This window comes from Gorilla gorilla, chromosome 17 (assembly GCF_029281585.2).
Source record: "Gorilla gorilla gorilla isolate KB3781 chromosome 17, NHGRI_mGorGor1-v2.1_pri, whole genome shotgun sequence".
Lineage (NCBI taxonomy): Eukaryota > Metazoa > Chordata > Mammalia > Primates > Hominidae > Gorilla > Gorilla gorilla.
In genome coordinates, this window is record NC_073241.2 from 97,002,514 (window position 1) to 97,146,692 (window position 144,179).

General features: G+C 35.2%; 2 long non-coding RNA genes across 2 annotated transcripts; one reads left to right on the forward strand and one right to left on the reverse strand.

Annotated features, from left to right (window-relative positions):
- Window positions 1-12,107: 12,107 nt before the first annotated feature.
- On the reverse strand, window positions 12,108-106,491 carry LOC129528186 (uncharacterized). Its single transcript, XR_008673412.2, has 5 exons — window positions 106,416-106,491; window positions 15,435-15,575; window positions 14,939-15,185; window positions 12,410-12,496; window positions 12,108-12,248 (listed from the first exon to the last, which is right to left on the reverse strand). It is a non-coding gene; the product is annotated as an uncharacterized lncRNA (long non-coding RNA).
- Window positions 106,492-106,546: 55 nt separating this feature from the next.
- Window positions 106,547-120,151, forward strand: LOC129528185 (uncharacterized). The gene is made up of 3 exons (XR_008673411.2): window positions 106,547-106,625; window positions 117,806-117,972; window positions 119,789-120,151. It is a non-coding gene; the product is annotated as an uncharacterized lncRNA (long non-coding RNA).
- The last annotated feature ends 24,028 nt before the right edge of the window (window positions 120,152-144,179 follow it).

The window sequence follows — 144,179 nt, forward strand, 5'->3', positions numbered from 1 at the left end:
AACAATAGGACTGATTTATCATATTCCAGCGTCTTTAATACCTGCTGCCTTGAAGTGAATAATTGTAGTTTGAAGAGATAATGTGTGTGCTTGCTTTAGCAATTCCAGTTGGTTATTTCTGTTTAACTTAATTTCTCCGAAGATAAAAACATGGACAAAAGGAATTGACATAAATGTTCAGAATTAATTATGGATTTATAAAATCATTTTTAAATCTCTAAAGAGCAATTCAATATGCTCATTTGTACTAAAAGACAGGTAATTTTTCATTTGACATATTTGTTGGGATTTTGCATACTTGTGCTCCAGGGAGTACATTTATCATAAAAGAAGGTATAGTGGTAATCCCTGGATTAGTGTGACATGACAGCCCTGGGGTTTTCAATGGAGTCAATAAAGAGTTCTTCATTTCCCTGCCTGAGTAATGAACTCATTATTAAATAAGGAATGACAACAACAACAATAATAACAAAAATCGTCAAAAGATAGAAAATGAAAATTATAACTCATAACTTGTAATGACTAAGATAGAAAATGTTACTTGAGGCAGAGTAGATATTCAAAATATTTAACAATCCTGTGGCAAAGTCTGAGAGCATTCAAAATGGTAGCATCCAAGCATAACAATTGTAAGGCCATATGAGCATAATATCAGCCCTGAGTGGGTTGGACAGAATGACCTTGGTCTCTCTTATCCACAAAATAAGTCACATTAAGACAAACCACTTAAAGAAAAGGTTACAAAGCAGTTACGTCTCACCGAATTATGTCTTGATCTTTGTAAAACTAGCTGAAAAAAACAAATTAATCCTCCTGGGATGTTCAATACTATAGAGAAATTAACTCCACCCACTCACGAAGGAGGACTTTGATTAACTAACCAGGTAACAAATGTCACATCAATGGGAGGAATAAAGGCTGAGACACGATACAGGCTGAGTTTAGACAGGCTTAGTAAACAACTCTCCTAGAGGAAGAAATATCAAGAGAGGAAGGGAAACATTCCTTACTATAAATATCTCATCTTTAATGCCGTAACATATCCATTGCATGGATAAAACAAATAGAAAAGCTAGAGGAAAACTAAGTCAAAGAAATGAAATATTGACCCATAATTACACTTGGCACGCTAAGTTCATCTGACATTTATTTTAAATGAACAAAAAATACTCTAGAAAAAAAAACAGGCTTTGCATTTACTATCCTCAGAAATGTACAATTTTTATCAATAATTACAATACCTGGAAATGTTATGTAGCTATGGATAGCTATGTAGCTATGGAAATGTAGATAGCTATGGATATACACATAGAATTTTATAACTAACATGTAAAATATACAATGTTCTTGTATAAGTAAGCTCCTGCTTTCTTTTGCATCAACATAGAAAGACCACTTTATATTATCCATACTTTTAACAATCAAGTTACTTGTATCTTTAAAATGTTTTAATGACTTAGTGAAGGTCATCCAGCTAATATGAGGCAGAGTCAGGACTAGAAGACACAAGTCCTGTTACCAATAAATTTCAATACCTATAGGATATTTCATATGAGTCAGGTCCTGTACTGAGGGCTTTATGTTGTTTATTACCCAGTTGGACATACTGGTGTTCTTCTCTACCTTCTAGATTTTGCAAATTCTAGCACTTTTTAATCTAGTTTCTAAATGTTGATTGACATGTCAGTCTCTTTATTAAGGGTACTGACTCTGCATGTCCGTTCATGTATGCTAGCACCAAGAAGTGTGCCTATGGCCACAGAAAAGCAGACTAGTCATATATGATTAAGGTGAGCAAATGTCACAGTTTTCTCAGACAGTTCAAATCCATGCCTGTTATTTCAACTTTGTTTGCATTTGCCTTGCTTTCAAAAGTGTTCCTGCTTTGGTGTAAATCACTTGACCATCCCAGTAATTAATGTGAGTGTGTGGCTGGTTTATGAAGGATTCCTGGAAGGAAGGCTAAGGCATATTGGAGTCACTATCAGGAAGAACCTTGTAGGTCATGCTAAGGAATTTAGACTTGTCTGTAGTTAATAGAAAACCACCAAGAAGCTGAGGATAATTTTTAAAAATCATATTGGAAGGTAGTTACAAATTCTGCCTGGATCAAAAGCACGCACTGTTCTATATGCTTGGTCATATTATCTAAACATTGCTGTATATTTTAGGCTATATCAATGGATGTATCAACTTAAAAGCATTAAAAACTATATCTTCCAGAATACGCTAAAAGTTAGCAAAATTTATCCTCAGTAATTTCTTTTTTTTTCATTTTGTGCTGCCAAGTATCCACATAAACAGATAAGAAATCTTATTAGAAGTATACCATGCTTTTGGAGGCTTAATATATATTAATCCATGGTGCCATTTAAAAGTATTAACTTCACTAATGCGTATTTACTGTGAAAAAAATACGTAAAGTGGACGCCAAATGGACACCTTTGAGTTACCTAGAAAATTCCCTTGCTGAGAAAAGAAGTGTTACTTCTCTGGACTATATCAATTTGTGAACTTTTTAAAAAGGTTAGGTTTGACAGACAGAGTCCCTCTGAAGAAGGAAAAAACTGCTCTAGTGAGAAAGCAGCAAATAGCTGAAGTCGAGAGAAAGGTAACAGTCCACTAAACAGAAAGCCAGAACCTTTACTCCAATATCAGCATGAGTCTGATCTCCCAAAGGAAAATTATATTGCAAACTCTCTAAAAATATAAAAGAAGTAATTTCAAAGTCTTTAGCTAAATGATAATTAAAATGTAAACATACAGTATCAAATGCTGATGAATATTGTTTCCATGGAAAATGTGTTAGAAAGATGATGGAGCGAATGAGTCTTCTAATTTTTTTGGATAAGTTGTATGATAGTGTTTACTAATTTAATTGAAGGCATTTACAATTGACAAATTATCCAATATTTATCTTATTTTATTAGAAAACACGAACATAAAAAGGGAACATTATAATTTAGTTGGTGGACATTACATTGCATATAAGCTTTTACAAAATGTATTAATTCCTGTTACTAATTATGTTTCATAGGAATAGCATCTATTTTCAATTAACAGAATCTATTTCAGAGGAAAAATTTTGTGATACACAGATGTTTTCTGTATATTAACTGTCAACCAGATATCATTGCCAATGTAAGTGACACACATAGTATTGTCTTTCTTTTCTTTCCTCCTTCCTTCCTTCCTTCCTTCCTTCCTTCCTTCCTTCCTTCCTTCCTTCCTCTTTCTTTCTCCTCCCCCTTCCCTTCCCTCCTTTTTCCTCCCCTCCCTTCTCTTTCCCTTTCTTTTATCTGGAGGTCAGTGGTACAATCACAGCTCACTGAACCCTCAATCTCCTGGGCTCAAGCCATCCTCCCACCTCAGTCTCCCAAGTAGCTGGGACCACAGGTGCATACCACCATGCCTGGCTAATTGTTTAATTTTTGGTAGAAACAGGGTCTTGCCATGTTACCCAGGCTGGTCTTGAACTCCTGACCTCAAGCACTCCTCTCACCTTGGCCTCTCAAACTGCTGGGATGACAGGTGTGAGCCACTGTACCTGGCCTGTGTTTTACAACATTCTAAAAAATCTACATGTGGGCCACTTGCATAATGATTAGAACCCAAAATTAATTCCACTAATTACATTTGCCTTTGAAACCATGAACTATGATTGGAATTACGTATTTTATACCTCTTAACCCATCAACCAAGTCAAATCAACTGCTTTGTTTTTAAAGATAATATATCTAAAACACTCATTTAGCTCAAAGGTAGGTATAAAAAGAAAAGAAAAAAGACATTTGGGGCATGCAAATACATGCGCATCAGTATGCTAATAGTCTAGAAATGACAATCATTATTTAGTTTTATAAAAAAACAGAAGCACAGATTATTTATTCAATGTATGTGTGTATGTTTATATGTACAGACAATTCTTGTTATAGGTGATGTGTATGTTCTGCAAAGTTGCCACTGTTAACTGTTGCAGTGAACTATGATCATGCCAGTGCACTCCAGCCTGGGCAACAGCACAAGACTCTGTCTCAAAAAAAAAATAATAATAACTCTCTTGGTCCCTCATCTCCTTTCAGAAACTCCTTTGCTTCTCTGCTACCATTCATTGCAGAACTTCCTTGGGTTATAGTTTTAAAATATTTCCTCCCTTTCTGTATGCTCTCTCTTCACTTTGTTTATTGCTTCCTTTGATGTGCAGAAGCTTTTTAGTTTGATTTAATCCCATTTGTCTATTTTTGCTTTTGTTGCCAGTGCTTTTGAGGTCATATAAAAAAATTATTGCACAGACCAATGTCATGAAGGTTTTCCCTTTTTGAAAAATCTAGTAGTTTCATGGTTGTGAGATGTAAACTGAAGTTTTAAATTCATTTTGAATTGATTTTTGTATACAGTGAGAGATGGAGTCTGAAAACTCATAACTCTGTGAGGTAATGCATTTGTTTATTAGCTGGACTTAATCTTTCCATAAGATATATTTACTTGAAAACATTACTTTGTACAAGATAAATAGGTACGATTTTACCTGTCAATTAGAAAAAAAATAAAAGTGGATTAGACTCACTGTTTCCAATTTCTCTATCACTTTCTCTTTAGATTATTAGATCACTAAAGAGAAAATGATCGCTTTAATAAGTTTTTGCCCCTACCATTTCATTAAAACTAATCTTGACAAGACCCACAATGACTTCCCCCTTGCTAAGTCAAATGATTTGTTCCCAGTCCTTATCTTATTTGACTTGTAAGTAGCATTTAAAACCATGAAACTCTCTCCTCTAAGAAATTATTTCTTAATCTGCATTTTCAAATACCATAGTTTAGTTGTTTTTTTTCCTATATATACATTTATCTGAGTCTTCTTTGCTTTTTCCTCCCTTAGCTATGTTCACTAAACATCGGAATTTCCCAAGCGTACCTTATTTCCCATATACACTTTCTCTGTATATTATTTCATCCAATCTCATGGCTTTAATGTATATGCCAACGACTGCTAAATTTTTCATGGCTGAGCCCTCTCTCTTGAACTCCAAGCTCAAATATTCTCAACATCCCTACTTGGATGTTATAAGTGGCATGCCAATTTTTTTTAATTGAATTAATCTCCCAATCCTCTGTTTCCTCTTTAAGACCAGATGCTTAGTCTAAAGCCAAAGGTATTTTCATTCTCTTGTCTTTATTATCAAAAGAACAATCTTGCAACTTTTCTCTTCCTCCACTGCCACCATTCTGTGCTAAGCTAGAATGACCTCTTGTTTATTTTAATAGCTACTATCCCTGTCTCCTTTTTACTTTCCTATTGTCCATTCTCAATACTTAAGCTAGAGTGATCTTTTTTAAAACATACCAGACCCTGTCACTCCTCTGCTCACAGCCCTCCCACGGTTGTTCATCTCATTAAAAGTAAAAGTGAACTCTCTGGGATGGCTCGTAAAGCCCAGCATTCCTGAACCTTCATAAATTCCTGAGTCATTTGCTACTATTCATCCCCTTGCTCACTGCATTCGAGCTACATGAGACGTTCCTCTCTCTCTCTCTCTCTTTTCTTCATTGTTGTTGTTGTTTTTTGAGATGGAGTCTTGCTCTGTCACCCAGGCTGGAGTACAGTGGTGGGATCTTGGCTCACTGCAACCTCTTTCTCCTGGGTTCAAGCAATTCTCCTACCTCAGCCTCCTGAGTAGCTGGGATTACAGGTGTACACCACTACATCTGTCTAATTTTTGTATTTTTACTAGAGACAGGGTTTCACCATCTCGGCCAGGCTGGTCTTGAACTCCTGGCCTTGTGATCCACCCGCTTCGGCCTCCCAAAGTGCTGGGATTACAGGCGTGAGCCACCATGCTCACACACTTTTTTCTCTCCAATGCATAGATTTTTTTTTTTCCCAGATAAATTGCATGCCATCTGCTCCGTCATTTTCTTCAGGTCTTTCCGCTCAAGTTACCACTTCAATAAAACTTCATTTACCCACCACTTTACAATGGAAAAACAAAACATCTACACTTTCTATAGTTCTTCCTGCTTTATAGTTGTCAACTGAAATTATCATCACCTGAAATATATCATAATCACTTATTTACTTCATTGGCAACCTGCTGACTTCAACAGAGTATAAGCTCCATGAGGTCAGAGATTTCTGTTTTGTTCTCTGCTATATGTACAGCACTTAGTAAACATGTATTGGATGAATGAATGAAAAGTAGTTGTTAAAATGATGGTGCCTTTCATAGTGGAGAGCACTTTGGAATGGAGGAAATAAAGCAAATCTCACTTTAGAAATTATTTTGTTGAACAATTTGTGAACATACTGGCAAATATTCACATTACAGTAAAAATGGGTCTGGCTATAAGTAACTGCCTCTGATCTAGCTCAGTGCTCAGTGGAATTGAAAATGTGTACTATGACCTTAGTCACATCTCTATTCTTTCCCCAGAGCAGCTATTCTTAATTTATGCTAGTGCTATTCACTCATGTCTCCTAAATCACCTCACTCTCAGTAGGTGATTGGGATTTAACTTCAAAAAGAAAACAGTCATTAAAAGTGAAAACACTCAATTTTGTAAAATCCCAACCTCCAAAATTAGCGATCCAAATTCATCTTTTCTGTTTTTCATTTCACAGTGCCTTCTCCTCTATTACTTTACCTAATAGAGGATCAGGAAGAAAGTCTTTTCTCTGATCAGCAGGCTGTAAGTATGAAAGGCCATATCTCCTGGTAATCTGAAGCTCTGTCTCAAAAAGGAGCTGGTTTGAAACATTGAAATCAACAGGGAGTTTGAAAAATATAGACAATAAATGTTGGCTCCCTAATACAATGCATGAGGTAGGTGCTATTATTTGCACTGTTTACAAACTTGCAAATTTAGACGGAGAGTCCTTAAGTAACCTGCTAGTAAGTTGTTGAGCCAAAGTTTGAACCCAGGCAGTCTGGCTCTAGAGTACATGTTTTTTTTTTTTTTTTTTTTGAGACAGAGTCTCTGTCGCCCAGGCTGGAGTGCAGTGGCGCGATCTTGGCTCACTGCAAGCTCCGCCTCCCGGGTTCACGCCATTCTCCTGCCTCAGCCTCTCCGAGTAGCTGGGACTGCAGGCGCCCACAACCACGCCCGGCTAAATTTTTGTATTTTTAGTAGAGACAGGGTTTCACCGTGGTCTCGATCTCCTGACCTCGTGATCCGCCCGCCTCGGCCTCCCTAAGTGCTGGGATTACAAGCGTGAGCCACCGCGCCCGGCCTAGAGTACACGTTTTTAACTGTCATACCACACTGCAGAATTTATGCTACAAGGTCATGAACGAGTTGCCATGCCGGTTTATATATTGGTGCTTCATAATTCTGGAATGTGAACCATCTTTAAGTCAGAGCATATCAATATGGAATAACCATTAAGTTTCTGAGATATTATACTAATTTACCCTCTTCTGGGAATCAAGAGACTTCACTGAAAGGCAGAAACCAAAGCTAAATTTGTAGAATAATTTCAGAATCCTAGATTATGGCTATTAGCATCCAGCAATTCAACTCTGATTTGACAGCAGGAGCCATCCCTTGGGGCCAGGACTAAATAAACCCAATAAGATGTTTTTCATTCAAATAGTCCTACCTTCTTAACTGTAATCATTTTCTTCAGCTACATCTTGCCACAGATGCAGCAATCCTTACTTTGTTTTATCTTTTGGGCAGAGCAGACACTGAACATCATTTCAATATAGCTTGCAGTTTAAACACAGTACAATTCATACTTACGCAATCTCATTTAATCTGTGTCTATGCCCTCGTTTCTCCTGGCCACACCATTTCAATATAGTTGGGACTAGGTAGCTTTTCCTGCCTATAATCGTAAAAAGCACAGGATCCTTTGCAAAGTGATGAGTAAGGTGTTCAAGCTATTGAAGTTTCTCAGTGTTTCACTATTAAACTTTATCCCTGTGCTTTAAGGAAAGCTGATAGCTCTCTGGCTGTCATAAGGACAATGTATATAATAACCTCTTTTGCTTCCCCTGGGAGAGTCATGTTTTTCTTTCCCTCTGTAAAGACTATCATACAATATTATAATTTTATACATTTAAAATTTTACTACAAAATTATGAGTTCTTTTATTGCATAGATCTGTGAACATGATAAAGGCAGAATAATAGTCTATAAAATTCAGGAAAAAGCTTTTGGATACTAAATAGTCTAAACATTGATATACTTACAGTCACTTAAGTCAGCACTGCATTTTGCCAGAGTAGATAAAGTTGAGCTTATCTACATAGATTCAATAACAATTGTTTTTCAAAATAGTTAACTTCTCCTGCTTTTCACTTATAAGCATATTTTTATTATAGTAATCTTTCCAAGTAGTTAATCTCTCTAAAGAAATCATTAAGTGAATCCACACAATATTGTGAATTCAAATGTGATTTTAAAAAATTGTTATGTCAGTATCCTCTCTTTACCTGTTTAGTGTAATGCTGGGCTGATTTCTACTCGAGAATCCTTGATGTGAGAATTGTTTGCTCAGTTTCTTTTATATCTTTAGCTCTCTTGCTCTCTCTCTCTCTCTCTCTCTCTCTCTCTCTCTCTGTGTGTGTGTGTAGCTGCTATAGAAGGGAACTGGAAATCAAGATGATTTTTATTACCACCATTACCTCTCATTTGTCTTTTGAAAGGGTTTCCATTACAAGTCAGTTTGACAAGTATTTATTGAGAAATTATTATGTAGTTTCTGTGTTCAAAGCACAGTTCAAAGCACTGTGTTCAATAACACATTGTGGTATGAACTGAATTGTGTTCCCCAATCCTGAATTCATATGTGGAAGCCTAATCCTCAGTGTGATAATAACTGGGGTTCAGGCCTTTGGGAGGTAATTAGGTTTAGATTAGGTCATGAGGATGGATGGGTCCATCATGATGGGACTGTAGTGCCCTTACAAGAAGACACAGCAGGAAGGTTGTTTGCTCTGTCCCCACCGTATGAGGACACAGCAAGAAGGCTGCTGTCCACAGGCCAGGAAAAGAGGCTGTACAAGGTACCTAATTGGCCAGCACCTTGGTCTCAGACTTCCCAGATCCCAGAACTGTGAGAAACAAATTTCTGTTGTGTAAGGCCCCAAGTCTATGGTTTTTGTTGTGGCAGCCTGAGCAGACTAATACAGGTGGGACACAACATGGGGTGTAATCTACCTCTGTTCTCAAGGAGCTCATTGGAGCTGTAAGATAAGTGAAAAACATAATAGTATAGGGTTTAAAAATATATAGATAAGATGTTACTGGAATTTATAAATAAAATTGGCATTAGCAAAGGACTTTGAGAACTGGCAGGATTTCATAGGAAGATATAGAGTAAAATCAATCAGAAAGGAACAGGTAAGTGAAAGCATTCAGATAGGAAAGCAGTGGAGTGCTTCCGTAGAAGTAAGTAATCCAAGCTGAGAGCACAATGTGGAGAGAAAAGTCAGTATGAGGATTTTAATACAAAATAGTGACATTAAAGAATATTCCAAAGGGAAATTACTTTTACTTAACTATGCAGAAAACAAATATTATTGGAAGCTTATAGATGTGTATGTGATATGATTCAAGGTACAGTAGGCATTCATGAATTGATCAAAACATTGAAAAAAACAGGAAGAATAAGAGGCAATAGTGCAGTAAGAAAAATAAGAATCTAACTTATGTCAGTGACTGAAGATGCAAGGGAAGAAACATGTTAATAGACATCAAGAAAATTAGATACATGAGACTTGGCAAAAAATTTTTAAAAAGTGAGAAAAATAAGTAAAGGTGATTTTGTACTTTAAGCCAGAATGTATCCATAACATCACCATTCTTGTACTATCAGGAGTGCATCATCTATGGCCCACACAAGTGCACACATGCATGTGTGTGCACGTGCACACACACACACACACAGTCCTCCCTGGAATCTCAGGATAACAAGGAAAAGACATAGGCAAGCCTGCTCAAAAGGAACTTTGGAAATTAAATAGCATCATAAGGCTTGATAAAGGAAGCAAACTGATACAGCATACCAAGCCCAGCTGTAGTTAATACACAGATCTCTGAAGCTTACATGATTCAGATCCTTCTTTCACAAAATCATTCTTAAGTGATGATTTCTTCTCTAAAATAACATACCTATCAGAATGGTTACATAAGAACTAGTGATAAAACCAAATATTGGTAATGACGCAGAGCAACTGGATTGCACATACATTGGTGGTAGGGATGAAAAATAATTCAGCCACTCTGGAAAATCATGATTTTTCTTAAAAAATCCAAACGAACAAGTGCTTTTCATACAATGCAACAATGCACTCTTATGACATTTATCCCTGAAAAGTGAAACCACATGTTCCCACAAAATTTAACATAAATATTCATAGCAGCTTTATTTATAATACCCCCAAACTGGAAACAGCTATCTCCTCTTCTGTGGGCACTGTATGGAGAGGTCTCTGGAGATTTCTTCTGATGCAAGCCATTATTTCAGGCTTTCCTATGGGAAGACTGTACTTTGGAGGATAATTTTGGGAAATAGTGTCATATATAGAAATACAAGATCTTAAGACTACTTGCGCTCAGATACTAGTTGGAAAGAATTCTTCACCCTAGCTGGTATGCCTGCTGCATCTAAAACCACAGGATTGAATTGGGCAGCCTTAGGGATGAAACTGAGGTAAGGGGCTATGAGTTTGAGTGTGTTCAATTTTCTTTTCAAAGATAATAATCTAAAATTTATTAATCAATTCTACCTTTATATTGTAATTTATTTCGTCAATCTCCTATTCTTCTATATTGTTAACATCCAATATTCTTTAGCACAATTTTCTCCTTCACCACCCCTTAAAGGTTGAACTGAATGTTTACTCCATTATTTTTTAGTTTTATTGGTATGAGAAGGATCACAACGAAAAAAATACTGTAAAATATTATGAGAATATTTTACATAGAGAGTGCATACTGCTTTTAATTGTGCTTACACGCAAAACAGAAGAATATTGATGCAGATGCAGAAGCAAAGGCATATTTCTTGTTTTGCTTATGATAAGAAAAGTGATGGTAGCAAATCAACCCAAAGTATAATGTCTTTATTTCTTGTTCTTAACAATCCTTGTGGCTGGTTGGGTGCCTCTTCTCAGAAGGATGGTTGAAAAAACCAGTCTCCTTCATTATCATAGCCATCTTCTAGATCAGCAATCCCCAACCTTTTTGGCACCAGGAACCAGTTTCGTGGAAGACAGTTTTTCCACCAATAGGAGCAGAGATGGTTTCAGAATGACTCGAGAGCATTCCATTTATTGTGCACTTTATTTCTATTATTATTACATTGCAATATATAATAAAATAATTACATAACTCCCCATAATGTAGTATCAGTGGGAGCCATGAGCTTGTTTTCCTGCAACTAGATGGTCCCATCTGGGAGTGATGGGAGACAGTGACAGATCATCAGGCATTAGACTGTCATAGGGAGTGTGCAACTGAGATCCCTTGCATGTGCAGTTCACTATAGGGTTTGTGCTCCTGAGAGAATCTAATGCCACCACTGATCTCACAGGAGGCAGAGCTCAGGTGGTAATGCAGGCGATGCGGAGTGGCTGTAAATACCGATAAAGCTTTGCTTGCTTGCCTGCTGCTAATGTCTTGTTGTGTGGCCAGGTTTCTAACAGATCATGGATCATTACTGGTCTGTGGCCTAGGCGTTGGGGACCGTGCTCTAGATTCTTGTGTGCCTGGACACATTTATCCTGTTGTTGATCGCCACTTTCCGAGGTAGTTATCACATCAAAGGCTTTGCATCCCTTTCTGCTAAGTCAGATTGTTGCTAGGCTACCTAAGAGAGGATCCCTTGGATTATCCAGAACACAGCAAGAAATAAAGCAAGCCAAAACATACCAATGATCAAAGTGTGTGTGTGTGTGTTTGTGTATATCCAATAATACTTACATTTAGCTTTTTCCCATGCCATTGAAACTAGCAATGAATGAAATGAGCATTCAAGTCAAGATAGCAAGGGAAGTATGTCTCTTTGATGAAGGGAAAATTATATGGATAAAACATAAAGTGTTACATTAAAAGACAGAATATACAGATAGAATGGAAAAAGGCTTTAAAGATTATGATTTTTGCAATAAAGTTTAATTGAGTACATAGTAATTCATGACTACTCCATTGATTAACACTGTTGGAAGTTGGGTCATCTTGCATTTCGCAGATCCTGTGGTTTTCCTGTGCATGATGCATGCCCCTCAGGGAACGGGTATCTTGCAAACAGACATTTAATCATGGATAGTCTTTAAATCCTCTACTTCAACATGTACTAGTTCCTGAAACTAATCTGCTACAGAGATGATTGCAGTTATGGCCATTCTCCTCTCCCCTTCACAAACAGTCTTTTTTTCCAACTTACAAAAGAAAGGCTTACCTCTCACAAATCATAAATGTTAGTAGAGTGTAAAAACCTCTGGGAATCCAAACAAATTTATAGTTCAAGAACTGGTGTCAGGAGAGCCTTATTGAATAAAGAAATGGCATTAATAAAAACTGTCTTATAAACATTCCTGTTAAAAGCAACTCACAGCATCAGACAATGAACATTTTAGTCCATTTAAATAATGTTCCAAGGTTACTCTGATTCTAGAACTGGGTGAAATGAGTGATAATATTTTATTTAGTGAAATTGCCTCTTCTATTGACATAGTTACTGGAAGACAAGTCCTGAGAGAACAAGCAAAGGAGACATGCAGAGAAACCCTGCAGTCAGCCGTGCTGGCGTTCATCTAAGCTCACAGCCAGGCATCCAATTCACGTTCTACCTCAGAATTAGGGCATTCAGGAATTGTAAAAACTATGTTGAGAAGTATCAGTCTGCCAAGAAGTTTTCCTCTCTGCAGCTCAGTAATGAGAAAAAGCTTGGAGAATACATTCGTTCAACCCATGATTAAGTCTGTGTTGCAACTGCGTATTTTTCATGATTTAAAAGGAGGTGAAACTTCCAATAAGTTAATGTTGCAATTTTGAAAAATAAGGTATATGAGCCAGTTTTAAGTAATTATTTCATAGTTTCTAGAACAGTTATTCAAATGTTAGAAGGAAAATTCCCATTAACATTTACAAAAAATATATTGTATAGTGGAAAATCTTACCCATTGATTTACTTGGATCTAAGCCTTCTGCTCACTCTCTCTCATTAGTTACTTCTCTCCTGGTTATTTAATTACCATAATAAGTGCAATATTGTGGCCTGCATTCTAAATAAAGCATTTGTATGTTTATCTTTTGTAAGCTTCATTTATTAGATGCTCAACATATTTTTTTCCTCACGCTTTTAATTTTCAGTGAAGTCTTTCTAATTCTAGCAGTAAGCAATCTTTATTCACAATGTAAATGAACTAATTGAAAAGAATAAACATCTAATTGGGATGAAGTTTCAGTAAAAATTTTCTTTTGCTTAATGATTATTTTTTAAGTATAAAATACTTTTGTGTTTACTTTTTCAATTCTATAATAATAATAGTAAGTCCAGAAAAGACTAGAAAAATATTTCCCTTCTTATTAGAAGATTAGAAAGTTAGAACTTTATGGTCACAGGAGATAAATAAAATGCAATTCAAGTAATGTGTTTTATTTTTATAGAGAGATATGATGCAGTAGCAAACATAGAAAGAAAATACAAGTTCAAGGTATAAAAAGAAAAATGTTACTTTTTAACTGTTAAACATGACTGTTCACATATTTTTAAAGTATCTATTGTCTTAGTCTTTTCTTCTAGTACCTTCTAATCTCTCAATATCTAAATAGTGGTGTATCAAACATTTAACCCCTAGATTGCTTCACTCTTCAGTCTTCACAAATTCATTGTGGCCTCATCTAGTATAAATGTTAAAAATACCATAAAACATAAACATATGAACTTATGTCTCCAGCCTGAACCTCGTCTGTACTCCGCATTTATTTACACAACTTGCTATGCAACAGACATCCCAGTAACTTGGAAGTCTAACACATAAAACTTAACATGTCCCAAACTGAGTATACTAAACATCTTATCCTGCCCCAGATTTCCCCCCATTTTGCCCATAATATGAACTTAATTCTTCCAGGAACTCAAGCCAAAATACTTGGGGTAATCTTTGAGTTATTTCTTTTTGTCACAGTCTAAATCCAAACTATTAGAATGCCTTATTGACTCTGCTTTGAAATATATTTAAATTTCAAACCTTTCCAACAACTTTTCCACTATGACCATAGTCATAGCTAGCACCCCGATTCAAGTAACACACAATTTTACTATATTGTAATTTGTCCTGATTGACCTCCTTGCATCTGCCTTACCTTCCTATAGTCTAGTTTCAGCAGAGTGGCCAAAGCAACCCTTTTACAGTATAAGTTGACTTATGTTCCTCTGTTCTAGTCCTTTTAATGATATCTCCAAATATTTGAAGTGAAATCCCTTAAGGTAACCAACAAATATTGCAGATATTCTAAAATCTAATATAGAGTAATATTAAAATTAGAAAAATTAACTGGGCTGGGCACGGTGGCTCATGCCTGTAATCCCAGCACTTTGGGAGGCTGAGGCTGGCAGATCATCTGAGGTTGGGAGTTCGAGACCAGCCTGGCCAACATGGTGAAACCCCGTCTCTACTAAAAATACAAAAATTAGCCTGGTGTGGTTGCCAGTGCCTGTAATCCCAGCTACTCAGGAGGCTGAGGCAGGAGAATCACTTGAACCCAAGAGGCAGAAGTTGCAGTGAGCAGAGACTGTACCTTTGCACTCCAGCCGGGGCAACAAAAGCGAAACTCTGTCTCAAAAAAAAGAAAAATGAACTGGACCCTGTTTCTTTTCTGACCGCATCTCCTGCAACTCTCACTCTTATTCTCTCTTGTGATTCTTCTTTGCTATTCCTCAGTTGTGTCAGGAATGTGGCTCCCTCAGGGAATATGAATTTACCATTCCTACTGCTCCTAAATATTCCCATCTTCCAACCTCATTTCTTACTGGTCTGTGTTATTTGACCAAAAGCCAAGGTTTTATAACAAGGAGATCCTAAGTAATTATGTTAAATGAAATAGGCATTTATATCTGCCTGTGTACATTCTTTCAGTCTAGGCTCATGTAGTGACTTTGCTCCACATGGTTTTTGATGGCTCTGTCTTCCATTTTAATTATCTTCCTTCCCTTTGAGCACTGTTGCCATCTGCATGAATGGATATGAATAAAAAGAAAAGTCTAGGTCAAAGGTATTTCCTTTAAAATAAATTAGAGTTAAATTTTCACATATTGCTTCTACGTATATTTCATTGCAAACAGTTGCATAGTGTTACCAGGGTAGTTAGAAAAGGTAGCCTGTAGTTGGACAACCATGTGTGCAGAAATGAGGGGAAAATGAGTACAGAGAGCAGGTAACAAGGAGCTGCCTGCAACAGGATCTTCATTTAAATGGTACCTTTGGGGTGAGGCTTTCTTTGACGATCCTATTTAAAATTAACACTTTTCCCTTACTCTTCCAATTCGTTTGTCATTGTCTGCTTACTTCCACAAGAATATAAGCTATGTGAAGGCAGTGATTTTGTGATTGCAGAATCTCCTATGTGTCCAAAATGAATGCAAATAGGTGATCAGAGTAGATAAATAATTTTTCAATAAATTAGAAAAAAAATCAAAGTATTACCTCAAAAAAAGTTCAGTACCCAAAAATTTTACACTGTTTTCTATTAATACCAGATCATACTTATCTTAATGGAATTATGCTAGAGTTTCAAAAATTTGAAATTTAATAAAGTAAAAAAATGCGTGGTTACAAACTTGAAGATAACACAACTTCTACCATAGGCTATTTAATGAATAACAGGCACATAAGCACACTCCTAAAAAACTAAGAGGAGAGAACCACTTATTCAGTGGGAAGAAAGTACCTTGAATCCTCTTCACTTTCCCAGTAATGTGGGATGTGGGGTCCTGCTGAGGGTGAGAGGGCAATCTGACTGCAGAGTGAGGAGATGTATGAACCAGATTAAGTCTAAAAAAATGTGGAGAGGAGGACTCAGTAGATTTTCTGGCAGCATCAACTTTGAATATAGAACTTTGAATATAGATACATGATTCCTAGTATCTCCTCTGAAATATCAAAATTTGGATGATTCTTGTATCACTTTTGACTTGGCCTGATTGTACAAGCTAACGTACCACCTTCTGAAGAGGTGAGCAGCTTGTGAATTCGTGCCAGATGAATGTGATTAATTACAAACTGGTTCAAGGGCAAGAGTGTGGGTACAAACTTAACATACAATTCAGAGCACTTACCCATGCTCATTTATGAGCATTTTCTGTTACAGTTAGAATTCTGGTATTAGCCTCATTTTTAATAATACAGGAATTTTTTTGGTCAGATAATTTAACATACTTGTCTTAAAAAGGCAAATTTTACCATTTTACAGTGTAACGTTTTAAGTACAAAAGTAACTATTAATAATTAAATAACTTTAATCAATATTGTAATCAAAACAAAATGAATGAATTATAAACTTAGAATGGCAGAAGCAAATCTACAACAATATCCATACTTTTTCATATAGGAGTAATTGTTTTTAATATCTAAAATCTTAAATGATTTTGACCCTTCCCTAACCCTTTCACTATTTTTTTAAAAAATAATGATTTTCCAGCTATTACTTTTTTTCTTCAGTTTAGCACTATGAATGGGATTATAAATACAGTGATATGGTAAAATAATGAATAAAGCATGAAACATCAAAGAATAGTTTTTGTAGCCCATTTGACAGTTATACACAATTCCATTTTAGCTGGGCAATGCTGCTGGGAAATACTTTAGGATATTTCCACAAATCAGATGTTTAAGCTAAAAGGAACAAAATAAAAATATGAAATAAAGATGGTGATGATAACAATGTTAATCATCATCATTATTTCCCAGTAAGCATTTGAAAATAATTTTAAATCTAATATGTCCCCTTCCTCATGTTTGTATGCATCATACACAGAAGCCTGCATGCAATGAAGATAGAAAACACATACTGTGCAAGGAAGTCCATTCTAGCTTAATGTTTCTAAAATTTGGCTATGAGTGCAAATCTTGTAGGGAAGTTTTCTTTGTTGCATATTTTAATATTGGCTCCAGAGCCCTCTTTCAGATATTTTGAGTCAGTGAGCTTAAGAAGGAGCTGGGAAATAAATATCTATAAAAACTTCTGAGAAGACTCAAAGTTGGATAGTCAGTTTTGGAAACCACTAACTTAGGACCACCTCTTCTGTAGTCTGCAACTAAATCTCCTGTAAGTGTTTTATTCTGAACATAAATAAAAGCATGATCAATCACGCAGTATTATTTGAATATAAACAACATGTAATGCGAGTCCATGGCCTCAACTCTAGGACTTAAGGTCACTAACTTGTACAAGAATTACTTTTATTGTGATACAATACTACCACATATGACATACAATACTACTACTACAAAAATACTACATTATTTGATTAGTTGTATTGATGGTTACTGCTTGCTGCCTCAAGAACTGTCCAAATTACTTCAGAACCTACAAATCACCTGCCATCCCAAACATCTTTCCCTGATTGCTGCTAATCTAAATCATACAGTAAGATGTCAAGGGAGTCAACATGTGCCATATTTAGAATTTCTCATCGGTGTTGAATATTTTCTCGGTGGCAATTGATAGTCACAACTCCAGATAACTGTTTTGTGTATTATGCTGATATGTAAATCGCATTTTAATAGTTGCATAAAATTTATATTATTTTGAAGCATTCAGTATTTTGACAATATCTAGGTGATTCTGGAAATGGAAACATGTATTTATTTTAATCATATCAGAAAAAAGGCAGTCAAATATCTTCTGCATCATACTGAAAACAAAGAAATTATTAAAGGTTTCTCCTTTAAATACATTTTACCATTTTGAAAACATAATTAATCTTCTTCTCTATGTGTTTTACCTCAAAATTCTTTCAATATTTTCATTAATAGTTTATGCATACAGTTTGGGTTTTTTTAAATACATACATTATCTTGTACATATGTAGCTTATACATACATTGTCCAGCTTTTGCATATTAATTCTAAGAATCATATAGACTGGCCCACAAAATATTTAAAATATCTTTAAAGATTCAATATATTTTAACAAAATATTTTATGTTTGTTATTCAGAGTATGTATGCATATGCTAATGTCATTAAAGTAAGCCTTGATTGAAAATGTACTTGCTGTTTAGTTAGTGGAATAAAAATCCCAAGACATCTGATTTTACTATTGTGAAATTAGAAACAAGGAGTATTGATTTCATTTCAACACATTCAAATAAGCCTTACTTACTTTTATAAAATGCCACCCACTAAACTATTGTCAGGCAGCGAACTGTTCTGGAAGAAGAAAACAATACATATATACATATACATATATATATGTGTGTGGTGTGTATACTTAGATAAAATATTTTTCTTTCTTAAATTTATTTTATTCCTGTACAGAACTTTTTTTTTACTTTTGTAAGTTGCCAGTGTTTCTTGAAAACAGCATACGTTTAGATCCTGATTGTTATCCATTCCACCAATCTACCTCTTTAACCAGAGCATTTAATCCATTTACATTCAAAGTTAATATTGATTTGTGAGGTTCTTTTCTTGTCATAATGTTGTTACCTAGTTGCTTTGTAGTTTCAATTGTGTAATTGTTTAATGAGTCCTGTGAATTTCATACTTTTTTGTGTTTATATGATGATTAGTACTGACCTTTTATTTTCATATTTAGAGTTCCCTTGAGCATTTCTTCTAGTTCAGGTCTCATGATGATGAATTCCTTTAGTGTTTGCTTATCTAGAAAATACTTTATTTCTCCTTCATTTATGATGCTTAGTTAAACTGTATACAAAATTCTGCATTGAGAGTTTTTTTCTTTAAGAGTTCTGAAAATAGGACCACCATCACTTCTGGCTGGTAAGGATACCGCTTAATAGTCCTCTGTTAGTTTAATATGATTTTCTTTATAGATGATTAGACATTTTGGCTGATTTTGGAATTTTTTCCTTGAGGGTGACTTAATTAGTCTAATGACAAGAATCTTGGTGACGATTCTTCTTGCAAGGTATCTTCCTTGAGTTCTCTGACACTCTTGTTTCTTTAAGTCTAAATCTCTAGAAAGCCTAGGAAAGTTTTCCTCAATTATCTCCTCAAATAGATTTTTTCTAACTTTTTACTCATTTTTCTCCCTTAGGAATATGTACAACTTGCAGGTTTGTATGTTTTAAATATTCCCATAATCCTCAAAGCATTTGTTCGTTTTTTAAAAATTTATCTAACTGGTCAGACACTTATAGACTAAAGGCTAAGTGGTGTAAAAGATATTCCACTTAAACAGAAACAGACAGTGAACAGGAGTAGCTATACTTCTATCAGAAAAAAAAAACGGCTTTGAAATAATGATAGTAAAAAAAGATAAGTTCATTATATAATGATAAACAGATAAATTCAAAAAGAAAATATAACAGCCCTCAATATATATTCACTCAACACGAAAGCACCTAGATTCATAAAATAAATACTGCTAGAATTAAGAAAAAGAGATAAACAGCAAAACAGTAATAGTAGGGGACTTCAACATCCCACCCACAGCACTAGACAGATCATTGAGACAGAAAGTGAACATAGAAACACTATACTTAAGTTGAACTCTAGAGCAAATGGACTTAACAGACATTGACAGAACATTCTACCCAACTACCACAGAATATGCATTTGTCTCATCAGTGAATGAAGCATTTTCTAAGATAGACAATATTTTAGGCCACAAATAAGTCTCAATAATTTTTTTTTTTTGATGGAGTCTCACTCTGTTGCCAGGCTGGAGTGCAGTAGCTGCAGTGGCTCAATCTCCGCTCACTGCAACCTCCACTTCCCAGGTTCAAGCGATTCTCCTGCCTCAGCCTCCCAAGTAGCTGGGGTTATAGGCGCCCACCACCATGCCCAGCTAATTTCTGTATTTTTAGTAGAGATGGGATTTCACCATGTTTGCCAGGATGGTCTCGAACTCCTGACGTCATGTTGCACCCGCCTCTGCCTCCCAAAGTGTTGGGATTACAGGCGTGAGCCACCGCGCCTGGCCAAGTCTTAATAAATTTTTAAAAAAATCAAATCATATAAAGTATCTTCTAGGACCACAGTAGGATAAAAATAAAAATAAATTCCAAGATGAAGTAAGAAACTATAAAAATTTATGGAAATGATATAATCTACTCCTGAATGATCCTTGGGTTAATGGCAAAATTAAAATGGAAACTAAAAAAATTATATTTTATAATTTTATATTTTAATGTAATTTTATGTTTTTTTATAATTTTGTTCATTTTTGAAATGAATAAAGATAGAGACACAGCACCAGTCCTCTGAGATATAGCAAAAGCAGTGCTGAGAGGGAAGTTAATAGCATTAAATGCCTATGTCAAAAAGATAGATGTAAAATTGACAACCTAATGTCACATCCCAAGGAACTTGAAAAATAAGAACAAACCAAACGCAAAGCTAGCAGAAGAAAAGAAATAACAAAGATCAGAGCAAAACTAAATACATTTGTGACAAAGAAAATGATACAAAGAACCAATGAAATGAAAAGTTGGTTATCTGAAAAGATCAACAAAATTGATAGACCACTAGCTAGATTAACCAAGAAAAGATTCAGGTAAGCCCAGAAATTAAAAGCAAACATTACAATTGACATGACAGAAATACGAAAGATTAGCAGAGACTTCTATGAATCTCTATACTCACAAACTAGAAAACCTAGAGGAAGTGTATAAATTTCTGGAGCCATACAACCTCCCAAGATTTAATCAGGAGGAAATAGAAATTCTTAAGAGACTAATAACAAGTAGTCAGATTTAATCAGTAATAATAATGAAAAAAAATCCCTCCAAAAAGCAACCCAGAACATGCAGGATTCAGAGTCAAATTCTACCAGCTGTATAAAGACAAACTGGTACCAATTCTACTGAAACTAATCCAAAAAGTTGAGGAGAAATAAATCTTCCTAACTCATCCTATGAAGTCAGCATCAATCTCATACCAAAGCCAGGCAAAGACATAACAAAAAAAGGAAACAAATATTCTCAACAAAATACTAACAAACCAAACCCAATAATAGCACATCAAAAGATAATATGCCATGATTAAGCAGGTTTTATTTCAGGGATTCAAGGATTGCTTAACATACACAAATCAATAAATGTGATTTACCACATAAACACAATTAAAAATGAAAACGTTATGATCCTCTCAATAGATGCAGAAAAAGCATTTGACAAAATTTAACAACTCTTTATGATAAAAATTCTCAACAAATTAGACATAGGAGAAACATATCCTAAGGTCATAAAAGTCATATCTGACAAACTCACAGCCAACATCACACTGAATGGGGAATAGTTGAAAGTATTACCCCTGAGAACTGGAATAAGACAATGATTCCCACTTTCAACACTCCTATTCAATGTAGTACTGGAAGTCCTCTCCAGAACAATCTAGCAAGAGAAAGAAATAAAAGCCATCCAAATTGGGAGAGAGGAAGTCAAATTATTGTTGTTTCCTTATATGCTCTTATACCTAGAAAACCCTAAAGATTCCTCAGAAGTCTCCTATATTTGATAAGTGAATTTAGTAAAATTTTGGCATACAAAAATCAATGTACAAAAATCAGTAGCATTTGATCAATAATGATCAAGATGAGAATCAGATCAAGAACTGAATCCCATTTACAATAGCTACCAAAACAAAACAATACAAAACCCTAGGAACACATTTAACCAAGGAGTTGAGAGATCTCTACAAGGAATGCTATAACCCCCATACTCATAGATTGGAAGAATTAGCATCATTACAATACCATACTGCCCAAAGCAATCTAAAGATTCAATTCAGTTTCTATGAAAATACAAATGTCATATTTTTTTACATAACTAGAAAAACAATCCTAAAATACACATGGAACAAAAACAGAAAAAGCACAGATAGCCAAAGCAATTCTAAGCAAAGAGAACAAAGCTCGAGACATCACATTACCGAACTTCAAATTATGCTACAAGGTGATAGTAACCAAAACTGCATGGTAATGGTATAAAAATAGACATATATATCAATGGATATCAACAGATAATCCAGAAATAAAGTCACATACCTACAACCAACTGATCTCCAAAAAAGTTGACCAAAAAAAAAAAAAAACATAAGGAAAGGACACTCTATTGAATAAATAGTGCTGGGAAAATTGGATGGCTATATTCAGAAGAATAAAATTGGACCCATATCTCTCACCATATACCAAAATTTATGCAAGATAGATTAAAGTCTTAAATGTAAGTCCTAAAACTATAAAAACTCATAGAAAAAAAAACTAAGAAAAACTCTTCTGTACATTGGCCTTAGCAAAGAATTTATGATTAAGAATACAAAAGCAAATGCAACAGCAATAAAAAAAAATAGGCAAATCAGACTTTGTTAAATTAGAAACTTCTGCACAGCAAAAGAAATAACCAACAGAGTAAACAGACAATCTACATTGCAAACTATGCATTTGGCAAAGGACTAATAGAATCTTCAAGGAACTTAACTCAATGAGAGAAAAAAATAACCCTATTAAAAAGTGGGCAAAGGACATGAACGCTTTTCAAAAGGAGACATACAAGCAGCCAACAAACATAAAAAAATTGCTAAACATCACAAATCATAGAGAAATGCAAATTAAAACCACAATGAGATACAGTCTTACAACACTCAGAATGGAAAAGTCAAAAACAACACATGTTGAGAATACAAAAAGACAAAAAAAGAATGCTTATACTGCTGGTGGAAATGTACATTACTACAATCTCTATGGAAAGCAGTATGGAGATTTCTCAAATAATTGAGAATAGAACTACCATTCAAACCAGTAATTCCACTAGTGGGTATCCATCCAAAGGAAAAGAAAGCATTATCTATATCTATATCTATATCTATTTTTATATATAAATATATATTATATATATTTTATATATATTATATGTATTTTATATATATATATAGTGCACTCATATGTTTATTGCAGCATTGTTTGCAATAGCAGAGATATGGAATCAACCCAAGTGTTCATCATGACTGAATAAAGAAAATGTGGGGTGTGTGTCTCTGTGTGTGTGTGTGTCCATATGTGTGTATATACATATATATACACACATATATATATACATATATACACATATATACATATATATGTGTATATAATATATATACACATATATGTGTATATAATATATATATATATACACACACACTTCTTAGCCATTAGAAAAGAATGAAATCATGTATTTTGCAGCAATATGGGTAGAAGTGGAGGACATTATATTAAGTAAATTAAGTCAGAAACAGAGTGTCATATACCACATAGTCTCACTTATAAGTGGGAGTTAAATAATTTGTAGATATGGACATAGACAGTGAAATAATAGACATTGGAATCTCAGAAAAGTGAGTGGGGGGAAGGAGGGTGAGCGATGAGAAATTACCCAATGAATATGATGTATACTATTCGGGTGATGGTTCTACTAAAAGCTCAGACTTCAGCACTACACAGTATATTCATGTTAGAAACATGTACTTGTATCTCCTTCAATTTGTAAAATTTTTTTTTAAAAGTACTAATGTTATGAAGTCTGCATGTTTTATCAGAAAATACAGCAATAAAAATAGAAAGTTTGTCTGTATTCATTGTCTCCAACAACCCTTTGCTCCAAATTGTAATTTTGAAAAATTTATAACCTATGAAGATTGAAGAAATGTAAACATGTATAAACTGATAAAAGAAAATTTGATTTTACTGAGAGTACTAAGGGATATTCCTTTTTTTTTTTTTTGAGACGGAGTTTCGCTCTTGTTGCCCAAGCTGGAGTGCAGTGGCGCCATCTCGGCTCACGGCAACCTCCGCCTCCTGGGTTCAAGCGATTCTCCTACCTCAGCCTCCCGAGTAGCTGGGACTACAGGCACATGCCACCACGCCCGGCTAATTTTTTTGTATTTTTAGTAGAGATGGGGTTTCTCCATGTTGGTCAGGCTGGTCTTGAACTCCCAACGTCAGGTGATCCACCCACCTGGGCCCCCTAAAGTGCTAGGATTACAGGCTTAAGCCACCGCACCCGACCAGGATATTCCATTTTAAAAAATGAACTTTATTGTATATATTTAAGGCATAAAGCATTATTTATAAGATTCATAACAATAGTAAAATGGTTACTCTAGTGAAACAAGTTAACATGTCCATGATCCCACATAGTTAACCATTTTCCCAAACCATTGTCAAGATCAGCCGTAATCTACTCATTTAGCAAAAATCCTGAATATAAGACAGAGATGATTTTTAAGATATTGGGATTTAATAGAGTTTCACAGATAATTCTTATTTAATCTTATATTGGTTTTGATTTGCACACTGATTTTAGAATCATTCTCAAGCCAGAGGTCTCCATTTTCCTTTATAAATTAGCTAGAACTAATAGACAATTCAGTCTAACTGCACTTTTTTTTGGAAAAAAAAATATAAAAAATACTTTGGGAAATTTTCTAAATGACTAAATTGTACTCTGTGAAATTATTAGACAATTGAGAACTGAAATTTTCTCACTGTTTCACAGTTAAATTACTATATTACTCTATTCTATGTTAGGATCTAGTTTTTTGTAACATTGCATGGCTCATAGATAAACAACTTAAGAGCAATCTTCTTAGAAAAAAGAATCTCTAAGAAGACAACTGCTCAATTGCAGTTTGTCTAGTAAATATCAGAGTTTTGAGGAGACATTCATGTCTGTAGAAATTTGTATAATTCCTGCATTTGATTTATTTGCATCATGATGAATATTATCTCATATAACTTCAAAGTAAAAACACTGTGAAGTGACTAACTTCCATTGTAATTTCAATTAGTATTGATTAATATTCATATTCAAAACTTAATTTTCTTCAAAGTTACTGCCCTAGTTTAAGTGATTTTTATATGCGAATTAATTAAATTTAGACACTAACAGTTAAAGGGCTATGGAGTTTTCAAAATTCTAACTAGATATACTTTACTGCCCTAAGTTATTGGGTTTGTGTGAGCCACATATACCTCTTTACTTTTTTATTAAAAATAAATTTTATTATGGAAAATTTCAAATGTATGCAAAATTAAAGCTAATTTTATCATAAAACCTTATGTACCCAAAACCATCTTAAGTAATTTTCAACTCTTGACAATTTAGTTCATCAATTCTTCTGCCAAAAGCTTCTCCCATTTTTTGATATATTTTGAGGTAAAACCACACATGTAATATTTTATTCTGAAGTAATTCACTATGTATATTTTAAAATATACTTATTTTGTCAGGCAGAGTGGCTCACACCTGTAATTCTAGGGTTTTGGGAGGATAGGGCAGGAGCATCTCTTGAGTCCAGGAGTGTGAGACCAGCCTGGGAAGCATAGTGAGACCTTGCACCTGTAGTCCCAACTACTTGGGAGGCTGAGGCAGGAGGATTGCTTGAGTCTAGAAGCTTGAGGCTGCAGTGAGCAATGATCAGGCCACTGCACTCTAGTCTGGGCAACAGAGTGAGACCCTCTTTCAATAAATAAATAAACTTGTTTTTATATTACCTAACCATATATATCACATAAAACTAACATTAATTCCTTAATGACAACATCCAGTAAATGCTGAAATTTCTTTGATTGAATTAGGATGTAAATTAGACATTCCAATTGGTTGATTTATCAAATTGCTATTGACCCCCCCAGATCACCCACAACTTCTTCAGAGGGTACCCAAAATGTCTAAATCCCTTCCCCTTAGTCTTAGGGGACTTTCTCTTGTCACTGTGGTCCTTTACGCTGCCCATTTGGCCAGACCAATATTCCAGGAAATTAGAGCCCTTCCAAGAATTGTTTGGAAATTTAGTAGAGTATCTCTGAGACACTTTTTTATCTGACTCTTAAGAGTTTCCCAGTGAAATTTATTTCCATTTGTACAACGTAACAAAAAGTTTTAAAACCACATTATTAACTTTCTCTCCTTTTTATCTCACCTCTAAGTTTTTCTAGCTTCACCTCCCAAATAAACCACCTGCATTAGAATCCTAATATCAGAATGTGCTTTTGGAGAAATCCAACTAAGACAGTTGATTTTCAGAGCTCTTTTTATGTATATTTGTAAATTTGTATTTTTCAATCAGGGAATAAAATCTGTGTAGTAAAAACTCTAAAGGAGCACTGACCTTAGGCATACTTTCACACGTTATACCAATTTACAGCAATATAAAGACAGTTTCTAGCACCCCACAAATTTTGGAAGAATCTCAGCTATTGTCAGGTCAAATATTGAATGTGTCTCATTCTCTCTTTCCTTCCCTTGTGAGGCTCCAGTTACATGAATTTTCAATTGTGTAACGGTTTCCCATGTCTATATTTTCCTTTTCTGTTTTTAAAAAAATTACTATTTTTTCACTTAAGGTCAACATGCCATTACATATTTTCCTTTATCCTATTTTATTTGGGGTGGTGGGCAGGTAATCTATCAGTTCTACCTTCTATAAGCAACATTGAACTTATCTAATAATAAATTTTGCATACATTCCCCTTTCCATTACCCAGATTCTAATTTAAAGTAATTGCCTCTTTTCCCTAGCTAATGCCACTTATATCATTAAGCACTATTTAATTTTACATATTCTACTTCATCTCTTTCCATTATTTTGATAGTTCTACTGCATCTATAATATCAAAACATGACTTTTACACACTCTACTCTTTTTCATAGATGTAATTGTCCCTTAATTTTACAGGTAAATATATATTCAGCGATCATCATATCCATTATAGGTCTCTCTAGCTATTTTGAATGTCTGGAACTCACTTTCGGCTATAATACCGAAGAAACTGGGAAGAATCTTATTTTCCATGCTCTTGAATGTTTATAATACTTGTTGACTAGCCTTTACAATTAAAAGTAAGTTTGTCAGGATATGTAATCGTTGGCTTACTCTTTTTTCCTTAAATGTGTTAAATATGTGTCTTTGCTATTTTCTGGTGTAAATCATTGCTGTTGAACATTAACGACAATATGATTTTCTTCCCTTCATGAGTGAATTGTACATTTTGCTTTGATGTTTAAAGATTTCCCAAGCCTCTTTAACATTAAATAGTTTCACTTGACTATGTCACAGTGCTGGCTATATTTGACTAAATTTTCAGTGATGTGGTATGGCCTTTCAATCCCTAGGTACGAGTCTTCATTGATTCCAAATATTTTTTGAATAATTATTTGTAAATGTTGCTGTGCACCATCTTTCCAGGGAGCTCTATTTCCTATCTTTTATACCTATAAATATATCTGAGTTCATATATTTTTTCTTTGCTTTTTTTTAAACTATACTTTAAGTTTTAGGGTACATGTGCACAAGGTGCAGGTTTGTTACATATGTATACATGTGCCATGTTGGTGTGCTGCACCCATTAACTCGTCATTTAACATTAGGTGTATCTCCTAATGCTATCCCTCCCCCCTTCCCCCACCCCACAACAGGCCCCTGTGTGTGATGTTCCCCATCCTGTGTCCATGTGTTCTCGTTGTTCAATTCCCACCTATGAGTGAGAACGTGCGGTGTTTGGTTTTTTGTCCTTGCGGTAGTTTGCTGAGAAAGATGGTTTTCAGCTTCATCCATGTCCCTACAAAGGACACGAACTCATCCTTTTTTAGGGCTGCATAGTATTCCATGGTGTATATGTGCTACATTTTCTTAATCCAGTCTATCATTGGTGGGCATTTGGGTTGGTTCCAAGTCTTTGCTATTGTGAATAGTGCCGCAATAAACATACGTATGCATGTGTCTTTATAGCAGCATGATTTATAATCCTTTAGGTATATACCCAGTAATGGGGTGGCTGGGTCAAATGGTATTTCTAGTTCTAGATCCCTGAGGAATTGCCACACTGACTTCCACAATGGTTGAACTAGTTTACAGTCCCACCAACAATGTAAAAGTGTTCCTATTTCACCACATCCTCTCCAGTACCTGTTGTTTCCTGACTTTTTAATGATCACTATTCTAACTGGTGTAAGATGGTATCTCACTGTGGTTTTGATTTGTATTTCTCTGATGGCCAGTGATGATGAGCATTTTTTCATGTGTCTTTTGGCTGCATAAATGTCTTCTTTTGAGAAGTGTCTGTTCATATCCTTCGACCACTTTTGGCTGGGATTGTTTGTTTTTTTCTTGTAAATTTGTTTGAGTTCATTGTAGATTCTGGATATTAGCACTTTGTCAGATGAGTAGATTGCAAAATTTTTCTCCCATTCTGTAGGTTGCCTGTTCACCCTGATGGTAGTTTCTTTTGCTGTGCAGAAGCTCTTTAGTTTAATTAGATCTCATTTGTCAATTTTGGCTTTTGTTGCCATTGCTTTTGCTGTTTTAGACATGAAGTCCTTGCCCATGCCTATGTCCTGAGTGGTATTGCCTAGTTTTCTTCTAGGGTTTTTATGATTCTAGGTCTAACATTTAAGTCTTTAATCCATCTTGAATTAATATTTGTATAAGGTGTAAGGAAGGGATCCAGTTTCAGCTTTCTACATATGGCTAGCCAGTTTTCCCAGCACCATTTATTAAACAGGGAATCCTTTCCCCATTTCTTGTTTTTGTCAGGTTTGTCAAAGATCAGATAGTTGTAGATATGCGGCATTATTTCTGAGGGCTCTGTTCTGTTCCATTGGTCTATATCTCTGTATTGGTACCAGTACCATGCTGTTTTGGTTTTTGTAGCCTTGTAGTATAGTTTGAAGTCAGGTAGTGTGATGCCTCCAGCTTTGTTCTTTTGGCTTAGGATTGACTTGGCAATGCAGGCTCTTTTTTGGTTCCATATGAACTTTAAAGTAGTTTTTTCCAATTCTGTGAAGAAAGTCATTGGTAGCTTGATGGGGATGGCATTGAATCTATAAATTACCTTGGGCAGTATAGCCATTTTCACAATATTGATTCTTCCTACTCATGCGCATGGAATGTTCTTCCATTTGTCTGTATCCTCTTTTATTTCCTTGAGCAGTGGTTTGTAGTTCTCCTTGAAGAGGTCCTTCACATCCCTTTAAGTTGGATTCCTAGGTATTTTATTCTCTTTGAAGCAATTGTGAATGGGAGTTCACTCATGATTTGGCTCTCTGTTTGTCTGTTATTGGTGTATAAGAATGCGTGTGATTTTTGCACATTGATTTTGTATCCTTTGCTGAAGTTACCTATCACCTTAAGGAGATTTTGGGCAGAAATGATGGGGTTTTCTAGATATACAATCATGTCATCTGCAAACAGAGTCAATTTGACTTCCTCTTTTCCTAATTGAATACCCTTTATTTCCTTCTCCTGACTGATTGCCCTGGCCAGAGCTTCCAACACTATGTTGAATAGGAGTGGTGAGAGAGGGCATCCCTGTCTTGTGCCAGTTTTCAAAGGGAATGCTTCCAGTTTTTGCCCATTCAGTATGATATTGGCTGTGGGTTTGTCATAGATAGCTCTTATTATTATTATTTTGAGATATGTCCCATCAATATTTATTGAGCATTTTTAGCATGAAGGGTTGTTGAATATTGTCAAAGGCCTTTTCTGCATCTATTGAGATAATCATGTGGTTTTTGTCATTGGTTCTGTTTATATGCTGGATTACTTTTATTGATTTGCATATGTTGAACAAGCCTTGCATTCCAGGGATGAAGCCCACTTTATCATGGTGGATAAGCTTTGCTTTTTTGACCAATTTTCTTTTCAACTTTATTTACATTATAATTGATACATAAAAATGATTTGGCAAAGTTTAACCACTATTTATAATTTTAAAAAATGCTCAGGAAACATAGGAATAGAAAGGAACTCTCTCAACTTGAGAAAGTTTTGTGTAAACAAAAATGTTTTTAATGAGTTACATTCACTTATTTTTATTTTTGAAATAAGCATATTGTCTAAAATTCTGTCTACATATTTTCTGTTTTCTATTCAAATATTTTAATGTAAACATCTTATGAATTGTTCTACTTCCATTCTATGCTTTTTCTTTCATTTTCTTCATTTTTTACTTAATTTTAGATATTAATGTAAAAATTTTGTCTGTTTTTTGGCATGTCATTCTAGTAGAAACGTTAATCTGTTTATTTTTAATATAAAATTTTGTATAAGATTTAACTACAGTCTTTTTTCTCTTGTTCTAATTTAAATTAATTAAGTTTTCTGTATTATAAGGAGAGGAGAGTGGGCCAGAAAATATTCTCTAGCTAGAGTAATTTGGTGTTCTTTTTTTGATTGTTTACTAAATTGATTGAACACCAATCTTACACATTCTATTCCAGAAAAAGAAAAGGAAAAGATCTTTCCCAGTTTACTTCATGAAGTTGGTATTACCTTACATTAAAAACCAGACAAAGACAGTACAAAAAATAATACTAAAGGCCGATATCTTTCATAAATACAAGCCCACTTTTTGATGGGATTATTTGCTTTTGTCTTGCTGATTCCTTTGAATTCCTTGTAGATTCTGGCTATCTTTTTTGTATGCAGGTTGTCAGGGAAGTCAGGGAAAGCCGTCAGTCACAGGCCTCACCCAGCTCCCAAGCAAACCGAAGGGCCAGTCTCACTCCCACCATGCCCCCCCACCCCCAACAACTCTAAGTCTGTTTCCAGGTGGTGGGTGAGCTGGAGCTTGAGAACTTGCTCCACACTACCTGCATCCCAGCTGTGAAAGAAAAGGGCTTGGTTCTTCCCCTGCCTGGAGCATGCACACTGGATTGACGCCCTCCCCCGAGTTCTGGCCAGGAGGCTTCTCACCCTGTTGAAATTGTTACCAAGTTCAGCTGGAGATTTCCTTCTGTCTGTCGTCTTTTCCCCCAATTCCTCTGGCTACCCTCCCGATGGATCCCTGTTGTGCCAGGGAGAAATGGCCTCCTGGGGACTCAGCTAGCTCCCAGGGCCTTTCTGCTGCTTCCTCTGCCCCTGTATTCCACTTGACCCTCTAAATTGACTCAGCTCCAGGTCAGGCTGGAAACTTTTTCCACAAATAGACCTTCAGTTTCTCCAGTGGGGGTGTGTGTTCAGGAGAGGAGGCTCTCCCTTTCCCACTTCTGCAGTTGGGGCACTCACAGTATTCTGGGTGTCTCCCCAGTCCTGTAGGAACAGTCTGAGCGTCTGTGGGTCCTCTTGAGTCCATTAAACCTCTTTCCTCTATAAATTACTCAGTCTTGGGTATGTCTTTATTAGTAGTGTAAGAACAGACTCATACAGTGATGGAACTGTTGTCTATATCCTGATTATAATGTGTATTTTACTCTTTTTTCTTTTTTGAGACAGTGTCTCAGTCTGATGTCCAGGCTGGAGTGCATTGGCACAATAACAGCTCGCTGTAATCTTTTTTATTTTTATTTTTATTTTTATATGGAGTCTTGCTCTGTTGCCCAGGCTGGAGTGTAGTGGTGTGATCCCGGATCCCTGCAACCTCCGCCTCCTGGGTTCAAACAATTCTCCTGCCTTAGTCTCCCAAGTAGCTGGGATTACAGGCACCGACGACCATGCCTGGCTAAATTTTGTATTTTAGTAGAGATGGACTTTCGCATTGTAGGGAAGGCCAGTCTTGAACTCGTGACCACAAGCAATCCCCCCGTCTCAGCCTCCCAAAGTGCTGGGATTACAGGTGTGAGCCACTGCACCCGGCCTGTAATCTTGAACTTGTGGGATCAAGCAATCCTCCCACCTCCATCTCCTGAGGAGTTGGGACTATAGGCATTCGCCACCATGCCTAGCAAATTTATTGTTTAAAAATTACTTTGTATAGATGGGGTCTCGGCTATGTTGCCCTTGTTTCAAACTCTTGACCTTGAATGTTTCTTTTACCTTGGCCTCCCACTTTGCTGGGAATACAGGCATGAGCCACAGTGCCCGACCCCCCTGGTTGTAATGTTATACTATAGTTTTGTCTGATGTCACATTGGGAAAAACTGAAAAGTCTTCAAGGGCTCTCTCTGTATTCTTTCTTACAATTGCATGTGAACTTATAATGTTCTCAACATATAAAGCTTAATTTAAAAAATCAAGGCTATCAACCTTTTTTCATTGCAGGATATCCAGGCAAAACTTGCTCAAGAAGAAAAGAGTCCCCCATCTTGTTAACTTAAACACACTAGAATGCTATGCTGAAATGTGGAACTAAACAAAAGCAATCAAGTGCTAAAATGAACTTGTACTTTCTGAGGTTTGCCTCCCATGTTTCTTCTTTACCTTTTATATGGGCATTCACTTCTCTTTGCTCCTAATGCTTCTGTCTTTTTGAATTTAGTTTCTACTCTTTGTATATATTATTTTGTTTTCTTTCTTTGTTTTTTCATTTCAGGTTTTGCCTTAGAAGAGGGTTCGATTTCAGAGTATGCAAAATTCATAGGGCTCAGATTGCATCCATATCTTTCAAACCTTCAAAGACTTTCTTTATTCTCCCAGCAAATTGCATAGTGAAATTCTCTCCCCCTTTTACCTGCTATTGCTAGAATAGCCAGCTTTACTTTCAGGCTGAGTTAAAATCTCTTCTATTTGGAGTACTTGCTTTGAATATTTGTTTTCTTAGTTCTCCAGGTCTTCAATTCACTTGTCTGCTCTCTACTTACTGTAATATAGTTGCCAAAATTATGTGGTTTTGCTATTGCTAGTTGTTTAACACTACCCACTCCTCTCCTCCAAACACATGTGCCTCACAGTTGGAGTTTGTGTGGATATCTGGTAATGTCATTTTGGGGTGCAGATTGGCTTTGGGTTAGGTACTGAATTATTTAGTTCTCATGGCTCCATCTACATTTGAGGAAAAACTGTTAGGAAAGATTCAAAATGATACTACTGCTACAACTGCCATCGTGTCTATTTATAGTTTGTGGCATTTTTCTGTGATGCTTGCATTCTCTTTTGCTTTGTTAAAATCCTGTATGACCAAAAGTGAGATCAAGTATAATTTTCATCTGCTTTCAACACTGAGTTCAATTTTAAGATAAAGCTGAATCTGACATATTATGAGACCACCTATTAGAAAAAGAATATACAGAGAAAATGTGAAAATATTCGATTCCTGATTTATATACACTTTTAGCTCTAAACTATCTAAAACATTAGAAAATCCTGATCCATATTATCGGGAAAATGGCTTTGGAGTTTGTTACCAAATACTATTTTCTGAAAATAACATATTTTCAATCACCCTCTAATTTAATTGTTTGATAATATTAAGTCCTATAGAATAAAGCTGTATTTCAAACATGCTAATCTATTACCTTGATTCTTTAACACCGATTAGGAGATTTAAATAGTGAACAGGGAATCTGAGTCAACAGGCGTATGTTGCAGTCAGTGTGAAGAAATTGTGACATTTTCAGATTTGACTTCATGAAATGCAGAAAATCGGTTAAAGCTAGTCAAGAAGAAGAAATGAACCCTTGACAAAAGGGATATTTCCAAGAAAAGTAAAATCCCAGAACAAATTCTGGTAGAGTGCATGGTGGGATGTTTCTCACTTTTCATTTCACTTGCTCTCCCTTCCACATTATTTTTAACCAAAGTAAAATAATTTTGGAAAAAAAAATCCCTCAAATAAAATGTTAAATATTACAACTAAAAATGTAGACACCAAGAACAGTGGAATATTTGAACAGAAAATATTTTCCAAGCTGGTTCTCATTATATTTTGTCTGCTACCTTATAAATTTTTCTTTCCTTTCTGCCTGTTTCAGACTCAAATTCCCCAATACCACTGAACTATATCTGAAACAGTTCTGCTTAAGTGTAAACTTTGTTTTCCTTTACCTTCCAAATTCAACAAAATACTATTGTCAAGTTTAAATTCTGAAACTTTCTAAAAGTTTGGTAAGTCTGCCTCATTTTTTTCTACACTATGATAGTATAATGTACCATAGCTTACTATGAGGTACATGTACTTACGAGTGAATAATTATGTTCTATAAATAAGGTTGTAAGTAAGATAAGATATTATGATGCCTTTCAGTGAATATATATCAACTGACATTCTAACATATTGGTAGCTCAAGCAATTCTGTTTTTATAAGGCCTTAAAATATAAGTTAAGTGGAGAAAAATTTAAGTGGATATATGTATCCTTCTATGACACAGAGAAAGAAACTAGAATTCTTTATTTTTATCCTTTTGTGCCAGGTACAGATGCCTGTAAGATTACCTGCAGTAGTTTTAGCATAATGTCTCCTGAAACCAGACAATATGTAAAATAAATAAATATATACAAGAAAATAACTGTTCCTCTTTAAACTTGGTAATTTACAGGGGTTAAGAGTGTTGCTATTTAAAATAATTTCAGAATCATTTCCATTCCTCAGGATATTTTACTAAATATATTTTTAAAATTTTCTCCTTATGTTAATGCACTATTGATGGAGTGCTTTTCTATTTAAATGTGGATTTTATTATTGGAAGGGAATAAGGAAAATTAATTTTTATGAAGTGCTTATTATGTGTCAAATACATTCCTGTTACAATACTGTCTAACAAGTCTCTCAGGACAAAGCTTTAATGTAAATATTATCTACTTTTCTCAGATGATGAAACCAATGCTCAGTGATTTTAAACAGCATAATCTAATTCATCAAGCAGAACAAGAATTCAGAAGGCTATCCCTAAAGGTCATGCTTTTTCTGTTCTGCCATAGTATTTCATTTCATTCATAAGGTTTCAGAAAAAATAATCTGAAGTCAGACAACTGAAAATTTCCTTCGTGTCAATGACAATGTTTGAATATGATACAATGCAATACCTTGTTTCACGGTTCTTAAATTAGCTGTGGAACAAAGTCCAAAGTCAACAACATTTCAAGCATTTTGAACAGCACCATGATTAGTATATAGAAATGATTCAGAACTATTTTTGAGTCACACACTTACATTAAGAAGTGGTGTAGCTATGTTACAGCGCCATACATTTTTGCATAGTATATCAGCAGACACACTGCTTCTCATTAAAGACCCTTGAAATAAGTGAGTGGTACCTGGAGGCCTTTTTAAAAATAAATTGATAATTTATTTTGTCTTTCTTGAAAGATCAAGATATTCCCAGTTACAGTTTAAATACTCACTATATTCAGCATTATCTGTAGAAATATATATATATATACACATATATATAATATACATATATCACTCAAAGTTTATTTTCTGCATGGTTCATCAACAGTCATTTGTTTGTTTTTGGTTTATCTTTGTCATTCACCTTTGGTTCCTGATATTGTTTATTAATAGGTTGGGAAGGGAAGTGGGACTCTTTACTGCTCAATAATATTATTAAATATTTTTTATGGTTTCTTATGAAGTGAGGTATAGGAGGTGGTTGAAACTAATGGCTAAAATAAAGTTTGATGGTTTCTCTGTGGATTTCATCAATTCCGTATTTTAATGGCATTTGTACAGATAATTGGGGACTGAATAAATATACTCTTTGTAAATGCATGTAAGTCTTAGGGTTTTTAGAGCTATCAGGAATTATACACATCTTACAACCCACCAATATGTACTGAGGTCATAGAGGAAGACAAGTTTGTGGTTGCAAAATATTAAATAAAAGACAAAAAGGACAGTTTTTTCAGGCTTATGAAGAGGCACTACTGTTTGATTATTAGCATACTAAGTGAAATGTCAACCCATTTGAAGTCTAAAAATACCATCACCATTATCACAACTTAGACACATCTTCTGGCTTCTGCTGTAGTATCCAAACAGTTATGCCAGTACTGTCTTGGCGGGGGAGCACAGAGAAGCCAGGAGTAGGACAGACTCCATAAATGAAAGATACTGACTGCTCTCCTGCTTTTCAGCACAATCTGTGGTCTCTCCATCAGGTAGAAATATGCCTGTGCTGTTTCTTTTGCCAGCTTCCTACTCATCATCACTAGTATTTGATAATATATTTAACAACTTTATGAAGTATCCAGGACCTTATTTCTTAATCTATAGAAACAAATGTTGAACCTTTTAAAAATGGTTTTAAAATTGAGTGTATTATACTATGTTTTATAACTTACTGTTTCGTACTCTTTTCTTTTTTTCTTTTTTTGGATGGAGTTTCTCTCTTGTTGCCCAGGCTGAAGTGCAACAATGGCATGATCTCTGCTCACCACAGCCTCCATCTCCCAGGTTCAAGTGATTCTCCTGCCTCAGCCTCCCGAGTAGCTGGGATTACAGGCATGCGCCACTGTGCCCAGTTAATTTTTGTATTTTTAGTAAAGACAGGGTTTCTCCATGTTGGTCAGGCTGGTCTTGAACTCCTGACCTCAGGTGATCTGCCTGCCTCGGCCTCCCAAAGTGCTGGGGTTACAGGCGTGAGCCACCGTGCCAGGCCCATAACTTACTGTTTCTTTAAGTAGTTTGCATGTGTGGTGTTGTAGAAAGACCTGATGACTTTTTTTTTTTTTTTGAGACGGAGTCTCGCTCTGTCGCCCAGGCTAGAATGCAGTGGCGTGATCTCGGCTCACTACAAGCTCCACCTCCTGGGTTCAAGCGATTCTCTGGCCTCAGCCTCCCGAGTAGCTGGGACTACAGGCGCCTGCCACCATGCCCAGCTAATTTTTTGTATTTTTAGTAGAGATGTTAGTTAGCCAGGATGGTCTCAATCTCCTGACCTTGTGATCCTCTTGCCTTGACCTCCCAAAGTGCTGGGATTACAGACATGAGCCACCGCGCCCAGCCTGAAAGACCTGATGACTTCTATGACTGATGGAAAGAATTTAACTTGTGGTAGATGTGTTCTTACTCTGCTATTAACATTTTCTTCTCTGTAATTCAATGGAAGTATACTTATTAAGATTATAAAACCCAGGTAGCACTGGAAGGCATACTTTCATTCACTTCTTGCTCTCTGTTTCTTTTCTTCTTTTTCTTGTGCTCTTTTTTTTTAAAAAAACATACAAATATAATATTTTAGGAAAAGTAAGTGCAAAGAAAATCTTATCATATTCTATTTTTTGTGAAGAACAAAGTGTTAATGAGACAAACAGCTATTTTTCTCTTTTATCTTAAAACTTGATTGCCACAGGTGACATTATCCTGATCTCTCTTGCACTTTAGTGGAGCATCACAGCTCCATGCTGTTTCATACAGATCATTGAGCATTTTATTTTTTTCCACATTCATTCGTTCCACATGATCTCATTCTATGTTCTAAATATTGATTAATTAACACTATCTGTTTTTTAAAAACAATAGGCACGGTGATTTGAAGACCCTGCAAAAGGAGCTTTTTTTTTTTCTTCAGAGAAGAGTAAAACACCATCCAGATTACACGACTTTATATTTACAGGCCTATATACTGAGAGCGAATGTACAAGGTGAATTCGCAAGATCTTGCAAATAAAGGAATAAGAGGAAAAAATATGTAAAAATATCATAACTTGCTTATTATGGAAATTATTTCAGGGTCCATAAAATATTGCATGTAATATGAAGAAAACACAATTTATGTGGGGCTACGTTCTTTTACCTAAAGAGAAGCAAAATGCCCTTTACCTAAAAATATCTGTGTACCTCAATTTAGCCAATTGTTGAATGCAGGCATTTCTCTTATCACTTTCGAAACTCAAGAAATGAAAACTAAAAAGATTTATGTTTAAAATGGCAATTTCAAGTTATTTGTCTTTCCCTAGGGTTTTCCATCTCCTTTAACATGGATGTAAAGTAATATTTATATTTGGATATGAGAAAAAAGAGCCAAAACGTTAATATATTTGAATTTTAACAGCACTAAACAAATGTATATATCCAGAGGCCGATCCAACTTTCATGGAACTTGGAGCTCATACATATCAGAGGCTCTCTTTAAGAAAAACAAAATAACATATGGAGATAAAATTATATTCAAAAGGGAATATATGTTTAAAAGAAAGAAATTAAATAGTAAAAAGAAGATAACACAAACATTAGAAAATTAGAATGTACATGTATATAATTACATATAGCTCTGTAAAACATTTTTTCTTTTATCTTTTACTACATATACTTTGATTATCTCATTTTATAAATTTTCTTTTTAATAAAAGGCCAGGAATGGTGGCTCACGCCTGTAATCTCAGCACTTTGGGGGGTTAAGGCAGGAAGATTCCTTGAGGCCAAGAGTTCAAGACCCTGTCATTACAAAAAATACAATAAAATAAAATAGCTTGGCAAGGTGGCATGAGCCTGAAGTCCCAGCTACTTGAGAGGCTGAGAGAGGAGGATCTTTTGAGCCCAGGATGTTGAGGTTATAGTAAGCTATGATCTCGCCACTGCACTCCAGGCTGGGTGACAAAGTGACACCCTGTCTCAAGAAAAATAAATAAAAAAATAAACAAGTAAAATACAATTTATTGTAAAGAAAGTTTTAAAAATCCATTACTTTAGGCATTATAAATTAAGTGTGCTATTTATTATTGTTAACTGAAATTCTTAAAACATGAAACTATAAACCCAAAAGTACTTGGTGTTTGTAGGAATACTAAATGTTTGTTTCCTGGAAATGTGAGAACTCTGATAAGTTCTATTTTGTTTGGTTCCACTAAAAAATGAAACAAATGCATAGTGTGTTTTTAAACAGAGATGCTGTATTACTGTGTACATTCCTAACAGGAGAGGATTTCTGTTTTGCCTAGGTGTCTATAAGGACCAAATACTCTACATAACATTTTACATGTCTGTTGAATGGCAGAATATTCTACAAAATAGTTAACATTTCAAACATTATTTCTCCTATATTCTCCACCTACTTCTGATTCAGGTGCACCGTGAGGTCACCTCTCCAAAATTCTAATTTAATGCATCACACATTCATCCACTATCTCTTGAGTTTCTTGATTATTCTGAATAACAATCTTTTGGCATCACTCATTTCTTTAACAAATTACCACCTTTTCACTTTCCTTTACCTGTTTCATTTCTTTATTCATCTTTAACCAGCTTAAATGCCATAGTAAATCTTTTAAATTATCATTTTTCGTATGTCCTTGACTCATTTGCTCATTCCTTGCTTTGCTATATTCAATAGAAAAATGTTTCCTAAGTTACATCAAAACTCTGCTATTTCCTCATCTACCCATTTAGCTGAACTTGACTAGAAAACAGAAAATCAGCGTCATTCATCTTTCTTTCAATTCTGACCTGGAATGCCAGGATTTCCAGTATGATGCCAGGCAATTATACCCTACTTCCCTAGGCTTTTACTCTGTGTAATCGATAGCCATTTTCCAACTTCTTTCTCCTCAAAACCCAGCTCTTCAGTATCAGTGGATGCCTTTATTTTCTATATTGAAGAAAATTGAAGTTATTGGTAGAAATGATTCCCAAATTCTCACAGCCTTATCCACCCACCTAATAACATTTATGCCTACATCCCTGCCTCCCTTCCTATGACTTTGGTGATGAACGTTTATGTTCCTGTGTAATCTACATGGCCCTAATTGTGTAGTACACAGCCATGTTTTTCACCAAATCAATGACATTACTCCAAATGCTTTTCTTTCCTCGTACAACTGTGTGTGTGTATGTGTGTATGTTTTGCTCTGTAATGCAACATTCCTATTAATTGTCATTTCTTCCTGCATAATATCACCCATTATTGACTGTCTGCTTCCCCCCTACCTTTTTTTTTTGGCCAGGTAATGCCTATTTCTTTGCTACAAAACTTCTTATAAATATGTCAACAATGTCTCCAATTGCTTTCTTCCCATTATCTCAATCCCACTTCTATCACTTTTTTTGTCTCCACAATTCCACAGAAGCTACTCTCATAAATGTCACCTATCACCTACATGCCATTAAATCTAATGGCAATGTTCAGTTCTCATCTTACATGACCTATCAACAATATTTGACAGATTTTCTCTGTTTTTGATTCACTTCTTGTCCTGGACATTACATGGTGTTGTCTCCCCTCCTGCATCACGCTTTGCTTTCTTTCCTTGTTTTATTCCCACGTTCTTAATTTTAGAGAGCTCCATATCTCAGCTTCCTTAACTTTTGGTGATTGCACATAATAACATCCTAGCTTTTAATAATATTAATGTGCAGTTACCTGCTACACATTTCCATTTGGATTTCCAGGAGACATATTACACTCAAAAGAACAAAACTGGATTTTTAATATTTCTTTCACAATCTTATTCTCTTCACTGCCTTTGTCATCTTATTTGAATGGATTTCCATCATTTCAGTTTCTTAAACATACCTTCTGATATGGTTTTGATGTTTATCATCTCCAAAGCTTATATTGAAATGTGATCCCTAATGATGGAGGTGGGGTCTGGTGGGAAATGTTTGGGTCAAGGGGATCCATCATGAATGGCTTCGTGCCCTCCCTATCGTGATGAATGAGTTCTTGGTCTCTGAGTTCACCTGACAGCTGATTGTTTAAAAGAGCCTGGTATCTCTCTCTTGCTCCCTTTCTTGCCATGTGACACGCTGGCACCTCTACTCTTCCATCATGACTAAAAGCTTCCTGAAGCCTCATCAGAATGTGAGCAGATGCTGATGCTATGCAGGTCAGCCTGAAGAACTGTGTGCCAAATAAACCTCTTTTACTTAAAAATTACCCAGCCTCAGGTATTCCTGTAAAGCCATACAAAATGGACTAACACATCTTCTGATCTTTCTCATGTTATACAACATCAAGATATCCTGTTGAGTCTACATTTAAAAGACATTCAGAATGTAGACACTTGCCCCATACAAATTCTTAACTCTCTTGTTTGACTCACCATCATCTGTTAAATGAATTATTGCAACCTTCTCCTAAAAATGGTTTTTGAGTTTTAAAATTTCACCCCACAGTCTATAACCCCCCACAAAGGAAGGGGTCCTTTAAAAACATAAGTCAGACCAAGCCACTCCTTTTGTCCAATCTGTACAGCTTCTACTTTAACGCAGATTAAAAAGCAAATTTCTTGCATCGTCCTTGAAAGCCTAATGTGGAACCCCACACCTTTAACTTTTATCGTTATATCCTATTGTTATCTCTTTTCTCCCACTGTCTCAGCTACTCTGGTCAACTTGGAGTTCCTGATGTATTCCAGGTTGGAAACACAGAGCATTTTTTTTCCATTGGTTAGCTCCTGGAACTCTCCATTGCCTAACTGCCTCAATTATTTAAAGTGTATTCTCAAATGTCACCTCAATGAGTCCTACCCTCAACATCATATTTAATATCAAGATTTCATTCCACTTTAACATGGCACACACCCAATCACCCTTATTCTACTCAATCTTCCATAGAATTAATTACTTCAAATATAGTATATTTACTTACATATTATAATTTATTATAATATTTATTATAAGTTTACTGTTATTTTCCAGTGTAACCTCACCAACTCTAATATAAGCTTCACAGGAGTAAAAGTTATTGTGTATTTTGTATCCCGAGAACATTTAAGAGAGTTGGTATATAATACATGACTAAAAAAATTTGTTGAATTACCATAATTGTTTGGAGTTTCCAATTTTTTCAAGGACCAATCTATATATTCAGTATTGGTTTCTTACATTTTAAAGTAAAATTTGTATACCTCTAGTCATATTTCATATCTTATTAACTTTAAATGTCATTGATGAATAAAAAAAATACTGGTAAGGCAAAAGAGGAGAATCAAATTATTTTCAGCATCCAATGAGTAGAGTCAACTTTAAGAGACCCAAGCAGCATATGATGCTAGCCAATTACACTGTGTGTCCTAATATAGAAGTTGAGGAATATTTAACTCATATTTTTTTTCCTTTGAAAGTCATACTTTAATTAAGTAGATGATAGTGATTGATGTTGAACTATTTATAAACTCATATGTTCTTTGTTTATTGAGAAGATAGCTATCTAAGTCAATGTTGATATGCACATTTTAATTATTTGCATCAGTCTACCAAATCAGAAACATTTGACATTGACAGAGGATTCTTACCAGGTGTGAGTGTGTTTTCTTCATCTGTTACCTTGATTAATAAAACCAATGAAAGATTTGAAGATGCTTGCATGTTGAGTGCTCTCTTGCCATATAAGTGACTTGGTATAAACAAATTAATCTTAGACACTTTGTCATGAGTTTGTATCTTGTCTTCTTGTAGAGGGTAGGGTTGTTATTGGCAATGTATTTTTATAAAAACTGATATATTTATTTATAACGTATTGTTGTAGATATGCCACATATGTTCCATTGTTTTCTGTGGCACGGAACATAACTTTTGTTTTCATCTTCTACTGCTTGAAAGCTGGAAAACTGTAATTCATAATATGTATTTGATTGAGAGCTGTAATGCCAGTACAGATTTAGGTAAGATGGTGTTTTATATTTATTATTATTCATCGTTCCAAACAGACTTACTAAACTTTTCTCAGTAAGCTTTGAGGATGATGTTCCAAATTTCTGTCATGGTTTTATGTGCAGCTATTTGAACTATAATATATATAAAATCAAGGTTACATGAATGGACTACACATTTGTTTTTGGCTAGGCATAGCATTTTACTGTACTAATTTTTCTTCAGTAAAATGTAAGTGTACTTGGATTCATTCCGGACTTTCTCAGTGATTGCATATTTTTATGATTCTGGTTGAAATTAAGATAGATTAGAATTGCTCAGAAGAGTGATATTTGCAGATATTTTTCTTCTCTGAATATATAATTTTATACCCATAGCCTATCTGTATCTAAGTAGATATCCTTTCTTAATTTGGACACCATTTTCAGATTCTTAAAAATCTGGTCCATAGAGTCATCAAGACAAAATGCAGTGAATAAAATAATTATTCTTTTATATAATCTCAGTTCTAAAAGTCAGTAATAAGTAATAATCTGAATAAAATTATTAGTATAGAAAATTTTTGCAGTAGATAATTTTATATTTCCATTTGTGTGCATTTCTTATTAAATTATCTAGGAATATTTTACTTCTTTCTATTAGTTCACAGAGGGAAACATACAAATAGAATTTTTGAAACAAGAGAAATATAACAAATGCCAAGATTCACCGTTATTGTTAGACATATTCATCATGAGACTCCACATTTGAAGTGACTGATTAATGACAAGAAGTTACTATGTAGAGAGAGAAGTGTAAGATAGTGGTGAAGGCAACAGAAGTATTGCAAACTACACTGCCTTCCAGGTGGAACTGCCTAGAAAACATTTTAAAACAAAAGTTTTGCTGGACAGTGGAACAGTGCTGGTATAATAGAATATATTCTATTCCATATATCTATTAAGACTTCTAGAGTAGAGTTTCATAGACTATTTCTGTTCTATGAATGTACTCAGTCAACCATATATAGTGGCTTCCAGCTAACTTTAAGGTCTAGATCTAAATAAAATGACAAATCAAGTTCTGAAAATGTACTGAATTGTTTTAAAATTACCCCAACCTCATATTTATTCATCCACCAAGAAATAAGAACATCCTGGTTTGTTATTTTTTCAAATTTTATTTTCTTTTTTCAACTTCTATTGTAGTTTCAGGGGGAAGATGTGCAGGTGCGTTACATGAGGAAAGTGTGTGTCACTGAAGTTTGGTGCACAAATGATCCAGTCACCCAGCTAGTGAGCATAGTACTCAATAAGTAGTTATTCAGCCCTTGCCCCACTCCCTCGGTCACCACCCTTGTAGTCCCCAGTGTCTATTGTTCCCATCTCTGTGTCTGCATGTACTCATCATTAAGCACCCATCTGTAAGTGAGAATATGCAGTATTTGGTTTTCTGTTCCCACAGTAATTTGCTTAGGATGATGAATTCCTCAAAAAAAAAAAAAATAAAAAACATTTAGGGTTTACATGGCACTAAATCAAGCACCTTATGTATCAACCCTTGGAAAAATATGCATTTGACAGAATGAATTACATCCATAGTATTTTGGCAAAATACCTCACAATTATGTGGCAAGTGAAACTAATGCTAGTCTTCCTGAGCCCTGTTGGTTTAATCCAAAAGATTTAAAAATAGCAAAAGTTCTGCAAATCTTGGAAGGATGGTTGGCCCACCAAAACCTTAAGAAATATATGCTAGTGTGCAGATGTAAGAGGGTGGAAGGAACTGATCCAGAGTCTACTAAGTATCTAAGAGAAAACAGTGTACAATTGTAGAAAATAAGCAAATGATTTCATATGGGAACTGTATTACACACTGTATATGTTCTAGAAGATGCTCTGAGAAATCCTAGACTTATGAAACAATCACCCCAACACTATGATTTGCAGAGGAGGAAGGCTGGGCACTTCAGCAATCTATACGTAGCATGGAGACCATGTAAGTAAGAATACAATGTGAAGAATAACCCCTCCAGCACAGCTGTGACACCAAAGTTCAGATTCTCTCGCAGTATGCAAAATCAAAGAATGAAACAGCACAACTAGAAAAGCAATGAAAAAGGAAATGTAAGTTAAATATGAACAGAGACATTGCAGATTGTAGATTGACTGATGCTCCTGAATGGAAGACCGGAATTATAATAAGAGATGTAACTGATAAAAACCATGTTAGTCTGAAAAAAGAACCTTTAACAGCAGATCTAAAGACTTAACATATAGCAAAGCAAATTATTATTATTTTTGTAAATGATCAACTCCTAGACCAGATCTTAAAAATCTGAAAATGGTGTCCAAATTATAAAAGGTTGTCTACTTAAATATACATAGGTTATGGGTATACAATTGTATATTCAGAGAAGAAAAATGTTTGCAAATCTTCACTGTTCTGAGTAATTCTAATCTATCTTCATAATTCATAAAATTATTGAATGTCATAGATGCCACCACCACCATCTGGAACAAATTGGTTGAACTGTAAAGGAAGAAGTGGCTGGATGGTACCACACTTCACCATATCAAAAGCAATGAGTTGATTTCTACAAAATATTGAGAAAAATAATAGCTTGTGATTCCTGAATTCTATAGTTATTCCATTTTTATTTATGTGTGCAGGTAGCAAATGTATTTTCAAATATGCAAGCATTTAGTAATTATGCATTACATACAATCTGCCTGAAATTTCTTCTAGAGAGTAAAATAACCTGAAAATTTAGAGAAACCATTGTTAGAAATACATAGCAGAATGAAGAAAGAAGCAATAATGTCAAAAGTTTTCATCTCAGTCTCTCTTTGTTTTTATACATATGGCAGGTGAAATTAAAGATAAAGTAAAATAATTTAATTATTTTGATTAATTAATCATATACTCATATATGTCATATTGCATAATATATCATATGCTATATATCTCATTTACATCATTTATACAATTAAATCATTAAATATAATAAGCATTTTGCTAATAAACTTGAAAATCTGAAGGATTATTAATTGATTTTCTAGATTAACTATTATAATGATCTTAAGCACAAAAGGGGGACCAAGGACTTTTCATTTATTCAATAATTATTTATCAAGTACCTATTATGTCTTTGTCATGCTTCCACGTGCACAGGATGCATCATTAAATAAACAAAGAGTATGCCATGGATCTTACATCTCATTGACAGGAAATCAATGTCTTGTGAATGTCTATTCACAAGAGTGAATAGACATCCTAACAGACTTTATAATAGCAGAAGGTTTTAAGTGATGTGGATTTTAAAAACAAAATGTAAAAAAGTCTTAGAGGGTACAATGAGAAGAAATGGGCATGAGTTTTCAGTTTTAAGTGTAGTCAAATTAGGACTTACAGAGGAGATGAGATTTGTGCACACACTTGTAGTAAGTGGAAGAGTTAGCTAGGGGTCAGATGAGGGATAACATTCTATGTAGGAAGAGCAGCTACAGTGAAGAGGCTGCCTTGTGAGCTTGCCCGACATGTTCCAGGTAGACCAAGGAGGCCAGTATGGTAGAAGCAGAGTTAGTAAGAAAGAGGACATGGGGCGTAGAGATAACAGAAAGCCAGACCATGTAAGGTCTGCTCAGCCGTGGAAAGGGCTTTGCATTACTTTCAGTGAAATGCGTAGACTTTGCAGATCTGAGCAGGGGAGTGACATGATCTGGCTGGTTTAAGAGGACGGATCATTCTATTCCGGGAAAAATCAAATGAAATGAGAGAAGCAAGAATGGAAACAGGGAGACTTACTCAAAAGCCTGCTACAGGAAAGCAAGCAAGACGATGGTGGTCAGACCAGGGAAGTGGTGAGCAGTGGCGGCTGCCAGATTAATACATCCTGTAAGGCCTGTAGGGTTTCTTACACATGAAATGTTGGGGGGAGAATAGGCAGATCATTGTTACTTTTTTTTAATCTCTGAAAGTCACTTTGTCAGATTTTAAAGTTCATATATATATATATATATATATATATATATATATATATATATCTCCAATTTTCAAGAAATTAATCACCTCCATGCAACACATCCTATTTGAAGGTGCGGAGAAAGTGATACTTCATAGTTCATTTTATGAAAAGTATAACCTTGAAAATAAATGTGAAGATGATAGAGTAGTTTTAGAAAATAACCAACTAACTGGATGCAGATTAAAACAATGTAATTAAGTGTTAGCAAATTTACTCTGGAAGTATAATCTTGCATCTTAGCTAAGTAGTTTTTATTTCAGAATGAAGAATTTGGTAAAATATTAGAAAATGAATGACTGAAATTCTTCCTCTTACATTATCAAAAGGTTTTTTTTTTTTTTACTTTTTTAAAAAAATAAAATATAATAACTGGTCTTTATTCTGTAGTTTAAATAAAATAGCCCCACACTCAACACTTGCTTTTTCTCTTCTGACCTTGTTATTCTTTAAATATTCATCAACAGAGCAAATTTCTCCCAATAGCATATGTAGTTTGATCCTCGTCGGGGGGAACTTGTAAGCCCTTAGAGATTCAGGCCCCCGAACACTTGGGCACTCCCATTTGACTGCAACCAGGTCTGTTAGTGCTGAGGCTGGGGTCTGGTCCTGTCACCCCTCAGGTGTCCTTAGGGCAGGATTGCCAGACAGGTCCCATGTGATGTGGCAACTCAGTGTAAACATGAAAGGCTGCTTGGAGCCCCAAACTGAGGGTTGAGACAAGCTGTGTCTGGGCTCCATTAGAAAGAAAGGTGCGACCAATTAGCTCTGTCTTTCATGGCAATACCCATTAGAAGTGTCTGGAAGGAGGATTTCCATGTAACAGACTCAGAAAGGAGTAAGGTGAATGTTCCATCCTCACTTTTAGTGATTGTTTTGCCACCCAGGCTGAGTTGTCCACTGGCCAGGTAGCCGAGGAGGTAGTCTGAGGGCCACAGAGCCGCAGGTGGCTTCCCAGGACCTGCAAGAAACAGCATAAACCCCAAGCTGGAGGGAGAGTGGAAGGGTACTCACATGGGGTTCCAACGGCGTCTGCACATTATAGGCCAGGATGGCATTAGCTCCTTATTCTCAGGAGCCCCTCTCATTCAGGCAAAGATAGCTGGCTGGCCTCAGACGGTTAGATGGGAATGGAGTTAAAGACATTTTTACATGACAACGGCCTTTACCTCTATATAAACTTTGAAAGCTTTTCATCTAAACTAAATGGTGTATTTTCTATGAGTTACCAAAAACTCTAAACTGAGCAAAAGGACAGTCTTAATTTAATCAAGCTCTAGAATGATGGGACACAGCTTCAAAAAACACTGTTGCAGCAGAAGATATAAAGGCCTGTAAAAAAACAATGTTTGCAGAAAATAAGAAGGGAGGAAGCATAACCTGGATATGGCCTTCTGCTCCTGGTAGGTAAATGCCTCTCCACACCCAGGGTGAGGAGGGACTTGGTTCAAATGACTTGGATACGCTCCCTGAGTGTATCCAGCTGTGTGTTGAAGTCCTCCACACTCTGCTGGTGCATGGTGGATGCTTCCTCCCGGAACCTTTCCATTTGCTGCTTCTCCTGCATTTTCTCCTAGGCCTCCTGGGTCAGGGTCCACTTGTCTAGGCTGCGCCGCTTCTCCTCCCTGTTGTTTTTGCTCATTCCCACCATCTCAGATAGTTTTACCACATCTTTGTCCTTCTTTTCTCTTCTGTTTGGTCACAGTGAGCTCTGCAATGTCTTTCAATTTCAGGGATACCTTTGGATCTGCTTGTGGGCTACCCTGGAACTTCCTGCAGTTCGGCATGTAGATTGCAAATAAGTGTCAACATTGGAAATGGATTTGATGAAATTCAGGATTTATTCATTAATCTGTGCAAATACAAATATAATAATATGGCCAAATGCATAAAGCATTTCCCTTTATGTGAACAGGAAGCAAAGAATTACACTGAAGTTATTACAGCATTTTCAGAAAAATTGTATCAAAGCAAGAATATATGCTTGTTAGCACGAGAAGTTCTATTCACAGTAAGGAAGCAAGGGGAAAAATAACAATTATTGGAAGAAAAGATAAACTGTGTGCAAATATATGATTGTCTAACTGAAAAACTCAAGGAAATCAACTGAAAATTGTTCTTAGAACCAATAATAGAATCCAGTAAAATGAGAGAGTTTCAAACTGCATGGAAAAAAAATCAGTATTCTGTAAACAAATGAGAATGTGATCTTGAAAAAATAAATGATACTAAAAAGCAGTTATATTTTTCAAAGCTTTATTTAGTTTGAACATTAATAGTTAAAAATGATTCCTTAATTTTTGAAATGACTTTCATAATAGCAGCTATTTAAAATATTACAAAGCAAACAATAAGACACATAAGCATTTTGCATGAAATGTAATTTTACGTGTAAGTCCACATAATTACACGAAGTCCTAGAATATTGTACTGATACATTTTGAAAAACACCTAATTTTCTTTAATATTTACTGAGAATTTATTTTATACCTAGCATTTGAATCATCATTTATTTGAGAGGAAATTTGGTGAACTGTATTTTAACTGGTTTACTTACAAGAAATATGTTAACTTTAATAAAAAACAGATGCAACATTTTGTTGATTCTTGAGCTTTTTGATAAACATCTAAATCCACATTATTTTAAAAGATTGAAACTGTGGAAAAGGTCATACATTTAAATATTAATTAATGGTATATAAATAAGTAATACTATAATGGAACACTTATGATACCACACATAGCATGAAATTATAACAATTGCTTTGCTTTCCTCAGTGAAGTAGAAATCAAGTTTACCAGGAGGCAGTGATAAAGGGGTGAGGAGTGGAGTATAGATAATTTGAGAAGAAGCAAGAAAACAAATATAATCATCTGGGAGAGAGGAGAAATAATAGACTGGTTACATGTATTATTCTTCCCAAGCAGTATTAGGGACCCTTTGCAGTCAGAACATTTTTATGTGGTTAATTTTGGTTTTGTATTATTTTGTTTCCCTAGCCAGATTTAGTTTCATGATGCAGATATGGAACAAGTGAAAATTTCAAGTTAATAAAGGTTTCATTAGAACAAAATAAGGGTAACAAGAAAAAAGAGGGCAAAAATTTGAGAGTTTATGCAGGAAAGTGGTAAGAATGATTGTAAAAATTTAAGATGTTAAGAGTATATGCAGGTGAGGGTGGGGAGATGAGAGATTGTAAGAATTACATAGGATAAAAGCATTTACATCCTGTTGGCACTGAAAGATTGTTGCAGCCAGAGAACCAGAGTGCCTGAGCTATTAGAAACAGAAGAGAAAATTGGGAGTGCTGGGATCGTGGCAGGTTACCTTGGCCGTAAATTCCATGAGAATGGCCCTGGCAGGGAAGGGCCGCTGTATATTGGGAGACCCCATTATTGGAGAAGAAGGAGTTGAATAATTCGTAGTGCAGGATACTAGGAGATCCTCAACATGGATATTAAAATCACAAAAAATTATGAAAAGGGTCATATTGAAGAGAATCACAAAGAATCAGAGCTAAAATCATCAAAGACAGATGAGAAGCCTCCTGGGAATGTGACGATCCACTGCATCAAAGAGAGACAATGAGGGTTGCTGAGGAAACCAGCCCTTCTTTAATTATTCCTATTTTATGTCATTAAGTCTGAAAGCTAAAAATCTCCACTCACAAAAAGTTCCCTTATGTTTTAAATCCCCTGAACAAGGCTTTTGACATCCTTCTGGATCTTTAATATTTGATTTCCCTGGATACATGTAAGTAATTCCTTTACAGGTTTTAAATGCTTTTTGTTTCAAGGCAAATACCATGCGTATCAATGATCCTTTTGAATATTCTTATTGAAGTTGCCAGCTGATGGCACTGAAGTCCACACTCCAGCCTCTCCACCTCACTAACTACCACAGTGCCTCATCTTTCCCTTCACGTCGCCGATACCAACACCCTGGAGGCCACAGGAATATCACAGAAAGGGTTTTGGCAGGGCCAGCAGGAGCATCTACTACATTAGAGGACACAGGAAAAGGTGGTCAGGATGGACATGATGCTAATGGTTTCTGGAGAAAAAGTGATGTACAGAGTCCCAGGGAGATTGGAATGCCAAAGCTTTCTTTGGTGCTTGAAAGGAGCATGGACAAAGGAGCATAATTAAATATATCCTGATATCCTTAAAGAAGACAGAATTGGAGAGGCTACGATTATGTAGAAGAGAAAGGACTGCCAGAAGCAGATATCTTGGGGGTCCCCCTGGACTCCTGCTGATAGAGTCTTGCAGAAGGGCAGCATTACTCCAAGTGCCTTATTGATCCCTGCTGCGTGGTGTCCTACTGTGACTCCTTCCGTCTTCTATTCCAAGCTCAACACTGCCCTTTCTGGTGATGAACTGCATGGCAGCTTGTTTTCTCTGCACAGCCTAGCACTCATTTAACTGACTTTAATAATTTAATTAAGTTGAATTAAATTATCTGGTGTTTGTAAACATGTCTATATTATTTAGGGTCATCTAAACAGCTATAATAAATAGACCTCAAAATCAGAAAGTTCATAAAAAGTAGAAAGCTATTTCTCGCTCATATACCAGGATTGCTGGTTGAGGGAGGCTGTTTCCACCACCGGTTTCAGGTACCCAGGTCCATGGTGTTTCCTGCCATCTTTAAGAGGTTATTTCTTAAAACCACACATCTGCAATCATGTGATCATTGACAAACCTGACAAAAACAAGCAATGGGGAAAGGACTCTCTATTTAATAAACGGTGCTGAGAGAACTGGCTAGCAATATGCAGAAAATTGAAATTGGATCCCTTTCTTACACCTTATACAAAAATTAACTCAAGATGGATTAAAGACTTAAATGTGAAACCCAAAACTGTAAAAACCCTAGAAGAAAATCCAGGCAATACCATTTAGGACATAGGCATGGGCAAAGATTTTACTATGAAATCGCCAAAAGCAATTGCAACAAAAGCAAAATCGGGAAAATGGTATCTAATTAAACTAAAGAGCTTCTGCTCAGCAAAAGAAACTACCGTCAGAGCGAACAGACAACCTACAGAATGGGAGAAATTTCTTGCAATCTATCCATCTGACAAAGGTCTAATATCCAGAATCTACAAGGAACTTAAGCAAATTTGCAAGAAAAAAAAACCATTAAAAAGTGGGCAAAAGATATGAACAGACACTTCTCAGAAAGACATACATATGGCCAACAAACATATAAGAAAAGGCTCAACATCACTGATCATTAGAGAAACGCAAATCAAAACCACAATGAGATACTATCTCACCAGTCAGAATGGCGATTATTAATTAAAAAGTCAAGAAGCAACAGATGCTGGTGAGGTTGTGGAGAAATACAAGTGCTTTTACACTGTTGGTGGGAATGTAAATTAGTTCAACCATTGTGGAAGACAGTGTGGCAATTCCTCAAAGATTTAGAACCAGAAATGCCATTTGATCCAGCAATATGATAACTGAGTATACACCCAAAGGAATATAAATCATTCTATTATAAATAAACATGACGTATATATTCATTGCAGCACTGTTCACAATAGTAAAGACATGGAACCAACCCAAATGCCCATCAATGATAGACTGAATAAAGAAAATGTGGCACATATACACCATCAAATACTATGCAGCCATAAAAAGGAATGAGATCATGTCCTTTGCAGGGACATGGATGAAGCTGGAAGCCATTATCCTCAGCAAATTAACGCAGGAATAGAAAACCAAACACTGCGTGTTCTCTCTTACAAGTGGGAGCTGGACAATGAGAACACATGGACACCGGCATTAAGGAAAAGAGCTCATGCATGCTGGGCTTAATACCTAGATGATGAGTTGTTCGGTGCAGCAAACCACCATGGCAAACATTTATGTATGTAACACACCCGCACGTCCTGCACATGTACCCCAGAACTTAAAAAAATTAAACAATAAAATAATTTTAAAAATAATTATGAAACAAAAAAAAAAGCTCATTTCTAAATTTTCTAGAGTCATTACATTTCCATCCTGCACTAAGCAGGAAAAGTGCCGGGTAGAGGATGCTGGAAAAACTGTACAAGCATGTCTAGAAACAGCAATATTTCTATCACGGAATATATAGCCATATGGGTGTCTAATTGTAGGGAAATCTGAATAATGTAGTCTAGCTCAAGGAGAAAGCATTCAAGAAGAAAGAGAAATTTCTTTGGTGGAGAGCAATCTCCAAAGATATTTCTGAGAAGTTCTTGTTAGCCTGTTTAATCATTTTCTTACCTAACTGAAATAAAAAACCTGTTTAAAGAATATAAAAAATGCCAATCTACAATTAATACATTTCATCTTCACTATATTCTTTTGAAATGAATCTCTTTAGAAATTTACTGAATAAATGTAGATTTCATTTCTAACATCTACATTTTTTGTTTATGTTATTCAGAGGAAAGAACTGTAATGATGTTTCTTTAGCATATATCTTTTCTTCTTAATATAATTAAGTGGCTTTTGAAAACAAGATGATATTAGTGATTTGAGACTATTTATAATCCCTTGATATGGTTATGAACTTAAGATGCTTCTAGTGAAATTAGAAGTTAACTCAATGATTATCACAGAACAGTTTGAGTCATTGAAACATTACCTTTAATGGAAATATTGCTACTGAAGGAATAAATCACAATGCAGCAGAACCAATTCAGTCATTAAAAGAATCAAATAACTACATCATTAAAAGTTGACTATGCTGTTAAGCTGAACAACTTATTTTGAAGCTTTATAATGGATCCTGTGAAGTTCAGGGCAGAGATACTTGGACATGTCACATCTTGGCACACAGAGATGATAATATTTTCATGGGATTCTGGTGTAAATGGTAAAGCTCTTTATGTCCATCCCAAGTCTTGCCAAGGTGCCCTGAGGTTTGCATAGTCAACATTTTAGTAATGTAGATGGAAACCTGTGGTCTAGAGAAGAGTTCCAAATTGCTTTCTATTGTGATGCTGTATAGATATCACCACAAAGATGCTTGGATGCTATTTCATAATTTAAAAAAAGGAAAACATACACTGACATATATTGTCTTGGCTTGCTGAGTGAGAGATAATAATGGAGAAACAAATTCAACTCTATTTTTATATAGTTAGCCATAAAATTTAATAATAGAATAAAATAAAACCTAAACTTATTTTAAGTGAGTTGTCATAGGATAATTTGATAGCTATTAATAAATTATGGTTATGCTTTTGCATGAATTATTTGATAAAAAGTCCCAGGCATAGTTTCACCATCCTAAAAATCCTCTACTCTGTATGATACTGTAGTGGTGGATACACATCATTGTACATTTGTCCAGATTCTAGAATGTACAAAACCAAAAATGAACTCTAATGTAAACTGTGGACTTTGAGTGATGATGATGTGTCAATGTAGTTCATTGATTGTAACAAATGTACAGCTCTAGTAGAGAATATTGATAGTTGGGGAGGTTATGCATGTGTGAGGGCAGGGAGTATTTTGAAAATCTTTGTATCTTCAGCTCAATTTTGCTGTGAACCTAAAACTGCTGTGAAAAATAAAGCCTACTTTTCTAAAAAAAGGTTGCAGGCATAATGATCAAGTTTAGGAAGATTTTTAAAAATGTAATTGTTGTCTTAGAAATGAAGAGATAAGTTCAGATAATAAACAATACTGTTGATGATAAAACAAATCTCCTTACTGAAAATATAAGTCACTTTAGCTAATGGTGTCATGCTGTTGACCTAAAGGCAGGTTACGGGCTGTCACTGACAACAGATTAGATGCATGAACCCCTGGGGGCTCCAGCTCAGGCTCTCCAGGACCTGAACATGTGAAAGCAGTAGATTTTCGGTATATGCAGTGGTCTGTTGGTGAGATGGATGGACACCAGTCCCAGTTCTTCTCCTGCCTTGAACCTCATGTTGGTCAACAAGGAGGAAGCTATTGAAAGACTTGGTGCAGATCTCTATGGCAAATCAAAGCTCAGGAAGAGGTGTCATTAAGTTACTGGCAGTCACATCAAAGGAAAAGCGTATCAGTAATTCTTCCAGTTAGGTAAATTATACAAAAATATATGAATTATTTGCATATGCCTAACATTTGGGAAGCGATTTGGTAACATATATTTTAGTTTATATTGAGAATAAAAAGGAACATATTTATATATGTCTATTTGATTATACCAGGTATAAAGGGATAAATAGAGATTTGAAGGGATAAATATCATCCCTGTAAATAAACTTGTATATAGTAAATAAGATTATTCTATTTACATATTTTGTACATGAAAACACAGCCTGCCTGTTCCCGAGTTAAAAAGTACAGACGTCATTAACTTTTGGAAACACAGCATGACATGTCATTGTATAGATTGCATTCAGTCCATTCCTTTATTGAAAAATATTTTACTTTTTTTTTGTATTTTTATATTCTAGCACTTTTCTTTCTTTCCGTAATCTTCTCCAAATAGAATTTACTGCTCCAGATTCTAATCAAGTATAGTTATCAGTCTTTGAAAAATTATGGCAAGCTGGTCGATAAAAACATAGTCTCATTTTTATTTTATTTTTAAGTATCCATTTTATGTAAGGAAGCTAGGAACATTTTGTGTATGTATTATTTATTTTGATCAACTCTTAGGAGATTTACATAGTCAACAGCTTATTTTAAAAAATATTATTCTTTTTTTGGTAACATTTATACAAACTTTCTGTAAAGAGGAAAGTATAAGATTTGCTAGTTTAATGCGTATTTTTTTCCCTCTTACATTGTTTATGATATATTTTTATGCAAATATACTATAGTATAATTTGTGTTTATCATAATTTTGGGATTTTTCCTCCCTATGATTATTCTCTCACTTGTTTGGGATCCCCAGTCCCACAGTGTTATACAAATGTTCTCTTAAACAATTTTTGATTTTTGTTATAGTTTTTATACTTAATAATCCACAGAAAACTTATTTTAAAAAAATATTATTTACTGTTCAGGGCTATTGTTTCTCTTGCTTATTTTTTAGCAGCTACTTTTAACCACATCTTTTATTGAATAACCTTTTTCGTCACTTAAGTGAAATGCAACTTATCCTACATAATATCTCCATATTATATTTGGATCATTTTCCAGACTTTCTGTCCTTTTCAAATAATCCATGCATTATTATTAAAAATACCATCTGATTTAAATAAGGCACTTATAATATATTTTGATATCTTTAAAAAATACACATATCCCATTTTAAAAAATTGATGTGTCAGCGGATTCTGACTAGAATTTTAACAAATTTATAAGCACATTGAAATAATTAAAATCATGACTTTTCTATTCAGAACTTCTTTTGTTCTATACTCATTGCATAAGGGTTGATAGCTATCTTTGTCTACATATCAGTCCTGTATTTGTTCTATTTAATTTATTTAATGCTATTTCACATGTATTTTTCCATTTTCATTAGAATGCATTTTTATTTGAAATTTAAATTTGTTCTAATTTATCAAAAATATTGATTTATATATATGCATGTAGTATTCAGCCACATTAAAAATATGGAGTTCATCATAACATGCTTATAGCAAAATCTTTTCAAAATATGTAAACATAAAATGAAGCTAAACTTATTTTGCTGAACATTTAGTTTTTTAAATTTATTGTGTTAGACCTCTCCGAGACCATATTGAAAATGTCTACTGATAGTTTTGTTTCTGACTTTAATGAAAATGGAATTGACAAGTTATCGTTTAGTATGCTGACTTTTGAAAATTTTGACCAATAGTCTTCATAAGTTTCCATTATTTTTTCTGTATTCTGATGCTATCCATTTTTAATTAACTTGTTTTTTTGTATATTGTGACATAAATATTACTTTAATATTCATATAAACATAATGTAGTTACATGGAAAGTTTAGAAATTACATGGATGTGCATTACAGAAAACTAATCAAAAGAAAATACACATATGAGAAAAAATTGGTATACAACTTAAGCCAAACCTATTTGGATTTTAACTCATGATGACAAATCTCTGAACAATCTAAGTCGATAAAGCTTTTGGTCTTCTCAGACGGTTTTTGTGTTGAGGTACAAAATCACTGAGCTTGGGAGTTATTTAAAACATTAAAAGCCACAATATGATTTAAAGTAAATAAAGGTTTATAACCTCATCCCACAAAATAACTATTAGGTTTTGAGTAATTTTAAGCATTATTCAACCTTCAGCAACCAGCAGAAGATTCTCCATGCTATTAAAAGGTATTGGAGAATTTTGCTAAGGTTTTTAAAATTTATTTTGGATTTGCTTCCGTTATTCTGAGAAGATATTTTTGTATAAAATAATTGAATAGTACTGTCTTACTTTTTGTGACAAAATATACTTCTATATATATGCACTTTTTGAAGGAAACTAATTACAAACCCAATATGTTTTTAAAAACTTTAAAACTTTTAACTTAAAATTGAAAGACCACGGAAGAATTGTCTCAGCAGAAGAGAGGTAGGTGCTTTTCTCCGTTAAATAGTTTTTATTAATACCCAGTGTTCTGTCTTGTTTCAAGAATGCTTTCTTGAAACCCCTTTCTCAAATTTTTATTACTTTTTCAAAAATGAGACTCTCTAAAGGTGGCTACATTTTAAGTCATACTTCAGCAGAGCAGACATTTATTAAAGTGTGGGCAGTTTCTCTGAAGAAAGCCCTGGACTCAATGAAACCATTTTAGTGATCCATCTGGATTGATGCTTAGAGACTACAGCTGGATGGAGGAGATCAAATTGTCTTTAAACCTATTATACATATTTCTAAGTAAATCATTGATGAGAGCTTTATGAAAAAAAATGAATGCATTGCTATTGGCTAAGTACAGTTTTCTTTATTAAGTATAATATAAATATTCAGGGTACTATAGTTTCCTTAATGTTTAGCCTAATTCCATGGCTAAGGAAACATGACAAATTGCAGTTTGAGATTTTGAAAACACTGTTTTCACTGGCTTAGGCCACTTCTGTGAACCAATTTTTCTTGTTTTTTATTCAGTGGGTACATGGCTAGCGTTGTTACATTTACTCCTTATTTTATTTTATTTTATTTTATTTTATTTTATTTTGGAGACAGAGTCTCCTCTGTGATATCTGTATTTTCCACTAAGTGTGAAGGGCATATTAAAATAATTTTTCAAGAAAGAGAAAAAAGTAATTAAGCACTTAAATGATTTTGTTTTTTTCTAATTCACAGGTTTGGAAGTTGGAAGAAAAAAAATCAAAATCATTGTTCGTTGTGGTGTTTAACAATTACCTAAACAAAATTGTTTACCTTGAGTCTTAACCTCCATTTCCTGGTACACATAGCAAAGTCAATAACTCATGAACACTTCACATTATTTGATATTCACTCCTCAAAATCTTAACTCTGAATATTCTTCTTTGGAAATAAATGTAATTGCTGGGTGCGGTGACTTATGCCTGTAATCCCAGCACTTTGGGAGGCCGAGGTGGGTGGATCATTTGAGGTCAGGCATTCGAGACCAGCCTGGCCAATATGGTGAAACCCCATCTCAACAAAAAGTAAAAAAATTAGCTAAGCGTGGTTGTGTGCACCTGTAATCACAAGTACTCGTGAGGCTAAAGCAAGAGGATCGCTTGAAACTGGGAGGCAGAGGTTGCTGTGAGTGGAGATTGTACCACTGCACTCCATCCTGGGCAACAGAGTGAGACTCTGTCTCCAAAAAAAAACAAAAAACAAAAAACAAACAAAAAAAGGAATAAACGTAACAACCCTGCCCATGTACCCACTGAATCATAAAAGAAGAAAACTTGGTTCAAAAAAGTGGCCAAAACCAGTGAAAACAAGGGGAGCATTTTTTTTTTGGTAGAACTATTAAAATGCTGTACTAAGTCAATTGAATAATGTAAAGATAATAGCATATTGCTACTATCATTTGTTACTCTAATTGTTCTACATTTACGGAGTTCTGCCCTGGGTAGTTTTAATAGCAGTTGTTAACCATTGTCATTTATTAGTCACCTTATTACAGTTCAAAATGGAATTGTAATTGAAACACTTGAACAAGTAAAAATTGACAATAAACCCACAGTCCAATAGGATTTACTTAATAAACCTGATGCAATAAAACTTTAATTGTTGTCAAGCATTTGTAGAATATATTGCCCGAAAGTTTTAAATTTTGTAATTAACACATAACTGTTCAAAGGGGTAAGTTCACATGAAGAAGCAAGAGGCAAGTGAAAATTAAGCATAGCATTATTCTTTAGATTATGGAAATAGTAATGATTTTACTTTTCTTGGATTCTTTAACACTTTTTTTCCTTCCTCCCTGAATCTCTTTGCTTCCTGTGAGATATAAAATATGGGACAAGAGTAAATTTTGCTTAACCTAAAACATATTATTCCCTGGTCACCACACCTGAATTTTTATGCTAACAAATTACATCCAAATCATTGGATAATGTGTTGCATATGTTTTACCACACACCACTTTCACATTTATTAACATATGTGGACTTCAGTTTCCTTGTCAATAAAACAACAGAGGCTATTTATTATGTTGTTGTGAGAATTAAAGCAGATAGTAGGCAGGTAATCTATGTTAATTGTTTATTTTCTTAATTTTTATGGTATCTATTAAACTCATTGAATCATTAATATTTATTAAATTGGAGTATGCATTTTCAGAATGATTGGTAAGAAACTAGTTAATTAACTGGGTAAGGATTTATGTTAGGTAGCTGATGACCAAGCAGGATTGAGAGCTAAATTGTGAATCTAAATATTTTTATCGTTAGAGTGTGAAATGTTAGGTTTGTCTATGTACAGCATTGCAAAATTGCTCCTGGTTAACTGGGTGGAAAGTGAAGTTTATAAGCAGCAAAGATGTAAGGAATGGCTGTAAGTGAGACAAAAATGTCTGAAAAGAAGGTAAATACTGCAAGTTAAAGATATTCATTCATCCATTCATTCATTATTTAGCAATGTCCTCTACCTTCTTCATGGAACACAAAAACTCAACTGACCTTAATAATAAGGGAAACATACATTTTCTTGGGGAAGAAAGGTAAAACAGATAAATACTTAGACTAAGATTTGGGATTATGTTTCTTTTTTAAATTTATTTATTTTTTATTTTGTTATTATTACACTTTAAGTTTTAGGGTACATGTGCACAATGTGCAGGTTAGTTACGATTTGGGATTATGTTTCTCAAGTACCTTGCTGAACTCTCCATAATCTAGAAAAAAAGACTTAGAAGGCTGTACTTAATATGTCACTTTTAATTTAATTGACAAAATTAAATTATGCAAAGTATGCCTCTTCACAGAGATACATCTGTATCCTAGCTCCATCTCCTATGGCCAGTAGCAAATGTTGAGGGTTTATTCAACAATGGACTTTCCATCTCAGTCATTTAGGAGATTCTTTCCATCTCTGATGCTGTCTGCATATGTATGACTTTTTACTCTTAAACACATGTTTTGGGAAGCGTTCATGTCAACACAACATTTGTTTTTAATATGTTGTATCTCTGCATATTTATGTACAATATTGTGTAACATAGTTTTTTAAAGCACTCCCATAGAGAAGGACACTAAGTCTGCTCCCACTTTTTTGGTTGCTACAAATTATTATCTTTGAAAATACATCTCTGAATTCACATGTAAACATTTCTGTAGGATAGACTTTCAGAAGCAGAAATGCTGATTTCAAAGGTAATTATATTTTAATTTTGACAGATACAACCATATTCCATTCAAGAGTTATTAGCAGTTCACAGTCCCACAAAAGTATATCAGTGCTCATTTCACTAACAAAAATATTACTTTAATAATTGCAATCCAATAAACAGAAAATGATTTTAATAGATGCTTAATTTGTGCTTTTGTAATTATCAGTGGTGTTAAGCTTTTGTTCATACTTGTTGATTATTTTATTTAATGTTTCATAAATACTGTTACAATCCTATCCTATATTTTATTTTCCTTTTTTGTTCTTTTCTTGATATTTAATACCTTTCTATGTAGTTACATATATTATGAAAATATTTTTCTTTGTAAGTCAACAATTATTTTGTGATTTTTATTTTCATCCATTTAAAGCTTTTATGTTTAGATGTTTAATTAAATTCATCTAAAATTATACTTCTGGTTGCCGAAGATAGCATATTATTAGTCAACTGTGCCAGATTTGATGATCAAATAGTTCATCTTTCACCAATAAAAGAAAGGACACTTTTATCACATACTAATTCCCATGGATTATACATTGTGCTACATCTCTTTAGGCATTTATGAATAAAAGAGTCTTAATTTGTATAGATTTGTGGTTATTTCATAGGTAACTACTCTAGTTAATTTCTGTTTTCCAAGTTTTCATAGTTGTTAGTGCTCATTATATATTCCTAGTGAATTTTAGTATAAACTTACTGAATTAGTGGTAAATTATTTTTGATTTATTTAATTTGTTTGGAAAGAATTGACCTCATCATTTTTTGTGTATGTTTAAAAGATTTGGAATTCTCTCTTGCAGTTAGGTGTGCAAAAGTATTTGCAGGTTTTGCCATTGAAAGTAATAGCAAAATCACTACTCACAGTAGCAAAGACTTGGAACCAACCCAAATGTCCAACAATGATGGACTGGATTAAGAAAATGTGGCACATATACACCATGGAATACTATGCAGCCATAAAAAGTGATGAGTTCATGTCGTTTGTAGGGACATGGATGAAGCTGGAAACCATCATTCTCAGCAAACTATTGCAAGGACAAAAAACCAAACACCTCGTGTTCTCACTCATAGGTGGGAATTGAACAATGAGAACACTTGGACGCAGGAAGGGGAACATCACACACTGGGGCCTGTTGTGGAGTAGGGGCAGGGGGGAGGGATGCCATTAGGAGATATACCTAATGTAAATGACCAGTTAATGGGTGCAGCACACCAACTTGTCACATGTATACATATGTAACAAAACTGCACGTTGTGCACATGTACCCTAAAAGAAAGTAAGCAAAACCCACAATTACTTTTGCAGCAACCCAATATTTTGAAACATATAAATTATTAACTCTAGTCACCCAACTGTGTTACCCAACACTCGACCTTATTCCTCTTATCTAACTGTATTTTTCTACCCATTATTTCACCTCTCTTTTTCTTTTTCTCCCCACTATCCTTCCCAACCTCTGGTTCCCATCTTTCTACTCACTACTGCTATGAGATCTTTTTTTCAAACTCCCATTTATAAGTGTGAATGTACATTTGTCTTTCTGTGCTTGGCTTATTTCACTTCACATAACATCCTCCAGGCTCATCCACGTTACCACAAATGACAGAATTTCATTCTTTATTTATGGCTGAATAATATTCCATTGTGTGTTTCTTTATATTCATGTTTACTTTATCCATTCATTTATTGATGGACATTTAGGTTGATTTCAAATCTTGGCTATTGTGCATAGTGCTGCAATAAACATGGAAGTGCAGATATCTCTTCAATATTCCTATTTCCCTTCTTTTTAATATGTATACCCAGTAGTGGGATTGCTGGATCATATGGTAGTTTTATTTTTAGTTTATTGAGGAACCTCCATTTTCTTTTCTATAATGGGTGTACTAATTTACATTCCCATTAACAGTGTATATGGGTTCCTTTTTCCCCACGTCTTTGCAAGCATTTATCATTTTACTTTTAGGTAGTAGCCATTTTCACCAGTAGAACATAATATCTCATTGTGGTTTTGATTTGCATTTCCCTGATTATTAGTGATGTTGAACATTTTTTCATGTATCTATTGTCTATTTGTATGTATTCTTTTGAGAAATATCTAGTTAGGTCATTTTTAAATTGGATTATTGGTGGGATTTGTTTTGCTATTGAGTTGTTCAAGTTCCTTATATATGCTGGTTATTAATCTCTTGTAAGGTAGCTTGCAAATATTTTCTTCACTTTCTTGATAGTTTCCTTTGCAGCACAGCTTTTTAGCTTAATATTATCCCATTTGTCAATTTTTGCTGTTTTTGCCTGTGCTTTTAAAGTCTCACTGAAAAAAATCTTTGCCCAGACCAATTCTCTGAAGGATTTTTCCAATGTTTTCTTCTAGTAATTTCATAGTTTCAGGTCTTAACATTTAAGCCTCTAATTCATTTTGATTTGATTTTTGTGTATGGTGAGATATAGGTCCTAGTTTCATTCTTCTGCATATGAATATCCAATATTCCAATTAGCATTTATTGAAGAAACTGCCCTTTCCCCAATGTACATCTCATGCTTTTCAATGACATTTTATATTTAATTTCTATGAGTATTTCACAGTTCTCGTGAGGCATGTTGCAAAGTACTAAAGAATGATCTGTGTGCTACAGTGTCTCTTTCTCCTTAGATGTTGTTTTTCTCATTTGTTGATATTTGCACCTCATTTTATGGCGTGTGTTTCCTCCCAACTATTAGATGGATTTTGATTGTTTGCTCATCTTTTCATTTATCTCTGTGTGAATATTGCTTCTATTTGTTTTATACTTGCCCTGGTGATTGTAGGGGAGAGAAGTGATATTCTACTAGGTGAGATAATTGGATTATTTCATATTAGAGATCTGTTCTACTACTAAAAATGTTTATTTGGACATACATTTTAATTTTTTCTACATTATTTCTTAATAGCTTTATTTTACTTTCAAATGTTTTCTTTTATTCTCAATATTGAAGCAAATATAATATAAAAATTACTTTTCTTTAATGCTCTTATAAGTACTGTACACAATTTATTCATTTTTTTAAAGAAGATGTACTTCTTTATCTTTAATGCTACTTTTAATCCCTTCTATGTTTTGCAAAAAAAAAAAACATTTTTTAAAAAATTTTACTTTAAGTTCTGGGATACATGTGCAGAACGTGCATGTTTGTTACACAGGTATACACGTGCTATGGTGGTTTTCTGCACCCATCAACCCGTCATCTACATTAGTTATTTCCCCAAATGCTATCTCTCCCCTAGCCCCCCAGTCCCTGACAGGCCCCAATGTGTGACGTTCCCCTTCCTGTATTCATGTGTTCTCATTGTTCAATTCCCACTTATGAGTGAGAACATGCGGTGTTTGGTTTTCTGTTCCTATGTTAGTTTGCTGAGAATGATGGTTTCCAGCTTCATCCATGTACCTGCAAAGGACATGGATTCATCCTTTTTTATGGCTGCATAGTATTCCATGGTGTATATGTGTCACATTTTCTTTATCCATTCTATCATTGATGGGCATTTGGGTTGTTTCCAAGCCTTTGCTATTGTGAACAGTGCTGCAATAAACATACATGTGCATGTCTTTATTGCAGAATGTCTTATAATCCTTTGGATATATACCCAGTAACGTGATTGCTGGGTCAAATGTTATTTCTGGTTCTAGATCCTTGAGGAATCGTCACACTGTCTTCTACAATGTTTGAACTAGTTTAAACTCCCACCAACAGCATAAAAGTGTTCCTATTTCTCCACATCCTCTCCAGCATCTGTTGTTTCCTGACTTTTTGATGATCACTATTCTAACTGTCATGAGATGGTATCTCATTGTAGTTTTGATTTGCATTTCTCTAAAGAACAGTGATGATGAGCTTTTTAAATAATGTTTGTTGGCCAGATAAATGTCTTATTTTGAGAATATCTGTTCATATCCTTTGTTCACTTTCTGATGGGGTTGTTTGTTTTTTTCTTGTAAATTTGTTCAAGTTCCTTGTTAGCCCTTTGTCAGATGGATCGACTGCAAACATTTTCTCCCATTGTGTAGGTTGCCTGTTCACTCTGATGATAGTTTATTTTGCTGTGCAGAGCTCTTTAGTTTAATTAGATCCCATTTGTCAATTTTGGCTTTTTTGCCATTGCTTTTGGTGTTTTAGTCATGAAGTCTTTGCTGTTGCCTATGTCCTGAATGGTATTGCCTAGGTTTTCTTCTAGGGTTTTTATGTTTTTAGGTCTTACATTTAAGTCTTTAATCCATCTTGAGTTAACTTTTGTATAAGTTGTAAGGAAAGGGTCCAATTTCAATTTTCTGCATATGGCTAGCCAGTTTTCCCAACACCATTTATTAAACAGGGAATCCTTTCCCCATTGCTTGTTTTTGTAAGGTTTGTCAAAAATCAGATGGTTGTATATTTGTGGCATTATTTCTGAGGCCTCTGTTATGTTCCATTGGTCGATATATCTGTTTTGGTACCAGTATCGTGCTGTTTTGGTTACTGTAGTATAGTTTGATCCATTCCTTTTCTCAACTCAGAGATGAAATTCAAATTATACTTTAGTATAGTTTGAAGTCAGGTAGCATGATGCCTCCATCTTTGTTCTTTTTGCTAGGATTGTCTTGGCTATACGGGCTGTTTTTTGGTTCCATATGAAATTTAAAGTCATTTTTTCTAAATCTGTGAAGAAAGTCAATGGTAGCTTGATGGGGATAGCATTGAATCTATAAATTACTTTGGGCAGTATGGCCATTTTCACGATATTGATTCTTCCTATCCATGAGCATGGAATGTTCTTCCATTTTTTGTGTCCTCTTTTATTTCCTTGAACAATGGTTTGTAGTTCTTCTTGAAGAGATCTTTCACATCCCTTGTCCCAGAGGGGCACCTGCCAGATGCCAGGGAAATTTATAGCACTAAATGCCCACAAGAGAAAGCAGGAAAAATCTAAACTCAACACCCTAACGTCACAATTAAAAGAACTAGAGAAACAAGAGCAAACAAATTCAAAAGCTAGCAGAAGACAAAAAATAACTAAGAGCAGAGCAGAACTGAAGGAGATAGAGACACAAAAAACCATAAGATCCATGAATCCAGGAGCTGGTTTTTTGAAAGGATCAACAAAATAGATAGACCACTAGCTAGACTAATGAAGAAAAGAGAGAAGAATCAAATACAGCCCTACTGGGAGGTGTCTACCAGTCAGGAGGCACAGGTGTCTGGGACCCACTTGAGGAGGCAGTCTGTCCCATAGCAGAGCTCAAGTGCTGTGCTGGGAGATCTGCTGCTGTCTTCAGAACCAGCAGGCAGGAACGTTTAAGTCTGCTGAAGCTGTGCCCACAGCTGCCCCTTTCCCCAGGTGTTCTGTCCCAGGGAGATGGGAGTTTTATCTATAAGCCCCCTGACTGGGAATGCTGCTTTTCTTTCAGGGACGCCCTGCCCAGAGAGGAGGTATCTAGAGAGGCAGTCTGGCTACAGCGGCTATGTGTAGCTGCTGTGTGCTCCCCAGAGTTCGAACTTCTCTGTGTCTTTGTTTACACTGGGAGGGGAAAACCACCTACTCAATACTCAGTAATGGCAGACGCCCCTCCCCCCACCAAGCTCCAGCATCCCAGGTCGACTTCAGACTGCTGTGATGGCAGTGAGAATTTCAAGCCAGTGGATCTTAGCTTGCTGGGCTCCGTGGGGGTGGGATCTGCTGAGCTAGACGACTTGGCTCCTTGGCTTCAGCCCCCTTTCCAGGGGAGTGAATGGTTCTGTCTTGCTGCAGGCACCACTGGAGTATGAAAATAAACTCCTACAGCTAGTTCGGAGTCTACCCAAATGGGTGCCCTGTTTTGTGCTTGACACCCAGGGCCCCGGTGGCATAGGCACCTAAGGGAATCTCCTGGTTTGCGAGTTGTGAAGACCGTGGGAGAAGCGTAGTATCTGGGCTGGAGTGCACTGTTCTTCATGGCAATCCCTCATGGCTTCCCTTGGCTAGGGGAAGGAGTTCCCCAACCCCTTGTACTTCCCATGTGAGGCGATACCCCACCCTGCTTCTACTTGCTCTCCGTGGGCTGTACCCACTGTCTAACCAATCCCACGGAGATGAACTGGGTACCTCAGTTGGAAATGCAGAAATCACCTGCCTTCTGCATTGATCTCGCTGGGAGCTGCAGACCACAGCTATTCCCATTCGGTCATCTTGCCAGCCACCGTGTTTTGCGAAAGTTTTAAGACTTCATGTTTTCTTTGGTTTATTTTGTACTGCTGTAAGTACATTTTAGCCTGTAGTTTTTAATGCGTATTTTGGATGGCTTTTATTTAGATTCCATTTTATTTTACCCTTCATCATTACAGCTCTAACAACCGTTCACTATTTATCAGATGATATAAGGACCTTATTTCTCAGAGATGAGATTTGAGGACTGCATTATGTGGATTTTTATTGCCAATTTAGGCAATTAGTAGTGAGAAGAGAACTAACCTGGGTTTATGGGATATTCTGAGAAAGTCATTTACTATACAGTGAAATTGCTGTAGCAGAGGCAAATTTTGCATATATTCTTTCTTTTTTTCTCTCTATTCAAGGTATAGGCTGAGATGTAATCCAATTTTGGCTTTTTAAAATTGTGTACTCAGGAAAATTAGTAGATGTATTGATATTTTATCCTCTGGAAACCAAAGCACTTGTATACTAGGATAAATGTGTGACAGCAGTCAGAAACTATAGATGAGAGTTTCCGTGCCTACAAGTTTTCTTTTGGTGGAGCTGCACACCCCAGCAGAGCACGTCTGTCACTGGTTTACAGAGTCAACATGACCACAAATGTGCTTTGTTTATCCTTCCCTTGTCTCCATCTGTCACACCTAAAAATAAGTGAAGATGCCCATCTTTTCAGGAAAGTGGTGTCCTTGACTGGAATAATCCAAGTGACATGACTACATTAGTTAGGTGCTGAGCTTTACTCTTCATTGGTTTAATACTTGTTATGCTTATGCTTAGTTTTTCATACTTGACACGGTGTACTGTGAAAGTTTCTGATCTAAATATAACAGTCTAACATAGATTCAGCTTTTATTTCCTTGATTCACCTTTTCCTCTACCTCTTGTTTCTCAAATAGCAGTCCTTAGAGTTATTCTGCATGAATCTCTTTACTTTCTTCCACAGCACACTTAGGTATCCACACTTTGTTTCTTGACTTAACGCTTTCAATCCTATGCCATCTATAATGTATTCAGAAAATACACACACACGGCCGGATGCGGTGGCTCATGCCTGTAATCCCAGCACTTTGGGAGGCCGAGGCAGGCGGATCACGAGGTCAGGAGTTCGAGACCATCCTGGCTAACACGGTGAAACACTGTCTCTACTAAAAATACAAAAAATTAGCCGGGCGTGGTGGCGGGCTTCTGTGGTCCCAGCTACTTGGGAGGCTGAGGCAGGAGAATGGCGTGAACCCGGGAGGCGGAGCTGGCGGTGAGCCGAGATCACACCACTGCGCTCCAGCCTGGGCGACAGAGCGAGACTGTCTCAAAAAAAAAAAAAAAAGAAAGAAAAGAAAAGAAAATACACACAGACACAAACACACACAGCAACAAGGAAATTGTTTAATATTAAAGGGCAATAAGTCAAAAGTGAGATAATGAATACGTTTTATATCACATGTGCACAAAAATAAAGAAAAATGAATACATAAATGCTTTGTAAAAGCAGAGATAGATGGATGGATAGATACACAGATGACAGGGGATGAATGCAAATGGATTAGAAAAATCTTTGTGGAATGACTGAAATATTCCAAAATTAAAGTGATATTTGCACATCACTGTAAATTTACTAAAAATAATTAATGTTTATACTTAAAATGGCTAACTTTTATGGCATGCAAATTATTCCTCAATACATCTGTTTTTAAAAGATTATTTGAAATCTTGCAATTAATATTTAAAAAATAATAAATCTATTCATTAAAGGCATTGATTGAGTGCATAGTTCATGCCAAACCCTGTGCTAATAGTTTTAGTCTTACATAAGTATAAAAGTGGTTATTGACTTAAAAGTTTTCAGTACAATAGAAGATTACTGATGAGCCTGTCAAAAATATTCCCTAATTTTATTTACATTTTTTTAATCAAATATTTCCATTTACTTATTTTCACCTCTGGTGAAATTCCTCACATGTTATACACATTTTCCACATTTTCTACTACTACCTTTAACATATTAATCATAATTATTTTAAATTTTCCTGGCTGATAGTTCCAGCATCTGAGTCACGTCTGAGTCAGGTCCTATTGATTGTTTTGTCTATTGATAGTAGATTTTCCTGTCTATATTCCTCCTTAATTTTGTATCTCTCTGAAAATTTTTGTTGATAGTTAGATATCGTGTGTATTTGTGCTTGAAAATGGACATGTCTTTTTTTCTGCTATGTCTTTAAAAGGTGTGGGGTACATATTTGAGTTCAATCATGAGTTGAGCTATGAGTTAGTTATGTTATTATGATGGTTTCCTCCAATAAACTAGTATCTTCAAATTCTTCTAGCATTATATTGTTCCTAGAGTGGTATCTGTTTATCATATAATTTTTCTTATTGTCACCTTCACCTTCAGCTTGTAGCTATCCCTTTAAACCTATAGCTAAGAGAGGGTCTTTCTTTATGCTCTTGTCCCCTTTTTAGCAGTAAACTGTTTTTGCTTGTTTCTCAGTGCTTGCTAGTATGGTAGGGGAAGACAAAACTATCTGTTGTCATATTTCAGCCTCAGGTTTAGGAAGGTCCTAAATCTTGGAGGAGGTACTTTTTCAGTAATCTTGAGCTGCGCCCAGTGGCAGGGTATCTCTAATGGTATCTACTCAATATGATATACTTTTTCTTACCCAGGGGTAGATATTTTTCTTCCCTGTTCTCTTTTTCATTCCTGGAGGTGGTAAAGTTTTCTTTCCTTCTCCATCAAAACTAAAATTTTTGATCTATATTCTACTAGTAGAAGAATATATGTAAGATATCTTATTTTTCTCATTATGGTATCCACTCTTTCCTTCAAACTTTTATTATAGAGAGTAGCTTTCTCTAATCTTTTGCTGTAAGTACAGTCATCTCTTGGATTCTCAGCCATGGAAAGTTGGCTCCAGGACCCCCACAGATGACAAAATCTATGGATGTCCAAGTCTCCTAGTAAGCCCTCTGTATCAACAGGTTCCTGCATCTGCAGATTCAACCATGATTGAAAAGTTGGCCATCTGTATCCACAGGTTCTGCATTGGCAAGTACAGAGGGCTGACTCTACCATGTGATGATCCATAGACAAGAGTACATGACTGGATGCCAACTTCACTTTTGCCTGCAGCTCCCTGGGGTTCTGTACTCTCATTGTTGCTTATATTTAGCTTCTGGTAGTTTGGTAAAAATAAATACATAAATATAAATTTACTGAATTATTTCTAGTTGCTCATATGACAGCCTCTCTTCCTCTCATGTTTGTCCCCATGTGAATCAGTATTGATGTCCCCATCTCTCCCTAGAGGTACATATCTTTAATATCAGGGTGGGTGGGTGCCCTGATATCTCAGCTCTCTGGGTACATGGACAAAATAAAAATTAAAGGATGTTCAGCAGTGTAGATTATCTAGCTGAATATGAAGTCCTTGAAACTGTTTTGCCATTACTAGACATGATGTATACTATTCTGTAGCATTTTTTAATTTTTTGAGTATAAAATCTATACTATATATAGATAAAACTATATATGAAACTTTATATACCATATATAAACCTTATATATAACACTTTATATGAAAAACTATACCATACATACTTTTTATACTATAAAAATATTATATGATAGCACTCCTTAGTGTTGTAATCAAAGCTATTGTTTTGCTTGGTTGATATTTTGAAATAATAGTACAAAAGAGAAGAAAATTGTGGTGGGAGAAAATTATGTTTGACTAATGGTAGTCTAGAAAAACAAGTAAAAGACGAAAGAAGTTGCCTAGAGATTACAAAATAAACAGAAATATCAAAAGATTAGGCAAAAGTCAAGGTTAAAAGGCAGATGTATATATGGAGAAAACACAATGTAAGAAAACCCAATGGACAGAAATTGTTGGGATGGGTAAAAGGCGTGTAAGTTGAGGATCTTACTCACAGATGTGTTTGATTTTTATGATCTTGAGTACTGTTTGGGGTATAAATGATGGTTAGCTAAAGTTGAGTACAGGGTAACATCTTTGGGATTAAGAAGTTCTAGGTATTTGGCCGGGCGCGGTGGCTCACGCCTGTAATCCCAGCACTTTGGGAGGCTGAGGCAGGCGGATTACGAGGTCAGGAGATCGAAACCATTGTGGCTAACCCGGTAAAACTCCATCTCTACTGAAAATACAAAAAATTAGCCAATGTAGTGGCGGGCGCCTGTAATCCCAGCTACTCGGGAGGTTGAAGCAGGAGAATCGCTTGAACCCGGGAGGCGGAGGTTGCAGTGAGCCGAGATTGTGCCACTGCACTTCAGCCTGGGCGACAAGAGCGAGGCTCCATCTAAAAAAAAAAAAAAAAAAAAAAAAGGAAGTTCCAGGTATTTGTAGAGTTAAGTAGAGAATGAATGGTGTGCCTAGACAATTGTACCTTCTAAACATCAACAAACCTAGGATAGAGAATGACTGTTGAAAGCCAGGCATTAAAATTGTGAGCAAACAATTTTGGAGTGAGTGTGATATTAACAATACAAGGAATGAAGTGATTTAGTTTGCTGACTTGAGTCATAAGATCAGGAGGGTGCTGTGGAATCGGGAGTTCTGAATCAACAGAATGTTATTCATATCCTGTCTTTTATGAGTGTCATGCTTGAAATAATGAGTAATTCTGTCAAGAGGGTTTGAGAGAAGTGAAATTTCAAGGGAGGAATTAAGTTTTGATAGGATTTCTTCAACTTTGGAATCAAAAGCGAACTTTCCCTCCGGATAGGTTACATGAAGCGTCAAGGTCTCTGCATTTTCTTATAACACAGAAAGATGGGAAAAAAAATAAATGTAGGAATAACAAAAATATTAAACTCAATATTAGTAAATTGAAGTTAATTCAATGACTAATAATGGGGATAAAAATAATTTAAAGGTAAGACAAAATAACTAACAAATTAATTGGAGTTGTACCATATGTGAGAAAATAATTTCAAAAGGCAACAGGGAACTCATGTGCATGAAAAATGGGTTATGCTCATGTTGTGAATTAGAATAGAACAAAATCTATAAATTTAAAATTGTGAGTATATTTTAACTAAACATAAAGAATAATCTTCTAAGGGTGAATTGTCTAACAATTAAAATAAATACCTTAAAATTTCCTTGCTGTGTATTAATACATTTTGGGCAAGCACTTGTTAACTGTTAACTTGTGGGAAGAGAGGCAAGATTTGAATTTGGTAGCTAAATTTTCAGATAAAATAACAAAGTATTATTTATGACCATATTACCAATTAGTAGTCTATTTGTCTCTAATTCTAGTAAGTAGCCTTACATTTTATATACATTATTATATTGTACAAATATATTAAGGATGGAGCCTTATATTACAAGGCAAATATCTACAAATAAAGCAATTTTGCCTGTCATTTTAATATACTGAAAGCACAGTGGAATTTCCTGTTGTGTTTTCTTACAATGTAATTTTAGCATAACCTTGGATCATTAGGACATCCATCAAGAACAGGACGATAATTGCTCAGAGCTCCAACTCATTAGGTCATCAGTTCTGACTAATCAGATTGTTTTTGTAAAAAATATTTTGCTGATGAGCATTGAACATTACCTTTTATTGACCATGATGGAATATTTATGTAATTACAACTTAATCTAAAATGTCACCTACAATTTTCTGTAACATAATCTATTCTCTTCTTGAATAATGCAATGCTTTGAAAGCTAAACTTTATAATTCAACTAAATACTGCTTTTCAACATATTATTTACCCTTGAAAGTTTTTGTTCAGGTTAGTGACCATGAGGCTCTATTTCTGTACAACTGAGCATGTTCTCACAACGACTTCTATGTTATCAATTCAATCATTGATATTTGGAATAAAGATAGTTAATACAGTTTGATTTGAACACGTTCTCAAATCATGCTAGGTAAATTTACTGATGATTTATTTAAACATGAATATCAAATCCAAATATTCTAGAGTGATATAATCAACATGTTAAACGTCCGTATAAGATGGGTGTCACGCACATAAAAGTCAGAAACCTAGTACATTTGGGTTTAACACATATGTACCTGTTAGGTTTTCCTATCAAAATTTTATTGACATTTAGGGTAATTTTGCCAAAACAAATAGCCCACCCTTTCTTGACCAAAGAAGGTTTAGGTGGTAAATAGTGCCTAAATTATATTTGGATATTTTTCATGTCAATAAATAATAGGCATTGCTTAAGTGGGTGTTATACGAAAGGAGAAATAGTTAAGGTAATACAATCATATACTATAGCTGGACATATAAATCAGTAAGGGAATTTATCTAAATCTAAACAATCAACTGCATACAGATTCTTCAAGATTTTTAGGGGGCTGAAATTTTATAAATTTGTATACACAAGAGACAAAAATGTAAAAGCAATTATTTTACATTTGCTTTTACATTTTTGTCTCTTGTGTATACAAATTGCTTTTACATTTTTTTCTTGTGTATACAAATATATGAATTGCTTTTACATCTTTGTTTCCTGTGTATACACATATATGATATTTATTTTTCATATTTTGAAAAATAAATGTTTTGAAAAATAAATATGGGGGTGCTAAGACAGTTCACAGAATCCAAGTAAGAGCTTAAAACACCAGAAAAAGGCAAACGTGTACTACAAGGTGATACTTCTCATTTTATTGATCAGAGTTAATAAACTTCCCTATTTGATGGGTATCTGGTGTTAACATGACTCCTAACTCCCAGCCTCATGTGGCTCAGCATGAGACAAAAACCCAGAGCTGAGTCAACTGTTCTCGTGCACATGCAGGGTGGAGGCAAAGTTGTTGCAAGACTCAAGAAACTTGGCAGGTACTTCAGACAGTCAGTGTCATCATTTTACTTATTTATTTATTCATTTATAATGTAAATTACTATATATAGCTAGACATGCATTAATACAAGTAATGTGTGCCTTAGGTTATATATATTGCTAATTATTAAATAGCAAGTATCAATGATTCGCCATGTGAATCAATTTGAATGTGGCTAAATTCTTCTATTACAGATGTAACCCTATCCTAAATTGTTTAAATGCATTTTTTTGCTTGATTACTCTTTTTAAAATTGCTTCACAAATATGTATATAACACTAAATAATATTGTAGCCTTTTGAAAATTTAAACTATAGATGTACCCATTTCTCTGTGTTTGTTTCTTTTTCCCAAAATTGCACTAATTAGTGATTCATCTGTGTTGTTATGTATAGCTGTAAGTCTTTACTTACTCAACAATTGTTTTGCAAAATGACTTTACTGATTTTCACTTTCACCAGACATGTTCTTGTTGCTCTATCTCCTAACACTTGACATTATCAGACTTTTTCCTTTTATCCTATTTACCATTCTTTCTATAGAAAAACTAAACACTAAACCCAAGTTTGTTGGGATCTGCTGTTCCTCTAGAGGAAAAGTAGTTTCAGCATCCTAGTGCCTCACATCAAAATCTTGACTCTAATTCTCCATTATATTTTTGTTTTCTTCCTTAGCTTAATAGTTCTTAGTATTTTGTCAATTCTTTAATGACATTAAGAACTTGATTTTTCAAAACATCCCTATCAATTCAAAACATTTTTCTTATTTACAGGTTCATGCAAAGTACCCCCACTGCCATTGCTAGAAATAGAAGTGTAGGCCTTCAGTTTTCATGGCCAGTGTTTTCTCATTATTGGAAGTGGTATGACGGTCAAGTCATGTAGCTTGTGCATTTTTCTTGAATCTTCTATTTAGCATGTATAGCAAGTGTCTTTTAAATTCTTCTTACGTTACTTTTTATAACACCTTAATTGGGATTAATTCAAACATCATAAAATTCACCCATTTAAAGTGTATAATTCAATGGTTTTAGGCATATTCATAGTATTGCGCGATCATCACAATTATTTACTCAAGAATATTTTCATCACCTCCTTCCAAATACCCTGTGCCCATTCATAGTCACTCCTCATTTCCCTCTGGCCCTAAACCCTGGCAACTACTAATTTACTTGCTGTCTCTACAGATTTGCCTATTCTGGAAATTTTACATAAACAGAGTTGTAAAAAATGTGGTCTTTTAATCTGTTTTTTTAATGTAGCAAAATGATTTCAAGGTTCATCCATGTTGTAGTATGTGTCAATACTTCATTATGTATTATTGCTGAGTAATAGTCCATCGTACGGGTTTATCCTGTTTTTAATCCAGTCATCAGTTTTTCCCACTTTTTGGCTATTTCAAATAATGAAGCTGTGAACATTCTTGTATAAGTTTCTTAAAGTTTATATTGATTTTTAGATTTTTATTATCCCCAAATCTATAGACATTCAAAATTAGCTTTTAGCTATGTTTCCTTTTATACATACTCTTTGAATCAAATACACCCTTTGATACCTTTACATTCTCAAACACATTATTTTCTTGGATATTAATGTTATTTTCATTACAGTTTAATTACACTATGTAAAAGTGAATTGTCCTCTCATTTGCTGTTTTCTACACTTTTAATGCAGCAAAAAGAAGTCTTGATCTTTCTCTTTGTTTCCTCTCTCTCTTTTCCCTCTCCCTCTCTCCCTTACTGTCTCTGTCTCTGTCTCTGTCTCTCTCTTTCTCTGTGACCTTTCCCACCCCCATTATATACATATTCTTTAGCTCTTAATTCACTGCCTCGTGCTGCTGTCATTTGCAGTAAAAGTTAGGTGCTGTCTGTAATTCAAATGTACTATAGCCGTTTCTTTTCTTTCTTTCTTTTTTTTTTTAATTTATTTTTTGAGACGCAGTCTTGTGCTGTCGCCCAGGCTGGAGTGCAATGGAGTGATCTCGCCTCACTGCAACCTCTGATTCCTGGGTTCCAGTGATTCTCCTGCTTCAGCCTCCCAAGTAGCTGGGACTAAGGCATATGCCACCATACCTGGCTAATTTTTTTTTTTTTTGTATTTTTTGTAGAGATGGGGTTTCACCATATTGGCCAGGCTGGTCTCGAACTCCTCACCTAAAGCAATCTGCCCGCCTTGGCCTCCCAAAGTCCTGGGATTACAGGTTGTGAGCCACCGCGCCCGGCCGGCCATTTCTAACTCGTTGATTAACTCTCCAGTATGAGAGGGGATATTTCTCTTCTCAGAGGAAACCCTATCATTGCAGAGGTTTGCCCTGGGGGAGAGGATCGTCCCTGCTGTATTTCCCGTCTCTCCTTGTGACAGCTGCTTTGCTGCTGCACATCACTAGCCCTCCCCAACAGCTGCTGGGAGGAAGTCTTGCAGGTATTAACTCTTATTTGCCTCTTTCTTCTATCGCATCTTTCCTGTCCCTCTCTTTTGACAAACACCTAAAATCATACTTACTTAGCACACTTCTCTTTCAAGTAGACAACCTGTTGGTGAATTGTTTTGAAACTATTTTGCTGGGAAAAACACAAATAAAACAAAACAAAAGGAAAACAAAACAAAACAAAAAACACATAGACCCATCTCTGGTAAACCATTTTTTCAATCTGTTGTCTGCAAAGGGTTATGATATATCATACAGACTGAAGGACCTTGCTCTGAAAAAGTCTGCTAATTACCTTTATACCAAAATAATTTAAAAAGTCATTCCGATCGTAAAATATGTATGCAGTTATATACTGTATAAAAATAAAACTTGGAAGATTCAGAGGACACTCACACACGTTCTGTGATTCTCCTGGATTTTTGATCCAAGTCCAGAATCTCTTTCTAATATCAGTTCTCCTCACTCTTGCCTTGCCCTCTGTGCCTCAAACTATCCAAATTCCTGCAGCTGCTGATCTCTCCATTCCCTTTCTTTGCTTGGTGTTTTCACACAACCGCTTTGCTTGGAACAACCCTTCTTGATTCTTTCTTAGGTGTTTTAATGATCTGTACCTCTCATCTGCAGGAAGAGTGTGTCAAAACTTTCCAAGTTTTAGAATACTTGTATAGGTCTTTTCAATAGGGAGGATAAGAGGGGACCCCATAGGCCACTGCCTTAGCTCTCTCCAAAGAAATCTCCCTACCAAACTCCAAGATTTGACCATTTTTGCCATTTTTATCTATTTGAGGTTTTCAGTAATCACATACGAGTAGTTTTCCTTCCTTTTGTAAAATCTGCATATTATGGGTATTATGGGTGTAATAGTTTTGTTTTGTACTCAGGCATTTATCTGCTATGTTTCATACTGGTACCTGAGTCAAAATAACTCAGGTAAGATCACATCCTAATATGCTCTTGCATATATTGATTTTAGGAGGCTGGAAATTTATTATATCAATTCAGCTCATCTTAGAACATGGCGTACACGTCCTTTAGTTCAGATCTTGTTTCATCTCCTTCAATAGTGTTTTATAATTTTCCATGTGAGGTTTTATTATTAAATATATATTTTAATTATAACCCTACATATTCTAATTGTATTTCGCTCTTTCTCTCTCTCTCAATCACACTCACCCCACCCTCTTTTTCTCTCTCTGCAGTTGTATGCTGTGCCCATGGCTGACTTAAAACACTATATTACATTGCTTTGTGTTTCCTTTAAGTAGCGTATCGAATTTTTTCACTTTCTTTTTCTTAAAGTATTTTTCATTCATTTATGATTTTTCAAATAACATGTAGCTAGATTTCATTTTCACCAAATCTTCACTTCTCTGCATTTGAGCTTTGTAAAAGAAAAATTCCACTGGACACTTGTTGAAAAGAGTAAGGAAAACCTAGTTCAAAACTATGGCAGAAAATTCTGGGATTTTAATTGATTGTATTGAATCTGTAGATTTATTTAGAAAAATACACTTTTCATAATATTGAATATTCCATACATACATTTATCTCCTAAATTATTTTAATATTTTATATTTTTCTGTGTAGAATTCTTGCAGATCTCTTAATAAAATTATTCGCAAATATTGGCCTGCCTGTTTTGATGTTCTTGTAAATTTTGAATTTTTGAAGATTGCATTTTCTAACACTTTCTGGTTGGTGTATAGTAATACAATCAATTTCTCTGTGGTAATTTGAATAATTCATTTAGAGTTTGCTGGATATTTTAAATGCACTATCATGTTTTCTTTCAATGAGAATTTGCTTTTTTATCTCCAATCCTCAAAACTTTTTTCTCACTCAACGAAACTTCTTGGGCCACCAGCACATTGCCATCTAGATGTAATAATATCATATACTTGTCCTTTCAATATTTTGTGGTCAATTAAGATATTTCTCTAGGCTTTCTGTGGATATTATTTAGTAGATTAAGATTTTTTTTCTAATCCCACTCTGCTGATAGTTTTTTCTATCATTATAAAAAGACTTCAATTTTATTTTTTCATCTGATAATATAATTAGACTTTGATTTATTTTGTTGATATAATGATATGCATTAATGCTTACTAAATATTGAACAACCATGTATTTCTGTAATATACTCACCTTTGCAGTTATGTAAAGTTACAGAAAACTCCAATTGCTAATATTTTGTGAAGATCTTATCTATGTTCTTGATTACATTGATCTGGGAATTTTCATTCTACTGACATTTGTGTCAAATTTTGGTGTTAGATTTATGCTGGCATCATGTAACAATCTGCAAAATGTCTCTTTTCATTGTTTTCTATGGAAGATTTAATTCATTTATTCCATAAATTATTTGTTAATTACTTTTCAAGCTATCTGTGTTTGTAGACTGTATGTTGTTATTCTAATTTTTTTCCTGATGTTTGCTATCCTCCCTCTTTTCGTTTTTATTATTCTTCTCAAATAATGTTCCCATGGTTTTATCAGTTATATTGGTTTATTTAAAGTAATGAATTTAGGTTTCATTGATTGTCTTTACTGTATGTTTTATACGAATAATTTCTACTGTTATTTCATTCTTCCATTATCTCTACTAATTTTGCCATTCTATATCTAGTCTCTAGAAAGATAATTTTAGGTCACTGATTTTCAGACTATCCTTTTTAAGTGTGTGTGTGTGTGTGTATTCCTTTAAGCACAGATATAGCTGCTTCTCACACGTTTTCACATACTGTATTTTCATGGAAAATTGATTTCAATGTACTTTCTCATTTCTAATGTATTTCCTTCTTGATGCATGGGTTGCTTAATTTCCAAAGATATATTTTAATCTTTTGTTTTGTTTTAAATTGATTTCTGGCTTAATTTCAAGTCAGGAAGATAAATTACTGTGTATAATTGCAGTACTGGGAAATGCACTGACTTCCTTTAGGGTCTAACATAGGACCAATTTTTATAAACATTCCATCTGAACTTGGAAAAGAAAACTGTGTGTTCTTCAGTTGTTGGGTTCAATGCTCCAAAGACCCATCCATTCATATTGTTAATTATGTTCTACAAATTTTTTACAAATTTACTGCTTATCATTGTTTTTCTCTTATCCATCAATGAGAGAGATGTCAAAAATCTTCCATTATAATTGAGAGTATTCTATTTGTATTTTTAGGTCTCTTATTCTTACTTTATAACATTTTGGGTCATATCATTATGTATATACACATTAAAAATTGCTATTTCCTCCTGGCACATTGAACGTGTTGTCATTGAAATATTTCTCTTTATCTCTTATAATGCCTTTTACCTTATAATCTAATGTTGTTGATATTTATAAAGGTATGTCAGTTTTCTTTTTATGAATGTTTTCTATCATTTTACTTTCAATATTTTTAATCTTCCTCACCCACTTTTTTATATGAGTCTTTTATAATAAGTATACAGCTGAGTTTTATTTATTGAGATAGTCTGGTAACTTTCGTATTTTAGAAACAATAAGGCGAATGCTTATTTGCTCATTGTCTATTGTCTATTTATCCTCACTTTTTAATATTTCTTTTCTCACCTTTCATGTCATCTTTTGCATCAATTATTTTATTTATCTATTATATACATCTAATTCTTTGTTAGTCATATCTCATTATTTCCTTTGGTCATAAAGCTATAGATTATAACATGCGTCAGTGATTAATTACAAACTCTTTAAATTATGATATTTATGACTTCCTGGTTAATTTATAGATCTATGCTTCTAAGGAAACTTTTTATTACAAATGCATCCCACCTCTGATTTACTTGAAATTGTGTTTGAATATTTTAATTTTATGTTTATTTATAACACCACAAGATTTTTTTGTACTTTAGTATTAATTGTAGTAACACAAGTTTTTACTGTGACAATTTTTGTTTATTTCTTTCTGTATCTCTCCACTTCTATCTAGAAAAATTTCCCTTATTTTCTGATAATACCCTTTCATTTTTCCTCTATTGAAGTGTTTTAAATTTTTATTTTAAATTCAGGGGTACATGTGCAGGATGTGCATCTTTGTAACATAGGTAAATATGTGTCATGGGGGTTTGTTATACAGATTATTTCATCACTCAGGTATTAAGCCTAGTATCCATTAGTTATTTTTCTTGATCCTATCCCTCCTCCCACCTTCCACCCTCCAATAGGCCCTGACGTGTGTTGTTCCCCTCTATGTATTCTCATCTTTATTGCAGTTTTGCTGGCATATTCTCACAAGTAATTTCTGTCTACAAATATATTCATTTCACTGAGAGGTAAGTGTTGTTTTGTCCAATTCTGACACTATGTAGAATGGGCTACCAGCAAAGGTGTTAATGTCTGTAAAGCTGCATAGAAACTGTTAAAGGTCCAGTGTGAAGGCACCAATTTTGGTCAAACTCTGGCTTAGACTCAAACCTCTCTATCTAACCAGGGTGCATTATGAACCATGAATGTCGATGATTTTATGTAACAGAGTTGCAACCACATGACTTAAACATCCAAGCCTCTGTAGATAGGCAGGCAGGGACTGTGTTTAGCCCGACATGTGAAAATTGAGCTATGACAATAGAGCCACTATTGTAAGTTCTGTCCTATCATGTTCTTGTTGAACCCCGGATAGGAAGGATCAATACTTTCCTAATCATGCAATGCAAAGCCCCCAATCCAAAACTGGGACAATACTCCTAGACTCTTACATCTGCTCCATTAGATGCTGCATATTCCCTCTCAGTGTGCTAGGAAAATGAGGACCACGACCATGCCATTGGCTCCTTCTCTGCAGTATTTTCTGATAAGCATCTCTAGCTGCTTTTATGCAGGTAGTGATGTGCTACTTAGGTAGCTGCCCTTATCTTCATGATATTCACTTTCATTGTTAAAGAAGATTTTCCTAGTTATAGAATTCTGAGCTAGCAGTCATTTTCTGTTCTACTTTAAAGATATCATTCCATTATTTCTTGATACCCACTGTTTCTCTTGAGATACGTGCTCAAAGATATTGTTGTTCTGCTAAAGTTAATCTCTATCCTCTGTCTGCACTTATGATTTTCTTTTTGTTACTTTTTGCTTTTTTTTTTTTTTGCAGCTTGACTGAGATATGCCCAATTGAGGTTTTCTTTGAATTCGTCTTCCTCTTTGTAGATTTTGCTTTAAATCTCTGCCTTAATATTGCTCATCACTCTTGGAAAATTATCAACCATTTGTTCTTCAGATGTTACACTGACTTGCTTCCATCCTTGCTGATCTATTTGAATTAATCTCTTAACTCTAGGGCTTAACCACTGGGTTGTTGGAGAGAATTTATTATGGCCTTCTTGGTCCCTGATATCCAGTTTTCTTCCTCATAACCCTGGGGCATAAAATGGCTTCATAATTTCTTACATTCTCTGCTTTATTTTCTTTTATTTGAAAAGTTGATTCAAAAGCTGAGTTCTTCCTCAGTTTGCTTCTTTGTCAGATCACTTATCCCTTTAATATTGCCATACTAATTTTTAAAATATTTTATTAAGACTTGTTCTCTGGGGGAAGGGCCAAGATGGCTGAGTAGAAACAGCTCTGGTCTGCAGCTCCCAACGAGATGAACGCAAAAGGCAAGTGATTTCTGTGTTTCCAACTGAGATACCCAGATTTTCTAATTGGGAACTAACTAAGCAGTTGGCACGAACCATGAAGTGCAAGAAAAAGCAGGGTGAGGTGATGCTTCACCTGGGAGCTACACAGGGCAAAGAGGCCTCCCTCCTCCAGCCAAGACAGGCAGTAAGGGACTGTGCTATCCACCTGGGGTTCTACACTTTTCCCATGGTTTTTTTGCAATCTGCGGATCAGAAGATTCCCTTGTGTGCTTACACCACCAGAGACTTGGGTCCCACGCACAAAACTGGACAGACTCACGGCAGCTGCACAGGTTGGCAGCTGCTAGGGCAGGCACTGAGCTGCAGGAGTTTTAACATACTCCTGCGGCTCGTGGAACTCCAGAGTCCACTCCTGTGGAAAGGGGGCTGAAGCTAGGGACCCAAGCAACCTCACTCAGCAGGTCCCACTCCCATGGAACTCTGCAAGTTAAGACTCACTGGCTTAGAATCCCTGCAAGCCAGCACAATAGCCTAGAGTCTGCCTAAGACAACGATTTCCGGGTGGGAGAGGTGACTGCTATTACTCCGGCTGTCTTCAGCAGTGTTCCCCAGCCAGTGCTAGGGAGGCTGGGCAGTTTAGACTGGGTGATGTTACCCACAGCACAACACAGTAGCTGTGGTAGATCATGGCCAGACTGCTTCTTTATGTGGGACCTGGATCCATCCCTCCTCAATGGGCACAGCCTCCCTGAAGGAATTCCAGCAACTCTAGCCAGGGGTTTACAGACATAACTCTCATCTCCCTGGGACAGAGCACCTGTGGGGATGGGTGGCCACTGTCTCAGGTTCAGTGGACTTAATATTTTCTACCTGTTGGCTCTGAAGAGTCCAGCTGAGCTGGACGACGGGGATTCCCCCAGCACAGCGCATCAGCTCCACTAAGGGGCAGCCAGATTGCTTCCCCCTGACACCATGCCTTCTATCTAAATGAGACCTCCCAACAGGGGTCAGCAGACACCTCACACAGGACAGCTCCAGCTGGCATCAGGTGGTTGCCCCTCTGGGAGGAAGCTTCAAGAGGAAGTAGCAGGCAGCAACCTTTACTGCTTGCCAGCCTCCACTGATGATACCCAGGCAAACAGGGTCTGGAGTGGACCCCCAGCAAACTGCAGCAGACATGCAGAAGAGGAGCCTGAAAAAAAAAAAAAAGAAAAAAAAACAGAAAGCAACAATATCAACAAAAAAGGTCCCACAAAATCCCCGTCCAAAGTTCAGCAGCCTCCAAGAGGAAAGGTAGATAAATCCCTGAAGATGAGGAAAAACCAGTGCAAACATGCTGAAAATTCCAAAAGCCAGAATGCCTATTCTCCTCCAAATGATTGCAACACCTTCCCAGCAAGGGCACAGAACCAGGCTGAAGCTGAGATGGATGAACTAACAGAAGTAAGCTTCAGAAAGTGGATAACAACAAAGTTCACTGAGCTAAAGTATTATGTCCTAACCCAATGCAAATAAGCTAGGAACCATGCTAAAAGGTTACAGGAGCTGTTAACTAGAAAAATGAAATGACCTGATGGAGCTGAAAAACACAGCACAAGATCTTCATGACGGAAACACAAACATCAATAGCTGAATCAATCAAGTGGAAGAATATCAGAGCTTGAAGACTATCTTGCTGAAATAAGGCAGGCAGACAAGATTAGAGAAAGAAGAAAGAAAAAAATGAACAAAACCTCAGAAAACTATGGGACTATATAAAAAGGTCAAACATATGACTGATTGGAGTACCTGAAAGAGACGTGGAGAAGGGAACCAAGTTGGAAAACACACTTCAGGATATCATCCAGGAGAACTTCTCCAACCTAACAGGACAAGCCAACATTCAAATTCAGGAAATCCAGATAATCCCAATAAGATACTCCACGAGAAGATCAACCCTAAGACACATAATCATCAGCTTCTCCAAGGTCAAAATGAAGGAAAAAATGTTAAGAGCAGCCAAAGAGAAAGGCTAGGTCACCTACAAAGGGAAGCCCATCAGACTAACAGCAGACCTCTCACCAGAAACCCTACAAGCCAGAAGAGATTGGGGCTAGTATTAAACATTCTTAAAGAGAATAATTTTCAAACCAGAATTTTATATCCAGCCAAACTAAGCTTCATAAGCAAAGGAGAGAAAAAATCCTTTTCAGAAAAGCAAATGATGAGGTATTTTATTACCATCATGCCTGCCTTTCAAGAGCTCCTGAAGGAAGCACTAAACATGGAAAGGAAAAACCATTATCAGCCAGTACAAAAATAAGTACACAAACCAATGACACTATGTAACACCTATATTAACAAGTCTGCAAAATTTACCAATCAGCATCATGATGAGAGTATCAAATTCACACATAACAATATGAACCTTAAATGTAAATGGGCAAAATGCCCCAATTAAAAGACACAGAATGGCAAACTAGATAAAAATGCAAGACCCATCAGTGTGCTGTATTCAAAATATACATCTCACGGGCGAAGACACCCACAGGCTCAAAGTAAAGGAATGGAGCAAAATTACCAAGCAAATGGAAAGCAGAAAAAAGCAGGAGTTGCAATCCTAGTTTCTGACAAAATAGACTTTAAACCAACAAAGGTCAAAAAAGATAAAGAAGGGTATTATATAATGGTAAAGGTTTCGATTCAACAAGAAGAGCGAACTATCTTAAATACATATGCACCCAATGCAGGAGCACCCAGATTCATAAAAGAAGTTCTTAGAGACCTGTGAAGAGACTTAAACCCTCCAAAAATAATAGCGGGAGATTTTAATACCTGCTGTCAGTATTAGACAGATCATCAAGACAGAAAATTAACAAAGCTATTCAAGACTTGAACTCAGCTCTGGACCAAGTGGACCTGATAGATATCTACAGAACTCTCCACCCTGAAACAACAGAATATACATTATTCTCAGTGCTACATGGCACTTACTCTGAAATTGACCACATAATTGAAAGTACACTCCTCAGCAAATGCAAAAAACTGAAATCATAACAGTCTCTCAGGCCACAGAGCAATCAAATTAGAACTCAAGATTTAGAAACCCACTCAAAACCATGAAATAACATGGAAATTTAACAACTTGCTCCTGAATGACTTTGGGGTAAATAATGAAATTAAGGCAGAAATCAAGAAGTTCTTTGAAACTAATGAGAATAAAGAGACAATGTACCAGAATCTCCGGGATGCAGCTAAAGCAGTGTTAAGAGGGAAATTTATAGCACTAAATGCTCACATCAAAAATCTAGAAAGATCTCAAATGTGCACACCCTTACATCACAACTGAAAGAACTAGAGAACCAAGAGCAAATAAATCCCAGAGCTGGCAGAAGACAAGAAATAACCAAGCCCAGAGCAGAACTGAAAGAGATAGAGAGACACACACACCAAACAACCCTTCAAAAAAAACCAATGAATCCAGGAGCAGGTTTAAAAAAAATCAATAAAATAGACAGAATGCTAGCTAGACTAATAAGGAAGAAAAGAGAGAAGATTCAAATAAACACAATCAGAAATGATAAGGGGATACCACCACTGACCCCACAGAAATACAAACAACTATCAGAGAATACTATAAACACCTCTATGCAAATAAACTGAAAAACCTATAAGAAATGGATAAATTCCTGGACACATACCTCCTTCCAAGAATGAAAGAGGAAGAAGTTGTAAACCTGAATAGACCAATAACAAGTTCTGAAATTAAGGCAGTAATAAATAGCATACCAACCAAAAAAATTCCAGGACCAGATGGATTTATAGCTGAATTCTACCAGAAGTACAAAGAGGAGCTGGTACCATTTCTTCTGAAATCATTCTAAACAATTGAAAAAGAGGGACTCCTCCCTAACTCATTTTATGAGGCCAGCATCATTGTGATACCAAAACTTGGCAGAGATACAACAAAAGAAGTAAACTTCAGGCCAATATCCTTGATCAACATCAATGCAAAAATCCCCAATAAAATACTGGCACACTGAATCCAGCAATACGTCAAAGAGCTCATCCACCATGATCAAGTCAACTTTATCCCAGTATTCAAGGCTGGTTCAACATATGCAAAGCAATAGACATAATTCATCACATAAACATAACTAAAGACCAAAACCACATGATTATCCCAATAGACGCAGAAAAGACCAACGTCTTTTCAAGTTAAAAACTCTCACTATGCACCCATAAAAAAGGATGAGTTCGTGTCCTTTGTAGGGACACGGATGAAGCTGGAAACCATCATTCTTAGCAAACTATCGCAAGGACAAAAAACCAAACACCGCATATTCTCACTCATAGGTGGGAATTGAACAATGAGAACACTTGGACACAAGAAGGGGAACATCACACACCGGGGCCTGTTGTGGAGTGGGGGGAGGGGGGAGGGATAGCATTAGGAGATATACCTAATGTAAATGACGAATTAATGGTTGCAGCACACCAACATGGCACATGTATACATATGTAACAAACATGCATGTTGTGCACATGTACCCTAGAACTTCAAGTATAAAAAAAAAACTCTCAATAAACTAGGTTTTGAAGGAACATACATCAAAATAATAAGAGTCATTTATGACAAACCCACAACTGATATCTTACTGAGTGGGCAAAAGGTGGAAGCATTCCCCTCGAAAACTGACACAAGACAAGGATGCCTTCTCTCACCACTCCTATTCAACATAGTGTTGGAAGTTCTGGCCAGGGCAATCAGGCAACAGAAAGGAATAAAGGGTATTCAAATAGGAAGAGAGGAAGTCAAATTATTTTTGTTTGCAGATGACATGATCCTATATCTGGAAAACTCCAAAAACCCAGCCCAAAAGCTTCTTAAGATGATAAGCAACTTCAGCAAAGTCTCAGGATACAAAATCAATGTGCAGAAATTACATGCTTTCCTATACGCCAACGACAGACAAGCAGAGAGCCAAATTATGAATGAATTCCCATTCACAAATGCCACAAAGAGAATAAAATACCTAGGAATACAGTTAATAAGGGAGGTAAAGGACCTCTTCAAGGAGAACTACAAACCACTGCTCAAGGAAATCAGAAAGGACACCACCAGATGGAAAAACATTCCATCATCATGGATAGGAAGAATCAATGTCGTAAAAATGGCCATACTGCAAAAAATAGAGCAATTAATAGATTCAATGCTATTCCCATTAAACTACCATTGACATTCTTCACAGAATTACAAAAAAAACTATTTTAAAATTTATATGGAACCAAGAAAGAGTTCACATAGCCAAGACAATCCTATGCAAAAAGAACAAAGCTGGAGGCATCTCAGTACCCAACTTCAAATTACAATATAAGGTTACGGTAACCAAAACAGCATGGTACTGATACAAAAACAAGTGCATAGACCACTGTAACAGAATAGAGAACTCAGAGATAAAACCACGCATCTACAAGCATCTGATCTTTGAAAGCCTGATGAAAACAAGCAATTGGGAAATGATTCCCTATTTAACAAATGATGTTGGGACAACTGGCTAGACATATGCAGAAGATTTAAACTGGACGTCTTTCTTACACATTATACAAAAATTAGCTCAAGATGGATTAAAGACTTAAGTGTAAAACTCAAAACTATAAAAACCCTAGAAGAAAATATAGGCAATGTCATTCAGGACATAGGCATGGGCAAAGAGTTTATGAGGAAACTGCCAAATGCAATTGCAATAAAAGCAAAAATTGACAAATGGGATCTAATTAAACTAAACATCTTGTGCACAGCAAAATAACATCATCAGAGAGAACAGACAACCTACAGAATGGGAGAAAGTTTTTGCAATCTATCCATCTGGCAAAGGTCTAATATCTAAAATCTAAAAGAACTTAAGCAAATTTACAAAAACAAACAAAACAAAAACAAGCCCATTAAAAAGTGAGCAAACGATATAAACAGACAGTTTTCAAAAGAAGACATACATGAGGCCAACTAACATATGAAAAAAAACTCAACATCACTGATTATTATAGAAATCGAAATCAAAGCCACAATGAGATACCATCTCACACCATTCAAAATGGTGATTATTAAAAAGTCAAGAAACAATAGCTGCTGATGAGGTTGTGGAGGAATAGGAACGCTTTTACACTGTTGGTGGGAATGTGAATTAGTTCAACCATTGTGGAAGACAGTGTAGCAATATCTCAAAGATTTAGGACCGGAAATACCATTTGACCCAGGAATTCCATTACTGGGTATATACCCAAAAGAATATAAATCATTCTATTATAAAGATACATGCATGTGTATGTTCATTGCAGCACTACTCACAATAGCAAAGATGTGGAATCAAACCAGATGCCCATCAATGATAGACTGGATAAAGAAAATATGGTACATATACACCATGTAATAATATGCAGCCATAAAAAAGGAAGATGATCACGTCCTTTTCAGAGATGTGGATGGAGCTGGAAGCCATTATCCTCCTCAGCCAACTGACACAAGAACAGAAAACCAAACACTGCATTTTCTCATTTATATTTGGGAGTTGAATGATGAGAACACATGGACACAGGGAGGGGAACATCACAGACTGGGTCCTATCAGGGAAGACCATTAGAAAAAAGAATGAATGCATGCCAGGCTTAATATCTAGGTGTTGGATTGATAGGTGCAGCAAACCACAGTGGCATACCTTTACCTGTGTAACAAACCTGCACAGGTACCCTGGAACTTAAAAAAGTAAAATAATAATAATAATAAAGAGTTGTTTTCAGTAGGTAATTTAGTTCAAATGAATTAGTATCCCAATACAAGCAACATACAGCCTTTTGGCTTTAAGAATCTATAATTTGTACTTTATTATTCATTTCAAGATAATCTACTTATATTCCTTCAATCTAATAAACAAGGTACATTTTTACCAGGACTGCATTTTCCTTCTCCTTGACAAAAGCATGATACTTCGTCTGTATGTAGTGTCCTGTGATTTTAGTTCTTTATTCCTAGTGGACAACAACTGAAGTTAATGATCTGTTTTTGATATCCAAAGGCCGTACACAACACTAGAGAGAATATTTTCCTTTTTAAAATTTTTAAAATTTTGTATTTTATATATTTCCTATTTGTTTTTAGATATCAGAAATTAAAAAAAAATACACCTAGGAGTATAAAATTCCTCATTAATCTTTCTCTGAATACAAATCCGTAGACTCAGATATTTCTTCAGCTAAAGGAAATAGTGTTCTATGATTTATTTAATTATTCGCTGTCATCCATCTATTCTCTTTTGCGGGAATTTCTGCTATTTGAATGTTAAGCCTTCTAGATATGTCTTTTGAATCTCTTATCTTTTCCCTGATGACATTCTTCTGACATATTTCTTCTGTGTTTTCTTCCAAGACACTGATTCACTTCTTTTCATTGGACTTATGCTTCATTTATTTACTAAATTATTTATTTTAGTGATCATGTTTCAAGTAGGTTCAGAAAATAATTTTGTGCTGCTCTTGAATCTCCTTAATTGGTCTTATTAAATGTTTACCCATAGGTTTCCTTTGTGTTTCTTTATTTTAAATAATCAACTATTTATCTGAATGCTGACCCCTTTAATGTATTTCATTTCCTATCTTTTATTGGAGCACAAGTCTATACTGGAAGTGTGTATACACACGCACAAGCATGATCTACTTCAGAGGACTCCAAAGATCTCTTTGGGTTACATCATTTCCAAGACATATCACTTTATTTTTTTTTAAGTCTTTATGAAAAGGACTTCAAGGTTAGTTTTCCTCTTATGGAATTTGGGGGAATGAGATACATTCTGGCTTTCTGCAGAGAATCTCAAGAGATCCTCAATCCAAATTTTCACTGAACTACCCCAAATATTCCAGCTGATATTTGTCTGAGATAAAAGCAAGAGAAACATGCACATCAGAAGTGAAAATTGAGAACAAAACTCTACCATACTGCCATGTTTTCTGAATCTGCCATTTTAGTTTAAGAAGCAAAAGAACAAAACAGCAAAGTCAGGTTGTGTGACTGTATAATATAACTCATGCATATAATTAGATATAAGATACATTTACATAGTAGTTAATTATGATGATGAAAACATTCATAGCATAATTACTCAAATCAAGAAATAATACATACTCAACACTACAGAAAACCCCAAGATATATTTTCAACTACAATTACTATACTGACATAGATTCAATCATTCTTTTTCATTTTTATTTTTTGCTTTTTTAAAAAAATTTGCAATTATTCCTTAATTTCACAGTTTGACTCTGCAGGTTAGATTTCTTTATATTTATCTTCTTTGGGATTCACTGGTACTTTTGAATCTATGGATCCATAACTTTAATTATTACTGGCAAATTTTCAGCCATTATCACCTCAAATATTCCCTCTGTCCCTTCACTTGTTACATAGTACTGATTAGATATTTACTGAATCACTTTTGGGTCTTACACTCATTCTTATGTTTTCTATTTTTTAGGCTGTCTCTTAGATATTCCAGAAAATTTCTTCCACTTATTTTCCAATTAACTAATTCACTCTTTATCTGTGTTAGTTACTGTAAAGCTATTAATGGAATTCTTAATTTTAGTTATTTTATTTATTGTTGTTAGAAAATTTCGATTTTTTCCCAAATCTACTGATGCCAACTTTTATATCTTCCAACCAAAATTTTAAACTTCATTTCTGTGCTGAAATTTGGTTGATTGCAGTAGATATGGGATAATTATAATGGCAACTTAAATTGTGTGTGGACCTTGATAAGCATTTTCATTCCTTTTTCCTCAGGAAGCTGCCTAAACCTTAGCAGAGTTCACAGTTGTTTTTCTAATCAACTCTGTAAATTTGCTCTGGGCAAAAGTGTTCTTGAGTTCTGTGTTTACAGTTTTGAATTCTTACCTTCTCTCAGATTTTGCTGTGGTAATTGTTGTCTCACCTTCTTGTTAGTTCTAAAAGACATTTTTATTTTATTCAGTAGTAAGATTGTTTGAGAGACCATGATTACTAAAAGTGAAATGTTTTCTTACTTTATATGCTTTTTTTCTAACTCTATTTTTAGGCTATATTTCTAGAAGCAATCCCAGTAGATTAATTTTGAAATCTGAATCCTGAGACATTGGTATTTTGATCACAATTATAAGATCCAACTATAAAACATATATTAAAAATACAACAGTCAAAAAGATATTAATTATATTCAAATATGTTAAAATATTAATGATTGTCAATATAAACATAAATATTTTTATATTATAGAAATATCTAATTAGCACTACAAGATGGATTATCTAACTTAACATTGCCTGTGGGGCTTTTTTGTTTTTCATACAATGTAGTATTTAGGCATAACGTAGATTAGACTGTTAGATATAGGTAGAACATAGAGTTGCTTTAATTGTCATTAACTTATTATTCAGGGTCCTTCAGTTGTCCAAGATGCTGTTGAGGACCTTCATAAAATTTGTATATTTTTTTCTCAAAGAGAATTCTCAAAATTTTGTAAATCTCAATTCCCAAAAAAATCTAGAGCCATCTTTTATATATTCGAATTATGTATGCAAACAAACATGTGAGTTTAATTATTCAACATTTAAGGCGTGTAAATATGGACTATGTTACTATTTATATTTCTCATTATTTTGTTGTCATGTATAAAGATAGATATTACGATTGTAAGTATACTTCTATCACTATGGGTGTATTTGAGTGGGGAGGCTCTGATAGTGCAACAAGTGTATAAAAATTAAGAGAAAAAATGTGGATAAAGCAGTGTTTCTTTTTATATCTGCTTTCAACTAACTTTCATAACTTTATTTCTGAAAGTATAATATATTTATGTTATATAGTTGAATATCAGTGTGTGTGTGTGGCGGGGGTGTGGGTGTGTGTGAAAACATTAGTTTGGACACCTGTCTCTTTCACCTATTCTTAGAAAGGGATTCTTTCACTATACAGCCTTACAGGGACTTGAAACATCCTCTGCTCTATTCTTCATTCCCACATGCCCGTCTGAACTGTATCTTATCACCCACTTCTCTTTCCTTGAACCATAGAAAGGCCCTAGGATTTTGTGGATTATATCTATAAAGCCAAAAGTATTTACAAAAATATATATTTGAATGTATCTAAAATATTAAATTTTAAGGTGACTATAATAATATTTAATTCAGAATTTATTCAGAAGCAAAAGTAATGTCATAACGTGTATTAGAACATCAGTTTTGTGGAAATATGTCCATTAAATATTTAGATATCAACAGGACCAAATTATTTTCAATATTGCCAAGATTATTAAATTAAACGACCTAATAAGAATATAACATACTTGAGTCTCATTTGCTTTGCATTTCTTAATATTAGTTGACACAATTGAATATAGTAAGAGAAGTTATGTAGGATGAAACCTATATTTAAAAAGTGAATATTAAAACATTTCCATATCTTAAATTTGAATTCATTATTCAATTCAATGAGTTTTATTAATTTCTTAAGATACAACTGCTTGTAAGTCATAATAAGTAGCTTTAATTCTAATTGTGCCACTTGGAATAGATTTTTCCAGTTATTACTGAAATGATAGTAGATTAAAATACAATCACAAAAATTTTATCTTCTTTATTTGAGCCATTTTATTTATTTATTTACTTACTTATTTATTTATTTTTGAGACAGAGTTTTGCTCTTGTCACCCAGGCTGGAGTGCAGTAGCACAATCTCAGCTCACTGCAACCTCCGCCTCCCCAGTTCAATGAATTCTCCTGCCTCAGCCTCCTGAGTAGCTGGGATTACAGGTGCCTGGTGCCATGCCTGGCTAGTTTTTCTATTTTTAGTAGAGACAGGGTTTCACCATGTTGGCCAGGCTGGTCTCAATCTCCTGATATCAGGTGATCTGCCCACCTCGGCCTCCCAAAGTGCTGGGATTACAGGCGTGAGCTACCGTGCCTGGACTATTTGAGCCATTTTAAATAGAATTTATATGACAAATTAATATGCAATCTCAAATTTAAAGATAATTGCATCACAATCTGCAATTTGTAAAAGAAAATGAAAGAAGTTAATGATAATTTGGGAAACTGCTGAGAAGGAATTAACCTAACCACAGCAAATATAAGATAATATTTTCACGACCCTTCTTGTAGACATTTGAAATCTAGACAGGTCAACGTCATTAACCTTATAAATTCTAAATACATTATCGAAATTATTTGTTAGCAAATGGAAATTTGTTCAGACAAGAAGATTAGAACATGTGCACTTCAGATACACTTAAATAGATTCAGTTTTGTAAGTTTAAAAAATAATTCATAGTTTAATATTAACTGTATGTATTTTAAAACTAGAAAATTTATTTAGGAATCTAGTGATACCTTGTGCCTTGTAAATATAAGGGTACAATAATATATTCAAAGTTCTAGAAATCATAGAATCAGAAAAGTTGCATATGAAAAATAATTTGTTTTCAATAATCGTAATTGTATAAATTACACAATTAACAGTGCTAATCACCTTATTCATTATCTATGTCTTCGGTGAAGCTTATAATGAATGTCCAGAAACATTGCACATCAATATTATTTGGGAGTATGGGAAAATAGTTGACATATTACTGATCATTTTGCTTCAGAAAAGCAGCAAGTTGGAAAGACACCAATGCCAACAGATACATCCAATAATAAATAACTTCTGTTATTTTTCTTTCCTCTGGTCTTAGGCCTCAATCAAAGATTTGACTCAAAAATTTACATGGCGGCTGGGTGTGATGGCTCACGCCTGTAATCCTAGCACTTTGGGAGGCTGAGACGGGTGGATCACCTGAGGTCAGGAGTTTGAGACCAGCCTAGCCAACGTGACGAAACCCATCTCTACTAAAAATAGAAAAATCAGCAGGGCATGGTGGCATGTGCCTGTAATCCCAGCTACTTGGCAGGCTGAGGCAAAAGAATCGTTTGAACCCAGGAGACAGAGGTTGCAGTGAGCCAAGACGGCACCACTGCACTCCAGCCTGGGCAATAGAATGAGACTGTCTCCAAAAAAAACAAAAAACAAAAATAAAATAATAAAATAAAATAAAATAATTTACATGGCAGCTTTGATCCAATGTGTAATTTATCCAGAATTTAGTTGTGGGTCCAGTGAATTTTCAAATAGTAAGCTGACTGTATGTATCCTTAATCTAAATAACATGAGACATTGGGATAGATATAGATGGGTTTTTCAAAAATAAGAAGTAAACAATAATAGCAAACAGTTACAGAACATACACTATAAAACAGGCACTCTTTTAGGAGTCTACCCATATTAACACATAATACAAATTGTTACTCGAAACGCTTTGATACAAAAAAGGGTATGGTAACCCATGTAATACCCCGTAATAAGGGGTTGTTTACTTATGTATAAATATAAGAACTGTTTACATCAATAAATTCGATAGCATTATTAAGCATCAATTATGTGCAAAAAATTGCACATGTAACTCTATACAAAATAAACTCTCTAGGGAACCTTTGATTTCAGTTGTGGAGATTAAAAATATCGTGTATATTAAAACAGTATGACTCAGTGAATACAATATTCCAGGTAAATGTTTAAAATGATATTTCAGATATTTCAGGCTTAATCTCCAAACATCGTCTTTGCCTAGAATGTAATCAAGCTATACAGTGGTACTGTTAGTTCCGAAGCACATGCAGAATTCCAGATAATCCAATTCAGTGGAAAACACTGATTATCTGATACCTAACAAGAAATATATGTCCCGAGTAAATAAATAGGTCATAATTCATATGCATTATGATCTAATTCTGGAGATAAATTAATACAGAGAAACAACTGGAAAATGTAATTAAAAGCTAAGAATTTAGAGTAAGAAGAGACTCCTGGGTTCAGAGCAGGGAGAATAATGTTAGGGTGAATGAACACAGCTCCTCTAAACAGGGAAAATGTGAGAAGACCCCCTGGGAAAGCTGAGTGGCTTGGTAAATATCAAAAGAAGCACTTGGCCGGACATACTGTGTTCCATGAGGATATGAGCGGTGGTTGCATATTTCTGTTTGGTTTACAAATATTTTTTAAATTTTTACATTGTTAATTTGTTATGCATATGTAATAGTTGTACATATTTATGGAGTACATGTGATATTTTGATGTAGGCTTACAATGTGTAATGATTAAATCTGAGTAAATGGGATGTCCATCACCTCAAACATTCATTGTTTGTGTTGGGAACACTCCAACTCTACTCTTCTAGTTATTTTAAGATGTACAATAAATTATTAACTGCAGCTGCCCTATCATGCTACTGACTACTGGATATTAATCCATTGATCTAGCTGTATTTTGGTACTCATCCACCAATCTCTTTTTATCTCCACCTCCCTGCTACCCTTCCCAGATGCATATTTTTAGCTAGCAATGCATTCCATGAAAAAATAAAGAAAACAAGACTTATAGAAAATTTTTAAAAAACACAACATACAATTTTATTTGCTCTGATTTTTAAAATGCTGCATTGGTGTCTGGTCGATTTACTGTATATTTTATTAAATAATTATAATATATTCTCCATATTAGATTTATAGCTAGCATAATCTTCAAACAGAAAAGAGCAACATTTATTAGCTCAGTCAGATTTACCCAGCTTACCAAAACTTAGGATGGAGAAAGAATTTCAATCATTTTTTTCCATTTAATTTTTATTGGGCATAAAAATAATCAAAACTCCTTGAAAGATTGTTAATTTTATCCTCTAAAAATGTGGTCCTTCCTTTATATGTGGTAAACGGTAACTCAAATCTCTGAATGTTTTGGTTGTGAGAATATAACAGATAAGACACTTAAAAACTTTACTGGAACTCTCTCCCCCCTCCCCATTTATTAAAATGTAAGAAAATAGAAGAATGGAAAAATACCTACTACATCATAGCAAAACAGGGTGACTATAGTCAATAATAACTCTACATTTTCACATAACTTAAAGAGTGTAATTGGATTGTTTGCAATTCAATGAATAAATGCTTGGGGGGGTGGATACCCCATTCTTCATGTTGTGCTTATTTCACATTACATATCTGTATCAAAACATCTCATGTACCCCATAAACATATACACCTACTATGTAACAAAAAATAAAAATAAAAATTAAAAAAACTACAATCGGAAAAAAAAGCAAGTTTCAATATAACAAATGTACTCACGAGTGAGCTCATATAAATAAGGGAAATTCCACTGAGCCAAAAATAAAGGGAACACTAAACCTAAGGCATAAGTTCTGTCATGGATGGATGTGATTTATAATGTTGGTTATGCAGAAGCTGTGAGTTTAATGCACATATAGAGACAGAATATGAGGGTTCAGGGCAGCACAGGGCTGTTTTGGAGGTGAGACCCATGCACAAAACTCAGACACTTGAAAAGCTCTATCATTAGTAAAATGGCAAACTAAAAAAAGTGAAATAAAAATTTCCAATTGTCAAAAGGGGAAAGCAAAGAAGACTTACTATTTTGTCTTGTTCTCTGTTATGAGTTAAATTGTGTCCCCAAAATCTCGTATGTTGAAGCCCTAATAGGTAGTATCTCAGAAAGTAACCTTAATTAAAGACAAGATTTTTACAGTTAATAAAGTTAAAATTAGATTGATAGTGTGGATCCCAATCTAATATGACTAGTGTCTTCTAAGAAGAAGAAATTTGTGTCAGAGGCATTAGAACCAGAGAGACTCCATCTTGAGTGAGGGCTAGGAAAATGAGGCTGGGTCTTGCTGAGCTGCATTCCCAGAAAGCTAGGTTATTCCTAGCTTTTGCATATTTACAGTCAAGGGAACAGATTGATAATGTTTTCTCAATAGACCCAGACTTGGGAGTGTCCAGGTATCCTGATATCTTGAGAACAGAAGCATTCCTAATTTTGTTTTAAAGAGAATAATATTGATTCTTGCAAAATATAGTAATTAAGAAAATTAATCCTTTATTACAAACCACTGCAGCAGAACACATTTCCCTATGATCTTTTTTTTTATCCTATATATAAGCAAGTTTTGTACCTAGGGTGGACGCGTTCCTCCTCTTACTTTTGGGAATGCCCTACTCTGTCTCTGAAGTAACTATACTTTCACGACATTACTTTCTTAACAAACCTGCTTTTGGTTTGCACTGTAGACTCGCCCTGAATTATTTCCTGTGCAAAATCCAAGAACTCTTTCTTAGGGTCTGGATCAGGACCCCTTTCCTGTAACATTTGGACACTTGTATATATGGGGAAAATGCTATGGGAACATGAAGACAGCCATTTATCAGCCAAGAGAGAGAACTGGAATAAATCTTCCTCTTAAACTCTTAGAAGAAACCAATCCTGCCGATACCTTGATTTCAACTTTTAGCCCTCAGGCTTGTGAGAAAACACATTTTCCTCATTTAAACCACTCAGCTTGTGGTACTTTGTTATGGCAGTCCTAACAAAATTATACATCCTCCAAGAGGAAAACACTCATCCTTTGAGGATTTTTAATCATGGGCCTGCACCATGTGCAAATTTGACATTTAAGTTTACACTGCCCTTGTGATCTTAAATCTATTATGTAAAATATTAGAATAAGATACGAATACAGTATTTTGATGCTTCTTGAATGAGATAGGATCTTACAACAGTCTCACCGTAGTTTATAGCATTCCACAGATGAAGTCCTAACAGCTATGAACTCACAATCCAAAAATGCAAACCCTAGTAGGAACAATCCTTCATGAGCAAAAGACATGAGCAAAAGAAACCACAAGCAGGGCCAGGCGCGGTGGCTCACGCCTGTAATCCCAGCACTTTGGGAGGCCAAGGCATGCAGATCACGAGGTCAGGAGATCGAGACCATTCTAGCTAATATGTTGAAACCCTGTCTCTACTAAAAATACAAAAAATTAGCTGGGCGTGGTGGCGGGCGCCTATAGTCCCAGCTACTCAGGAGGCTGAGGCAGGAGAATGGCGTGAACCTGGGAGGTGGAGGTTGCAGTGAGGCAAGATCGTGCCACTGCACTCCAGCCTGGGTGACAGACAGAGCAAGACTCCATCTCAAAAAAGAGAAAGAAACCACAAGCATAAAAATTAAATTCCCAAGGAATTAATGCATCAATATAAAAATAAGTTTAAAATGATTCAATGAATAAACACAGAGTTAAAACGTAATAAATATACATGATATCAGAAGTCATTTTTGAGAATAAAACAAATTTTGTATCAATAAGAAAACGAGGAACAGATTAAATTTTGTTAAACTTCATGTTACATATATTTGAATAATAAAGAATAAACTTACCTTTACAATCTGTCTTAGGTTTGACTAATGGATTCCCAGATATGATATCTATTTCTTTAAAAAAAATCTGAACTATACAATAAGTTGTTTTCTCCAGTCATACTCAACTGGCAGTGCAAAGAAGCATAAAGATGCCTGCAATAGATTTTTATTCAAAAATGGGAAGAATAGAAAGCAGGTGGCCATCACTAGTTCCAAAGGAGTGCTGAAATTCCATGTGTTAAAAAATGACTAGCCCCCTACTTCTGAAGAGAAAAATTTTCCTTGATTATTTCCTGCTACTGAGTTTGGAAGTAGAAACCCAACATAAGAGTGAAGATAAGAACAAAAGTCAGTTAAATACAGAAGAATTTCAATATAGAAAATATGCAGACGTTTATTTGGAGTTGAGTGGCTTTTTTAGCTTGCTTTAGGTCTCTACAAATGAGGGGGTATAAAGGCCTCTTTGAGATTTCATGTATCTTGCTCCCTTTTGTTCCATGTTGGTGGCCCTTTTGGTTTACAAGTATATGTGTATATCAGAACTTCTGGTTTTGAAAAGATGGAACAGATATATTTTTCCCTTTTTCTCCAACTAAGTACAATGAAAGTTCCTAGACATTATGTAGAAAACAAACATAGAATTCTGATGGGTAGAGAGAAGGCTACCTGGGTAGAGACCTTGGGACTCCAGGAATGACAGTGAGATGAGTTCCCAAATTTTCTTTTAATTTCATATATTCTGAATTTGAAGCTGAAGAACTTGGTAACTTTGAAATGTCAGAAGGTTCAGACTCAAAAAGTCCCCAAAGGCCTACTCCTTGTAGCCAAATAACCCCTTCTCTGCTCCAACCTAGCAGTAACAAGTATTCCTTCCCCTCAGCATCAAAGAGGCAAAGTGGGGAACCTGGGCTTTTCCCTTTACTTGGCAGGAGTAAGGTGGCAGCCCACCAAACCCATCTCAAAATGTTCAGATTTCAATCTCAAATCACTTATCACAACAGAAACCAGAAAATCACAATTGAAATGTGATTAGAGGTGACTTAGCAAGACAGCACACTTCTAGAAAATAAACCACCATGGTTAATCAATCCTCCAAAGACAAAATTGTGGCCCCATTCCTCCTCGCTTAAGCAAGGGCCAAGAGGCCCATGATTTTACCTCTTGCCAAACTGTAACAAGGTGCAAGAAAAACCCATGCCTGGGTGGTCTTCAGAAAAGGCCAAATAGGGAGCCCAGACATTCACCGTCATCCTCCCCATTCCCTGCAGTGTCACAGAGTGTGTGAGGATCCAGGACTTTCACCTCCATCAGGCAGTACTGAGAAAACGAGGCTTCCCTCACCCATCCTGCCTGGGTGGTGTCAGAGGAGGCAGAATGGATGTTTGAAACTTTCACCAACCCCAGCAGCAAGACATCCCCACTGTGGTGTCAGAAGAGGCCACATCAGGAGGAGTAGGTAGACATGCCTCCTCCTGCCGCTCAGGTATGTGTGAAGATCTAGAAGGAAGCTATAACCCCCTTTCCTGCTCCAACCCAGCAGTGACAAGTATTCCTTTCCCTCAGTGTCAAAGAGGCAAAGTGGGGAACCCGGGCTTCTCCCTTTACTTGGCAGGAGCAAAGTGGCAGCCCACCAAACCCATCTCAAAATGTTCAGATTTCAATCTCAAATCACTTATCACAGCAGAAACCAGAAAACCACAATTTAAATGAAAATGGACAACTGTTGCAAACCAACTCGGAGGGAACAGAGATGTTAGGATTATCTGGAAGATTTCAAAGCAGCTGTCATGAAAATCTTTCAATGAGTAATTAAAAAAAAAACTTGAAGCCAGTTAAAAAATACCAAAGCTCAACAAAGAAATAGAAGAGACGTAAAGAATAACCAAGTAAACATATTGTACAAAATAAAACCTAAACAGAGGCTTCTCTCTCAGTTAGGGTTTCTCAAGTTACCATCAAGTTCATCAGAGTCAATACCCAACACTCATTCTCTCCTCCACTCTTTCTAATCTGTCAGATTAATTCCTCTCCTTCACTGTACTTAATATATTTTTGTATTTTAATTGGGAGTTTAAAAATATATATTTTAAAACATAAACTTCTAGTGAAGTGTAACATTGATAGAAAAAACACCTAAATCTTGTAGTTTGATAAAATATAACAAAAGGAACATATCTATGTAAACAACCAAACAAGTATTGAAATTCAACATTACCAGACCCTAAGCATGATCACTTCTCTCCACCCCCCAAATAACCAATATTCTGACTTGTCTCAAAATTCATTAAATTTGTATGCTTTCCAAATAGACATATTGAGAGGTAAAGCATTATTCTTTTAATATAAACAAAATCTGGCTGGGCACGGTGGCTCACACCTGTAATCAGAGCACTTTGGGAGGCCAAGACCGGTGGATTACCTGAGATCAGGAGTTTGAGACCAGCCTGGCCAACATGGGAAAACCCCATCTCTACTAAAATAAAATACAAAAATTAACCGGGCGTGGAAGCACATGCTTGTAATCTCAGCTACTTGGGAGGCTGAGGCGGGAGAATCACTTGAACCCAGGAGGTGGAGGTTGCAGTGAGCAGAGATCACGCCACTGCCCTCCAGCCTGGGCAATAGAGCAAGACTTTGTCTCTAAATATATTTAAAATTTATATGTATGTGTGTGTGTGTATGTAAATCAAAAGAAGTATTTGTGAGGTCAGTGTTATAGAACCGGGCAGTAGTTCATAATTTGTAATGCTGAATATTATTTTATTCTATATCACAAATTCATTTTTTTCTTTAATTGTTGATGGAAATTTTATGGATACCAATTTTCAGCAATTAAGGGTAATGTTGCCATCATAACATGAAATTAAATATTTTAGAGTGCATACATTTTGGGGCACATAACAAGAAAAGGAATCTCTTGGTCTTAAATTGTGTTTATATTCAACTTTGATAGACACTGGTAAAAATTTTTCAAACTATTTGTGCCAATTACCATATGCAAGAGCAGTGTCTTTGCAGGGCCAAATGATGAGATATGTTTGCTCTTGTTAGTCTTTAAATTTAGCGATTCACTGTGGTGTGTATAGGCATCCCTTGCTTTATTGTTCTTCACATGATTGTGCCTCCCAGATACAGCACATTTTACAGATTGGAGGTTTATGGCAACGCTGCATTGAGCAAGTCTATCAGCACCATTTTCCCAAAAACATGTGCTCCCTCTGTTCCTGTACGTCCCATTTTGGTAATGTTCTCAATATTTCAAATTTTTAAATTATTAGTATATCTGTTCTGGTGATCTGTAATCAGTGATCTTTGATGTTACTATTGTAACTGTTTGGGGGCACTATGAACCACTTCCAAATAAGATGGCAAACTTAATTGACAAATGTGTGTGTTCCGACTTCTTCATTCGTCAGTCATTCCTCCCATCTCTCTTCCTTTCCTAAAACCTCTCTTTTCCCTCAGACACAACAATATTGCAATTAGGCCCATTCATAACCACACTGTGACCACCAAGTATTCGAGTGAAAAGGAGAATCACATGTCTCTCACTTTAAATCAAATACAGAAATGATGAAGCTTAGTGAGGAAGGCAGGTCAAAAGCCACGGTAGGCTGAAAGCTGGGCCTCTTGTGCCAAACAGTTAGCTAAGATGTGAATGCAAAAGTAAAGTTATTGAAGGAAATTGAAATGCTACTCCAGTGAAAGCATGAATGAAAAGAAAGTGAAAGAGCCTTATTGCTGATATGGAGCAAGTTTGAGCAGTCTGGATAACAGATGAAACCAGCAACAGCATTCCCTTAAACCAAAGTCTAATTCAGTGCAAGGCCCTAGCTCTCTTCAATTCTATCAAGGGTAAGAGAGGTGAGAAGGCTGCAGAAGAAAAGTTTGAAGCAATTGCAGGTTGGTTAATGAGGTTTAAATACAGAAGCCATCTCTATAACATAAAAGTTCAAGGTAAAGCAGCAAGTGCTGATGGAGAAACTGCAGCAAGTCATCCAGAAGATCAAGCTAAGATCAATGTTGAAGGTGGCTGCACTAAACAACAGATTTTCAATGTAGAGGAAACAGCCTTATATTTGAAAAAGCTGCTGTCTAGAACTTTCATAGCTGGGGGGAAAAAGTCAATTCTTGTCTTCAAAGCTTCGAAGACAGGCCTACTGACTTGTTAGGGATTGAAGCAGCTGGTGACTTTTACTTGAAGCCAATGCTCATTTACCATGGATAAAATCCTAGGATCTTTAAGAATTATGTCAAATCTACTCTGCCTGTATCCTATAAATGGAATAACAGAGCCTTGATGAAAGCACATCTGATTATGAAATGATTTACTGAATATTTTAAGACCACTGATGAGCTCTACTGCCCAGAAAAAAAAAAAAGATTCCTCTGAAAATATTACTGCTCATTGACAATGCATCTGGCCACCCAAGAGCTCTGATAGAGATGTGTAAGGAGATTAATGCTGTTTTCATCCCTGCTAACACAACATGAATTCTGCAGACTGTGGATCAAGGAGTCATTTCGACTCTCAAGTCTTAATATTTTAAGAAATACATTTTGTAAGGTGATAACACAATAGGTAGTGATTAGTTTGGTGGATCTGGCCAAAGTAACTTGAAGCCCTTCTGGAAGAAATTCACCATTCTACATGCCATTAGGAAGATTTGCGATTCATGGGAGGATGTCAAAATATTGACGTTAACAGGAGTTTCAAAAAAGTTGATTCCAACCCCTACAGTTGAGTTTGAGTTTCTTCAAGACTTCTGTGGAGAAAGTAGCTGCAGATGTGGTAGAAATAGCAAGAGAATTAGTATTAGAAGTCAAACCTGAAGATATGACTGAATTGCTGCAACTTCACTATAAAATTTTAACAGATGAGGAGTTGCTTTTATGGATAAGCAAATAAAGTGCTTCTTTGAGATGAAACCTACTCTTGGTGAAGATGCTGTGAACATTGTTGAGATGATAACAAAGGATTTAGAATGTCACATAAACTTAGTTGATAAAACAGTGTCAGAGTTTGAAAAGATTGACCCAAATTTTGAATGAAATTCTACTATGGGTAAAATGCTCTCCAACAATACCATATGCTACCAAGAAATCATTCATGAAAGGAAGAGTTAATTGATGTAGCAAAATTCATTGTTGTCAATTTTATAAAATTATTGTTAATTCTAATAAATTGCCACAGCAACCTCAACCTATAGCAAATATCACCCTGAAAAATCAGCAGCCATCAGCATCCAGGAAAGACTTTCCAGTAGCACACTATATTAATACTTAATGGAGGTTCAGATGATCATTAGCATTTATTAGCAATAAATTATTTTTAAATTAAGGCATGCACTTTTTTAAGACATAATGCTATGGCATACTTAATAGACTCTAGAATACAGTGTAAACATAATTTTATATGTACTGGGAAATCAAAAAAGTTGTGTGACCTGCTCTATTGTGATATTTTCTTTATTGTGGTCGTCTTGAACTGAACCCTCAATGTCTCCAAGGTATGCCTGTAGTAATATTTCCTTGTGGTTGAATTTGCACTTCGTTGAAGACATACAAAGTTGAGCATACATTCATATATTTTTCTGATTTTGTTCTAGTTTGAAGTGCTATATTTCCTCGATAATTTTTAAAGTAAATTATACCATTTGTAACTGATTTATAGAAGTTCTTCATATTTTATGGATATAAGCCTGGTATCAGGTATATAATTTTCTTTTTTCATTTGTTAATATCACTTTTTTGATGAATGAATGTTATTAATATCAAAATAGTCCAATTTATTATTCTTTTTATTATTGCTGAAGTATTTCAGGCCCTATTTTTGAATTATTTCTGTGCTCTAGGTTCATGAAGATATTGTACTATTTTACCCTTCAGTTTTATAATGATACCTTACACTCTTAAATCATCTTAAAATGCACCTATAATTGATGTTTATGCATGTCTTAAAATAGGGATACATTTTTTAAAATTTTCCATTTGGAAGTGTAACTTGACCATCACTTTCCCTTTCTTACAGAACTAAGTCTGAATAAAACGCTTTGCTCCTCTGCCTTCTGCTGTGAGGGAGCATCTCAGATAGGAGCTGCTTTTCAGCATAGCCCAAAAGTTTCACGGTTCCGTCCTAAGGCCGATTTAAAACAATTGACAGCGGCCAACTCACAGTTGTCAACATGTTACAGCCACAAATAACATGGTATAAAAGCCATTGTATTAGGGTTCTCCAGAGAAACAAAACCAATTGTGTGTGTGTGTGTATGTTATTTATTGTAAGGTATTAGCTCACGCATCTTGTAGTCAGGGAAACGGACAAGTCTCACAATCAGCTACCTGAAAGCTGGAGACCAAGGAATGCTGATGGTTTAGTTCTAATAAGTGAAGGGCATATGACGTAAGTCACAGTCAAGGACAGAGAAGACTGATATTCTGGTTTAAGCAGCCAAGTGGGGAGAGCAAATTTTTTCATCTTTTGCTCTTTTGTTCTATTTAGGCTTGCAGTGGATTGAAGGATGCCCACTCAGATTGGAGAGGACAATCTATTTTGTGAATTCTATAGATTCAAATGGTAATCTCATCAGCAAATACCCTTACAGACACACCCAGAAATAGTGTGTAGTCACCCATGTTTAATGTTTAATGTGGGTCCCAGCCAAGCTGACATATAAAATTGACCATCAGATCCATTAAAGACTTTAGGTTGTTAAGCGGAATGCCTTAGTAAAAACTGCCTAATATTTAATTTGGGGTCTGTAGGTGTGGTACTGTTGAGAAAAAATGTATGTCCTTGACTTCATGGCTGGCTGTCCAGCACCATGGAAGCTGGAAATATGGTAAACTACATTTGCAGTAGTGAAGCATTTGATGAAAGTCATTCTAATAGTCTTGTCGGAAAAAACTGTACAAAAAGTTTTGTATTTTTAAAAAAGTGGTTATTAATATTGCTTGATTTGTAATGATTTCAGGTCTATGCATTTTCTTGTAAGACAGTTTTACTTGCATCCTATATTTAATATATAAATATATAGTTAAAAGAAAAACTTCAGCTGAATTAAATTTAAAGGATTTTAATTGAGCAATAGGGCAGCCCCCAGAATCACAGAAGATTCAGACTCTCCACCACAGTCACGTGGTGGAAGAAGATTTATAGACAAAGGAAAGGGAAGTGATGTACAGAAATGGAAAGTGAGGTACAGAAACAACTGTATTGGGTATAGCTCGGCGTTTGCCTTACTTGAACACAGTTTGAACAGTCAGCAGTGTATGAGTGGTTGAAGTACGGCTGCTGAGATTGGCCAAGACTCATCTATTGTTACAGGCACATGCTCCTAAGTTAGGTTTTCAGTCTTGTCTACCTATTAGGTTAGGTTGCAGTTCATCCACAAGGACTCAAATACGGAAGTACAGAGTCCTTCTCAGGCCATATTTCATTCACTTTAACAATATATACAGTCATGCATCACTTGGTGATGGGGGTCAGTCTTGAGAAATGCGTCGTTTGGCAATTTTGCCCTTTCATGAACATCATTGAGTGTACTTACACAAACCTTGATGGCATAGCCTAATACACAGCTGACTATAGGGTTTAGTTTATTGCTCCTTGGCTACAAACCAGGTATACAGCATGTGACTGTACTCAATACTGCAGGCAATTGCAAATAATAGTATTTGTGAATCTAAACATGTCTAAACCTAGAAAAGGTACAGTAAAAACAGGGTATAAAAGATAAAAAATAGATAAAAAATGGCACATATGTGTAGGGCATTTACCTTGAATAGGTTTTCCAGGACTGGAAGTTGTTCTAGGTGAGTCAGGGAGTGGGTGGTGAGTGCATGTGAAGGCCTAGGTGCTAGCTTGCACTACCATAGAATTTATAACAACTAGTCTATATTTAGGCTACACTCAATTAAAAAAACATATTTATCTTTCTTCAATTATAAGTTAACCTTAGTTTACTGTAGTGTTTTTACCTTATAATTTTTTTTTTTTTTTTGAGATGGAGTCTCAGTCTGTCTCCCAAGCTGGAGTGCAGTGGCGCGATCTCAGCTCACTGCAAGCTCCGTCTCCAGGGTTCATGCCATTCTCCTGCCTCAGCCTCCCGAGTAGCTGGGACTACAGGCGCCCGCCACCACGCCTGGCTAATTTTTTGTATTGTTTTAGTAGAAGACGGGGTTTCACTGTGTTAGCCAGGATGGTCTCGATCTCCTGACCTCGTTATCTGCCCGCCTCGGCCTCTCAAAGTGCTGGGATTACAGGCGTGAGCCACCGCGCCTGGCCAACTTTTAATTTTTAACTTTCTGACTCTTTTTTTTTTTTTTTAACAATGCTTAGCTTAAAACACAAGCATATTGTTTAGTTGTGAAAAAATATTTTATTTACATTTTTATTATATAAGATTTTTTCTATTAATTTTTTCCTTTTAAACGTTTTTTGTTAAAAACAAACACATACATTATCCTAGACCTACACAGTATCAGAATCATCAATTTCTCTGTCTTCCACCTCCACATCTTGTCCCAGTGGAAGGTCTTCAGGGACAATAACATTCACCGTCTCCTATGCTAACAATGCCTTCTGAAATACCTTCAGAAGGACCTGCCTGAGACTGATTTACAGTTAACTTTATACATATATGTATACTTATATGTGTATATAATTTATTTTATCTATATGGCAGTGGTCCCATGAGATTATAATGGAGTTGAAAAATTCCTATAACTGTGAACTCATAGCCATTGTAACATTGTATTGCAATACATCACTTATGTGTTTGTAGTTATCTGGGTGTAAAAGGAAATATATATTAGCATTTAGATCATTTTTAGCATATACTTCATATTATTATATTAGCATATTTGAAGTATATGCTAATATAATAATAAAAGCATAGTACAATAAATACATAAACCAGTAAGAGTTACTTATTATTGTCAAGTATTACTCACTGTTCATAATGGCGTGTGCTATCCTCTTATACAACAGGCAGCTCAGGTTTCTTTACACCAGCATCACTACAAACACATGAGTAATGCACTGCACTACAATGTCACAATGGCTATGAGGTCACTCAGCTATGGGAATTTCCAACTTTGTTATAATCCCATGAGACCACTGTCAACTAGGCAGTCTGCTGTTGACCAACATGTCCTTCTGAGGTATTGAATGACTGTATCTTATTCTCACTGGTATTCTTTTTCATTCAGCTTCTAATTTCTGTTCTTAGTCCTCTGTGGTCCAGGTGAAAATATCAGAGTGAAGAAATTCTTTCTTTTAGTGGGGAAGTGGTAAAAATTTTTACTATTTGCAGTATTATTAGATGGTAAAAAGTACAATGTCAACTATATGTTTTCTTCTATTTGGAATTTATTGAAATTTTAGTTGATGACAAATAAATGCTCAATTAATAAATGAGCTCTTAAAAACTCCTTGTTCTTGGACATAGAGGGGAACAACACACACCGGGGACTTTTGGAGGGTAGGGGATGAGAGGAGGGACATGATCACGAAAAATAACTAATGAGTACTAGGCTTAATACCTGAGTTACAGCATAATCTGTACAACAAACTCCCAAGACACAATATACCTATGTAATAAACTTGTACCCTTGAACTTAAACGTTTTTTAAAAAACCACAAAACTCCATGTTCTAATCTCAGCACTTTGTGAGTCCAAGACAAGAGCATTGCTTGTATGCAGGAGTTCAAGGTGGCAGTGAGCTATGTACAGGGTCATTGCGTTCCAGCCTCTCAAAAAACAAACAAACAAATAAACAAACCTATTACATGTTCTTTCTTATATTTATAAGATACAAATAATATGAATAATATACAAATATAGTAACCTATTAACTATGTTCTTAAAATAATGTATTTCTTCTATTATCTATTTGTCTACTTAATTGGTTGGTATTTGAAAGTTATATAGAAGTTTTTATATATTCAAATGTTATTATAGCTCATTACCTTTGCCTGTATATCTAATGTTTTTTGGTGTATATATTTTGATCCTGGTTTTAAGTACATATAAGATGATGGCCTTATATATTCTTGGAAACCACCATTTTCAACAAAATTCCTCTTTTATATGTTTAACATTTTGGATTAAATTCTGGATGAATATTTTCAGGCCAACTTAACCTATCACAGAAATTGTTTAGTACATCTTTGTCCCCTGCTTATTTTTCATCTTTATGTCTAGTTATAGTTCGTGTTGGCCTCCCAGTTTTAGCTTATAACTGCTTCTGTGTTATTGTTATTTAATCTAAATTTTATACTATTTATTTTTAATAAGGAAATAGTCTTCATCCACATTTGTTGTACATATTATCATTTTATAAAAGTTTTTAGTAGTATGCTTTTTAAAATTTTTGTATTTATTTTTTCAATTTTTGGGGAATTGTGATTTATTTTTTTTATATTTATCTTGAATAATACATTTAACAAATGCTTTTTACTGACTTTTTAAAAAGATTTATCAGGAATAACTAAACTAGTTTTCTCTCAACTCTAAGAGTCAAGTGTAATTTTATTTATATATGTCCATACACACACATTTAAAACTGCAGATGAATTTAGAGCATGTGTATGTGTTTGTGGTTTTTTTGTATTTATTGCCTATCTAAGAGCAGAAAATGACAGTGAAATGTCATGGGATTGGGAAATAGAAATTGAGATTGATTACATTTGCTGATTATTAATACAGTTGATAGGACTATCCATATAATGTTTCTTTAATGAGAAAGGAGAGACCACCACCAATTTATGCAACTTTGAGTACCAATAACAATTTATTCTAATAACTATGTGTAAGAAATGCATGGTCAATATCAATGGTTCACAAAATATAGAAAATTATCTATATGTAGATTTTGTTTATCATGTAAAATGTTGATTCATTTTACCTTCCAAATAAATTCTTATTAAACATTCTGAATTTAAAAATATATTTTCTATTTTATTTTTAAAGAGTATACATAATCTACACTGGGAGGCCGAGGCGGGCGGATCACGAGGTCAGGAGACTGAGACCTTTCTGTCTAACACCGTGAAACCCCGTCTCTACTAAAAATACAAAAAGAAATTAACCGGCGTGGTGGTGGGCACCTGTAGTCCCAGCTGCTCGGGAGGCTGAGGCAGGAGAATGGCATGAACCCAGGAGGCGGAGCTTGCAGTGAGCCGAGATAGCGCCATTGCACTCCAGCCTGGGCGATAGAGCAAGACTCAGTCTCAAAAAAACAAACAAACAAACAACAAAAAAACGAACAAAAGAGTATACATAATCTAGTTCAATCTTCTTTTAATACTAATTGTATTTAAACCTCTTAAGTGTAATTAGCAGGAGATTATAACTTTAACAAATAAAACCACATTAACATTTAGGTAAGACAAAAATGATTTTACAAAGTATAAATATGTATCAATCTAAATAAAATAATGTATATTATTATTATTAGAGAATATAGTGTTGTAAATGTATTATGCAAAGTGCATGCTTCATAACACAGTCAAATTATGAACATTCTAAACACATTTAAGAATATTAAAAAAAGTAACCTTGAAGAAAACACAGTACAGTAAGCTTTCTTAAAAATATAGTTAATAATATCTGTTATTTTCTCCAGGCTATTTTTTCATGTTTTAAAAGGTCAATTTATCAGAGTACCCATAAAATTTCATGGAATTTGGTGTTTCAGATTTGATAGTATTTTTTTTTTCTTATTGAGCATGGCTGTATAAAATCTAAATTGACCTAAGGTATTTTGTCTCTGAATGAAGTTATTTATTGCAAGTACTTTTCTCTTATTTTGACATCTCTCTGCCTAACAGAAAAATCCACTCTACAGAAGTAATGGAAATAAACATTGCTTCCAGAAAAATAATTATAAGCCGTGGCTGAAATATAAACACCACATTTGAGCTGAAAAAAGATACAAATCTAAAGTTGACCTTTAAAATAAGATTCAAATTATTTTAATATAACTAAAACACAAAAAATAGTCATTTTATCACTAATTTTAAGTACAATTTTAATTTGTTAACATTTTTAATGCACCAAAGGAGATAGTTTATTTAACGAAAGGAGATAGTAGATACAGAGATAGAAGATAGAGATCTTGGAAGGTTATAAGGTCTGCAATTATTTAGTTTTCTTAAAAACTGTAATGTCATATCTCTAAAGGAAAAAAATAGCTCAGTACTCTCTGTTTACTTAGAACAGGCATTTCATCAAATAAAAGTGTCACTATCATTTATCCCCAATTCTTTTGAAGTTGAAGAAATTATGTATTTATTTCCAGTGAAAATATTAGTAATAGACAAAGCAAAATTTTAAGTGTAATGATCATATTATACATTTGTATTACTTACATAAAGTAACATAATTAATTAAACCAAAAAGTGTTTAGAAATTATGATAGCTGTGGATTCAGATCATATCCCCTCAGAAAATGCCAAAATATAACTTTTCATTAACGTCACATTTGGATTTATATAACTGTTTTCACATTGGAAGTTATGTCACTTTCTTGAAAACGATGAAAAAGATGTCTGCATATTTCTGTATCCTCTTCATGAGCAGCTTTGTCCTTTGTGCTGAGTACTGCATGACAACAATCTCCCTTTTAAGCAGGTCATTTGCCCCAATTTTGTGGCTTAGAGCAAGAGTCTCGTTATTATATTACTTAAATGTGGTTTATTTCCTGTCATATCGTCTTTGCTTCCCCTTGAAATCAGAGCTGCGGAAACTGTGAGCTGAACCTTGGGGACACAGGGACAGCATTTGTGGCAAAGGAGCAACTTATTAAAACAAACAAAAAAAAGATGTTCTTTTGTCCTTCAGGAAGATACACTTTGAAGTACTGCAAGGAATGTTAAAAACAAACAAACAAACAAAAAAACTGGCCTGACACGGTGGCTTATACCTGTAATCCTAGCACTTTGGGAGGCTGGGGCAAGCAGATTGCCAGAGATCAGGAGTTCGAGACCAGCCTGGCCAACATGGTGAAACCCTGTCCTTACTGAAATACACACACAAAAAAAATTAGCTGGACATTGGGGCATGTGCCTGTAGTCTCAGCTACTCGGAAGGCTGAGGAAGGAGAATTGCTTGAACCCGGGAGGTGCAGGTTGCAGGGAGCCGAGATCACACCACTGCAATCCAGCCTGGGCAACAGAGCGACTGGATATGTCCCCACACAAAACTGGCTAGCTCAGGCATGAGCTCCCCAATGCCCTCATGGTCCTAGGTGCCCATCACCTTGCCCAAAGGCCCTACAGAACTTCTCTGCAAATATTAATCATAATGGGCTGTTTGTAAAAGAGCTTACAATGTTCCTTTATCCTTAACAACAAACTCTACAGGAAGCAGGCAGGGAGATATTAATATGCATGGTATGACTATATACTAAGAGATGAAAGAAATGAATATAAACTCAGTCTGCAGCTAATGATGACTCAGCACTCTCTTACAAGGGCTAGAAATACATTTATCATAGTCATTGAATGGCATCTGGAAAACAGGCATAGGCAATGATTTGAAAAAAGTGTTTTCTCCACGTTACACAACCGTAACATTTCTTCATATCCTTACCCTTTCTTTCATTCCTCAACTTCTATTATATTAACTATTGATACATTCTTTAATCATTGACTTCCTTCTCCACTCATCCCCTAATTCTGTTTCACTCATCTCTCTCACCCTGTGGACACTTCTGATTATCAAGACACTAAAGGTTTTTCCTGAATTTTCTGGTTTTGTTTGTTTGTTTGTTTGTTTGTTTTCTTGTTGCGGGGAGCAATTGACAACAATGTACCCACACTTGCTTGAAACTCTGGCTTTCTCCTGCTGGTCTCTTCCACAATGCTTTAGTTGAGATTCCTTCTTAATAGACCCTTCCAAGATTCTTTCATTGGGTTAATTTCCTCTTGCCAATTCCTAATAATAAAACTACTTTAAAGATTGGTACTTAGCTATATATATTTTTTTCTCAATTCATTATTTACTCTCCCAAAGAATATACAAACTATGATTTCGATTTTTTCAGTTCCATTTGAATGAATATCCAAAATGCTTCTCTAATGCTTACTTCTGTTATGATTTTTAGCTGTGTCTCAAAAGTGTCTTTATTTATTTATTTTTTGTTTGTTTGTTTGTTGTTTTAACTTTGTTAGTGACTTAGGGAGGAAATGTGGTAGAAAAAAGATGTTACACTCACCTGTGGAACTTTTCAAATCAAATTTGAAACCTATAAAACTGAGTTGTAGGCACTTTTTTGAGATTCATCATGAACTTCTCACCTCAGGTTTTCTAAAAGACTTAAAAGAAGTACAAATGGCTTTATTAGAAGAACAGAAAGGATTTAAGGATTCCTGTAGTGACTTCCATTAGCTGCATTTAAACACCACTTGCTAAAAGTTCTACTTCTCTATTGTGAACAGTATTAAACATGAGACTATTCCACCATACTTTCTCTTTTTCTCTAAAAATACAAGTTTTCTGTATACCTTCAGAATATGATCCATGTTTCCAACAGTATGACCCTTCTAAATCATTCACACGTTTCCATGAATATCTCCTGTTGTTACCTAACCATTTATTTTACTGAATGAAGACTTTCCATTACAACAGACATTTGACTTCACTATCATTAAAGAATTTTTCCTCACATATCAGAACCTATGGAATGATGCCTACATATAAAATAGTTCTTTTTTTTGGCTTTTGTTTTTAAATTTTGTTTTTAAGTCTGATTACAATTAGATATCTTGTAGCATATACCCTAGGTAATAGCTGTCACTTTTACCTTTTTTTATGTTGCAGTGATTTTTCATTCTTGGTTTTGTAATTACATGGCTTAAAATCCCCCAGCACCAGGGTTCCAGAAAGCTGATTACTCTAACTTCAGAAAGTGAAATCATTTTCCGTCTCCTTGGGTGAATACAAATCAAATGATGCTCTGGTTTTAAAGCTCTCTTGGCTTTTTTTTTCTCTCTCTCACTTTTAAACTGCTTGCCTTGTCTCTCTCTTGTTACAGGTCACCTTCTGCAATCAGATGTTTCATTTTCCAGAAATACGTTCCCTATTACTCAAATACTGACTCACTTTCACCTTGTTAGCCTTTAAGGCTAAATTCTTTAATATCAAGTATTTTTCTAAATAACATTGTCATTTTTTACTGTAGCTTTCATACCTGAATATATACCACAATCACCCAGAAATCTTTAAGATATAGATAAATAGATAGATAGATAGATAGATAGATAGATAGATAGATAGATAGATAGATTCCTGGAGATAAACAGATAGATAGATAGATAGATAGATAGATTGATTCCTGGAGATAAACTGAAAGATAGATAGATAGATAGATGATAGATAGATAGATAGATAGATAGATAGATAGGTAGACAGATAGAAGATAGATAGGTGATAGATAGATAGATGATAGATAGATGATAGATAGATGATAGATAGACAGATAGATAGATTCCTGGAGATAAACTGATAGATGGATAGATAGATAGATAGATAGATAGATAGATAGATAGATAGATAGATAGATTCCTGGAGATAAACAGATAGATAGATAGATAGATAGATAGATAGATAGATAGATAGATTCCTGGAGATAAACTGATAGATAGATAGATGATAGATGGATAGATAGATAGATGATAGATAGATAGATGATAGACGGATAGATAGATAGATAGATGATAGATAGATGATAGATGATAGATGATAGATAGGTAGATGATAGATAGATAGATAGATAGATAGATAGATAGATAGATAGATAGATTCCTGGAGATAAACTGATAGATAGATAGATGATAGATGGATAGATAGATAGATGATAGATAGATAGATGATAGACGGATAGGTAGATAGATAGATGATAGATAGATGATAGATGATAGATGATAGATAGGTAGATGATAGATAGATAGATAGATAGATAGATAGATAGATAGATAGATAGATGATAGATAGATAGATAGATTCCTGGAGATAAACTGATAGATGGATAGATAGATAGGTAGATAGATAGATAGATAGATAGATAGATAGATAGATAGATAGATTCCTGGAGATAGATAGATAGATAGATAGATAGATAGATAGATAGATAGATGATAGATAGATTCCTGGAGATAAACTGATAGATGGATAGATAGATAGATAGATAGATAGATAGATAGATAGATAGATAGATTCCTGGACAATACTTTAGGATTGTATTGAGACCCAGCAATCTGTATCTTTAGAAACCTTGGCCAGTGACATCAAATGAGAATCTGTCACAGTCCTAGGAACTTGGATCTATAAATTAAAGCTAGAGAAGATAGTTGGTTTCCTATACATTATCAATTTGAAGTGTTGAAACAGACAAATAGTATACAAGATACAAAATTTGACAATAAATACAAGCAAAAACTATTATATTTACAACAATGCCTTTTCTCATTTCCCTAGCCTTGGATTTTGCAACTACTGCTACACACAAAATTGACATCCCTCCACATTCAGCTCTCTCCCTAAGTGAGATCTATCTAGGTTTGACACAGGCAATATCTAAATATCTCTGGGAATTTCTGCAGCTAACTCTTGCCCTTCACTTGTAGGGCTCCTCAGACACCGAGTCATCCTCTCTGTTGAATTGCTGCTAGATTCAGTATTCTAGTGCTGACATTGAGATTTTGTGTTGGTTTCACAATTTTTAGTTCATTCTCCTAAAAACCTACACTCTAGTAATGGTGGCCTCACTTTTAGTTGCAGCCTTATTTAAAAAGCATGTGATCCAGGTGGAGATTTTCTGTTTCAACTTTGATCCACAATCTGTTTCTAGTCTAATATATACATAAGTCTTTAATACTACTTCAAAGTTTGAAACTTTTAGTTCCTTGTGCAATTTCCATCCTCAATCTTTATTTCTAATAATAACCTGCCTCTGCAACCAGTTGTTGTGTGTTTGTCTATAAATGTTCTGTCTGCCTGGGCTTAGAAAGTGTTTTGAAACAAACGTCTTGCATTGGACCTTCACAATAAACACTGTCTAAACTGCCATTAGTTTAGGTAAACTCTGTGGCATTCTACCTTGCCTACTTAAAATAACCTCTGCTGTGAGTCTGCTCTGGCCAGCAAATACTGTCTTTGACCAGAAGATGATGTTAGTAATATTTACTATCTTTTTCTGGAGGTAAACTCTGATGCTAATTAGCCAGGCGTGGTGGTGCATGCCTGTAATCCCAACTACTGGGGAGGCTGAGGCAGGAGAATTGCTTGAACCTAGGAGGTGGAGGTAGCAGTGAGCTGAGATCATGCCATTGCATTCCAGCCTGGGCAACAAGAGTGAAAATCCATCTCAAAACACACATACACACACACAACAACAACAACAACTATGATGGTTTTTATTGACAACTGTGAATATATTAAGAAAACCTGAATGCAATATATATTACTTGACTTGCACATTGCATAGCCTTGTGAAGAACATGTTTCTAAGAGCTCTAAATTAAGTAGTTCTTAATCTAGATTATGAGATCCCTTAGGGAATGCAAATTGAGTGATCAGATTAATGGTAATATAGAGGGATCAGCTATAAACCAATCTCACATATAAAGACAGAAAAATATAATTCAAGGCAGTTTAGTAACAGGTGTAAATGTCAACAACTTATTCCCTCATGAAATTATTAATAAAGCTGCTCTTGCTTGGTTACCATATACACATCCTCAGTTTTAATGGGCTAAGTTTGCAACAGATGCTCGCTGTGATAATGTAGGGTTGAGGCTGTGAATAAACTTTTAAGGGGTTGTATGACTGCACAACCAATGACTTCATTATCTTTATTGCCATGTATTTCTCATGCATATATTCACTTTTTATCTGGAATGTAAAAGAACACGGAATTTAAGCAATTACAGCTCTCATAAAGACATTTAAAATGCTTTTTTGGTAAAGTCACTAAAGCAAATTGGCTTGCTGCTTAGCAACAAAGATTTAATACTTAATGAAATAACAGATGGCAGGCAATCATTTCAAAGGAGAAGGACATGACTAATAGCATAAAGATAATTGATTGCATGGATCTGAGCCTTTGATACCGTCATGGAAAACACTAATCATCTAAGAATTTTTGTAAAATATATTTTCTATTATGGTTCTATGTTGTGTTATAAAGCTGATAGAAATTGAACAAGTAAAGAGAACTCTTGTGGGAATATGATACCTTTAACTCCATGGCCCAAAGATACAGTAAAATATAGAATAAGGATATGGTAACATTAGCCAAACAATTTCTTACAGGAATATAAGTAGGCCTTTGAGTGGTAATGTCGCTATTCTCAAACAGCATCATATTTATACCTAGTAATGGTTTAAGGGAAGTGGTATGCCACTGATTATGCACAGCCTTTTCCAAATCTCCTTCATGTCAATATTTTGAAATGAGCCCTGTATATGTATTCATACCATGGAAATGGACCATGCTATAAAATAGTACACGCACACACACACACACATCTATCTATATCTATATCTATATCTATATTTTAAAGACCACTTGCTAAACATTTACCATGACACTATGTAAGGTGAGGTGCACAGAGTAAGGATTTCCTGACCTCAATATACATGTGAACAAAGGATTAAATTTTTGCTTCCTGTCTCCAAGCATTCATACTATATGCGTACTACTTTGGCTCCCTGGAGATCTGAGAACAAGTTGAAGGACTGTGAAATGGGTTAGCCATTTCGCATTGCCTTCAACTGGTACTATGAGGGAGCAGAGTTCTAGTACCAGTTAGTGCACTTGAACATGTGTAAGAAACACACAGTAAGTAGATAACTTAGCTAGAGGAAGCCCATTCTTTCTGTATTCAGATGACTGGAAAAAGTGTTGGATAAGATAATTATGTATCCTGCTCAATTACAGAAGCTAAATTGCATCTTAAATGCAGTGTGCTGATTAGCAAAATGTAGTATTCTGCATATTAGGTATTAAAGTATAGAGCAGCAAGCGTTCCAGAGGAATCTGAGAATCCTAACCCAATCTCCAAAACATCTCCAGTTGCATGCTTCATGCCTGAAGATCCTAGATATTCATCGTAATGAAGGGTCTGTAATATATTGAAAATTGAAGGATAGCTCCTTAAGTATCCTGACTGATTTTATCAATTATTATACTTTTTTGAGGTCATAAAATGAAATGCTGGTATAATTATGACTTAAGAGCAAAGTTGGATACAATTTCTTGCATGAGTTAAAGTCAAAAATATTTCTCAAAATGAAATTGGCAGCCAGCCAAGTTAATTTGAGGAGACACATATAGACAAAGAAGCTCTAAACCAGGAGCATATGAAACAAGATATTTTAACAATTAATGCCTTGTTTGAGTTCAAGTGTTTGGCCTAATATGAAGTGGACTGCAAAGGTAAAGGACTAAATCTAAATATTGCAATTCAAGTCTCTGTCAGAGGCAGTTAAGTAGAAGCACTTTATTGAAATAGGGTATTTCATGATTGTTTAGCCCCATGAAATATTTTGGCTTTATTCCTTGTGTTAGTCTACTCAAACATTAGTCTGCAAGTCTCCTTTTCAATATCCCTCTTTTTCATCTATTGTTCCTTTCACCTACTTTTCTTTGTCCATGTGATTATTCTGTCCTTTTCTTCAAGCCACTTGATGGTAAAGAATATTTTATAAAGACTTCAGCTGAAGAAGTTAAATATTTCTTAAAAATTAAAATGTTTTAAGTCAAAGAATACCTTTTATTTCAGTAGTGGTGATGATAACTGAGGAAGATTTGCCTACCTACCAGTGTGCAAATGGTTTCCATTTTGTCAATTCATAATCGTATCCTGTATTTATTAATAGGGATGTTTGCTCAACTTCTATGGTTACATTTTATTTTAAATTATTTCTTTACATGTAATTAAGAAAGTAAACGTATATGTTTGTAAACATACATGATATATATGTTTCATCAGATATGAAAGTAAACATACATGATTTTTGAAAAAAATCAATGAATGAGCCTGTAAAATAGTGAGACTAATAGCAAAAATAATTCAGAAAATAGTCTCTTTTGCAGTTTGAGTTTGTCTGTGTATTTCAAAGTGTTAATAGGACTGAGGGTCAATGTGACTTTTCCAAGGTTTGTTGCTTTCAGAAGTCAATGAGTTTCTTTTCTAAATCTAATTTTCTGGGTGATAAATTGATGGGTATTCCATGTACTTTTTCAGCATCTTGTTGGCTGTCTTTACACAGATTCAATATTTAATGAGAGATCAATACTTCCAAAGTACATTTTCTTTTACTTCCTTCACTTAGGAGTCTGGGTAGCTACCAAATCACAAATATCACCAAAACCACGATCTCCATCATCACTCAACCAACAGGAATCTCCTGAGAGCCTGCTTCATGCTCAGCACTGTGAAACTTGCATTGAAAAACAAAGGCACAAAAGAGAATACAAAATGGTTTTATATTATTGGTAGGTGAGTTATCAACATAGCAAAGATTAATAGATTATAATGTGATTGGCGTTTTACAGTCAGAGAATTTTAGAAATTTTGATCTGCCTCTAACACACTGGTTACTCAAACTCCCCAATTAATAAAGTCAGACTTGCCAATTGGCACTGGAGAATTAAACAATGTAATGCATTTAATTATGTAGATTGATGCCTGATATATTTTAGGTGCATGCTTAATGGTAAGGTGATAGTAATTACTTTGATTAACTGATGTAACTATATATTGTAAATATCACCAAATGCTGAGAGAGAAACACGGCTCCTATATCTGAACCTGCAATTACAGGTTTGCTTATTGTTGTCATGGGCGAGTCATTTAGCATCTTAGATTTCCGATATTCCTCCCTCTAAAGTCAGAAAGAGGAATAATTAGTTGACCTTTAATATTCTACCTAGTTGTGATAGTAACGATTTCATGCATATTCCATTACTTGTAAACAAAAGCTTATAGGCATTAAAGACTTTAGATGGCTGTGTGTGTGTGTTTGTGTGTGTTTGTGTGTGTGTGTGTGTGCGTGTGCATGTGTACATTTTAATTCCATTTGAATTTCTATTCTAAGATGTGAGCTTGTCTCCAGGATAATGCACATATGAATTTATGTGCACAGATTTTGAATTGAATTTCAAGCCATTCTAATCTTTGTAGTTCACCTGTAGCCCCAGCTCTCAGGGCGAAGACCTGTCCTCTGTGTTAACTGTCTAGAAGTGACGAAAAACACTGGTGGCTGATATCTGGAATCTGCATATGCCTTTTTAACATTAATTTTCAAGGCAGTCTCTCAGACCAAAATGTCCTGGCTCCTGTTGTTCTACTTGGTTTTTTAAGAATATGCCCAGGAGGCCATAAGTGCTTAATTTTTTCTCTTTTTTAATATCACTACGTTGCATTCTAACACAGAATATTCTTCTCCAGAATGTCACAACTGAAAATACAACAAGAAAGAATTCCTCCATGTTCCCCCTCTCTTTCAATTTCGTAGATCTTATTTGTTTGTTTATTTTGATGTAATTAATAAAAATAATTGAAGAAGCAGGATATGAACATGACTAAAAGCATGAAATTACAAAGCCCAAATTGATGAACTTCTACACACTGGTGTATGTTATTGAAAGCCTTTGGATTCTGTTTGTTTTTACTTAGGCTGGAGCTCACTAAATTGTCAGTTTTCTTTTGATTCCCTGACCTTCTGTAGATTATGTTAACCTCTTTTTTCAGTTAGCTACAAAGAATTAAAGTAAGATCTTCAATTACAAAGATTTAGTGTGTATGAATAAGGCAAGAGGGCCAAATGCAAAATTTTACTTACATATTCAAATTTAATTCTTTTTAAAATTCTTTATTAGATCAGGTTAAATCAGAGTTGAACGTGATACTGGCATATCCTCTTTTGATCCATAAAGTACAAACCTGTAGTTTTCTATTGAAATCATCTATATTTATACAGCTCATCAAATACTCAGAGGGATAAACAAATAAAGAAAAAAAGAAAAACAAAGGAAAAGGAATCAAGTATAGTTTCTTAAAGTTAAATGGTTGTTTTAAAAAACTGTAACAACTTATTTTTGTCAATGGAAAAATGTGAACTTTTATTAATATTCTCTTTTCAAAATGCTTCTAACATATATGACTCATTTAATATTACTATTTTATATCACTTTCTTAATTAATTGCCTATTTTCCACTACAAAAGCTCATGAGCATTTAACAATAGATGCAAAGCTCTATGGTGATCATTTCACTTGTATTTTTTCATTTAATTTTCACATCATCCACATAGGACATGTACTATTATTGTCTCACTTTGGATTGCTGGTAAATGAGACAGAGAAAGATGAGCCAACCTGAAAAGATCACGAAGTAGTAAAAGATGGAACTGATGTTGAGCCCACCCCATCTCTCCACATAATCATCACAAACACAATAACCTGTAACCAAAAGATTGAGACAGAGGACTGCAAAGTGATGGTTTGCAAAAACCTGAATTCCAGATGTCTCTTTCCTTCCTTTTCTCCCTCCTTCCTTCTTTAACTGTAAACTAACAGCATTCAGAATATACAACTGACATTTTAACTCATCCTCTAATTTTTTTTTCTTCTATGTAAAGTAAAAATCAAATTCCTTTTAGGAAAAAATGATAATTAAAAACGGTACATTAAAATAAATATTTCCACTAAAATAAATGGCTATCACTGAATGCATCCAGTCTTCACTTGTGTTTTAATTTCACAATGACCCCTTTGCTTTTTTTTTTTCAAATTTACGTTTCTTTGTTTTCATGATCAAGCTTGAGCTTGAACATTTTCTTACACTGAACAGCTGTTAAATGTCTGTGTTTGCAGACCAAACAATTGTCACTAGACTGACTATATAGCCTATACAATAAGAACGAGGAAATGCTCAACAGAAATTAATCTGATGCAACATTTCTGATTTTTTTCCACCAGCCTATCTAAGAATTTGTGTGGCAGGTATGCAAAAATCAACTTCTAGCAATCAAATACATAAACTAAATAGATTCCAAAGGGAAAATATAATCAATCTATCTCAAATAGAGTAAGTGGACTAATAAGCATATCATCAGAGATGCGTCTAAGATTCTTTAACATTCTTCTTTACTTCAGAATGCCAGCTTTACTGGGAATTAATATCCAAACATCAGGCAGCTATTGCCTCCAACAACAATAAAGCTGGTATGGCTTTCAGTTTAACATCCATGATATGCTTCATTAAATATATTTCATTTTACTGTCAGATTTTTTAATATGTCTCTGAGCACACTTCATAATTTTTGAAAGATATTACGAACTAATTTGTTTCCCAGAAAGCATACTTTCCATGGATAATAAGAATCATGATGCATTTTTATGACTTTATGTGTATTAATCAAGAGCTTTTTTTATAATGGAATTTTCCCTGTTCCCAATTCTGCTTCACATATGCTAAGACAATGACAAGTTGAAGTCAACTTCTAACATTAACTTTAAACACAAAATATCTTAAGTGCATAAATATATTAGCAACTTTTTATATTGTAGTAGAAAATCTATTGAACTTAGTGGAGAAATAAAGACTTTCTCCCTCAATGTATCTATTAAGAAGTTTGGTTTCATGAAATTTAGTGATAAACTGTTACATGGTAAAAAATCTTTTAAGTGTTAAAAAGGAAAAGCCACAAGGGTTCTTAAAATATGAAAGAAAGGAAACATTCTAGATATCTTATGAAGATTATTACTTGGATATAATCATAATATTCAGATAAGAGTTACTGACTACATATGCATATCTGTGGAGACTCTGCCTAAAAATTTGAATACATTATAGATATTTAAGTAAACATTTTACTTTCTGATCCATTTCACCTATTGTCCTAAAGAAGCAGAAAGGTTAAAGACCTGCTCAGGTCAGGAAATGTTTGCCAGCCTAATCAGAACTGTCACCTGCTCCCTATTACAACTCACTGTACCCTCTGAGAGTAATAGGTTTGCTTATTTTCTCTTTCTAAATCCACATGAGATAAGAAAACAAAACAAGACAGTCTTTGGAGTCACAAAGGTTTCATGCAAAATTGATTATGGTTAATTTTAATTGTCACTTAAGGTATTTTCAAATATGTCCCCTTCTTCAACTGGTATTATTGTTTGTTTGTTTGTTTGTTTTTTTATTGTTTACCCAACAAATATGACTATCATCTTTGTTATAGTCAGTAATTCCAAGTCTGCTGGCAGAGCCTGGAAGCCATAACAAGCAAGTGTGAGAAGTAATTGAAGGGAAGAATAAAATTACACTCTTCTAGCTCCAGGATCATTGTGGGTAATAAGAGAATTAGACATTTTTACTTCTCTAGGATCTACCTTTCACACCAAAATGTCTCTCTGAGTTTATAAAAATATAAATAAATGAACCATTCATATACCATTCTGAAATAAAACAAGCATGTTAACAAACACTGTTAAATGTAGAAAGCATTTTAATACCATTTTTAGGGAAAAGATGGAGAATATTTTGTGAATTTGGGCTATAGAATTAATACTGCTTGGAAAATTTCCTCTCCATATGAATGGGCCAGTTTTTATTTTAATGATTTTTTGTATTTTTAAAATACTTTGATGTAAGCAACTGCTGCAAAATAAACTCTTAAAAACAACACAATCATTTCACTTTATTTTTCTTTATTCCAATAAGCCTTTTTACTCCTAGAACAACTATTTTATAATTAAAATTAGTTACTTCTTTTTTTTTACTGAAAAACTAATTCAACTTAGCTGTTTACAAAGAAGCTGTTGTGTATTTAAATTAATTTCACTGATTTAAATATAATTTACAAAGGGAGAAGCAAGAACATTGAAACTGAAGTAGTAATGCTTGCTAAGAAATGAATGGAAATTTTATTTCAAACAAGAAATCTACAAGATGTTAGTGTTCACGTTTTGTTACTTTCTGATCTACACAAAATTCATTACATTTTTGTTTTCCAGTATTATATAGCTAGGTTTCCACAGCAGTTTTCTGCAATGGGAGTATCTTGGGAATATAATTCTTCATTATTTATTCCTAGATTTTCATTTAGGCACAGATTTTATTCCTACATGCCCCTGAGGACTACTCTGATTAGCTCTGATCTCATTTTTCAAAGAATATGGCAAGAAACCAGCAGGTAAAATCTTAAAATTGCTATGGCAATGCCTTTCCTTGCTCTTTCAAGGTTTACATTTTCTAAAGGAGGCTGAATACCAAGAGTGACATCCACACTGTTTTCAGATCACTTGTGTTAGTATTCAGAAAGGAGACTGATTTACCATGTGTGGGCAGTCCTTCCTTATGTTTCCACAATAATCTCTGAAAGAGTGGGACTGGTATTTTTAACACTATCCAATGAATGCCTTCCTTTAGTATGTTTACTGCAGAAAATAGACTGCCCCAATATACACAAAGCACTTTCAGAGCTCCTCCCTGCTCTATTTTGTATAAGGATTTGGAAGACTAGGTCCAAGACTCAGCTCTCTCATCGAAGAACAGTATGGCTGTGAACAAAAGAGTTAGCCTGCATATTTTAGTTTCTCATTGGCAAAAGAAGCAGAAAGGATGATGTCGCTAAGGTCACTTCCAGTCTTATAACATTTTGAGACTTTTAGCTGGAAAGATTTGAATATGAGAGGCTTCTTTTTCCATCTCTTCCAAACCTTATCTTGTTATCAACAGACTGTTTAATTGAATAGGATAAAGAGATCCATGAAAATTTTATGTCAAAGAGGGTTATAATGGCAATCCCCTTTCCCTTGGTGTTGGTAGGTGGCAGTGATGAAATATACAAATACCATCTTAGGGCTTTAAACCACCAACTGATCAAAATCAGTCCCTTGACTCCTCTCCTATTGTCTCCATGAGTCACTGCCCATATTAGATTCTGATGTAAGAATTAGTCACAGTGAGACATTCAAAGGGTGTTAGAAAATGTAACCACACTAAGCACTGATAAATGTATATATACATGGCATATTATATTTCCTTCATAAATTTAATGTGATTAATTGTTGAAAGACATAAAAAGGATTTAGGTCTCAGGAAAAGAAATTATGCCATTTTATAATAAATTTCTGAATCCAAGATGAACCCTTTATGTAATTATTGATATATGTTAGCAATTGAACTGAATAATATTTTTATAATTTCCAGTTTGCATTCTACAAAAGACTAAGCTCTACCTGTAAGTATTACAATGTCTACGTTTTAAAGTTAAAAGGAGAGAGAAGATGCAAGAGGATTTTACTTGCATGAAGGAGTGGAGGATAGAAACTTAGTTAACAGCAGGGATGAGAGAAAAAAATGATGGTTGGATGTTGTGAGAGAGCAAAGAAATGGGAAGGAGAAAAAAACACACAAGGTGGAGGGCATAAAGTAGGAAATCCTGGTAAATTACAAAAATGGCTAAAAGCAAAGTAAATCATCTGTGGGCTATAAGCTATTCATAGGGATCTATTATTAAATGTATTTCCCTTGACTATGAAATGAATTCCCCTACAGGGTCAATTTATTAGTTATTTTGTCTTGTCAATTTTTAATCTAGGCATCTAGTAATTCTAATTACAATGATGTTATGCCTCTCCCCACCTCTTCCTCCAATGAACATTCAAAGATATAAAGGTATTATGTTTATAACCAAATGCTGTTCAGTTATTTCAGTAATCTAAGTACAAATTTAAAACACATATGATGGTGGCTGATTTTACAGTATACCAAAGTAAAAACATGTATGAAACTCAGTAGGCACAACAATAAATGCCCAGGTGGGTGACTTAATGAATAAACAAAGCACATCTACATGACAATCAGTAGACAGAGCAAAATTCATAGTAAGATTCTTCAGATTAACTCTTCATACTTTTCTTTAACTTTGTGTAAACACGTTATTAACGAATATGGAAATAAATTACCTGCATTTATCACCCACCCATGATTCATTAGTTTAACTCAGAGATTGGCAAACCGAGCCTGTGGGCTCAATTTATCCTGCCATCTGTTTTTGACAATTCTTTCCTCTACATCTGCAGTTTGGTAATTTTTAAGTGTGCAATTAATATCTGAACCACTTTTGATCTTGCTTTCTATTCTTTCATAGACAATGAGAACCATCTGAATAAAATTTCGTTAAGATAAAATGACTAATAATAAGCTGTTTCTAAAAGTCAAGTGGAAAAAAAAATTTACTATCTAGACCTTAAGGAGAATTGGAACTTTAAAAAAAAGTCGCATTTATTTATTTTGCTTTTGGCCAAAAATAACAATAATCGTAATAGAGAATCCATATGGTTAATGGTAAAACACATAAAGAAGAACTGAAACATCTGATAAAGTTTAAATCTCAGCTCCCTTACCATTTATAACTTTTAGACTTTGCTTTTAAATCTATAAAATATGGATTTTAATATTATTTTCCTCATAGATCATTGTGCATATTACATTAATATATAAAAGGTGCTTAGAATATAATCTCATACATAGTGCACTCTCAGGAATGTTATATATTATTCATCATATTGAAAATCAACTATACTGTAACATTTGATGATGATAGTTGAACATTTTTGGAAGAAGGAAAATCAACTGCAATCTCAAATCAGTTTGATGTTGCACAATTAAAATGATGATATTATTGGAACTATTTTGCCTTCATAACGCTTAGCGAAGATTTTGTGTCTGACTTCATACCAGGATGGGAAAATCAGTTAATTTCAGCTTAGTGGTTTCTTTCTCCTCTTAAATAAATATATTTAATAAAATTAAATTAGAAAAAAAAAGTAAAATCTCAACTTAGATTTGTGTTAAACTTACTTCTCTGGATGAAAAATATAAATAAATACATAAGGGTAACATCTTTCTTTTTCTCTAAGTCAATATTGTGACTTCTTCTCTGATTATATTAATTTTCTGACTGATCTGTCTAATATTGATAGTGGGGTGTTAAAGTCTCCTACTATTATTATGTGGGTGCCTAAGTCTCTCTGTAGGTCTCTAAAACTTGCTTTATTAATCTGGGTGCTCCTGTATTGGGTGCTTATATATATTTAGGATAGTTAGCTCTTCTTGTTGCATTGATCCCTTTACCCTTATGTAATGCCCTTCTTTGTCTTTTTTGATCTTTGGAAGTTTAAAGTCTGCTTTATCAGAGACCAGGACTGCAACCCCTGCTTTTGTTTGCTTTGCCTTTGCTTTATTTATGCTGTGACCATCACTCACTGCAGCCTCATCCTCCTGGGCTCAAGCGGTCCTCCCGCCCCAGACTCCCAAGTAGCTGAGACTACAGGCATGCACGAGAACATCCAGCTATTATTATTATTATTATCATTTTTTTGTAGAAACTGAGTCTTGCTATATTGTCCAGACTGGTCTTGAATTCCTGCGCACAAGAATTCCTCCAACCTCAACTTCCCGAAGCGCTGGGATTACTGGCATGCACCACCATGCCTGGCCTCTTATACCTATTTTATTCTAATCTAAGATTTTATTAGTGCATATTGTTTTTAATAGGTACACATAAAATGTGTTTTTCTTTTATTTCACTTGTCACTAAATTTTGGCATGAAGGTTTTTTATGTTTTTAGTGATAAACAGGAGTTAGAGTCACATGGTGTGGTTTAATTTTGATATGTTAGACTTTAAAAACATTTCCATCTTAATTTGTATTTTCTAGACAAAAGTGTGAATTAGGCAAAATAAAAATGGTTTCCGTTAATTATTTAGTGTATTGTCTGTACCTGCACAGAGAATAAACAACTGCTGCTTTGGCAAATCATAGGATGTCATAAAATGGACACACTATTCATTGCTATTCTTCTGTTTTTACATGTCCTTTCAGAAAAAATATCTATGCATACAAAATGAATACATAATAAAAAGAAACAGGCAAAATTCTGTCGGGTGCCTCTTCACTCTGATGATAGTTTCTTTTGCTGTGCAGAAGCTCTTTAGTTTAATTAGATCCCATTTATCAGTTGTGGCTTTTGTTGCCATTGCTTTTGGTGTTTTAGTCATGAAGTCTTTGCCCATGCCTATGTCCTGAATGGTATTGCCTAGGTTTTCTTCTAGAGTTTTTATGGGTTTAGATCTTAATGAGATACCATCTCATACCAATTAGAATGGTGATCATTGAAAAGTCAGGAAACCACAGATGCTGGAGAGGATGTGGAGAAATAGGAATGCTTTTACACAGTTCGTGGGAGTGTAAATTAGTTCAACCATTGTGGAAGACAGTGTGGTGATTCCTCAAGAATCTAGAACTAGAAATACCATTTGATCCAGGAATCCCATTACTGGGTATATGCCCAAAGGTTTATAAATCATGCTACTATAAAGACATATGCACACGTATGTTTACTGCAGCACTGTTCACAATAGCAAAGACTTGGAACCAACCCAAATGCCCATCAATGATAGACTGGATTAAGAAAATGTGGAACATATACACCGTGGAATACTATGTAGCCATAAAAAAGGATGTGTTCATGTTCTTTTCAGGGACATGGATGAAGTTGGAAACGACCATTCTCTGCAAACTAACACAGGAACAGAAAACCAAGCACTGCATGTTCTCACTCATAAGTGAGAGTCGAACAATGAGAACACATGGACACAGGGAGGGGAACATCACACACAGGGGGGCCTGTCAGGGGGTGCGGGGCTAGGGGAGGGATAGCATAAGGAGAAATACCTAATGTAGATGATGGGTTGATGGGTGCAGCAAACCACCATGGCACGTGTATACCTATGTAACAAACCTGTGTGCTCTGCACATGTATCCCGGAACTTAAAGTGTAATTAACAACAACAACAAAAAATCCTCCAACTATCCCCACATCTTTACTTTGAAAAGCTGTGTCCCCTGAGAAAGGCCTTTCCCCAAAGCCCTTTTGCTCTGTCATCGGCATCCCTGCAGCCTCTGCTGTGTGGCTCCCTGCAGGACTGTGCTCTTATCTGGGAGGGGAGGGCATTCCCATGACCACCCTGGCAGGCAGGAGCTCAGCACCTAATTTCTGCACTCACTCACTTGGTTCAGCTGTTCCGCTTCGGAGTGTAAGTTTCCTTAGCAGCCAGGGTATTCTAACTACTATATTTTCCAGGGTTTTGAAGGTCCACAGTGTGGTCATAAAGCCAAAGCTGCATCACCAGCCCTTTAGAGATTTCCCCCAAAGTATCTGAGTGCCCATTGGATAGGCTCGCAGCATGGAAGGACTACAGATGCTGCTTCACTTGCCCTTTTAGGCTAGTTAATTTCCTAATTCAACAGTCATACCAAATACATCAGGCCGATGAAGAACCGAAAAGAAGAAAAAGCACCAAAGCTGTTTCAAACCTTCTTATCTTTACGCCAAATACACAGACACATAACTCTCTTTTTAAAAATTCAAGTTCATCATCTGGGAGGTTGAAGCCTTCAGTGATTCTTGTAGCTTTAGGACCGATTGGTTGCTGACTTTCAGATGATTTTTCCAGATTTCCACGCAGTGTGGTTGTTTTTTCTGTCTTCTGCAGAGCAGCTGGAGCCCTGTGCAATGGGCTGGAGAGGTTGAGGTCCCCTTGCACATTCTCCAGCTTGGCCTTCCACACCTGCTAGGATCCATCCTCAGCTCTTGTGAAACTAGTCCAGGGCCCCTTGTTAGCTGAAGTTTCTCCACCACACTGACAGGATCTGCTTTGTTCAAACTCCTCGCAGAGCTTTGTGGTTGAGAGCAAATAAAAAAATAGTGCTCTGCTCATAGGTCTCATCAATGGTGATGTGCACACTGTCCCCTAACCCACCTTTCCTGTGCACCTTCTCACAACTGGGATAAACGATGTATTTCAACTTTTTCAGCTCCAGATGTTTGAAAACGCCACTCAATCCTTACACAAGTCAGCCTTTGGTCTTGGTTTTGGCTGGATCTTTCTGGCACATACGGTCTTGGAAAGGGACCAGTTATTGAAGCAGGCGCAGTTACACAGGCTTCCATTTCCTCACTGAACCTCTGGCTGCAGGGATCACGAACCTGCGGCTGTGAATCTTGGCAAAGGCAGAGTGGTTGGGAGCAAGGAAGCTGCAGCGTCCCTCTGGAGTCCTGTGTCCCGCGGCTCTTCTGTCCTGCCCTGGGCCACAGGAATGCAGGGGACAGAGAAGTCCATCCCCCTGGATCTGAGGGGTCCATCTCCTGGGCTTTGTGCATTATCACTGGCAAAAGCTGGGCTCCTGGCATTTTCTTGGAGATGCTGCTGCTTTCTCTCGCCATTCTTGCGACACAATCTTCAGTGAGGTTGACTTCATGGCCTTGGGAACCTCTCTCTTTTTCCCCTTCTTCTTCAAGGGGATGCTGCAGTGGAAGGGCTTGTGCGGGGAGCCTCCTCACCTGACCCACGCGGCTTCTCTGGAAAGGGCTCATAGGGCTCCGGCTGAGAACACCACTGGTCTGCACACTGCGAGTGCTGCTGCTTTTTCAGTGCTGTCAGCATTTTCCCCAAACCCAGCCGTACTGGAATCTGGCTCTTCTTTAAACCATTTAAAAAATTATTCCATGGCTGCTGTTTAGATTGCAATTTGGTGACTCGACTCTCTCTTCTTTCAGATGCAGCAGTCAGGTTAGGAAACTCCTTGACATCTTCAATTATTGGTGGCTCTTGAGCTATCAGGATTCGTAATGCGATTTAGATTTTCGTATTTCAATTTAAACTTGCCTTTCTTTTCTTTCTTTTTCTTTTTCTTTTTTTTTTCTTGAGGCTTCATTTTGTTCAAGGTTGCCAACATGTGATGCTTCAGACATTTTCACATGATGAATAACGTGTTTTCCTTTGTTATGGGAAGGATCTGAAGATAAAACTTCAAAAAATTATACACTAACAACTTTAGGATCTGCTGATGAAGCACTTGTCTTCATAGGTTCCTAGGTTTAGCAAGGAAAGCACCGTTTTTAGGGATTGGAGACAGTGCTGTACGTAATGTCTGCCAAACAGCATCACCACTGGTGTCCAGGATAACTCTTGTACAGGAAGGGGAGTTGGTAGCAGCATCAGAAGTTACAGATTCACTTGGATAATTGTTTTTCACCACTCTTTCACTCTCTGAGAACGTGTCAGCTGAATTCACCACTTCTCTTAGAAGACAAACGTTGGTCCACGTGGAGTAGCCCGATCCCCACTTGGGTTGCTTTTGTATCTTTGTTGCTTTTGTTCTCTGGACCTTGTAGTTGAGGAAAATCCAACCTGATAAATTCAAATTCAGGTTTGGTGGAAGACCTACTTTTTGCAGTGATTCTGTGTTTCCTGTTTGTTTTTTGTTGCCTAGGCTGTAGGGCAGTGGTTGGATCATATCTCACTGCAGCCTCAACTTCCCAGGCTGGAGGGATCCTGCCACCTCAACCTCCTGAGTAGCTAAGACTACAGGCCTGCACCACCATGCCCAGCTAATATTTTCATTTTTTGTAGAGACGGAGTCTCACTATATGGCCCAGGTGGTCTCTAACTCCTGGACTGAGACGATCTTACCGCCTCAGCCTCTCAAAATGCTGCTATTATAGGTATGAGCCACCACGCCTGACTCCTGTCTATTTGTTTATAATATTAACCATTTGATTTCAAACTGTCCTCAGCATGAATGGACTAATGATGTGAATGTTTAGCTGATCTTGTCTCAGATGATATGGTTCCATCAGCCCTTTTACTGTCAAACTTTTGCTCATTACACATTATTGTTTTCCTCATCATCGTTTGTTTCTTAAACAGAGTTTTGTTTCTTGTGGAAAATGGCACATGGAATCCTTTTGGAGCCTCACTGTTTGAAAACCTTGGTAACAACTGAGTTGATTATAATCATACTGGGAGCAGGTGCTGAGCAAGCATTTTGTGTGGAGTCAAGGGTAAAAGGAGAATAGGCGTATGGATGAAGAGTTATCTCAGAAGATAAATTCTGAGGTGGGAAACTTGAAGCTCCTAAGGCTATATCTTCAGAATATATTTTCTGCTCTGTCACTCCTGGCTCTGGAACAAATAGACAGTGTGTGGCTGCACAGCTAAGGAAAACATATGCTTCTGAGGACTCTGACCATGCCACCTTAGGCCCAGCTAATCTGGGAACAAAGGGTTTGACATCTACTGACAACTTATGGCCTTATCTTCCAGCTCACATGGTCCCTCCAAGGAGCACTGTGTAGGCTGTGTGGGGGTGGCCAGCAGCCAACCTGTAGGCTGGTCCTGATTCTTTCTTGATATCAGATTTTTTTTTTTTTTTTTAAGACAGAGTCTCGCTCTAGTTGTATTTTTAGTTTCACCATATCGGCCAGGATGGTCTTGATCTCTTGACCTTGAGATTCACCTGCCTTGGCTTCCCAAAGTGCTGGGATTACAGGCGTGAGCCACTGCGCAAGCTTCTTATCATCACCCTCTCTTCTATTCTCTACCTACTGCCACCTTCAAGGTCATAGTTACCTTCACCACCTACTTTGTTCTCTCTCCTCCAAAAGCAACATCTTTCCAAGATCGCAACCACTGACCTCATGAACTTCCCAGGTTCCTTCCCTCTGACTCCCTGTGGCCAGTGTTGTGCTCTGTCATGTGTCAGATGTACTATGTCAGTTTACACTCAGGGTAAGCTCTTCTCTTCCCAGGTGATACTCTTGTTAACATCGTCTGGGCTCTAACACTGCCCGTGCCCTTTCACGTGCCTTTGCTTTTGCAAAATCCTGCCAGTTTCTCTACACTGGCATGGGATATAGCACCTATGTGACTGTTTGGGGGACAAATGTTTTTACCTGCAGATCACTTGGAGTTCATAATTTTTACTGTTACACTGTAGGTAGAGATTATGGTTGATTTAATTGTTCTCTATCAATAATACAGAGCAGAGCCAATTATTGAAATCAGGTCTGTTTGAATCCAGGATGAAGATCTTCCTTGTTTACCAGACTGATTTTTCCAAGTAACTGATTGAATGTGACACTTCTGCTCATATTGTTTATGTTCAATTACAATAACTTTTTTGGTATGATTTGAAGGTTCTTTAAAATATTTGGTTTAGTGTACTTATGGTTCCTTGTCTTCATTTTTCTAAATGATAAACATTGAACTGAATGGAAAGTTAGGGGGTAAGTTTTTTTATTAAGTGATGCTGAGTATTATTTAATGTATTTATCATCTTTTTCACTTTAGGATATTTTTTATTGTACAACTATTGCCTTTAAACCTGGGAAATCAGCAAACATTTTAGGAATCCTTTTCTTTTCTAAGCCTTTTATTGTTTACTGCAGCATTTTTGCTTTATCAATTAGTGAACCAAAATTTTCCATTAAACTTTCATCACAATAATGCCATCTGCATAAACACCCCACTACATTCCCTAAAAGTTGGGTCAAGTTCTTGGCCCAAAATAGTAAAAATAATAGGGTATTGGGAGGGGAAATTACTACTCATAATTACCTCCATAACAGACCGACACTAGAATACCATCCAGTACAACATCTGATATCAAAAGAGATGTGTGTTTTATTCTCTCTTAATAGTTGATGCTAGATAGACCTTTAAATTTTCCTGTAACGACTTTTTCCTTACAGGGGCTTTATGATTTGAAAGCCGTATTACAGGCATGCTTAATATTTCCTTATATGTATATATATATATATACATATATATTATTTTCAGAGTGATTCACACACACACACACCCACACACACAAGTTTTACTACAATCTCAACTTCACAATTTCCATCAGAAAGCATTGCTAGCTAATCTTTGAATGTCTGAGGAATAGTAACTTATTGTTTTATCTTCTAAACTTTCTCATGCATAAAAAATTAATAACGTTTTGTATGCTTAATTCAGTTACACCTTTATGTATTTCAATTTACTACTGTTTGTTCCAAATGTTTTGAATACAAACACTTTCATAGGACTGTAAGGTTCATTTATTTTCTTAACAAGGTTTATCTTGTTCAAAGATGATATTGTCATTGCAATATAAGAGAAAACAATGATGATAATACATAGCATTTCTAATCGATGTAATCCAGTTCAGAGTTTAAATTGTGACTGAAGCAGACTCCACATTTTCTCGCTTGAAATCACACATTAAAACATGTGTGTTGGCACAGAGATGAAAATACATGACAGCAGGTTTTCTATTTTGATGGTGAATTTTAAGTAAAACTGGAATTGTCATAATAAGAAATATTGTTCATGAAAATTCAGATAGTAATGGATACCTTTATCGCTCATTAATATTAATTAAAATTATATTTTAAATTTCTTTTAAAATAAAAGTATATAATTTATTGCAATGCATTAATAAAATATATAAAATGTATTTGCTACAAATTACAAAATGTCAAATTTCCCCCCAGATTAGCACCTTAAAACAACCATTTTATTTTCCTCATGATGTTGCATTCCAGGAATTTGAAATGTGCTTGGCAGGGGAGTTCTGCTTAGAAAGAATATCTCATATAGCTGTAATCAGTTGTTGCCTTGGGCAGCAGTTCACTGAAGTTTCAACTTGGCTGAATGTTCAAGATCGCCCATTCAATCCTGGCATTTGAGGCTGGCTGGCTGCAGTAAGAGCCATGGTGTTGCTGACCAGATCACCTCCGCTTTCCAACATGGCAGTTTGAGGGTAGCCAAATTGCTTTCATGTTGGCTGCTTTGACCTGAGCAAATGTATAATCCAGACAGAAGCTGTCTGGACATAGTTGACCTAGCCTCAGACGTCATATAGAATTCTTTCTTTCTTACTTCATTGGTGGAAAAAGTACATCAAGATTCAAGAAGAGAAAACATAGACCCTATTCTTCAATAGTCTTCAAGACATTTCTGTAAATATCTTTGGAAGAATGGTCTGCCACATTAAGTTCTATTGGTATATTTTAATAGTATTATTATGATTAAACCCATTACCAGCTTTTTTTTTAATTGAGAGAAAAATACTAATAAGTGTTTTTTCTTTAAAATTGTATCTGTACCTTGGTAGGCCTGGAGAACATTGATATTCTGCTTTGGTGTATATATTGACTGCTACCATATTTAGTTCACTTTTAACATGGCCGTGATTTTCCCACCAACATGGTTGGTGGCTTGGGCTACTATCATATATTTCTATCCCTTTGCAAAATTTTAACCACATAGATAGGTAAATAAATATAACAGTCAACATAATACAGATAATTAGTTTTACTATAAAATAATGACATAAATATTGCAAAGACATAGATAATTTGTGTTTAATTTGGATACATGATTGCTTTCAGAGGAGTTTTGGGATCGGAACAGACAGGGACAAAATACTATTCAATCTCATCTTAATGCATATTGCTTTTATTTAAAAAGCAGGCAAAGTAAATATGACAAAATGTCAACCTTTATACATTCTGGGTTATGAGGATATAATTTTAGTTTACTTTATCTGCTTTTATGTAGTTTCAAAAATTCTCAATATGATATAGAATATTCATAATAGTTATAGATGTGTATAATAAAATATTCTTTAACATGTATAACTTCACTTTTAAAATACAAGGTTAATTTTAAATATATCTTATTTTAATTTTGTCTGCTTTTAAATATACTGTACATTTTCTTTTATTTTAATCATTTCCACATATTAGAAATATGATATCAACAATTTAATCAAAATAAATGGTATTACATTTCAATTTAATTAAATATTGTACATATCTTTACAGATCATTTGTACCTAAATAACTGCAAGTACAACAATATTATTTTTCTGCATTTATCATTCCAACCTAAACAGTCACGGCTCTTTGTGTTTGAAAACATTTCTTCCCTCCAATCTGTAAGACTGCCAAAATCAGAAGAGAGCCAGACTAATGACAGCGACTAGACTCGTTGTGTCTGGAAGGCACTGATAATGCTCCATGTGCATTAATGACATCTGTGTAACTGAAAACAGTGAGACTTAAATGGATCTTGGAATCATAAAAGAGTAGCAAGCAATTTCCCATTTTTCTGCTGTGTGAAATGGTGCTACTTTGCTATGTCTTCATTGCATTAGTCTCTGAAATCAATATGCATGGAAAAAGCTGATCATTTTTAATAGGGTCACTTTATTAACTTAAGAGCTAAAATGTTATCCTAACTGAATACTGATTTGTTCTCAAATGTATAAATATAAATGACTTCCTCTAGAAGGGTCCTTTGGATCAATATTGAGTCTGCCACAGGGTCTTTTTGTAGAGGTGAGAGGTGCCATGTGCTAAGAATTTTAACTGAGTTCATGTTAACCAGTTCTTTAGAACCTAGAGAAAAATAGAACATGACGTAGAGAAGGCAGGGCAAAATAAAATCTAATTCCAAAATAAAGTCTAATTTGATAAACTGTCATAGTTTATCAAATTAGACTTTGTCTAATGTTCAGCCAATTTTATTTTACAATCTTTGTGTACTTTTCCATGTGAGTTATTTTGGTAATATAATCTTGTGATCTATAACCCACCACTTATTTTAGAGCAAGTATTAAGGACAATTTTTTTAGTGAGAGAAAAGGGTTAGTTTTTGTTTTTGTTGTTGACTTTGCAGTGTCTAAGTCTCCCATCATCTAATAATAATGGTGGACATTAAAGTGCTAATTATGTACTAACATTTAGTCCACAGTTCAACACATTAGGTAGACATTTTTGCCCACCACTTAAAAATTGATTAGACTATTGTAGCATGTATCAAGGTACACAGCTGTCAATTGGTGCAGTGCAAACTCAAACTAAATTCCAAATCTAAACTCTAGGAACTGAAATATTGCTTCACATCACCTGTCTAATCTCATTAAATCTCAAATCCCACAATTAGGCATTTATCTCTTTGTCCTTCTCTTTCTATTCTCATTCTTAAAAGGGTCTATTCATACCATTATCTTCATATTTCACCCTCAGCCTTTTGACAGCCTTATCTTCAATTCCAGTCCAGATCTCTCATTCCTAGGTCTGACCTTAGACCCCTGTGTCCAAATGGTATCATCACTTGAATAACCTGCCGTTGTCTCAAAGTAAACACAATGCAGGTCAAATCTATTTTTCCATCTGTAATATTGTTTTTTTCTCTAGCCACTGCTTTTTTATGTTTAGTAAAGTCACACAGTTTCAAGAATTTCTGCATGATTTCAAAATTGTTTAAGATGGAAAGCAATATGAAGAATTAATACTGGGTTCATTGTTCAACTCTTGCCATGATTAGACTCATCATACATGCCAGGCAAAATTCCTGCTGGCATGGAGCGTAATACACTATAATCAGAGAAATCTATCTTAGACATTTAAATATACAAACCACTGCATAATTAAAGACTTGTGATAATTGGTATGAGTTAACATTCTACATTTCTATTTAATAGCACAATAAGGGATGAATTTAAAATGAAAATCAGGCAATAAGGAATAATAAGAGGGTTTACAAAGAGGAGGCACCATACACACCATCTTAAGGCAGTAATATGTAAACTGAGACCAGAGTGATGCCTACAAATTTGATGAAGAGAGAGAGTGTGTGTGTGTGTGTGTGTGTGTGTGTGTTTGTGTGCGTGTGTGTGCGTTTAGCTGGAAAAGGTGGAAAGAGTTTTAAAGAGTCACTCCCTGGTATTTTCCTCGAACAGTTAATTTCACAGATACTGATGTCTTTCACAGAACACCAAAAGAGAATATGATTTTTGTGTTGTGATATCAGGCAACAATAATTCTTTCTTGAGATGATTTTTCCCCCACATATGTTCCTATTGTTAAAATTCTCACCTTGGGCCTCATGTTATGTATAAATAACTTCACTGCCACAACCAACTCACTCTTGTCTTAATTTTAATTTCTCCTCATCTGCCATTTCCATATCCCTAAACACACAATTTGACATGATTTGACTTGCAGAAGCTACGGCAGATTCCTGTTATTTTAGGAGTAGAATATACATTTTCTTTCAGTGTTCTTAACCGACTGATTCTACCTGAACTGTACCTTCACGACCTTAGGGATTTATTTTTCCTTTGGTCATGAGGCTGCAATTACATTGATATTTTTCACTAATGAATGTATACCAAACTTAATCTCATTCCCCAGAAACTGACCCAAGTTTTTAGTACTGTAGAAGTTTACAACTTTTCCTCCTTCTTTTCTTAGTAAAGGTATATCCATTCTTCAGGTTTCAGTTTCTATATCCTTGAGATGTTTTGCTTCGTTCTGCCCAAACTAAATTATGTTCCCATATGATACCTTATATTTCTTTCACAGCAATCATTGTCATTTTAAATTATCCACTTATTTGCATGTTTGTGTATTTAATGTCCATGTGGATCACGAGGTCAGGAGTTCAAGACCACCCTGGCCAGGATGGTGAAACCCCATCTCTACTAACAATACAAAAATTAGCTGGGCGTGGTGGTGGGCACCTGTAATCCCGGCTACTCCAGAGGCTGAGGCAGAGAATTGCCTCAACCTGGGAGGCGGAGGTTGCAGTGAGCCTAGATTGCACCACTGCTCTCCAGTATCCAGCACAACCTAAATAGTGAATAATAGAAGAAAAGACTTAAGGAAGGCATAGTTTATGGGCTCTTCATGCCTACCACATGCGTATTCATATTTCTCCAAGTTTGATTATATAAATCCCTTTGACAGATATGCTCTCTTCCCCATTTACCCATTTTATATTCTATTCTTTAAATGCAAACCAAGTTTAGATGCTTCATCATGTCGAATACTATTTCAAATAAAAAATTTTATACCAGTTTCTATGGAGCTTGCAGCGCATGCTGTACAATTAAATAATCATTCATGTAATATTTCCCAGGGTTGTTTTTGCCAAAACTATGAGTACTCTGTGGTTGATGCACTATGTTTTCTGCTTTTATATATATCTCTCAACATCCAGAGAATTACTTAAGATAAATGGTGCTTTCTAAGAAATGGCTTGAGTTTTAAAATTTGACTTAACCTAACATGTAATTTAAGATTTGAATACAAAGTCCCAATTAGCCTGTCCAATGGTTGTATCGATTCAGGTGTCTACAAGAAAAGTAATTAAATACCCAACAGAGTAATGAGAAAAGTAAAAGGATGAATTACAAATGAAATCAACAAGGAGAGGAGAAACACCCCACAACCAGCCTAGAAGCAAGAAGAGGGAAGAGTTACCTTTACCACTATTGCAAGGGAGAGCTGTGGCTCCAGCAATGGGAGAGCCACCTGATAGGAACTTTCATCCTCAAGAAAGAAGTGGAACCACTGACATCCCTGAGTCCAGCAAGCAAGAGGTCAATGGAACAAAGACACCATTCTCATTCTCCTTTCCCTGACAACCTCCAGCTTGTATTGCTCATTGGTTGAACCCAAACTAAAGACAGGGCAAACATCCTTTTGTTTTCATAATAGCCAGCAGCCCAGGAGATGAAGCAAAGCGAAGACAGGTGAGATGAAGGGACAAGGAGAATTTCCAGGACCACGACATTTTTTGTGTTTCCAGTCTTCCTGCCATAACACAGATGCCTGAATATACATTGGCAACAGCAAGACAGAAAGGTTTCTCTCCTGTGTAAGTCTCCAAAGGTGGATAGTTCAGCACGGGTAAGTTTCCTCTGTTCCTCTAAACATAAATCTTCTCCTCTGCATCCAGAGATCCTGCCAACAGTCTTTAACCTAGGCAAAAGAAATGAGAAAAACACGCACGCTGCTTTGAAGAGCTTGTTGTGAAAGGGGCACCTGTCACTTCTCACATGCTGCTGTCCCAAACAAGGTCATCCATTGCACAAAGGGCCCAGCTAAGGCTTGGTGATTTTCATCAGGAAAGCAGAGAGAACTGATGCTGGTGCGAAACCATCCAAAGTGCTCCAGGGAGAAGAAAGAGCATGCATGAAAGCACTAAGACGTAAAGAAGCTTGCTTGGAAACATTTATGCCTGAAGAGAATGATGATTACCAGCGTTTGTAAATATGCACACATATAAACTTTTCCTGAAGTTTACACATTATGCCATATATTGTGCACAATATTTCTCTTAAAGTGCCTTGTCTTGGACAGTCAACTTGCTACATGGGCCAATAAAATGTGTATGCTAAACATACAGATTGAGTTTATTGCTGCAATAAAATAAAACTCATGGCAAATTTAATAGGATATATTTCTAATGACATGCATAATTATCTTTTTGCTACGTGCTAATTATGTAGATATAAATGAAATGCCATTTCCAAATAATACTAACTATAGTCACTTAAGTGGAACACCAAATCACGTATTTAATTCTCTGAGGTTTCTAATAGACGTTTTCACTAGGAGTGTTTAATTCTCCTGTGCATCCTTGTGAGGCAAAGTGAACAAACACCATTACCTGACGTTACCATCTTCCGGGGCAGTTGGATTTAACACTTTACTCTGAGATTCTCTATGTTCATTTTCTATTAGTGACTGTCTCCTCTACATATCATATCTCTAAGGTATTGTGACATTGCCCTGCCCTTTTATAAGGGCCAAGAGTGAAGTTATGGTAAAGCAACGATGCACATTTAGAAAGAGGCAATACATTGTGAGGAGGTCAGTTCTCACTTCCTGCCTTTACATTTCACCCCTCCTTTGACTCTAAGTTCTAACAGTTCAAATTCAGTTATCGTTCTCAGGCCTATCCTAAGGAACATAATAAATACAGAATATTTTTTTCAAATCTATCTGCATTAATTGTGCTGGGTATTATATGTCAAATGATAGACCAAGTAATTCCCTACTCAGATATAAAATTTATAATATGCAATTTTTGTAAAAATTAATAAATGTTGAAATAGAAGGGAAATGTACCATGTAATTCACAAAATTTGAAACCTTTTTGAAAGAGGAGGGCATTAGGAAACAATCACTGAAGCTTGGAGGGTGAGAGTTGTTTTTTTTTTGTGGTGGGGGAGTAAAAGGAACAAGAGGACACTTAAATTAAAACATCTCATATTTTATAATTAATTTTAAACTGTTTCCATTTGTCCTGATATGGACATGGATGCCTAATTGTGTATAAAATAATCATTTTTTATTGTTTTATATTTCTTGGCCACATAGAATTTTAAATGCTGGGCATCAAATATTCTTTATGAGTACAAAATAATCTTTAAAATTTGGATTGCATCATACCAAGGTGATTTCACCAGCAAGCAATAAGTGGCAGGCATTGTGCATTTACATTCTTTACCGCATATCCCTTGTATGTAGCCATATAATTACCTCATGACTGCAATTGCTATATTTCAGTTTCCTAGGTAATCATAACTTGTCACTCTATTTTAGTGTTTATATGAGTATATTAGGTACATATGGATGACACTGAGCTATGTAGCTTTTGCATCTACCATCCTGTGTTTGCATCTACCATCTTGGAATACTTTTGTGTTTTCCAGAGTTAATGACTGTATCATTTCTTTTTATTTCCTGTGTTCCTTTCAATATTACAACCTCCAAAACATCTAACAAAGTTATAGGAATCTATTTAATATGTTTGAACACATCACCTCCTGTTAAAAATAATCACTTTTTTCTCATGTTTCACAAAGTGCTTTTTGCACCATTGTCTTCCTAGAAATTCCTTTTGCTATAAACCTAGGGATACTCATCACAAGTGGTATAGCTTCTGTGCTGAGTCCTAGTCCTGAGTCCTAAGTATTTCTTTTTATTAGATAACAATCATTTTAATAAGAACATCCTCTTATATCAGGATGAAAAAGCCACACGAGAATAAATGATTTTTGACTTTACATTTAAAGCTGGCTTTATTCTACCCTTCCTCCAACACACGAAAATATACTTCATTTGATAAATTTGCTGGATACTTTAAAGTGCTAAAGATAAAACGTCTTTGTGTCCAACTGCCTCTTGGCTTCCAAAACATATGTAAAGATGTTTTATTTGCTATACTTAAATGAATGCATAATTATGAAAACTAAAAGACCTAAATAATTTATACGTATTATAAGTATTTAAGTTGTGCAAAAAATGTAAGTTGATTAAGCATGGTGGAAGTCTCTTGGGAGTCTCAATTATGCATCTCAATTTTGAAGAAAATATTATTGTGTAACATATTGACTGAAAACTATGCATCTATATCAAATATATTCCCAATATTCAATATTTAATATGCAACTTCTAGGACAAAAGTTCCTTATGACTTCAACAGGTAGTATACACATATTTAGTTAATTGGAAATAAACTGTACTCAGCATTTGATGAATATATGTACCATGAAATTTAAAAAATATTTTGAAAAATAAAAACAAATTTCAATATTTGGTACTAAACTTTCCCAAACGTCACTAAAACTTGAAACTTGCTGAAACTGACTAATCTTCTAATTATGTTAAGATAATCAGATTTCTTAAGTCCCACAGAAGTTAAATTTATGCTAGTATATCCTATGAATGCAAATGGAAAAATGACATTTGCAATGCAGTGATTTGTAATAATTAGTGTTTGAGGTTCTCATCTTTAAGCAGCCTTTTCTCCTTTTTCCTGATAGAAGTCAATATTGCCTTCTTGGTGTTTCTATACTACTTTTTAGCATATTCCATACATTTGTTTATTAATCTACACACATATCTAGAGAGAAAGAATATATTGTATTGCTTGACGAGAGACAGTATGGTGTCTAGCACAATATCCAGGCCATAATAGTTACTTAGGAAAATTTAGTTGACAGACTATGCCCATTAAGTTCCATACTTCCAGAATACAAGCAACAGAATTAAGCTCATTGCAATTTCATTGTTAGTTGTTAGGAGAATTTGTCTTATATCTCATGCTTAGATGCATGTGTCACTAGTATTTCTGTGTGTTTTCATAGACACTATCTAGTCTTTCAGGAACTACAATTTAAAAAACATATGGTCATAAGTGGTGAATTATAAAACATAGTAACCTCAAATGTAAATATTTGATCTGATAGGGGTATAAAAGACCATTTCTTAGATAAGAGGGCAGTTTCTCTAGGACCGATATATTTCATGCACATATTGGCGGCTCACAAACAAAGATGAAGCCCATTCTTTGTAAGTATGAGAGATTACTGGGAACTTTGTTTGGATTTCTCCAACTGCTCTGTGCTTTCTTTTTTTCTGTTATATTTGTATCTTTTGCTTTCATTACAGTGTATGTGAATATACAGAAATAATTGTTGCAGTGAAAGTGGTAGAACTTTTGCAACAACTCCAGATTTAATTTGAATATGACTAATCCTTTGTTTGGCAGAAGTAAAGAGAAGAACAGGGAGAATGAATTCTCTCTAATGCCAGGTTGCCTCTTGAGCTGCCCTGATTTGAGGTTGCCCAAGCACTATGATTGATTAAGGAAAATTGGATGTAGAGATAATAAATCCAGTAGCAGGGGAGATAGCAAAATTGGGAAAGAACAAGATCCAAGTGAAGGGAAAATCACAAACAATTTGGTTCCTTGGCTGAAAAAAAAAAAGTAAAGAAGAAAAAAACTGTATTACTGAAAGTCAAAATATAACCAAACATGTTCAAAACTCTAGAATCTGTCTACTTGAAGTTAATTATGAACCAAGTTAGGAATTAAAATGTTGTCCTGATGAAATATTGTAAAAGTATCACAACTGATTCCACTTCTCATTACTGAAAGCATTCTAAAGATACGGATTCTGAACAGGTAACTCTTGAGATTACAGGTTATTTTGTCAAGGAATTGACTCGTATTGTGGACAGATACAGACAGTTCCCAGAGTACTTTTATTGCAAATAATTTTACATTTTATTAACAAGGGTAAATTTCATTGGCTCTGCTCATGACTGAAAGAAGAGAGGTGTTTAAGTTAACACAAGATTCTCGGTAGGCAACTACATTCACCACTGTGTGTGTGAGAGATGACACGCTTTATCCTATCCCTAATTTACTAATCTATATTAAAGGAGGAGTTAGATCAAAGTATTGGGAGAAGGACAACTGCTTTGGTCTTGCTGAATAGAAATTGTAATAGCCCCACTGAGGCTGTAAATATTCTGATACACAAGTATAGCCTACCTTGGATTGGTTATGTCAGGGATTCTCAACTGGGGCTGACTTTGCTCCTCAAAGGATAAACAGTAATGTCTGAAAAGTGATTTAAACACTTTCTAAGTTGTTACAAAAACCTTTCAAATTAAAAATTAGGAAACCTATCAACAAGATTAAACCCAGTGGTAATTGTTAGAAGGTTGCTAAAAATGGAATGTAATAGGAGAACATGAATGATGTGGCTGGTGAGGTGTTGATAGTCACCATCAGAAAATAGGTGCCTCCAAAGTAAATCTCCTCTATCAACTCCTAGGACATTACAAGACCCTCAGTTGATCTGTCATATAAACACAACCTTGATGAATTTAACAAATCTAGGAAAAAGAAAACTGAATATGTGGATTCTCACAGGTAAAACCAGTGAAATTGGTACAGGGTGAAAGAAGGCTACAATTCTGAATGAAAAGGAGGTCAAAGTCTCCTGGTAAAGCCCCTAGGTGTGAACATACAGCCATCAACATGGATGTGGAAAAATGGCATGCATGTGTAAGGAACCCTTATTGGCATCACTGAAAACCAGAGCACGGTGTACAGACCCTCAACTCATGATAGAAATTTAAATGGCGATGTGATGATTTTTGAGGATGATGATGTGGTGATACCTCTCCCTGAATTCTTCAATAGAAAGCATACATGATATAGAATTGGGAGCCTCTTCCTTTACACAAGGCTCTGGGAAAATCATCTTGCATGTCTGCTCTTTGTGTGCTTTTAATTGGACACTTTTGAAGGGAACCTTTAGAATTACGTATGTCCACTCAATTAGATAATTGAAAACAATGTAAGTTAGCTGAGGTGGATAGAGGTATCAAAGGTTTTCTGCTGTTACTCAAGATGTGGTAGATTACTTGTCAGTCCAGTATAACCTGCAAGAAAAGCTGTCAGATCTTGGAGGTTAACTATAGACTGGATGAGCAAACAAAGTGATGTCTCCAAAGGTGTCAGCTTTACTAGAAGTAGAGCTAACAAATCAAGCTATGCCACAAGTTGAAGTGTATTAGTATTCTGTCGAGATCAGTTTGGCTAATTCTGTCTTTTGATTCCTACTTCATAAGAAAGTCAAAGTAAATTTGTGTTCATGTGGTGGCTTACAATACATTTTTACTCTGCTGCCACAAAGATACTTATAAATTGGCTAAATAAAAGCATTAGGATAATTTTCATGATATAATGTTGATATCCATATGTGAAGGTCAAGCTAAGAATGAATTTCAACTGAGAATTAATCATATGACCCTCTGGGGATGGCTGCTCAACAATAGTACAATACAAGGTGTGACACAGATGGAAAAAGTCTTAAGAATAGCTTGGACATGAGCTCATTACCAACCATTTCTCAAACAATCAAAAATAAATTATTTATTCTAACACCAAAGTATGTAAAAGAGGCACAGACACTAAATTGGTTCTTTTATTTTTGAAGAATGATAACTGAACTAGAGTTTCTACTACCCTCATTCACAAAGTTACATGAAAGAAAGTTGAACTTGAAAAGGTCTCTGTTGTGGGTTGAATTGTGTTTCCCTCTAAAAAAATGTATTGATATACTAATCACCAATACCTCCGAATGTGACTTGATTTGGAAAAAGAGTCATTGTAAATGCCATTAGTTAACATGAGGTCTTATGGAG